Source organism: Macrosteles quadrilineatus, unplaced genomic scaffold (assembly GCF_028750875.1).
Source record: "Macrosteles quadrilineatus isolate MER2022 unplaced genomic scaffold, UCM_ALF_1.0 Scaffold_1__1_contigs__length_201487025, whole genome shotgun sequence".
NCBI lineage: Eukaryota > Metazoa > Arthropoda > Insecta > Hemiptera > Cicadellidae > Macrosteles > Macrosteles quadrilineatus.
Window position 1 is genome coordinate 64,214,026 of NW_026542594.1, and position 123,783 is coordinate 64,337,808.

A 123,783-nucleotide genomic window follows, 5' to 3' on the forward strand; every position below is an offset into this window, starting at 1 on the left:
GATCCAAATATATCCATTAACACGCAAACTACAACAGTTTACTTATTCTCCATAAGAATAACATGGGAATTTTTCATTTACAATTTTCTCCGTAACCAATAACCATACAAAAGCACTTCAATATACTAAATTATTTGTTTTTTAAGCTCTTCAAAAAGGTCAAGAGAAACTTTGGATTTTTTTTGTTTTTAGGGTCAAAAACAAGAAAACCCTATTTTACCCCATAAATCCCCCATAAAGCCCCATTTCCATGGTCCGATCATGCTGGTTTGCGAACTCGTTCGAATAAACGTAGGTTTTTACGTTTGTACCAAATTTAATCGAAATCGGATCATTTTTGAAACGATAAATTGGTGAGTTATATATGAATTTGAACGTATGGTGTTTTTGGCTTTTAGTGACATCAAAATTAAAAAGTAAATCGGTCCCGGGTCCAAATCCTACCACGAAACCTACGTTAATAGCTTATTCCCTATATGAGAATGAGAAATTCGCTAAGAGGTTAAAACTTTAATAATTGTTTTTAAATATACATTTATTCTTTAAAAGATTTCTTAAGTTTTAAGAATCAAAATATCATTAAAATCTTCAATAAGAAAAAGCTTCGCTTTAAGAAAAAGCAACAACGACAAAATTAATTTAGTTGCATAGATTATATTGAAGTAACCCAAAGTATCAATATGAATATTTGTGTTGAAAACGTGTCGAATTATCTGTAATAAATTGTTACAGTTATGAAATAACACAAATTCCACATCATTCACACTGTTGGCAGATATCGTAGCCCGGCGTTGCGGCGTTGCAGACGATAAACCGGATCAACCCGACCTTTATAGTTTTGTTTTCAATTTACCTAATTGGGATTGCTGCTGACAATTTCTGCTATTTAGTAAAAAGATACAATTAGCCCGCAAAAACTTAAGTATCACATTTATATCTTTATACTTTATTTTCATTATATTTCTTTTCACTAGAAATTTCCAACAATGTTGGATTTACAATCAAACTCAAACTTCTTTATTTTCATATTTACAAACTGCAACTACAAACTGCACAATGGCGTCAACAAAAATCTCTCATAAAAATAACCAAAATATTCTTATTGATTCTTATTGAAATATTCTTATATTCTTATTGACAAAATCTAAAATCTTAAGATCATTGATATAGTATTAATCGCTACAGATTACTTAAACTGCATATTTATGTATGTGTTGGCAAAAAAAAAGAAGAGAAATAGGGAGAAAAGCATTTAAAATGCGCATTAAAATACGCTCGTAGATTTTTTGAAAGTAAAATTTGTATATATTTTTTTTTATTTTAGTCAACGTATATAACTGATTATACGTTTTTTTTTACAAAACTACCTTGTATTTAAATGAACATATGCATTTTCATCTACAAGACTAAATAAGACTATTATAGTTACTCTTACCCATTTATTACCTATTGAACGACTATTACAGTTTGGTACTATTTCATTATTTATTTTATTTCTTACATAACCAATACAAATAAAATTGGTAAGTCTGTTTTCCATACGCCTCTTTGTTATTTGCTTATTATTGATTCGGTCTGGTTTGTGTAAATGCGAAGGTTGTAGTAAGATTACAAAACTATGATGTGAATGATTCATCTTCCTGAACTAAGAAACGGTACTGTGATTTGGCTACTTTCAGTCAGAAATACAGTATTATCATTACTCGTTCATTCGTATTTTTAGAGTTTTTTATTTAAAAATATTCTCTCACGTTTTTACATTTTTGTAATTTTTTAATTTTCTACAGTTCATCCTGGGGTTGTAAAGCTTATACTGTAATCCAATAAAGTAAAAAAAATTATTAACAGTTTAATAAAATCTAAACTAACAACCCAAGCACTCTCAAATTGCAGCATAATTGAATGTTTGATGGGGAATCATTAGTACAACCATTAGTTATTAGCTTGCTGTTAACCTTATTGCTGGACTTGTTAGGACCAGGTTCTTATAAGTTTATTGTCGCCGTAAACTTGATACTGACACGTGGATATTCCTCTATTGTCATATTTTTGATGCCCCCGCCTTACACGTGTCTTTTGTCACATAAAACATGTGACAAATTGAGGGTTTCCCTCATGTTTGTCAGACTTACAATCCATCACGGATATTGGGCATATCCTGCCTTGGGCATAACATCACTTGCCTGAAACACTAAAACATACCAACTAGTGTTTTTTTATGTATTTGTGTTTCGTTTGTAAACTTTCGACGCCCCTCTTCAGGAAAAGTTATTTTCTTATAACATAGATCGGACGCTGGCATTCGCGCCATAATCGTCGTGCCCATAATAGGTCGACACACGACCGACGCGCGTATACATGTACCGCGGTAAATTTAAAGTAGGCCTACGGTTTATCTATTCGATTTGATGTTTAATTTTATGTATTGACGTGATTTAAACTGCAAGATGCACCTGTAATGGGGAAGATCAAGATCGTGTATAAGGACTGACGATGGTGATTCAATCACCCAAATGCATCTCCTGTAAACGATAATTGCTACAATCAATTAGCGGACCACAGGTAATTTAACCTTGTTTAATCCATCTATATTGATCAGGAACAACATAAAACAAAAATGAAGGTATTTTAACCTTTTCATTTCTTTGTAAAATGAAACCTATTTCAAAAATAAGTAACCTGGAATTGTTTCTAAATGATAGTATAACGTCTAATTTGATCTTATCCGAAACACTTTAATCATACCTTACATAGCTATTAGTAATATTTTGTAATCGTAGTTATTTCTAGTAACAAAAAGTTTTCTTAAGTATATTTCACTAAATCATTAAGTTAAAAAGTTTAACTTACTTATCTAATAAGTTAATGTAATGGAATGTGTCAGTCGGGAGCTGTCCAAATGGTCCAAACGCTTAGGTTATTGCTTCACTCCATTCAAGATTACCAATTACTGGTTGAAACTGATCTAATAATTATTTTGCACTACACAGCTACAAGAGAACATAACCAATACACCATGACTTGCGTTTACGTAAATAAGACAACAATAAAAAAAACAGCGATTCCAAACCCACAGATACAGCGTGGGCTTGGACCAGTGAACACAGAATAACCTTATATTGTTAATCTGTGTTCACTGGCTTAGACTGAGTCGAGGAAAGCCATCCTGGCACAAACAAACTCTCAATCACTGTTAAGAACTGGATGCTAGAACGTTGGTAGAAACACATCATCTCAGGAATTAGACAATGAAGCAGAGACAGTTAAATGTGAGTAAACGTGTGATTAAGTGTTGTATTTTAAAATTCAAGACTTATCATTGTCTCGTAGTCTTTGACCAATGACAGGTGAAACCAAGTAATGAAAAGAACATTTAAATACAGTTTCACTTATTTTAAGCATTACCTCTTTCTTCGACAGCAATATTTGATTTTAATTAGATTATTAATTGTAGCTATTATAATTTTTGTAAACATACCCCTGCCGCAGAAAACCTGCAGAATAAGTGAATTTCCTTACATGGTTCGGTTTTTTCCTAAATCTATTTCAATAATATTAGTTTTAACAAGTACCTAGGTTTTCTGCTACAGGAAAAGTAATGGAATGTGTTATTAGTAAAATATCAATAGCAAAGTTAAAATAAATAAACTTACCAAGTTTGACCAAAATATGACCATTAATGAGCTAATCTATACCAATTTATTCTTTTTCCTTAAGCATAGCAAAGGGGGTTTACATTTAAAATTGTTTAAATTTTCTCCGTAACCAATAACCGTACAAAAACACTTCAATATCCTGAATTGTTAGTTTTTTTAAGATCTTCAAATAGTTTAGAAATAGATTAGAAAATTTCAAGTTTTAAAAGTAAAAGTGAAAGCCCCCCCCCCATTTTCTTTATTTGGGCTTTTAGAGGCTGTAACACCGATAGGTGAAACCACTTCTTAAAAAACATGTATTTCCCAATAAAAACAAAAACAGAAAGGCTTTGTATGATAAGTTTGAAATAAAACGATTGAAAATCTCTTAGGATGGATAAGAGAAGCTATCGATATTGATACAAAAGGAAAAATGTACTAATTACATCTATGATTAAAACACTATCTTGTTATCGATTAAAATAGATCTAAGATGAACTGATGGGTGTACAGATATACAATTAATGTAACAGTTTCGTTTCATCCATAAACATAAAGTAGTTTTGGATTGAACAATCTTTATTAATGTAAGACTAAATTACTTACGTAATTCCCGTCACAGCTCAATAAAATATGTCTCTTCAGGACATGTTTCGGTGTTAAAACACCATCGTCAGCTTCAGGTACATAGTGTAGAGTTGATCAGTTGTTAACATCGTCAGAAGATAAACACAGTACGGACACGAATAAATACATAAAACAATTAAACATTTAAAAAACAGGCCTGTTCTAACAAAGATGACCGACCGCACAGGTAGCAAGGGACAGACTAGCTTTATTAGGTTTCTAAGGGATCTGGTTCTTAGGATTTAAATTAAAAATCGAATGGCAATTCAACAAATGTTATCATATATTCTCCAATTTAAGAGGACACTACTACTTCTTAGGAACTCAAAATCGATATTAAAAATACTTGTTTTTCAATAAAATACAAATATTGACCTCCTTTTATCACTATTAATTTTAACATAATTCATCAAATATTATAATTTTAACCATACATATAACGGTAAAATATGTTAAGGTTGAACTATCAATTATTTACTATTTCACCATCGATTAAGCCTTCCAGGCACCATCCTTTGTATTTGTACATTTCAGATTGTTAGACTTGTGCTTACAATAAAAACCCTACATAGTACATAGTAGGTAGTGATTAGTTTACATTTGTTTATATAATGAAAAGGTTTTTATGTCAAAATTATAGTTTTAGGCGAATTTGTAAACTATAAAGTTATACATTTTCTACATAGTTCATCTATTTAAATAAACTTACCAAGTTTGATTAATTTATAAACAAATATGTGGATAGAAATTAAAATTGTGATTTAAAAAGGCTAGATGGGTTGAAACCCCATTGTAAACTAGCTTGGGAACACCTTGACGAATAAAGCGGTCATAGTGCATCAAATGTACCATCAATGTAACTTACTATAGCGTCCCTCCTCGATATTTTGGTGTTAAATAAGGGTTTAGCAGCCTAGTGGATTGAATCCACACAAAAAATGTTTTTGGTTGAGTGTGTCGCTAAAATTATGTTGCAAGTTAAACTAAAACTCTTATGTATTCATGGTCATGACTATATATTTTCCCATAAATCATTATGTAACATGTTTTTATAGAATTTTTTACCTGATGCATTCAATACAATGTATTTACATAAGTTGAATTAGATTAATGCATGCTCCATTTCCTATTGCCATGAAACAAAAATGAAAATGACATATACACTGGTACATACAAGGAGTAAAATTTGGGTTATTAACCACTTTCAATCTTTATTTAAACATACAATTTAAACCTTTGTTTGACAAAAAAAATATGTATTTATTTAACAAATCAGAATGTTATCGGATGCCAGAAGTTGCTGCTTTATATACAGTTATCAGCTTATCTAAAACTTATTTAAAACTAAAATATAAATTCCTTATAAATTAATTACTAACCTAAATTATATTTTTTTTTTAGTTCCGTCATTCATATTATTTTCAAATCTTATATGGAAAGTATACCAATGAATGGCCACCCCCAGTGAATTACCGTTTTTATGAAAAACATCATATTCAGTTTTTTTTTGCCAAGTCTAGCATGAACATCATGGAAAGTAAGTTTGGAGCCTGCTTGGAATCTACTCTATCGCCGGTTCCAAAAACATGCCAGTCATCCTTTTGTAACACAAAAAAGTAATGTGTTTTAACCAGTCCAATTTGGTGTCTCGCGCATACAATGTGTGTTGTATTTGTCATGGTTCCTTGATCATTTTTAAAAACTGCAATTTGTCACATGCAACTAATTGTAATCAAAACACAATATTGTAATACGCTCTGTATGGCATAGAGCAATCAAACCATGCGAAAAGTAACGTTCAAAACACGAGTGAAAGTGGGTCCATACATATTCTCGACCATTTAAAGTGCTCGATAAATCTCGCACTTCGAACATGGTCTGAGATATGTAATGACTCACTTTCTACTCTTTTTACGAAATATACTATTACATGCTGTGAAGTTTCAATACTGTCATATTCAGTTTCGATATGAAATTGGCAGAGCAATTCAGAAGGTTTAATATTGAGGTAGCTGGGACCCACAATGATTGATTTGAAATGATCAAACATTCCAATGGTTTACCGTTTATACTCGTTGGCTGAGTGCCTACAATTAGCTCTAGCTAGATGATAGAAATAAGCACCAGCTTATATAAAATTATGTATGCAAACCAATGTATGCAAAATTAACTCAATTGCCTCCACAAAGATTTTCTTAATCCTCCAGGGATGAATTACCTGAGAAAAATTACTTAATTATATTAAATACTAGCTTTAACCCGCGGGCTTTGCCCCGTTTAACTTCTTAATTTTCAAGATTATCTCGTTCGCATGGCTCAATCACGTCCTGGTTGAAGTTTGTTCGCTACGGTCACTCACCTTTAGGTTGGAGCTCGTTCGCTACGCTCACTCACCTTTAGGTTGGAGCTCGTTCGCTGCGCTCACTTGCCTTCAGGTTAGCTCGTTCGCTACGCTAACTCGCCTCCAGGTTGAAGTTCGTTCGCTACGCTCTCTCACCTTTTGGTTGCAAATTAGCAGTTGTCATAAATGTAAAAGAAATAATAGTGCTGCACCCTGTTGGTAATCCTTGTAACTTTAATGCTATTGAACATCATAGAACAGAACCAACTTGTTTAATTGAAACAGCTGTTAAGATTCATAAGATGTTAAGATCATAAGGTTAACATGGGAAACTCCAGAGCCACTGGGGCGGAGCCCGAAAGGATTTTTGAAATAAGAATATGCCTATATGTTAATCGGGAATGTGAGCTATCATCATGCCAAATTTCAGCCCAATCCGACCAGTATTTTTCGCGTTCACTTGTCACAAACATACATCCATACATCCAAACTTTCTCATTTATAATATTAGTAGGATAATTTTTTGAATTTACAAGGACTTGATCCCTTAACAACACTTCATCTCACAAATTAAACACATTATATGGATAGACTTTAGTCGTATTCCTTCAACATGATATTCTGCTTTGAAATCTAAAGCCAAGTTTGAAAAAACAATAGTTCTAAATCGCATTTTTCAATGGCTTGGTGTTTTTGTAGACTATCATTGTTGGAGGGGCTTGTCACGAAGAAGTATTTACTGTTTACAAACCATGTACACTTTTTATTTGCTTACAATTTAAGGTATCTTCTTGTTATACTCTTCTTTGTGATCATACTGCGATGCTTTGCCCTGTTTAGACTGGTGACCTTTATGATCTGAAGACGAACTTCCGCCAGCTGATTTTTGTTTTTTGCCCTTTTCACCTTTTTTCTCCGACTCCTGAATAAGTGTGCAGCATTAATATACCACAACATGTCGCAATTTTTGTATGCACAATTTTATCATCAACTTCTAAAATTGTATATAGTTGAATAGAATGTTAAAGTGCTTATCAACTACTTGCCAATTTTAGTAAGTATACTTAGTATACCAAGTTAAAAATTTAAATGACCAATCCAATTAAAACTATACCCAAGATATACAGAAATGTTCGTAAGTGAATAATTGCCTGGACTAAATCATACTAACCATCTTCAAAAAATAATATTTGATTTCGTAAATAGATATTTATGTGCAATGTCAAAAATACCGCTAATGCTGCTTCCCTTTAATTTGTTTAGACAGTTTATTTTTATTTCAAGCTGACTGATGGTTTTGGTTCAATGTGTAATTGCTTCATTCTAGAATCGATTTACTATTAATAATGTTTTAATTTATAAAATAATGGGATCGTTACTAATTTTAAACTTTACTTGTTACTAGCTGTACTTGAATGAATTTTACTGTCATAGAGTCATTTCAAAAACTAAATTTTGGCCTTTCATTAGAAGAAAGTAGTTACAAGCGGAGCAGGCAATAAGCTTTAACTGTCACCACAACAATAACGAACGTGAACTGACTGCATTACTGATTCAATGTCAATTCCAAGCGCACGGTTAGTAATGATTTACTGGATACTATTTCTAGAATCTTCTTAAAATATAAGTCAATCTTTATTTAGATGTATTAAACAACCTCGAACAGAATGAAAATCAATATCATGTCTACATCGTCAGCAAATAGCTCATACAGGAATAATCCTGTACTAGCGGCTTGAAGGGACATAAGTCCCTAAAAAGCTCAATAATATAAAACAAATTATTCTAATATTCAAAAAAACTAAGATATATATTATCTATGTGTCAGAATAGATATCCCTGTACGCCATATCATTTGTGTAAAAAACAGTTTGTTGTTTGTCTTTGTTTGCCTTTTTTATGTTATTTTCAATAAATCATTCGAATCACTACATAGGTTTAACTCTGCTAAAGGCAACAAACATATAATTGTTTGTGAATAAATACTGGTTTGTTAAGGTAGTTTAGGTCTTGTGGTTAATGGTGATAAAAAAGGCGTCCCTGATTGGAATTTTGGAAATTGTCTTCGTCAAATATAAAAAGGCAAATACAGGTGTGTTGAGGTAAGCTTAGTTCTTGGCCAAACCCACTAAATTAGCATCCCTACCCACTTAATATTTCTAAGTTTAAACTCCTTTTGTTAAGGTTTAACAACATTAGTGTACAGTAATGTTATCCCATTGACCAAACTTAACCCTAGATACTTTCTGTTCAACATAAAAAAAAACAAAATTAGTGTAAGTTTATATGGCGGTATTCCTCTTAAAGGTACAATTGACGTTACATATTCTTACATATTAATTAGGCCTAATCATTGGCTGATTCTTAACTCTTTTGTGAGCAACAGACAACGTTGAGGTATTACAGATTAAAGTGACTATAGATAACGATGCAAGTATGATAACGAGAAGACAAGCTATCAAAGACATTATAAAACATTAAGAAACATACCTTTTTATCAGACTTCTTTTCTTTCTTCTGCATAACTTTATGGAATCGAGAACCGTTTTTGCCGTACTTGAGATACTTGTCCAAGCTTTGACCATTTTTCCAAAACTTGTTATGTTTTTTCTCCTCATCTAGATGATATTTGTCTCGATATCCCTAAAATATTTTATGTAATTAATTAAAGTCAGTTTTATTTTTATCTTGTCAGGTAAGCTATTGAAATATTTAACACCACTATAAGATGGTATTTTCTCGTAAACCGATAAATTATGTCCCTTAAACGCCAACCATGGTGCCATTCATGTGTTGTTCCCGCTGCCCTGTATTCATACGGAAATGCTGTTAACATTTATGTAAATAAGGTCCACCATTATTTTTATGTAAAAAATATAAGTTAAATTAATGTGTAGGCTGATCGTTTGGATATTTTTCTACTGTACAAATACAAAAGTATTATATTGTAAGTGTAATATGTATGCTCGCTCTTAGTACATGTACCCTGTGTACACTTACTTGGCGGCTTCGTCTACCTATGGCCGACCAAACCTGGGCTGCTTCCTAGAGCGAGCGTTTCAATGATGTGTCACATTGTACCACACCTTCTGCCTTTATTTGTTTACAGAATGCTGATTGTATTTCAATGCGATCAAAGAGTTTTAATAATGAAGGAAGGGTGGGATAACACTTATTAGTGTATTCACTAAGTGTGTAAGTTATGTGATATCTCCTCGCTTCGGTGACTCATATGTTCCATCACTAAAACGTTTGTTTTGCTCGGTTTCACGCCTCGGTTATGTGACGTCAAGGATCGTCACTCGGTCACCGTCCGCTGCGCTAGACGTAAGCGGTTCCTAGTTTCTTGCCAGCTGACGCTTTCCCGCGCAAACACCCATTACGTCACGACGTTACACGCTTAACCAGCTGCGTCACTGGAGTCACCAGGCTTTAGGTCAGCAATTAACCGTGGTGAGGATACCACTTGTTGACAGCTGATTGAAACAGCAATTACTTGTTACTGACTCTAACAAACTGACAGTGCAATGATTCCTACATTTCATTTTAGTACCCAATTGGCTAAACTAATAAAGTACAAAAATTAAGTTCTCAAATAACCACAATACCTTTAAAACACAGTGCTGTACCTAACTTAAGTGAAAGATGTTAACAAATATAATTGCATTGAAATTACTACGTAGCCATATAAACCAGGTCCTAAAAACTGCTACACTTATCTATTAAGTTAATACCATTTCACTGTGACAACTTTTCAAATACACGCTAATTTTGATAGCTCATTCAGTTATATTTTGTACTTACATAAGATTGATAAACTTGATAATTTATGTGTAACACACAGTTAAAATATATAAGTGAGGGATGTTATTAATATGTTAAAAAAGAATAATATAAGGTGCTAATATAGTTTCTGCGTAGGTGTTATATTGCAATTTCCTTGGTCAGTGTTGAAGGTAGGCATTAGGAATAGTGATGGAAGCGTATCTAATGTTTTGATAAGAGGTAGGCCTAGGTATGTTGTGAGTTGTAAGTTATAGTCGTTCTTGCGTATCTTGATAAAAACTCAAACGCTCTGAAGAATTAACTCTTTCGTTGTTGCCTTATAAACCAATGGTTTTTGTTAGCACTCTATTCTGAAAAAACTAAGCTAATCATGGGGCCTAATGAATCCACAAACACAACTAATAATTACAATATGTTTTCCTACAAGCCTCAATAGACTGACTGTTTTCGCAAAGTTTTGTTGTTCATACACACCATAGATAAACACATTAAGTAATCAAGAATTATACAGGTAGCTCAAAAAAGGTGGGGACATATTTACGTAGTGATTCCATGGGTCAAAATAAAGAGAAAATTTACAATGACATTTTTTCAAAAATCGCTTCGTCAACAAGGTATCCGCTATTTTGTATTTTTTACATAAACATTTTTATCTTTGAACCTTTTTAAACTTTATGAAACTTGGTACATAAATACATTATTATTTGGCATTTTAATTACCTATCAAACGATACCAAGTTTAAAAAGATTGAACCAAGAAATAGCTGAAATATTACGATTTTTAATGTAAAATGGGGTAGTTAAGGCAGAAGCTAGTCAGGTTTGCCCCATTTTACAACAAAAAATCGTAATATTTCACCTATTTCTTACTCAATCTTTTTGAACTCTTGTTATCGTTTGATAGGTTATTAAAATTGCTAAATATAAGTGTTCTTGACATATTATCGTAAAATCAGTAATTTCTTAGTAATGTAAGTTTAAAAATTTAAATGGCCACCATTTTGACATTTTACGTTGAATAAAGATGATTTTTTTCCCTAACAGGTGCCTCTTCTACCTTAACATACATACCAAGTTTCATAATAATTGGTTACAAAGATTCAGAGATAAAATTGTTATATAAAAAATACAAAATGCTTGATATCTGGTTAACAAAGTGATTTTTGGGAAAATCTTATTCTACATTTTATCTTTATTTTGACCCAAGGAATCACTACATAAATTATTTCCCCACCTTTTTTTATATTGTAGTAAAGTTGTCTAAGCTATTGTGTAAATGGGTGAGCGAGCTGGTCTAATGATAGTTAGCGGGACTTCGGACCTTGAGGTCCCGGGTGTAAATTCCGCCAAATCACCAATGGAATTTATCCAAGTGATAATGTCACAACCCCTAGGTCAAGCCTGAAGTAATGTGAAAAATAATCCCCGGCTCGTACCTAGGACAAAAAAGATATACAATGTAATTAATTTATTTCTTACCAGTTTACAAGAGAGAACACAAAGGTAATCAAGATGGCTACAGAGAAATTCGTAAAACTATCATATACCTTTTCATAGTTACCGGACTTGTACAAAAGTTTGTCTTCGAAGAATCCTCCTTTTGCTCCACTGTGCCTAATGTTTTCATTTCGTTGAGTCCCACTTTTCGAATTCGTATTTTGCCTTCTCCGTCCATGCTCACCGTATGTTTTTGAAATTTTTTCATTCTTAGAGCTTCCCTTGTGGCCAGACTCTGTTTTGTCTTCTTTGGACTTTCCGTGACTAATTTTCGCTCCACTTAAAGACTCGCCATCTTCCTCTTCAGTTTTAGACGAAGCACGACCTTTTGAGAGAGATGTCTCTGAAATACATTTGCATTTATATGAATAAAGCAGAGAGTATTGCTTCCTTTTCATTGAATAGACCCAATAAATTAGAAAACTTTTGGTTATTTATTGTTTTGCGTAATTTATCACGTGTTTTCAAAGTTGTTACATATGTTAAACATTGTTCTGTACAACAATGGGCTATATATAATATATGGGGAATACACATAATGTACATATATTCATATGTACATATAATGTGGCTTAAATAGATTCCCCTCTCAAGTATTTGAATTAAATTCAGTGAAGAAATGCCATATTGTATTTTTTACAGTAAACTGTTGGTTGTGTAAATAATTTAAACTAAGCATTTATCAAGTTTTGGTATTTATTTTAGTGAATGAAGATTACCAAGAGTTATTTTTCTTTAGCATGTGTTTAAGCACTACAATTAATCAGTAAACTTATTTTAAGTTAATTTTGGGCTTTGGGGCGGATACTGACAACTGGTACTGTACGGATACTGTTTTTTTTTTTTTTTTTTTTTTTTAATAGTTACCTATTGACCTGTTGAATTCCTGTCTCTGGACCACGGACGGAAACTTCAAATATACAAGTGATAGAATAATCCACATCATTTTGGAGATTGTTCTAATGGAAGTACAGTAGGCTATGCTTTTAAAAGTATTCTTAAGTTGAATGTACCATTTTACTAACATCGTAATCGATATTTAAATTTTTCGAAGAAAAACTAAAAAACTTAGCTTAAAATGTTATCACAAACCATACGTTTATTTGGATGTGAATTTTAATAGTTCCTTAATATAATAAATTTCAAAACGATTCTAAATATTACGATAAACCCCATTCCAAAATGATTTGTTATGCAGCTATTGCCATATTATTTAAGCCCCATATTCAGCAGGTTATTTTAAAATAAATGTCCATGTTTTTCAAGAAAAACTCAAAAATTTAAAAAAATCTAAGAAACAATAGGTTTTATACATCAATTTAAACGTTATCAATTGAAGAAGTGTTTATCAATATTTGTCACTCTCTGGAGTCCCATGTAGCATAGAAAAACTTACGTAAAGTTATTCAATCTTTTTCAAACTTCTATGGCAGAATAAGGCTTATAAAGATGTTTTAACTCAATGCCACGGAACTATAGATATCGCGAGTTTAATGAAGATTCTCAAAATGACAAATAATTTGTAAAAAAAAAAACTATGTTTAGTGCACTTATGGCCATGTTATTCAAGCAAATACAAAAATGGTAAACAAATGTTATTTTGTGTTATTCGCACCTGTGAGGGTATGGAAACCTAAATGACCACCAATCTGTCACCAATCCAATACTTAGTAGGTTAACAAATTGCATATTTTAATACTTGCTCGTTCCAACAATAGATACAACAATAAACAAATGAAAGAATAAAACAAAATAATTAATGTAAAATGAGTCTAGTGCTGTGAAACATTCACTTTTTTTCATAAGCAACCAAAAGAGTTTCGTACACGATGATTATTTCATTTGTAGTGTATCAAAATAAAAAGAAACGGATTACTTACTTCAAACGACAAGAAAATTGACTTATCTAGAAATGCCAGTTAAACACACGAAATAGCTTTCTTCGTATTAAGAGCGCAAAGTACGTCATTGCCACTGGAGAACTGTAGACGCCCGTACCAAGTTTTTTTAGTCGACTCTCGTCGTACATTTCGAGAGCAGCAATGACTCTTTGAACTTGTTATTTACATCACAACTTCCCACCACAATAGTTAACTTATTATAAAAAAAGATCAACCTTTAAGTTGTATAATTTGTCACTCAGGTTATGTTTGTTTCTTTCTGTTGGAGGATGTAACCTAGATTGTCACTTAGACATGGAAATATCTCTGGAATACACTCACTCCACTACAATAGTTTGATACGTAAATAGATTATAAGAGTTTTGTGAAGTATAATAACAAGAACTAACCAATCCCTTTCATAGATGCATTACTGGATGTTAGTGTTTCATAGAAATGCCATCAGTGAAATTAGCTTATTTAGCAAACGGGGGTGAATAAAGCATAAATCAGCTATTTTGCGTACATACTGTTTATAGATGTGACAATGTAATAATTTCCAGGCAGTGGTAGAAAAATCTATCTAATGTTTTAGAGGTAATTTAATAGATACTAGTGAAAATATAGCTAATGAAAATATAATTCAGAGCTACAAATTGTCTTTTAGTGGCCAAGGTTAGGTTAGGTTAGGTACACATTTTGGGAACTGGTAAACCCTTTAATGTTTACTCTGTCCAATTTACGAGATCAAAGTGAAGTGAGGAAGCCATTCTACCTTTGATGATAGGGAGTTTGAATTTTACTTTGTAAGCGAGTTAAATTTAAAGCTTTGTCATAGCGTATTACTCTGCAAAGTTAAATTTCCAAATCATTTTCTAAACTTTGTAATTTAACTTTTGTTTTTAAATATGTTGAAAAATATCACATCACTTTTTAATAACATTTAACTAAACGTAATAAACGTATATTTCAGAATAATGCCTATAACATTTTTATTGTAATGTACCGATATAGCTGCAATATGATTATATTTCAACTATTTATAAACAAGAAAAAAATAATGTAATTTATTATAAACATGTCTTGAAGCATTCTAGAAACAAAAAAGTAAATTATAATAAAATACTAAGTTTTCAAGGTTATGATTAGCTTTAAGTTTTTTTTTTCAAACTTTAAGGTTTTTATTTGTTACCTTTCATATTGTGCAGCATCAACACCCCACATACATGAGTGTAACATTTATCAAAATTTACCAATGGTTACTAAATGCACTTAAATATGTTGTATTTTGACTAATCCATTTGATAACTGTTTTAATAATAAAGTTCAAATAACAAATCATGAACTACAAATATTATACAACTTATAAAACCTATATGCTTGTATGTTATTTTGTCTTTTTCACCTTCAAAAGTTTTTAATTATTTTGCGAAAAACAATACCTTGATCAAAGTTACTTCTGATTGCATTAATGATTATTCCATATTAAACATTTTGAATATGAGTATATGTATCAATAATTGAATACCTAATAATGTCAAAAGGTACTAGTACATCCGACTCTTGCTCAGATACAGTTCCACGATATTTCATTCGATTAACGATTATCCTTACTCCCATAACATCAGTGTCCCAGAAAACAGAGGTTCTTAAATTTCACAGAGGTTTATATGATTTGGTAAACGCTTATAATTCTTTGGTTGTCACGATATTGTACGAAAAAGTTTGACAAAATGGTTGACAGGTTGTTTTAAACCCACCTTATATGTAAATACTTTCTTTTATGTCTATCTCACTGGTTACCGAAAATGAATTGATTTTTCTTGGTTTTGAAATAAAATATTTGTACAACCTGCATACTGTAAAGGGTTACTGATACTGTAGTAGTTTCACTAAAGGTATGTATTTCCAATCAAAATAATTTAGCCTTATTGCAAGCAACCTAAAGGTAACATTTAATAAAGTATGTTGTCTTTCATTCCATATCATACAAATTTCTGAGGAGATAAATTGTAATATTTCATTTCATTTCATTCATTATTTACTGTATCGCAAAAACTATAAACCTTTTACAGTTACCTTGTACTTTGTCTGATGCTATTTGGTGGCTGTCAGGGAGAACCAAAGACCTGTGTAAGTAGTCAATCTCCTGACGAGCTTTGCTGAAGAAAAGATCATTCGTCGGGAATAAACTCCACCCACTTACCGAGGTGACCAATGTCTGCAAAGATATATACATTCTGTTACATGGACAGTAATATAATTCATTCCAATAAAAAGTTACAAAATAAATAAACAGGGTTAGTAAAAAGTGTAGAGACCCCCTGTTATTTTTAACAGCCTATGCTAGAAAAACTAAACTCGGCACACCTTTATTACATGTTATGAAGTACTTTTTGGGCATAACCACCACTTTGTGTACCTCCCCAAAATGGGGGATTTTAGGGAAAACCCAAAAGTTTTAAATGCTAAGCCCCATCGAGTGACCCCTCATTTTGAATGTAATAATAAAAGAAAACTAACAACGCAAACTAGAGGTCTCTATCTTATTACAGTAAAATATGGCAGCCAATTGAATATAAAATTGCAAGTTATTTCTGATTTCTAAAGATTTCAATCAGCTTTTTTACTGGAATGAGATAGAAACCTCTAGTTTGCGGTGTTAGTTTTCTTTAATCAGGGCCTTTAAAATGAGGGGTCACTCGATTGGGCTTAGCATTTAAAATGTTTGAGTTTCCCCTAAAATCCCTTATTTTAGGTTTGGGAACCAAGTGGCTATTAGGCTTTAAAAAAAAAGTACTTCATAACATGCCTAAAAGGTGTGTAGAGTTTAGTTTTCCTAGTGTGAACCGTTACAAAATTTACAGGGTCTCCAGACTGGGAAAGCTGCAAGTTAAATTTTACTTTTGAGAATTTCAATTGGCTGCCATTTTTTACTGGATTGAGATGGCAACCTCTAGTTTGCGTTGTTGGTTTTGTTTTAACAGGACCTTTGAAACGAGGGGGTCACTCGATGGGTCTTTGCGTTTAAAAGTTTTGAGTTTCCCCCAAAATCCCCCATTTTAGGGATGTACACCAAGTAGCGGTTATGCCCGAAATGTACTTCATAACATGCCATAAAGGTGTGCCGAGTTTAGTTTTTCTAGTATGGGCCGTTAAAAAAGAACAGGGGGTCTCCACACTTTTTACTAACCCTGTATATAAATTTGCACAATTATTTAACCAAACAATGACTGTAATACTCAAATCAGCCATTATAGCAGGTTAATTCTAACTTATTTATCTATATACATAACCAATGACCACCAACTTCTTGTAAACTTAATACTAAAATACAGCGTTGAGATTTTGCAAAAATGTTTATCTTATTAGTTAAACTACCACACATTTTAAACATATTTTCGTAGAAAATTTTACTAAAAAATCATTAGTGGTTTCAAAGGGGTGGCAAGTTTACATTTTTTGCGGTTTTTTGTGGTTATATTTGATGCCAAATTTCACGAAAACCGTGAACTTAACAAGAAGATGCAAGAGACAATTTTTTTTTAGATTTATTTAGTTTTCAATATTATACCTTGTTTGAGAATGGATAAATAATAACAGAGAAATGTGTTCTTTTCATAATGCATGACCACTTTTCTCTATTTAAATAATGCTAATACTCCTTTTACATTGTCTAAATATCTTTACAGTCATATGTTATACGTCAGTCAGGAGATGTGTTTCTCAAACCGTCATACCAGAAAATCGTAGTCGTAGCCTAATATCTTTAAGTGATGCCAATTTATTTTAAAGCGTACACGGATTACGTGCTTAATAAAAGGACGCTGTTTTGTGTTGTTTGGTAGGATACTGGTTTGTGCCAAAGTAAAAACTGTGCGCCAAAGTAAGGCTTTCTGTACTATAATCTGTGCAAGGAAGCCCACTTTGTCGGGTGACTGTAGGAAAAAGTTATTATCATGGCTTGTACAAATAATGGCAATTAAAATCATCTGCTTCTTAATATAACGATTATTTTTATCGTTCGTTTTATTCCACAACACTAAAAGTTAATTTCCATGCAAGACGAATTTCATAAAATGTTGAAACCAACGAATGATTTTATTTATTTTCCTATAAATTTTTTTCGACTTCACATTTAAATTAATATTTATCGAGTCTCGGGTCTACGCACAGGTGTTTTTTTTATTTGTTCAATTTATTTCTACATTATATATATTTTTTTCTGATTAGTATTTTGCTGTATTATTTTTATAAGTAAAAAAACAACTATATGTATAAAGTTAATGGAAAATATCTTGTTTTTATTCATTTCAACTCCCTGGTAGACACAGCTATTATTCTCAAATATACTTACAAGATCAGTCAATTCAATATTAATACTTTAATAACAATTCAATCTATGAACATCAAACTTTTTGTAAATTTTGAAACTTTATCTTTAATATCGTTGAAAAGTTCTATAAGAGTTGGAAACTCAAACACGACTAAACTTAGGGATGTCTGATCAAGTCATTTTCAATTTTATTCACTTCCAAGTTTTGATTTACGTGCTATATCCAATTAACTAAAGAGCTTTCAAAGAAACTCTTAAGCATTAAACCAAGCAGTAATTGTAGTTATATATTTTTTTATTTAATTCTGTTTAATATTTATCTCACTGTTTAATCTGTTTAATATATTTAATTTAATAATATTAGGTGGATACAGCATTGTGGGATTTTGCGCCTGGTGTTATGCGCATGCAACTGTTGTCTAGTGGTAAAAGTGTGCACATTTGAGTGTACTTAGTTGCCACATAAAAGGTTGTAGTTGCTTTGTATGGTGAGTGAGTATGCCCAAGTCAACTATTATAGGCTTGAGTGCTCCAGTCACCCACTGTCAGTTATGATTCTACGAGCTTTCTTTAACAACTTAAGGATTCTGGTGACATTGGCTCATAACCCCAAAGCTGAAGACCGTAAGTAATGTTACTGTGGAATAATGTATGATAGACCACAACTAGGTAGGCTTTCTCTACTAGTCTCGTTAACTTCCAGAGAAGATACGTTACTCTTGATAACTGCTTAGCTACATTTTCCAAATGAACTCTCCAACTCAGCTAGGATCTATCGTAAGGTAGCCTTAACGACATCCTGGACAGGTCATCGGAATTCTACCCCCCCCCCCCAATTTAACCCCATGAGCAGGCCTGAAGTCACTATGACGTAGTCATCGGAGCGCTTTCAAGTTGGTTCGCAGGTGGAATTTTACCCCCGCGGATTTTTGAGTCTAATGAAAATAGACAGAGCGTGTGATCAATAAGATTAGCAATAAAAGCCACAATTCCAGCCCCCCTGTCCATATAACCAGGGTTCAGGCAACTAAAGATATACGGCCCCGATTTTTAGCCCCGGAATTTTACCCCAAGGTCAGATATCGAAATTAGCGAGAATAATTAATTTTTCCTACAGTCACCCGACAAAGTTGGCTTCCTTGTACTGTTTATAGTACAGAAAGCTGCTAATTGCTGCATATTTATACTTTGCCGTACGGTTTATACTTTGCCGCACATCAGGATTCCAACGAAACAACACAAAACAGCGTGGTTCCATTATGCACGTAATCCGTGTACGCTTGGAAATAGGTTGGCAACACTTAAAGATAATAATACTATGAGCAGCTGATTGACTGTTTATAACTACGATTTAACCCGTCATTTCGTGTTTATAGTTTCGGTATTTCTGAACTTTCTGGACTTTTCTTTTAAACGTTTTTAAAACATGCCTACGATCTTAATAAACAAGAAAATACCTTTAAAGCATTTTTTTAGGCGTGGAAACCACTTCAAATTACAAAAACATACGGAACTATATTCTCAAAACGCGGAGCCCATTTCTTGCCGAGGAAAAATAGCGGAGTGATACGGACCGCGGGTACTACTTTCTCTAGGGCACCATTTGTGTTGCCAGCTGAACCTAAAAACGTGTTGTATAGTGTTTGAAAGACTAATCATTTATATGCTTTATAGTGACTGTAGGAAAAATATAATGTGTAACACGAGTGAAAAAGGCCTTTGCTGCACTCGAGATCATTCCGCACTCGCCTGCGGCTCGTGCGTAAACATTGCTCTCGTGTGCAGCAAAGTGCCACTTTCACCACTAGTTACACAAATAACTATTGTAAATACTGTAATACAATTTGTTGAATAAAATTAAATTGAAATAAGACAATTCATGCAGAACTATTACATGCTTATTTCACAATTTCAGACAGCTGATCATAACAAATAAAAATCAATGTACTAGTTTTGATTTATCTGATCTATATTGTGTGATTAATTATGGAGTTAATTAAGACTCCACCACCTTTGCTGTATCACTAAGGCTTTGCCCCCAAATTATCAAAGTTTTAAAGATAAGAGAATTGTTTTAGTGATATTTTCCCGGAAACAGTAAGATAACATAAGTTTTTACAGGTTTTGAATTATTTTGATATTTTGTAAACAAATTTATTTTCCATTACCGGTAATGTTTAATATAAACAGTGGCAAAATATACTTAACTGATTAAACGTCTTTCTATAAAAACCTATTATGTACAAAATTAATGATTCTTACCAAATTATACATCTAGACAGAGGGTAAGATTCTGAGGGTAAAACCCGGGCTGTTCATTTTGAGCTAAACTCACGAAGGGGGTAAAAGTCCCGGGGTAAAATTGGGCCCGTACACTCTAGGTTTTATAATATAATATGTTTTGATTAAATTCACGATTAAGCCTTTACTAAAGTCACATAATGTCCAGGCTACGGCTTTGGTATCCTTAAAGGCTTCTTGAATACGATGTATAAGTTCATTAAGACCAGTGACAGTGGGTCTGTTCTTACGGAAGCCATGTTGGAGATTGACATTAGGTTATTTCACTCAAGATAAGACACTAGCTGAAGTTTGATAGCTGTTTCAACGACCTTGGTGAAAGTTGGAAAAATATATATGGGCCTATGAGCTTTTTACATTGGCTGGATCTACTTTTTTGTAGAGGGTGCATTCCAAGACAACCGTTAAAATCTTAATAGATATTCCAGCACTTAGGCAGGAATTTATGACTTGACAAAGAGGAGTAGTAACAATTTCAATTATGTGTTTTAGGATGACAGTAGTCACTCCATATATGTCAGGGCTGTGAGATGTCTTGAAATGGCCTACCATGGTAACAATGCCCTCTGGGGTAAGGTTCTGCCAAGATCAAAGGTTGGTATCAAGGGCTGTATGCCTTTGACTATTTCATTTTTGTCTACAGGGATGGAGCCTACAATGCTTGCTACAGTATTGGTGAGATGGGTATTAAAGTCATCGGGGTGAACATAGAGGCAGGCCCTCGACTAGTTTCATGGTTTTTGTTGCCCAAGTTTCATACTGCCATACAAGGATTAAAGAAGTTTTCAATGAACCTCTTTTGATGCTTTCTTTACCTCATTAATTTTAATTTTATATAACCTTTCGGATCTAGTGTAAGCCTACAGAGTACAGAAATGCTCCCTAATCGTGGGGGTCTCGGCCACCACATAACTACCCCTGAATGCTAGAACAAACGTAACTGCTTCAGATGTGCACTGAACCAAGAACAATATTCCTTAGGGCTAAGAGGGGTTTTTTGTTTGGGGGTAAACCTTCTTGGTGACCTTCATATGGAAAAATGTATTACAAATTGAATCAAATGCTTTGAAAATTGCCTCAACCAAATAACAAATCAGCCCAGGGAACCTGTGAAAGCGCGCGTTTAAAACTAGGAACAAGTTCTTTATTTTCGTTGTCAAAATTAAGATACCTAATTGATTGTCCAAATCACAGTCACCCTGATCCTACAATGAGGTATTAAACGTGTAACTTGAGAAATGAATTGTGTTTAAAAAAATTAATTGTATTACGCGCATTGATACGTGGTTTACCTTTGCCATAGTTTATTGTTGTAATATATACTCAAATTGTATTGTTGTTATTTATTTACACTGTTGTTATTGTTGAAAATTAAATAATTTATTTATTTATTTCACTCAATGGTTACACAATTTTACAATAATATACATGGATATAAAGACATGGGTATATCTAATACATCTCAGAAAGACACTGCTGTTCTAGTCTAAATCAGTTGTCAATTTGTATTGTTCTCCGCACTGTTGTTAATTCACAATGTCTTTATTTTATACCTATTGTTATCAATTTACATTTATCCAATTTATAATGCCACAACACATCGTTATGCAAAACACTATCATTGTAATATCATCATGATGTTAGCTTTTTGAAATGAAATGAAATGAAATGAAAAATTCTTTATTTTACCAGGCAAAGTTAGGGCCACATGGCCCTCTCTTACACTTAACCTGACAAACTTAAATATAAATAAAATAAAAATACAATGGCATTTCTTAATCTAATATAAAAACACATATTTAACACATCAAGTACAAGTTAACAAAAATTCAATCTATTTAACTAATTAACTAATTTAAAAAAATAGTAATTATTATAAATTAATAGAATATACGACAGAAAAAACTTTCACACTCTCACACGCATACGCACCAGTAATCGCGCAAAGACGCAGAAGCCCTAGGACACGCCAGCCGAGACCATTTGCTCAAAGTAGAGATTTTTTAGTGCCGCCACAAACTGGGAACGTTTATCAAGGGATTTAATGTGTAGGGGTAGGTTGTTCCAAAGACGGCAAGCGGTAACAACAAAAGCCCTGTCATAAGCGGTGGTCACATGATGAGGTATACGCAATGTGATCGAAGAAGAACGAGAAATTCGTGAACTACCCTGAGACACAAATTTAAAATCTGATGTAAAATATTTCGGGGAGCCTGATTTCAAAATTAAAAAGACTAATGACAAAATTTTGATGGATCTTTGATAATTTAGTTTCAAGATGTTTGCCTCAAGGTAGTATGGCGTGATATGCTCCATACGTCGCAGACCATAGACAAATCTCAAAGCGTAATTCTGAGACCGCTGGAGCATATCCGCCTGAATCACAGTCATGTCATTGATCAATGAGTTGCAGTAACTGAAGTGGGGCAGTACAAGTGATTTGATCAAATGAAGTTTTGTGTGTTGTGGCAAAAAGTTCTGCAATCTTTTCAGTGAATGTATGGAGGCAAAAACCTTTTTTCGTGTGTCCGTAACTGCTGTGTCCCAAGTAAGTGAAGAGTTGAAAGATATGCCAAGATTCTTTACATTGTCAAAGTAGGGCAGTGCTTTGCCACTGACTGTGATTGGGTTTATTGAGTCTAAGTCAATTGAAGGGCGAAGTCGAGGGTGGCAGATTACAATCGGTTTTGTCTTTTCGTGATTTAGTCTCAGTCCATGATTCTCAGTCCAAGTAACTATTCGGTTAACGTCTTCATTGATCCTTCTGACACAGTCATTTTCGTTGTTTGCAGTAAAATAGTCATAGATTTGTAAGTCGTCAGCGTACATGTGGTGTTTACAGTTGGTCAAGGTCGAGTTTATGTCGTTGACGTACAGTACAAAGAGCAGTGGTCCGAGGATTGATCCTTGGGGAACACCGCATGTAACAGTCATCCAGTCTGATCTTGTGTCACCAACCTCCACACATTGCTGCCTATCTGACAGATAAGATCTCAGCCATTTAAGAGAATTCTGGGAAAACCCTATTGCCCTCAATTTCTGCACCAGCAAGTCATGATTAACACAGTCAAATGCTTTGGAAAAATCAAACAGAGTTAGAATCGTTCCCTGTCGACGCTCCATAGCAAGTCTAATGTCTTCAGTCACTCGAAGGAGTGCTGTTTCTGTACTGTGCGCTGATCTGAAACCAGATTGGTAGTCAGATAGAATGTTATTTTCAGTGATGAATTCAGTGATTTGACAGTGAACGATCCTTTCTAGGCCTTTAGATAGAGCGGGCAAAATACTTATCGGCCTGAAATCCCCAACCAGAGTTGGTGCTGAGATCTTTTTTAGGGGACGGACAATGGCAGACTTCCAAAATGAAGGGAAAGAACAGTGCCTCAAAGATGCATTAAAAATGAACGTGATAGTAGGAAGGATTGCGTAGAGGATGTCTTTGATAAAGCGGATAGGTATCCCATCAGAACCGACAGCATTGCTTCGGATTCTGCGAATAGCCATCAAAACATCAGACTGAATAACTGGTTTGAAATTAAACTCGGGATATCCCAGGTGCGGGGTTGGAGAGTTGACTAATTCATTCAAGTAACTATTGACTTTGTGCTGATTGGTATTTTGACTGCTAGAAGAAAAGTAAACGTTTAACTCATTTAGAGGGATGTGTACTGGTTGAGAATCAAATTGTTTCCCAAGCCCAAGACTTTTAACTTTACGCCATAAAACTCTCGATGGCTGTTTTTGATTTTCAAAAAGTGCATGAATGTATCTGAGTTTGGAATTTCGCAAAAGCTGTTTAACTCGATTACGAAGATTACAATATTGTTGTTTTAGTTCGATATTGTTGGAGTGCCTAGCTCTTCTACCTAAGCTATCACGTTTAGCCATCAAACCTTTGATTTCAGGGGTCATCCATGGAACAGGCCTTCTTTTTGTCACGCGCTTTGTTAAGATGGGAGCATGTTTGTCAAAGAGATTTAATATGGAAGAATTTAGCTCATGAACCATTTCATCGACGGAATTTAAATTTTGAATGAAGTGCCACGGAGTTTGTTGAACGTCTAACATGAATTGTGCAACATTCATATTTTTAAAATCCCGATATTTAATAAGCTTTGCTTTGGGCTTAGGAGATTTGATTGAGTACACACAGAAAATAAGGTCATGTTTGGATATTGAAGGGACTGGAAGCTGCCCATGGTGAATAATATCTTGATGATTGGACACTACGATTAGATCCAAGAGGGTATCAGAATTGGCAACATGATGTGTGGGATCGAGTGGAAGTACAGTTAGGTTACATGATTCAAACAAAGTAGTCAGCTGTCTGTGTTCAAAGTTATGAGTCGATGATAGTAAGTCAGTGTTGAAATCACCCATGATCAAAACATGACTGTATCTGAACATTTCATTAAGCAAGGCATTTTCAAAATTGAGCAGATGCCCTGATCTTGGTGGGCGGTAGCACACTCCTAGTAACAGCGCATCTGCTCCAGATAAACTAATCTCAATTAATAGGAATTCTGGCCCAGCCGAGTACTCCGATGGTGAAGAAAAAATAGTTTTGAACTTTAAATCCTCCCTGATATACACCGCAACGCCACCGCCCTGTTTACCAATCCTATCATTTCGCTGCAGCACATATCCAGGGAGAGACACCTCATTTGAATGAATACTCGGCTTAAGCCAGGATTCAGAAATGCTAATCAAGTCAAAGTTTCCAGGATAAAAGATTTCTCTAACCTCATCAATGCAAAGACTGGGCATTGATGTGCGCCGCTTTCAGGTGTTTAGGATATGGAGATAAGGAGCGAGAGAGACAATCAGCGGTGGACAATGTAGGGTGTAGGATGGGGGAGGGGGGAGAGATAAGCGGGTCGCTGTGGCGAGCACTATGCGGCTGTGGACTCGCTATCCCGGGTCCACAGGTCGCGACGTCACGACAGGCGCCCCCAAAACCACTGCACAAGGCGCGATCACTGATACACACTCACACACACACACACATACATACATACTGAAATTAAAGAAAATCCCTGTACAAAACAAAACAACACGCTTGTGTGGCTCCGCTAAAAAAATAAACAGAAAAATATGACTTTGTGCAAAATATAATAGAGTATACAGACACAAAACTAAATAACAGATAATTCAACAATGAAATTTAACTATACTTTGAACTCAATTTCCATATAAATCTAATATTCTCCAGTATAAGCACTAAATATGTATATAGTGTATATATTTTTAATTACTATTAAATGCATTTCCGTTTTTCTATAAGTTTATGGGAAAACAATACATTATTGATGGATAATTTAACCGTGCAAAATAATATCCTCATCACTAAAATAATAAATATAAATAAATTAGCAATAAATTACGAATATAAACCAAACATTGACTTTTAACTTTAATTCATTTAACATAACAAATAAACTACATAGTACTAAATATTGTCAGACTCAGAATATAAAAAAGGAATAAAATATATATATACATTCATACCCATGTTTCAGTTAAACAAAAATCATGCAATTTCTACGGTGATTTAGGTATCCAATAATTAATTGTGTAAAATATTCTTGCATTTGAACATGCACTTTTTAAGTGTCCATACTATGTTTTTATTCTGCATCTTGCCGCGTGTATGCCATATCCTATTTATTTTTGTCAAAGGGTGGTTTCCGTTGAAATAAATAAATAAAATAAAATAAATTCACAATCAAAGGGGTAGTCGATAAGTACGAGTGAGCTTATGTATTCGAAGATCGTTCTACCACTAGATCAAATTGCTCTCCCAACAATTATTCGTAATATACAAAAAAATATGTAGTAAAATATAATAAATATATATTTAAATATGGAAGTAGAATTAAATATATATATATATCCAGATATTTTTAAAATTCTAAGTTCTTTGAGTGATTTAAGATCTAGTATTGAAAAAAGACCTAATTTATTCATTCATTTAGAAATTTTAGATGCTTTTGATCACCTAAACTGTTCATAATACAAAGGCTCCACTTCAAATGATCTTACAAATCTAAACAGTTGGCATTTGCGTGCATTAATATTTATTTTAATGTATACATATTAATGAGAAATCTTAATGAGAACATTTTTATATATTTAGTATACCAAATGCCAAATTTTTGGCACACAGAATATATGTCTGAATGGGAAACTTACATGTATAAGTAATACATCAACTCAGTATTTCTCGTACATAAATACTGTATATACAGTAATATTACAGTGTTGTTACTGTAATAGTATAATGAATAACCCAGTTTTGCAATTGGGCAAACCATACTGTTTTAATTATTCAGTATGCCACTTTATGTAATCACTTAAATGCCGTTGTTAAAGAAAATACCCATATTCGTTGTGTTATAAATACTACACTTTAAATCGAAATTTTTTTGAGGTGTTCGTAATCATGATATTATAAGACTGTGTATTACAAATTAAGTTTGAAGCTCTTGATAGTAAAGAAAATAATAATAATTTAATATATTTGTTTACTAAAACAATTATTAGATTATTATTATATATTTACGGAAATATTTACAGAATATCTGCAGTTATGAAACTGTATACATTTAACTAAAATTGAAATATCTGCCAATATAATATCCGAACACCTTCAAGTATATCACTATTAGAAGGTTTAACAGTGGTGTTAGGGATTAACATGCTCTTGGTCACTCACCCAAACCCATAGCCGTCTCATGGCGCACCCGCTCTCCCTGGAAACCAACTGTGAAAACTCTCATTTGTTCTTCTCCAGCGACCGTTCACCTGCGACCACCACAAACACTCTCTCTAGTCTCTAGTCTCTGCTCGGTTAGTGATTATAGGGATAGGGATCAAGTTATGCTATACAGAACCAAACAATATTGTAATGAAGCCCCTCAAACCGCTCAAATACCCAGCATAATTTAAAAACTATAGGATTATTATTTAACTAGTGGCCTGTAGGGGCCATAGCCCCTAATTTAGACTACAATAAAAAAGCCATATAAAAACGACAAATATTCGAAATATTTTTTTAAAATTATCAATTTTTGTTACTTAAAATTAACAGTGTTTCTTGTTTTATATCTTGGTTTTCCTTCCGTTGGAGTCGTATATTAGTTGCTTCTGATGTGTCAATGAAATACAATTGTAAAATCTATCTATATATTAATAGGCAAACATGTTTCTTTAAAACCTTTTTTCTCAGCTTGTGTGCATCGTGGGGTAAATCTGCGCATACCGTTAGAAAGCAATTTTCCTGTAGGTGTGCAGAATCCCTTTATAAATTTAAATAGGCTCAAAGATAAGCACAAAAAATGAGTTTGAAAATTTGAAAAAATTAACATGGATTTTATGCGTTGCCATGCTGGTGACGAAATAACAACGAAATATAAACAGAAAATCAAAACAAATGGAAGAAACTCCAATCACATGTTTTATTTACAGTGTGGGGTGAAAATAGAGAAGTGAGTACATTACATATTTTTGGTCGAGTTTCGACCACTGGACGACCTCTCGTAATGATTAAATCAATAACACAACATATTAACAAATGGAAACGTGCACACGGTTTGGCCTGAGCCCGGAGAACGACGAATCAGAGCTGAAATCATACAGCCAAACATTGCACATCTTTTCTAGTTTAAAATTGAAGATTTGTTTTGTAATCTTACGAATTATGTTATAGTTTCTATTTTGAGAACCAAATGTAAAGGTTAAAATTATTATTAATTATTATGAAGGCAACTCCCCATTTTGCGGTAGTAAGTCAGAAATATATCTATGCATTTGTCCCTGAATTTTAAGACAGTAAGGCCCATTTCCCGGAATCTCTTTTTGTGTGGCGGAAAGCGACGCAAAAGCCATTGCACTGTTGTACCGTATTGCCTTATATTTTTTATGAAGTTCGATACATGTAAAACCATTTCTTTTAGTTCGTCATTTACTTGTGGTTGTGGCATGTCTATTGAGGCAACATTCGTTGAAATGTCCATTTGCGGCCTCCTCTGCGAAGTGAAATGCGCCACAATGCATGCAAGTGCTTTAAGAGGACTTAGATTGTGAGAAAAAACACTCAACTCATTTTCCAGCGTTCTTCTAAAGACAGGTTGTAAAACAGCTTCTGGATTTCTTTCACAGTTAGGGCCTACATGACGTTCTCTTTTGCATTTCTTAAGTCTGTTGAATTCCTGGACACTCTTCCACGTCTTGCAGGGCTTCCCCTAGCTTGTCTAGTTACTTCACTCATTATAAAAACGGAAAACAAAAAAAATAAACACAATTCATTTTGAAACATTATTTACCAACATTGACTTTCGGAATAAATGTAAACATTGCGAATAAATAAGTAACAGCTGATAGAATGCAGACGTTTTTCAGTCCCCATGCATTATGTGATGTCAAAACACGTTTTTGGAGGGAAATTATTTTATGTCAGGTATTATGTACATCTGGCATTCACTTGCTAGTGCTCTGCTCAGAGGTATAATGCACATATGGCATTCACTTTCTAGTGCTCTGCTCAGAGGTATAATTCACATATGGCATTCACTTGCTAGTGCTCTGCTCAGAGATATAATGCACATATGGCATTCACTTGCCAGTGCTCTGCTCAGAGGTGTAATGCACATATGGCATTCACTTGCTAGTGCTCTGCTCAGAGATATAATGCACATATGTCATTCACTTGCTAGTGCTCTGCTCAGAGGTATAATCTACATATGGCATTCACTTGCTAGTGCTCTGCTCAGAGGTATAATGCACATATGGCATTCACATGCTAGTGCTCTGCTCAGAGGTATAATGCACATATGGCATTCACTTGCTAGTGCTCTGCTCAGAGGTATAATGCACATATGGCATTCACTTGCTAGTGCTCTGCTCAGAGGTATAATGCACATATGGCATTCACATGCTAGTGCTCTGCTCAGAGGTATAATGCACATATGGCATTCACTTGCTAGTGCGCTCTGCTCAGAGATATAATGCACATATGGCATTCACTTGCTAGTGCTCTGCTCAGAGGTATAATGCACATATGGCATTCACTTGCTAGTGCTCTGCTCAGAGGTATAATGCACATATGGCATTCACATGCTAGTGCTCTACTCAGAGGTATAATGCACATATGGCATTCACTTGCTAGTGCGCTCTGCTCAGAGGTATAATGCACATATGGCATTCACTTGCTAGTGCTCTGCTCAGAGGTATAATGCACATATGGCATTCACTTGCTAGTGCTCTGCTCAGAGGTATAATGCACATATGGCATTCACATGCTAGTGCTCTGCTCAGAGGAATACATATATATTATTGTCAGACGCAAACTACTTCAGAAAGATTGTTGCTCTCCACTATGAGCCTTTGCCTACACGTCTATAGTCTGTAGCCTATGCCAGTGACGGTGTGCTACTCAAGAAATATTAAATGGTTATCCCAATTTGTGTTGTACATTTAAACAACTAAACATTTACACAGTTAAACAATTAAGTAAAACAACTCCAGTTAATGCATTTCTATATGCCAAAATTATGTATTTTATCCTTCAATCACCAACAAAGCAATTGTTTTTCTTTATTTTTTAAAGGCATGCTTCTGTAGGTATCATAATGGTTTCATCATTAAACAAATTTGCTGTATTTTTATTCTGATCCTCTGGGAATATTTGATACCTCGGGGAGAACAGAATATTTAATAGAATTATAGAGAAATCGGCAATAAGGCGTCTTTCGATGTTGTTTAACCGAACGCCAGAGTATAAACAAAATGCTTTTGTTTGTTTGCATCCGCTGTAGAAAAGCGGGGCATCCCTTATACGATCAAGCAAAAAAACAAATGTTTTAAATCTTTTCTTTATATTATATTATTACTTGGTTACATTAGTATCTTAAAATGTCTTTAGTTTAATACTTCTACGTTATAAAAATTAACACATTATCATTATAACAAAATTTGTTTAACATTATAAAAAAAGTTTTGCTGCAAAAATATACTTCATAAACTATATTAACACTTCATAAAGTTTTTAATTTAAACAATATATTTTAAGCTTGAAACCTAATTGTATTTTTTATTATTAACAAATTACCATACAGAGAATAAGCTATTACCGTAGGTCTCAAGGTAATACTGAGACCGACTTGCTTTTTCGTTTCGATGTCTCCAGAGGCCAAAAGCACCATCTGTTCAATTTACTTATTTATTAACATATATTTGTTTGTGTTTTTGTGTCCATTAGCACGATAACTCGAGTAAAAAACATCCGATTTGGATGACATTCATGACATGTATACCTAAATTTATTCGAATGGGTTAGCAAACAAGCATGATGTTCACGGGGAAGATTACAAAAACTGTGTATTTAATATCTTCATATCCTTATGGACAAAAATTTCAACTACTGTAGTTTGCTTACTTATGGATACATTTTGTTCAAATGTGGCATAACTTATTTTTAATTTTTTAACAAAAATATTAAAATGTCAAAAAACACACCTTTTTACCTTTTCTGTGGCAAAAGACCGTATAGTACCCATTAAAATGCAGTTAATAATTTTAATTAAAACATGAAACATCGTCTATGGTACATATATTTACAAATTGATTATTTTACTGGAAATCTAACCAGGTAATTGGGAAATCGCGTAGTCAGCAGGTTTGCTGCGGCCGGGGTATTTTCATATTGAATACAATATTTTATTTGAAGAATTCAGATTTTAAATATTCTCAACTATTTATTAAGGTATAATTTATTTATTATCAAAATACACTTAAGTAGCCAACTTAATATTGTTACAACTGTAACCCCATACTAGAAGTTCAGTGAACAACGTACAGTATCTGCTGAAGCAAAATTGGCCGAGTCTCTAGAGCTGGAAATCAAAGTTCATGAAGCGAAATTAGACTATTTAAGGTTTCTTGTTTGAACCAACTTGAGTTCATTATGCAGCCAAATGCTTTGATCCAATCAGTTTTTGATAATACGGTTGTTAATGTTGATACACTATTTGGTACCAATACTTTCCATGCTTTGGGGGTATCTAAGATACAATACCCACCAAGGTTAATCAACCTGCTTTGAAAGCGTAATATAAATTTAATGATACTACAATAACTTTTACATATACAAGTTTACTGATGTAATGGTTGCTCTCAACCATTTATGTCATAGTAGGTTCCGATTTGTTATTCCTAAATCATTCAATTTAAGGTTAGAGAACTTAAGTTCCCATTACACAAATGGCTGTGTCATGATCAAAATCTGGACACGATAAATCAGAGTAAAGCGGAGAGTCTACAATGATACATCGCTGCGACTCTGCCTCGGTATTTAGTATTCCTTCCTGTGTGAACGTAAGTACAGCGTTTAGTAATATTAAGATTAAGTACATAATTAACAATACAATGCATTGCATACAAATAAATTATGCTCATTGGAAAAGTAATTTCCAAATTAGTATTTAATGAATATAACTTCCCATTACGCTAAGCTCAGGCTGAGAGCCTCAATTGAAGTCTCCCACTAAAGCTTAATCCCTGAGGCAGCTTAAATAAATGAGGTATTTGTTAGTAACATTTGTCTTAGGAGTGGAATAAATATTTTTAAATATTTTAAATTTCAATGTAATTTAGAATATAGGCCTTAACAAACATTTTCAATCGGCTGTGTTTTATTCTGTTGTTTTAATTAACCAGCTGTCAAAACAATGCTTACACCAAGATAAGCTTTTATAAACGAGTAATTTTAACATTGCTAGTTTAGTAGTGATTAGTAATTTAATTTTACCTTGAAGGGGTGTAAATATACATCTAATAAAGGTTGATCGAAAAAAGGAAGTTTTTTAAAATAAGCATTGCTCATTTTGGTTTTGTGCCAAATATAACTTTTATTACATCAAAATCTTTCCATAATGAATATTCTATTTTGTAAACATTGTCAGATACACTTTCCAGATGACATTGACTATACTAAATGCAATGTCATTCAGGGAGGGGGTTCACTATCATTCAAGCATGTTTCAATCATTTTCTTCAAATCCTTCCATTATAGTATTTCACGTCCTCCATTAATAGTCACCACTTTCTGGTTAATTGCGTCCTTAAGATCCACCAGGGTTCAGGGTCTATGAGTTAAGATGCAACATTTGATAATCCCCCCCCTCAAATTAACACTTGTTCAAATCCGGAACATTGGTGGCACAGAATATCACGGAAACCTTAAATAACCCTTCCTAGATGTTTCTAATTGATTATAATATAAGACCATAATACTACAATAGGCCTAGTATATGATTGTATTTAAAACACACCACGGCCATTGAATCCTGAGCATTGACCGCGGAGGATCTTTTTGAATTAAACATATTTATTGTTCATGAAACGTTGCTGACTTATCTGTGACCCTAAAAAGTGCTTGAACATGTAATTCCTTAGGCCGGGGCCACACGACGCGGATCATCCGCGCGGACGGACCACGCGGATGATCCGCGTGGTGCGACAACACATTGAATCAAATGAGAGTGGCCACACGGGGTGACCCTAAGCCGCCAGGGCGGATTGTCCGCGCCATGTCGCGGATTGTCCGCGCGATCATAAGCCGCGTTGGAGGGGATGACACACGTAGTCTTATGAGAGTGGCCACCCGTGGCCACACGATACGGATTGTCCGCGCGGTTGGAGCTCATTTTCAAGCATTTGTAGTTTTCTTTTTTTTAGTTTGTGCTTGTGCGTTTCGGTTTATAGGTGTAAAATGTTCGATACAGACAGATTAATAGAACTTGTTAAAGACAAACCATGTCTGTGGGATTTCTCATGTTGTATTTCATGTTGCACATTTTTCATTAGTGTATCTTCCTTAGTTATATGCGGTCGAAGCAATTTAAGTAGCTCGTCAAACGATGCTATCTACATGCGATAGTAACCAAAAAACTTCCGAACTATGGTTTCGTATGTGCTCGTAAAAGGTTTGGAACACAATTGGTTTATCGGTTATGAAAGGATGGACCCAATGATTTCGGTTAACCTTAGGCTCTAGCTCACCACACGCTTCTAATGCACAAACTAACATAAGTGTTTCGTCCATGACTACAACGAGAGCAAGTGAATTAAACCATGTTCTAATCTTACAGTACGTAGGCTGGGAAACCTCAACCGGAAGCGGTTCATCCGCTCTGTGTGGCCGGGACATCTTCGCGCGGCTTATGATCGTACGTGTGGCCCCGGCCTACGACTCAAACCTTGACAAACATCTACGGCTTCCTAACAGTTATTTTTTGGCCCTAAACCTCCTTTCTTAGGATGGATCTAGTTTTTCCCAAATTTAAAATCCATCTGAGAATCGTATTTTGACTGAAAACTATTGCGTCTAAGATAAAATGAAACTGAACAAATCGCTGGACTGCCATGATAGGATCATAATTTCGCACATTAGTCATTATAGGCAAACATACGGTGTATACGATCCAATGCTCAATGACTGATGAAATGGAATAATATAGAGCAATGAATGTCACCAGTAATCACTCCCCCCTCCCGATCATAACTATCGCTCATGTACTACCCGTTCGAAATTCACCCGGTTCCTGTAGGTCACCATGTATTCTTTGTAAAATTTGGAAAGTGGTGATGCGTGTTTCGTGTTGGTGACGTTTGAGTGCAGTGGCGTCGACTTAATATTTCTCTCTTATTTGAGGATATTTTTTTAATTCTGGATGCTTCTTTTTATAGTTTACTTAATAGGGACAGTCGTATTCAGTTGAATTGAACTATTAAAGTTTATTGAATTACAACAATCTTATAGCAAGAAAAATACACTTATCTGACAGTTCTATCTTGTCTCCAGCTGATCCATGATACAAGAATATTTTTTAGAGATAATACGTACGCTGAAGTAAGAATTTTACTCAAAGAAAGATTTAGCTTAGTCCCAAGCAAACAAATCACACTCCTTGGTTACAGAAATATTGTATTTTTACACGATTCTTTCTAAAGAAATAGCCTTGGAATTTACACAAAAACGTTCTTTAACTTATTGATATTGATGCTGAACGTTTTGATTTAATAATACCTATTGTTACAGGCAAACATTAGAGTTAACTAATTATTTCATCCCCGTTAGAGCGCTTATTCTCATGTTTTGATGATAAATGTCTTATCGTTTGTTGATGTTGTAACAAAATTTATTTACAGCACTTGGGGAACAATTCGGCCGGAATTTTAGGAACAGAAATTTTTGGCGATAACAATATAACTACTGGTGGACAGGAAACTCAGAATGCTGCTGAAAAACTCACTTTTGGTAAGTCTTAGAACTGGGCTCATGGAGTTTTGGATCGGAAAACAGCTTATAAATCTGCAAACTATTGTAAGTCTAGTAAGTGATACAATCATTTCGTCTATTTCGATTTTGTTAAAGTGCCTTATACGATCTATATGTCAAAGCATAATAAGCTAAGATTATTTGCAAGACATTTGGGTAGCCTCAGAACTGTCAGATAATATGTTTACGATGGTTACATTTAATATCTGTAAAAGCAAACACTTGATATGCAAACAAACTGCAGTTCTGAATATAATAGGGTTTCAACTGACTACAAGATCCCCATCGGTAGAACAAGCATACTGTACTTCTGGATACCATATGAAATTATGTTTATGAAGAATTGCAATCATACATTTACAATCTAATTACGTACTAATAAAAGTAATTTTAATGATACCAAAATTGAATTTGCTAATAACATTAATGAGTAACTATATGCAGATCAATCCTTGCGACATATTTTTCATTTCTCTATTTAAAAAAGATTCTTACGTCCTTAACTAATAACAATTATGTACTTTGGTATTTAATTCAAGTTAATGCATATTGGTAGATACAACTTTTGTTTCTACATTAATTTCCTTACTTTATAAACAAGTAACATTATATAAAAGAAAGTGATATTTCTTCCAAATTGAAGAAGAGATAGAAATATAAATAGGTATATCAATGGAATCTAACTTCTTTGAAGGTATTCTCAGTACTTTTTTCACTTAGATTGCAGCGCATCTTCAAAGACACGCAAACATTAAAAACGTCTTGGTTCTACGATGAAAGCGTATTTTCTGTCTCTAGTTTTTCATCTGAAATAATTTTTACTTCACTATTCTCGAAAACTGTAAGTGTTTACTATGTGTATATACAAATTGTTTAATTTATCAAAATACTTTTATTATATCTAATTCTATTTTTCTATATTTACTAAGACACTTTGTTTTATGGACACTATTTAAAGTGTGGGACTTCTGCCTTCGATATCCTGAGCAACCTTCTAATTTCCAACAATCGCATCGAAGTTTTACTCTGTTAAATCATGACCTGGCAATGCGGGTAGGTCTGCCAGTCTGTCAAACCCAGGGTGAATGACGAAAGGTGCCCACAACTGATTTTAGACAACCGTTGGTCGCTCAATAGTGAAATTAAAGGGTTTCTTACAAAACCAACCCCAAAGAATCAATTTGAAATATTTAAAATGTTTAACACAGGATGTACCAAAAGGTTCACTAGTTCAAATCTCACAGTTGTCAAATATAAACATTTTGGTTGAATCAGAATTTGAATATTTGTATTAATTTCAAATGGTGGCTTTTTATGAAAAGAAATTATTGGAAAAACATTAGTTTTGTACTTTTAATACACTATTTTTTTATGTAGATCTCTGTATAGTGATTAAACATTTGTATTCCTTGTGAGCTAGCCTTTGCTTGATATGTAATATTAGTAAAATATCACAAAAACTAAAACGTCTAAAGGATTTTTTTATAGTTCCATTGTCAAAATAAAAAAATCAAATAGTAAACAGGATATGATGGTAGAGGTATGGCAATTGCAAGCAGCTGAGTGTGGAGTGTGCTGACTGATGTGCCCGGTAGCTCGGCAGGCGCGACGGTCCGTGGAGATCCAGGGTATATCCGCGTCCACCAGCCACAGACTCCAGTAGCTGCTGTCACCACACCATGATCGCACCGGCGACATGACCTCCCACAAGGTACGTATACCATCTGAGAATGAACTACAACATATAATATCAACTATAATGCGTTATTTTAGCCTTACGGTTTTAGCTGTAGCGTAGCTGAGTGGTTTATAGCGCTTGTTAGGCAATAAAAAGGAGGTTGATTTGATCCTGAGAAACCAGAAGCTTTTTTGGTGGACCGAAACTCTACCCAGTTGTCCTTGTTCATAGGGAAGCAGCTGAGCTTAGCCAGTTATAAAACTGAAAAAGGTCATATCACTCAATTCTAGATCCTTCATTCATACTCAGCTTAAAATACGCACTTAGCAGTTTCTGTCTGTGGCATTTCTGTCTCATAAGTTACGATGGTAAATTATTTTTCAAACAGATGTTTTTAAATACACCGGAATGCAATCAGGAAGGGTTTTTTTAGCCAAGGAGTTAACAATTTTAATAACACAAGAAATTTATTGATCAAAATTTGTGATCGGTTGTAACATTATTTGACTATCTTATCCAAACTATATCTACCATAAGAGTTTGATCCATTCAGGCCTCGTAAACCACAGTTACAAACCGCTTCCCAGCTTAGGAAGCCAACGTTTACAGGATATTTGGATTTCGTAATGAGATTTTCCAGGGCAAAATACCGTTTCAATGTGGTACAAACATACCACGAAAGTTCTGTTTCAATGTTGAGCCTCTGGCCTGTGCATGGAACATCTAAGAGTTATCCGGTTCAGTTCAAGAATAAACTGTACTGATAAATCACTATAATTACAACTAATTGGTAAGCGAAACCACGACAATGCTGCCATGGATTTGTATTCCGTCACCGCATCACCTATTATAAATTACTAGCTGGCCCGAAAGACGTCGTCCTGTCCTAATGTGGTTTTATGTCAATGCTCGTTCATTTTCAAAATGAGCTCGTTCTCTACGCTCACTCACCTTTTGGTTGCAAATTAGCTGTTGTCATAAATTAAAAAAAAATAATAGTGCTGCACCCTAATGGTAAACCAATTAACTTTTTAATGCTATTGAACATCACAGAATCAATAGCTGTTACGATTCTTTAATTCCATTTAAATATGAGAACTCGTAAGGAAACCCAAATGTGCTCGCTGGGGAAACCCCAGAGCCCCTGGGGTGGAGCCCTTTTAACGGATCTGCACCAAAATTCACACAAACCATCCTTGAATAACGCCTGAAAGTTTCATTACAATCTGTCGAGTGGTATCGGAGTCCATAAAGAACAAACAAACAAACAAACATATATTGGATTTTTTATATATATATATATATATGGGGATTTTTTTGGCGGATTTAAATACAATCGGTCTTGTAGTTACTAGAAAATATTAATTAATTAATTAATATTATTTATTATTTTTTGCTGTTTTCCCATAAAGTAAATATGTTAATACTGTAGGTACAAATAGTAAAACCTAAACCCTGACCGGTGAAAGCACCATCCATTCGAATTCATTAATATTTTTCTGCTTTTTTTTTTTTTTTTTACTTAAAAAACAAATTATTTACCATATTGAGCTATTGTTGACTGCTTAATGCTTAGGGAGAAACCCCCATAGAACTGTAATCTAAAAATTCCTACGTTATTCTTATGTAACTTAGTATGAATAAACTGGTTAGTTTGCTTGTTTAGTAATGTATTTTAATCAAATTTACAAAATGTCCTTATTTTATCCTGATGGTATTAACATTCTGCTAAAAAACACCTTATTACCTACCCTGTTGCAGCAAACCTAAGTAGACGTTTAACCTATGTAGTTTAAATAAGGAATGAATGAGGCATATTAAGAGAATACTGTAAATTTCCTATAGGCAAATTAAAGATTGCATAATCCACCTTATGTACAGTTGACTTATTTACATAACGGTTTTATGACTTGAATTGAAACCAATGAATTATTCAAAATGATGAATTATTGGAATATGGATTAAAAATATGAGTGATTGGAAAATGATCAGCAATATCTAAATTACAGTCTGCATGAAACATAATTCCAAAGTCCAGGGTGAATATTGGTACACTTTTGAAACTCTATAAATAAAAAAACCATACTACATCCTATCTAAAGATTTGTTTGACATCACTTTGGTAAAAGTAGTTACATAGTTAGCCTCTACAGAAATTTTTAGATTTTAACTACGATTTTAAATTAATTACACACATTCACCTCCCTAAATCTCAAAACTTCATACGCCACGTTGAAAAGTTTTAAGTAATACTGGCAGGAGTCTATTAATAACTAACTAATAACTAATAATATATCACTGTAGTTCTATAATTTACTACTCAGCTATTGCTGTCCACCATTATTGTAAACTTGCAGGAACCTTCAAAAGACAAAAAGTGTTCTGTGTTTCAGAATTTGGGATGACGTCAATCATCGAACGGATGTGTGCTGTGCAGCCAGATGTGGCACACAGAGCCCCAAGACTATAATAATCTTGTTAATTTTTTTATTACAATCCCTTTCGCTTTGACCGTGTATACATAATTTGTTTACGCCAAGAGTTTCGTTGATTTTAAATTGTATAACCTTCTATATATTAATAGGCAAGAATGATTCTTTAAAACATTTTTTCTCAGCTTGTGTGCATTGCAGGGAAATTCTACGCACTCTCTTGGAAAAATATTTTCCTGTAGATGTGCAGAATCTCTTTATAAATTAAAATGGACTAAAAGATAAGCACAAAAATGGATTTAAAATATATAAAAAATTAACATGGGCCTAATGGGTTGCCCCTGGTGACGAAATAGCGACGAAATATAAACAGAAAATCAATACCAATTGAAGAAATTCCAATCGCATGTTTAATTTACAGTTTGGGTTGGTAATAGAGAATTCTATACATTACATGATTTTGGTCGAGTTTTCAACCATTGGACTACCTCTAGTAAATTAAAAACCACAGGCTAGTTAAAATATTAACATGTCTGTAGAGGCTAATTTGCAAATATGTTTACCAAAGTAGTGTCAAACTAATCTTTAGAATCTCCTTTTCCAATTGATCCTCACCCTATGATGATAGGTTGTATATTTTTTCATATATAGAGCCTCAAGAGCGTAACAATAATTTAAAATCAACCTGCATTATAATACATTTCATGTTAATTTTTTCAACGACTAACCTATTTCAAAAAAATGTAATTAACTTCTTGGTATTTAACTAAGAATATAGTTTTAATCGATATTTCCCAAATTACGTACAACCTATCTTGTGTTTTAATAAGAGGGCGGGTTTTTAAATAGGTCTAAGGGTCATTTTTGCGTACAAATCCGTAATTAGCTTGTACGCCCACACACAGCGACATTATTTGTGAACAGATTGACACAATTCCTAGCTCTGTAGATACCGTGAACGCTTCGCTGTGGGGTTAAACAATTGAAACTATAGAATCCCCAACTGGTTCGAGATAAGGACAGTATTACGTTTTTTTTATACAAGAAGAAGAAGCACGTCCGATGCCAACATTCATCGCCAGATGACTGAATATTATCGCCCCAATGCAATGAGTGAGGGTGAAGTGCGGAAATGGGTCAGGGAGTGTAAAAATTGCCGTGCTATAATTTTACCTTTGTGGTCTTCTGTAAGAAGTTTGGGTACCAAAAACACAATTCCTTCATATATAAACATTTTCACGGCCATTTTTAAACTCCCTTTTTTCTGCACTTTATTTGCTATCATAACATCAGGGTTAAAAACTTCAGCCAATGAATGTCAGCATCGGAAGGTTTCTCGTAAAAAGCATCAATTACCTTATGTGTGACGCGGCGGGAGATTCAATGGATTACACACAACGATTTGTTTAACACAAGGCGAAGCGTGTGTGTTATGTCAAAGTGATGAGGAGCCTCGTTGTGGAGTACAAGCAAACTACGGATTTATACACAAAAACGGTCCTCACTTATAGAACTGCCCTCGTACAAGTATAGTAAATGCAATGAACCATATTAAGATTTAATTTGTCATTCTAATTTAATGTCACACACTGGTCTAGGACACGTTTGTGAACATATCTAGGGATAAAATGCCACATGGTTTGGACTAAGATATATGTCACTAATTATTAATATTATATTATAACGACGGTGCAGCATCGCTCTTTATTTGTAATATTACTGAGTCAGTATTTTGTTAATTAAAAAGTCTTTATAATATTGTATGCTTCAACACGAATGATGACATTTTGTTTATCGAAAAACTTAATTATATTAAATGGTTGGCTTATAAAAACAAAACAACTGCAGGTACACGATTGCACTCCTCTGCAGCGCACCTGTTAACAGATTCATTGTATATTGCAAGGGATGTGAGGCTTTCATTTATTCCCCCCAAATAAATTTAAGCTTAAATTACTTAGCCTAATTAATTAACTGCTAAAGATTGAAGATTTAAAAATTAACTAGACACTACACACATCCTGATGTCTTGATTTTTCTTTTAAAAATAGAAAGCATAGAAAGCATTGGATTCCAGGTTGAGATTTGGTTTGAATCATCATTAAAGTAAGCTGTAAGAGTCTCTCAGTTCCTACAACTGTGTATACTTTTGGACTCAAATTTATAGTCGCATTTTAATCAACAAATAATCATGTTACAGTTGATAATTTACTTTTGACCTTAAACTTTAACATATTATTTTCTTTGTTACAGATGCTTTTTACTCTGAGCGTGCTGATTGCTTTGAACATTGCAACCGCTCAATACGACACTTATGAAAGCAGCGATGAAGATGATGAAAGTAGTAGTGAGAAGCCAAGAGAAGATTACAGCAAATACTTTGGTGGACATGGGACCGTAGCAGGACCAGGTGTTGTTGGTGATCCAAGTCAGGCACCTGACAGTCCTGCGGGATTTGTACAGCCCCTCGACTTTACAGGCATCTTCAACGCAGGCCACTTCGGTTTGGATGGCCAACTGGGCGGAGAAACAAGAAACGTGTTCAAGACTCCAAGTGGAACACTTCCTTTAACAGCCGGAGTTTTTTCTGATGATAACGTGCAAGTGACATCAAATACCTCAGGTTTTGTCAATAATGTTAAATTCCCATCCTTATTTGATACGTCAAGCTCCAGTAGCGAAAACGGATTTCGGCCTCAGGACTTTCTTCAGCGGGGTTCACACCCAGAATCTACATCCCCAAGGAACTTTTACTCCCCAGCATTTTCCACCCTTCAGAGAGACGTAGATCGTGAAGTTGATTATCAAAGAAAAGAAGAGGACACTATTGAACGTTCTCGAGCAGTTAACAGACAAGATCCTGAATATGACTCGGAAGATGACGAGGAAGACGGGGAGTTTGATTCATTTGAATTTGATGATAGCCCACCAACAGAACATCGTTCATCACATAATAAATACAATAAACCACTTTTAAATGTAAGAGAAGAAAAACAAATAAGTCCAAACGGTAAAGAATTAAGCTACAAAACACCCTATAGTACTGTAAATCAAGTTAATTTTCAGGGACAGTCTCGACCTTTAGCGGCCAACCCTTCACCCAAAAAGGTATTGGCATCATCTCTTGACGAGAACGATGAACATACTTCTTCATTTAATCATCGTAGCAGACAGCAGAAAGGGCGCGCTAAATCTCTAAATAGACCAACTCCATATGATGGCCACAATAATTCTCAGTATCCTAAAGTAACCAGACAACCAACACCAAAATATAACTACCCATCTCACACCAGCCCACAGTCATACCCTTCAAAGTATAAAGACGCTTATTCTCGACCAATTACCAATGGACCGCCAAATTATTCTGTTCATCCGAAACGTTTATCACACTCTCCACGAGCCCCTGGTCATAGTTTAAGTAGTTCACCTTCATATTTTAGACCATCTCCCACAGATCCCTATTTAGATAATACAAAAACCGTTGATAGTGGCAGGGTGTTAGGCAATTCAGGCCCACGATACTACGAACGGGATGGTATACATTCTCTTCCCCAAACTGAATATGCTACCGTGGTCAAAGGAACGTCAGTTTCAGCCCCAAAACCACCACCCAGTAATAAAAGAGTATGTAAAAAGATTAATAAACAAATAAATCCCGATGATTTCGCAAGATTTAAACGACAACAAATGACTTGCTATATTTGTAAAAACAAAGAAAAAGGAAATACTTACGAAGAATGTAGCTATGATTTCGATCCAAAATCAAACTCCTTTTACAAAGGAAGTGCAGAGGCTTATAGCTCAAATACAGCACTTTCGCCAACCAAGCATCATGTTCAAAAACGAAGCTATACACCACGGCATTACAGCCATGGGATACAAGGGATCTCAGGACGTAATGGTCGACAAGATTATTACGATTATGATGGTGACGAACAAGGTCATGGACAAGAACACTATAGGTTTGGCCAGGAATATTTTAATAATCCTAAGGATGCGCGGAATGTGATGAGTAAATCTACAAAACCATCAAAACGAACTGATCAGGAAGAAGATGATTATTATGATGACGAATACGATGAAGAAACAGACGTTGAAAAAGAATATTCTCCTCCGGGAGCAAGTGAAAATGATGATTGTCACAAAGTCAACCGAAATGGACTTATTTGCATGGTGTGTCAAAAAGAAAATGGTGGAGGTACTTACGAACAATGCTCTTACGCATCCAACCCAGAAGCTAACAAGTATGAATATGCAAAATCATCGTCTTATGGTTCAAAACGACCTGGCAATGACAGGTACAAAAGATATAGCGTTCATGAAAATGATAAATTACAAAAATATGACATAAAAAACTCTAACAAAAGGCATCATGCACGAAATAAAAAGAATGCAGATAAAAGAAGGGACTACAATAATGGAAAACTAAAACGAAAGAAGGTAAGGCAGGGTGAACACAAAAAGCCCTTACGCCAAAGTGTTCTTGAAGAAAATACATCACACAATGAAGAATTTCCAGAAGTGGTTGGACTAGACCCATTTTTCTACGGTTCCTCAGAACATTATAACCCTGACGATTACGATGAAAGGGGAAGAAAAATCAAGAGGAGAGATGATAGTGATGACGAAGGGACTGCTGCTTCTTCAACCGAGGACGAGAGGGAAGATTCTGTTCCAACATACGAGGATTCGTTTTACAGATTGTTTCCCGAACTTGTTGGTACTGATCCTTATACTGGAGAAATTCTAGAAAGAAAAGTTAAAGAGAAAGAAGCAAAGGAAAAGCGTGATGACATTGATCATCCACAAATTCCCTACGAGGAGGTTGAGGACGAAGAAGAAAGTGAGAGCATACTAACGCACCGTAAAATAAAACCTAAGTTTGATTATGGACTTGAATTACCTGACTACTACTTCAGCGATGACGCACCAAAGAAGGATTTAGAGAAAACGCTCAACGAATTCACTCACAAAAATAGATCGGACTGCAAAAAAGTGATGAAAGACAAAATGACTTGCTATCAGTGTGTTAACAAAAATGGACTTCAACATGAAGAATGCATGTTTGTGGCAGCCTCCGAACCCAAGAGTAAACATCTCGCTTATCATGAGGTCAAGGAGTTCCATGTTGTACCAACTGAAAGTACAAACAAGTCTATATCAGATAATGTTGAGACTCACCGAAATCATAATGAAAATAATACCAACAAAATTGCAAAGAATGACAATCTAGACCTTACTGTAAAGAACGGTGACGTAGGATTACCAATTGTACATAAATTTCCTAAAAGGAATCAAAAAAGAAGAAAACAGGAAGACTTAACCCATGCAGGTACGTTAGTGGGAAACGAAAGAAACTTAGATGCAGAATCCACTGAGAGTGAGATTTTGACTCCGATGTCACAAGACATATTGAAAATAAGGCCTAAAGAACTATACATCCCTTATTATGATACAGGAACTAACGTTGGAAGTCAGAGAGAAAAAAGAAATCCAAAGAACGAGCATAGACCAGTAAAGAAGAGGAAAAATCGTAAAAGAGAAAATTCCAAAATTGATGAAAATGAAGATAACCATAACCCTCCACAACAACCAGTCCAATCAAACTACAATTCCATACCACCCGACCCCGAGGATTTCGACAAACGGGAAGGGCCTGAAGGTGCCTATAGTCATGAAACTGAACCTGTGTACGACTCCATTTTGAAAATAACTTTACCAAGGTATATGTTGACTAGGTCCGAGCACGAGGATGTATTTTATGAGGTTTTAAGATCAGGCTAGTGAAACTTATCAGGTTGAAAAAGCTAATAAGTAGTTAATTCATAAAATTTCAAAATGTGTTACCTAAACCTAACCAAGGTAAACAAAATGTCACATGTTATGAGTTCTTTGTTTGAAAATAAATTTTCTTTGAATAAAATAAGTATTAATTATATTTCTGTATGAGGTAATATTATGTTTTGCTGTCAACCATACACCCACCACAATTTACTTTTTTGTCATTTACTGTAAGGTAATGTTCTATTATTGATATTCTGTTGAGGTTTCTTAGTCACTAAATCTGAATGGCAACTGTAGTTGTAGTATTTGATTGTAAATAAAAGTATATGTTAAGATAAGGGTTTATTAAACAACTTTAAGACTGTTACTCGTGTTGTCACATTTCCGCCACTCCAGTTGAACGGTTTTCCGGGCCATCACGCTCCAAGTGCTACATCGTTTATGTAATCCTTTCCTTGGTCTACCTACCACCATTGTAAACCAGTCACAAAAGCTATCAAACCTTTCATTACGTTTTAGTAGTGCATTGTTTTTAAAAATCGGTTGGTTTTTATGACCATCAAAATCAATAAATAAAAACATGGTTTCTTTAACAATTGCTAAAACTTACAAGTAGAAAGTATTTCTATAGTTTTAACTATTAATATGCAATTCCAAATCGCAATTCCTTTTAATATTGCAAGAGGTGTTTTGCATGTGTTAGCATAAAGCATAGTAACAAAGATATTTATAAAATTACTTCAAGTAAACTCTACTATTAGTTGATAATAAATTTTATTTCGCACACACGACCATGATACTACTTTACCCCCGACCAACTGATGGAACCAGAAATTCAATCAAAATTAAATGTACATTATGTATATCCTACAATACCAACCACTGTCCACGAGAAAAAGAAAAACTATACTGAAAATGTTCATATTGTGTGGAAAAATGTCTCCTTTTTATACTATGTGACATAGTTACAAACATAGATCAGCATTAGAATACAAAGTTAAATACTTGTACACATATACAAGGCATGCACTGTGGATGCGATACTCCCTGGTGTGGATTAACGTCCGCACGAGTGAGTACTACGACTATCCGCAGTACTATTTAAAAAGGGAATTTAGAGGGATTTTTGGGGAGGGGTTTATAATTTTAAAATTTAAGTTTTTGGATGTTCTGGGTGATTTGGGACCAAGAGGGACCTCCAAAACAAATTTCAGATCCCTAGCTATTTTAGAAGTGGGTAAACATTTGTATTTGCATTGCGATCAGTGAGTTACACAAGCGGCTTTATATCCGTTAAAGTATGTGCACGGGTGGTCTGATTCACCCTGTACAAGTGGTCTCTGTCCTACTATATCAAGCTAGACTCTAACAATATAAGCAGGTAAGGAGTTGAACGGGTGACACTCATGCAATTTAGTTAATTCAAAGAGACATTTGTAATTTGAACAGGTGTCTGTTACAATCCGGCAGTCGAGTCCAATATTGCGTCGGTATATCAGTAATTGTAATAGCTGCAGTGTTGGCGAGGGTATTAAAATTTTACCAATGATTTTGGGATTTTATAGTACTATGTTCACAATTTAATATTTTTAACATGCTGGTTTTTTTTATTATTCAATTTTGAACATGTGGACAAGTAATTTAAGATCAATACAATTACAACATAGTCGGAAAAAACGTTGTAACAATCGAAAGAGCATTGGTACAAATAAAAACCTTAAATGCAAACAGTACTCTTATAATATACAAACACAAATTTCAAACACAAATTTGTTAAGTACAACACCCCAGTAAACTGTCATGTTATCGACATAATGTTGATATTGATGTATCGCTTTGGCAGCTTGCCGTTAGTAAAATAACAGACAGAGTAAATTATGGTTTATTAGACTGCGCCGACGTGAACCTTTCTACCATATTTGTTACCAAAACAAGCATGTTAAAACACTCGTTTTCTTCCGGGTTTTTACTCATTCAATATTCTTCTGCAGTATATGTTTTACATATCTATCTCGTGAAAAATTGCGCAAAAAATATTGGCTAAACTACTAATGTTAGTGAGTAGAATACTATGCTAGTGTCTAGTGTGAGATTTATTTAACCCAAAATACCTGCATAAGTTATTATATTTCAACAAATCCTCATTTGGCTGTAGCTGAGGGATTTTAGAGAATTTTTATTATAAAAACAGTATTATACTTGACTTATTTTTCATTTTTACCAATCTAACTGCAAATAGAAAGTAACTTAAGATCAAATACAGCAAATTGTACTTGTACGTAGGTTAAAACTTTCATTTCAAATCTGTAACCTGATGTGGAAAACTTGTTATTTCCTACCGCTTCTCGACTTGCTGTCTCCCATCTTGTAGATTTATGGGACTAACTCAAGCTGTGAAATGTTTTCGTGTCTGGTCTGTATAAATCAATTTTTTCAAACGCTTTCAGTATAGTTCGAAGGGTGTTAAACTGATTTGAATGTCGATAACGGCTGAAAACCCCAAGATTGTCTATTACAAGAGCAAACACCGACACTAACTATACTTACAGCTTGAACTACTATAGTCTAGTCTACCTCTCGCCCGGGCTATAGCCCCAGCAGTCAATTACAGCTTCCAGCTCTAAGACTGCAAATTAACTAGGCCTGGCCTTACATCTTCCACCAATGTTTGACGAATTTACTCTTATTGTAACGTTTCGTATTTTATATTCATATCGTTTGTTAGATCAATAAAAGGCGGATAGTGCTCCTCGTTCAAATATATCGTTTTATCTCTTGCAGATCTTTCAAAATTATTCGTTTAATACGAGTATACATTTTATATTTATAATTACTTAAATCACGTGTTTACATACTACCTTTGACTAAATTCAAACTACTGGAATGACTTATTGTGACACTATAGCAACTGTTATGACCCATAAACTTGGCCGGCTACAAAAAATAAGGTAGAAAATAGAGCTTTAGTCGCTAGCGCATTCTGTGACTGGCTCACACAACTACGTTCTTTTTTAACAAAAATTTGGCTACAGCTGGTCCATTTAGATGGGACGTCTACTTCAGTACCCAATAGTCAATGGTACTACGTACCGTTAACAATTTGTGCATACACTGAAAATAGGAAATATCGGAAATACAATTATTACATACTGTATTTATCAGTAGCACCACTGACAGTAGTTGACACCGGAATGTGATATATTTGTTAAACGACACGTTCCATGTCGACAGGAAGCATGTTGACACCGACATTTAACTATTCAGCCAGAATAGATCTAGCCATCACAAACTGTTGGATAAAACAGTTATGTTTTCCTATAACACATACATTGGATACATTACAAATTCAGGAAAATAAAACATTAGTTTTGTTAATATTTATTTCAATTCTTCTCAATAACCGTTAGAGGTAGGACAAAAAATTAAAAGGACTTAAAATATGTATTTGGTGTATTCTTAAACTTTTGTTCCAATCTCGTATTTCTGGGTTGAGAAGTATTATTTCCTATGGATAGTGAAATATGGCAAAAATATTTCAAACTTGCCTCCTTCTAGCATGCAAGAATGTGGATTTTTAATGTGTTTTTACTGGGTGTTAGTACTACACATTTGCAAAGTTTGACCATTTAGATTAGTTCCACCTAATATTCTAATATGACTAGGCTATAATAGGACCACCTACAACTAATTAAGTAATTTTGACAGTCTTACAAATTTCCCTTTTTAATTCTTTTGACATTGAGATAGGTCGTTATAAAGAATTCATTTACAGACAAAGTGACAGGGAATTGAAAATGTAATTGTATTGGATAAATATCCGTTTTAATTGATTATGTTGTGGAGCGACCTGTAAATAAATACTCTGGCAAACTGTATCAATGGGTGTCCAAATACTGTATAACTGTAACAATGTTCAAATTATTTTACGTTTGATTTAATATTAAATAGAAATTGTGATAATTGTTTGTTTTATCATAATCCAGTACTATGTTCTATTCCCATTAGAGTTAAAATTACCATTGTTTTGTAATCATATTGTTATTTAGTAATACAATTTATGTAGATACGGATCACGTTTCGTATTTATTATATTTGTATGAATCTTAAAGTAAAATATATTGCTTTATCACTATTTGTATGTATTCTTTTTTTTCTTCTTTATTACTTTTACAGAACATTGAGTAGACGATTTCATGCAACAATTTTAATCACATAAATAATACTTATGTTTAAATGAATAAATTAACTAATAATCAATTAAATAACAACATGTTTCCTTTTTAGAAAGACAACAATTAGGTTAATTCTACATGCAATTATAAATAATTATTTTATAGGTACAAAGAAAGCTAAAAATCAGTGACAGATTATTTATGCTAATAGCTTCTGTACCCGTGCTTTGCAACGGGAAGAGAAATCAGTTTCATAATTATTGAAATAGATTTAGAATAAATAATCTGTAATATAATATAATAATCTGTAGCATCATAAAGTTTAAGATTTACTGATCCTACCACATAGTTGTGTAATAGTATATTTCGTACCTAGGGCCGAAAATGAGTATTTACGTACCCATTTCGGTCCGTGGTGCGAACGCTATTTTTCACCACACTATACCATATTACCAATATTCACCTCAATAATATAGCACACTGATAGTCAACACAACAACATCTTTAAGGTAATGTGAAGAAATAATTGCAGGAATCAGCAAAAATAATAATAGGGCCTAAACAGTTTCTAGGCAGCGGTGACAAAAAAACAAGTCTATTGCAATGCTATGCTAACATTTTGAATTTTCTCATGCTTCTATGGAGACCAATTAATATTTACTTTTGAAAACCTTACCTGAAAACGTTGGACATCCAAGGGGCGTAGCCTGCCAGAGGAACTCAGGAAAGTGAATAGGGCTATGACATTCCTAAATATGTGGACCATCTTTGTGCTTAATTTTGGCTGTATCGGTTTGGTATTTTAGTCGTGACAGCTGTCCAGACAGACAGACACCACCTCAATTTTATAATAGTATCGATGATTAATTAAAACAATAAAGCTTTAGGCTTTATCACAGACATATCCTTATTATAAACTTTATTGCCAAACAATTTTACAAACGCATTCAAATATTTTGGACACAGGCAACAAAATAGTCCACACAGCCAACTAGTTTCCTTTTTGCAAACTGTCTGTTTTTCTCCGTTTTTGTCTGTGTGTATATCTGTCTGAGTGGATGTGTAACAGAGATACAGTCTACACCTTTAGTCCTATTTTAATTGAATTGTTTGGTATCTATATTCTACTCCATAGTATCCCTTTTTAATATTTTTAAATTTTATTTTTTTAATTGTAATTCTTACGTAAAAACCCATGAAAAAACGGAAAAATCTAATCTTTAAAGTTTACTATGTTACCGGTACTTTAAATCAAACTGTTTAACCCTCATACCTGTAAAAGTTATGGTTCAAAAATGAGTGCAGCTTCTGAGATTTTCCCGCACAAAAAACCATAGTAACTCCCACAGCTTACTCACGATAATGGTTGATGGCAAGCTAGTAAGAGAAAGTAAGTGTCAGGTTGTTGATACCATTTATATATTTATGAATTGAGATTCAATGGTTGTAAGCAAGGTTTGTATTCATCATACATTTCTATTTCAATCCATTTATTCACTTTCATAAGATATAATTGTATTTTAATATTATGATGTAGTGCAAGTTAAAGTAATACAGTATTATTGTTTCATTGCTCGGTTCATTATTTTGTATACTCTTTGTTTTATAAGTATATTTTTTTAAATTATGTAATGAGAACCTTATTTATTTGTATTCACGGTAATATATACTGTAACTTATAAGTAATTAGTACGTAAATGGACTGTTGTGGGACAAGGATTGGCAACACATATGCAAAACAACTTGTTGTATACAATATTCTTGCTTGGAGCTAAACTGAGGTTTTGTATGGGATGCATATGGAATAAATAGTTAAGTTAACACTTTTCAGACGGACATCAGAAGTTTCTGAGAGAATGTTACAGTCCTTTCCTCGGGTGTTGACCCTTATTTCATCGTCTTATCAGAGTGGGGAGCCACAATGACAGGTTTAACTGTACAATGGTAGATATACAGAACAACAAGAATGAGACAGTCATTGTTTTTATCAACAAACATCTATCTGCTACTGTAGTTAACTCTATCAATGTATTCACAGTTTACAGGACGTTTTACAGTGACTTTAATTATTTCATAAATGATTTAGACTGTCATTATAACTGCTTGGCAAAAATATTAACCGTGTCATTTTAGGTGACATCAACGTCACCTTGTTCAATACCTTTGCAAAAACGGAACAGTCCATTGACAAGTCACCTTGAGTGACGTAGGTACAACACATCTACTTGTATAGACCACCATTTAGCGAATTACTGTAGGTCTCATGGTAAGACATGGAACTGATTTTTAGGTCTCCAGAGGCCAAAAACACCAACTGTTTATTTAATATATATCTATTTCTTCAAACTTAATGCATGTTTAATGGCAAGTAGGACATTATATCCACACCAATATACTGTATATCAGATTTCCAATATATAACAGTTAAACATGTGGGCCATTTGAAATACTACCAATTATGCTTGGATGGTTAAAATATGTTTATAAAGTAATGAGATAAAAATATTTTAATTAGACCGTGCATCACGCAGATCGCCAAGGCAACAATGGGAAAGGAACTAAAACATAACACAATTCATATACAGGATCGAACTATCTGTTTTTTTTTTGTTTTTTTTTTGCAATCCTAGCATTGTTTGATAAGTAATTTTCTTAAAATACTTATAATAATAATAATATATATGGTTCTTACCTCTTATGTGTTTCCCATTTTTATTCGGTATACGTTGAAAACTCTACACTTCATGTAAATCCTACCTGTGACCACCACACGCACCAAGTTTTGGATTAATTATTCAACGGGTTATGTAGTTATGTATTTATTTTGTAAATTTCGATAGCATACATATATGCATAATACCAAGCATTTCAAACCCATTTTAAATGATGATTTTCATTGATTCAGCCCAAGGAACGGATAGGTACACAAAAGTTTTACAGTTTTTTTTTATATATATATTAAACCATAATGTAAAAGAATAGTATATTTCATTACTAGGACCGAAAGTGGCATTTTCCGGCGCGCGCTCAAGTTTTTGTGTGAGGCGAAGCCGAACACAGGGAATCCCAATTTCACGTGCGAGGCGAAGCCGAGTACGTGAGAGCTATTTTCACGTACGAGGCGAAGCCGAGGACGGGAATAATGGAGCAAGTACCGGATAATAACTTTCGGAATGAGTTATGAACGATACTTTTCATCACGACGCAATAATACACAAACACAGAATAGCAGACCTCAGTAATATTACAATAATTATCTATCAAACAATTTGTTTAAACATAAAAATAAAATAAAATCTTCCAAAAGTAAACCTATTTTCGTTTTTGTTTGATTTTTAAAACATAAAAATAAAATAAAATATTCTAAAGGAAACCTTCGTACATTTCTCAATACTTCAAACATCAAAATAAAAGAATAAAACGATTTTGAACAATACATACAGCTGATTTAAATCATTAAGTTAAACCTTAACAAAACACTAGCGCGCGTAGTGAATAAATGGAAAACTAATTGAGAGCGAGGGAAAGTAAATTTAGAGCGAGGGAAAATCAGCTGATCGATTTTCCCTCGCCCTAAATTAGAGCTTGGGAAACGGCTACTTTCATTGATGTCAGCTGTTACCGAAAATAGTTACTTTCGGTGAGAAGTGATGAAAAATAATTACCATTACAATTTCATAGAAAATATCTATTCACTATCCCTCAGTTAAAATGCAAAACTTGATTGCTGCAATGTTGGCTACTGTCTAGGAGTGGTAATATACGTCACTTTTATAAATGACTCACAGTTTCTCAGTTGAATTATGTATTGGAAACATTGTCTGCTGGAGAAATACTTTCTTTACTAAAACCAATTTTTATCCAACTATGCTGATAATTTCCAGCCTTTCATTTACAATATTTATCATGGTGTCACAAGGAATAGTTCGCAGCAAACATGAAGACTAAGCGAATTTCAACTTGTCTGATTACATTTTTACTCAAATATTTGGACCATAAATAAGACATATTTATTCCCTATTTCAATAACATTATATTTAACGAGAGCTTAGGTTTGCTGCTACGGGGGACAGTAAAAAGTGTTTTTTGACCATACGTCAATAGTATAGGTCGAAATATTAAAAATTTGCCAAATTTTATCAATATATATCCATAAATACCCCCGCCGCAGCAAACCTGCCGACTAAGCGAATTTCCATTTTTCTGAATTGATTTTCAGTTAAATATATTTTAATAACATTAGGTTTAACGAGTACCTAGGTTTGCTGCTACAAGGAAACTAATAAAGTGTGTTTTTGGGTAGAATATTGATAACTTAATACAAAATAAATAAATTTGCCAAGGTTGATCAAAATATATCCATAAACAAGCAAACTACAACATTTGACAATACTCTCCATAAGAATAACATGGGAATTTTAAATTTACAATTTTTTTAATTTTCTTCGTTACTAATAATTGAACAAAAGTACTTTTATATACTAAATTATTAGTTTTTTACGCTCTTTAAAAATGTCTAAAGAGAAATTGGGAAATTTTGTGTTTTGAGGGTCAAAAGTGAGAAAAACCAATTTTTACCCCATAAAACCCCCCGTAAAGCCCCGTTCCCATGGTCCGATCGTGCTGGTTCGCGAACTCATTCAAGTTTATCCCGTTTTACACCTTAAAACCAAATTTCATCAAAATCGGACAAAAATTACTCAAGTTATCGCGTTCACGGACGTATATATGTCTATATATATATACATATTATATACAAATTTGAACGAATGGTGTTTTTGGCCTCTGGGGACATCAAAATGAAAAAGTAAATCGGTCCCGGGTCTAGGTCTTACCGTGCCACCTACGGTTCTTCTTCCCTATAGGGAAATTCGCTAACAAGTAAACTACAACAATTTTCATTTCCCCCATAAGAATAACATTGGAATTTTAAATTACACTATTTTTGAATTTTCTCCGTGACCGTTAGGCATACAACAGCGCTTAAATATACTAAATTATTTATTTTTTAAGCTCTACAAAACGGTTTAAAAATAAATTGAATTTTTTTTGTTTTTAGGGTCAAATATGGGAAAACTCCATTTTTACCCCATAAAACCCCCCATAAACCCCCGTTCCCATAGTCCGATTATGCTGGATCGCGAAATCGTTTGAATAAACGTAGGTTTACACGTTTATACCGAATTTCATCAAAATCTGATCAATTTTGCTCGAGTTATCGCGCTAACGGACACATATATACAGTATATATATATATGAAATTGAACGGATGGTGTTTTTGGCCTCTAGGGACCTCAAAATGAAAAATTAAATCGGTCCTGGGTCCAGGTCTTACCATGAGTACTACGGTAAACAACAAATACAAAAATATTCACCACTAAAATCAAATATTTATATTAGTGGTTGGATATTTTTTTATGTCGTTTTGATGTAGATTTATTCTGATAAAACAGTTGTGGTATCCTATTTATTGATGTTTCATAATTGTTTTGAAAAGTCGAGTTTACATGGTTTTATATAGGGTGTATTGTAATCAACTATGCTTTTTCTGATGGACTATTTAATGCAGAATATTATAAAACCATTTAAAATATTATCATGTTGGGTAAATGCAAAAAAAAATAATAGGCAATGTCAAAGGTCTAAAAATAGCTATTTACGGAAGGAGTGAGATCCGAATTGCGTACTTTGGCGCAATTTGCTTGCATTATAAAGCCTTAAAATCTTTGAAACTGACTACCAAACACTCTAGGAAGTTTTCTTTTTCTTTTGGGAACATTTAAATGTAAAATTACATCGGTTCTGGGTCTAGGTCTCACCGTACCACCTATGGTAATAGCTACTTTCCTAAAAGTAAACTTAATTACAACTTCTTTCTCATCATTCTCAACTTGGTTTGGACGTGTTCGATCCAACCCTTTAATTTGATAATGATAGAATGTTAGTTAGCGTTGGTATAAACCAAACGCTAATGTCGATACCTGGTTATAATTTTTGGTGCAACGGGTTTTCGGAATAACACTGTTACTTAGAATCGACGTAAAAATGTTTGAAATGTTAAAATTCATTGTTTTTTAATTTTCTTATAATACGTGATCGTCAAAACGTCAAAATTTCTTGATGACAAAACCTGTCCCCACGGAAAGTTTTGGGGATTACTTTTAAAATTGCCTGATCGAACCCTCCAATTACAAATACAAAAAATCACAGCTATAAAAAATACCCCCACCGCAGCAAACCTGCAGACTAAGCGAATTTCAACTTGTCTGATTACATATTTACTAAAAAACTTCCATAAATAAGACATATTTATTCCCAATTTAAATAACATTAGATATAACGAGTGCTTAGGTTTGCTGCAACGGGGAAGGTAAACAGTGTTTTTTGACCAAACTACAATGGTATAGGATGAAACAAATAAGTTTGCCAAATTTGATCAACAAACTACAACAGTTTTCATTTTCTCCTTAAGAATAACATGGGAATTTTAAATTTGCATTTTTTTGAATTTTCTCCGTGACCGTTAGGCATACAATAATGCTTCAATATACTAAATTATTTCTTTTTTTAAGCTCTGCAAAATTGTTGGGGAAGAAATTCTAAAATCCTATGTTTTTAGGGTAAAAAATGGGAAAAACCCATTTTCACCCCATAAAACCCCCCATAAACCCCTGTTCCCATGGTCCGATTATGCTGGATCGCGAACCCGTTCGAATAAATGTAGGTTTACATGTTTGTACCAAATTTCATCAAAATCGGATCATTTTTGCTCGAGTTATCGCGCTAACGGACATATATATATATATATATTTATATGAATTTGAACGGATTGTGTTTTTGGCCTCTAGGGACCTCAAAATCGGTCCCGCGTCCAGGTCTTACTATGAGTACTACGGTAATAGCTTATACCCTATATGGGAAATTCGCTAAAATCAAATAGATGACCCGTTGTATACAACCAATATATGCGAAAACTTAAAAATTCCATATCTTAAAATGACAGTGTTCCCAATTTCTTTTAAATAATGAATACTAATTATTTATATAATAATAGTATCATTACAGTTATCCGGAAATCCATTTTGTTATGGAACCGATTGTGACTTGAAAATTAAGTACCGTACCGACAAATCGGTGGTTTTAAATGTGTTATTTTTGAACCCTTGTACATTGTGAAATTTTTTGTTATGACGTGGCAAAGACGTTACTGTTTTCCAACATTTTTAGATAATAAATTACTTAATAACTGTGTTTGTGATATAAGCATCGTCTCTTGGCAAGGGAAATATCGACACACGCACACAAAGACAAAGGTTTACAAACAAGTTTGTACATGAAAACATTCCTCATCCAATATTCTGTCATATCCATCTTCAAACGTGTTGATATTGAAGAATTGCCTCGTGGACTTGACGCTCTCGCAAACAGGATCCACAGAGGCGTGGTTTATTGAACAGTGAAATTGAGTTTTCACGAACACCTACTGTAACGCTTTGTAGACTTAACTAAGCTGTATGAGAGGATATAACAGGCAACGGGAGTTGAGTTAATAACTTTGTAATAATTAAGAATTGCTTACAACATTGGGTATAAAGTTAAAAGTCGAATGACATTTGAACACAGGGAGTCATTTATACATTGCCCTCTTGTTCCTCAGGAATCATAATATCACTTAATAATGCACGTTTATGCTATTTAGTATCATTCATTTTCGCGGTAACTATTTAGATTGGAAATTTCTCAAATAACCAAATATATACCATTTGGTCTTACCAACATAAAACATTTATTCCAGTGAGACAAATGTTCTATATCTGTAGACTTAATACTAAGCTTTAAACGCTTAATGAACACTTTTTAAAACCTCCCCTTTAGAATAAAACTAAAATACCCATTAAAATAAATGTTATTTAAATACGAAATAAATCTAACAATTTCGAGTGAATATTTTAGTAAAAATCCAATTAGGTATGTGGAAATTGGCTTAGTCTGCGGTTTTGCTGTGGCTGGGTATTTTTTGGTTTTAGCGAATTTCCCATATAGGGAATAAGATATTACCGTAGGTCTCATGGTAAGACCTAGACCCGGGACCAATTTACTTTTTCGTTTTGAGGTCCCCAGAGGCCAAAAACACCATCCGTTCAAATTCATATATATATATATTTATATATATATTTATATATATATATATATATATATTTATATATGTGTCCGTTAGCGCGATAACTTGAGCAAATATGATTCGATTTTGATGAAATTTGGTACAAACGTGTAAACTTACGTTTATTTGAACGAGTTCGCGAACCAGCATAATCGGACAATGGGAACAGGGGTTTATGGGGGGTTTTATGGAGTAAAAATGGGTTTTTCCCATTTTTAACCCTAAAAATAAAAGTTTTTGCAATTTCTTTCTCAACCATTTTGTAGAGCTTAAAAAAAGAAATAATTTAGTATATTGAAGCGCTGTTTTATGCCTAACGGTCACGGAGAAAATTAAAAAAAAGTGTAATTTAAAATTCCCATGTTATTCTTATGGAGAAAATGAAAACTGTTGTAGTTTACTTGTTTATGGATGTATGTTGATAAAATTTGGCAAATTTATTTATTTCATTCTATAGTATTGACATATGGTCAAAAACACTTTTTACCTTCCCCGTAGCAGCAAACCTACGCACTGGTAAAATCTAATGTTATTTAAATTGGGAATAAAAATATGTCTTATTTATGGAAATATTTTAGTAAAAATGAAATCAGACAAGTTGAAATTCGCTTAGTCTGCAGGTTTGCTGCGGCGGGGGTATTTGTTTTACTATAATATGATTTAATGATTTGTGAGGAAATTGAAAATCCATAATATTCATGTCATTAGAATATCATAATATTCTAATGACATGCACAGGTTATGTAAAACTCTTATTTTCATAGTCACTGGATGGATAGCTTCAGTTATATAAATTACTCAGTCGGAAATATGTTGTTTGGATTTAATAAACTAGGTTAGTTATAAACCCATATTTTCTACCGAAATGTCCAAGAGGAACGCTGAAGTAGTTACATTCACGGGACATTTGATGCTCTATGACCGCTTTAGTCAATGTGTTCACAAGCATAGTTTACAATGGCAGTTTTAATCTGCCTTGTTTTTAAGAAATCTGAGTTTTAACTTTCCATTTACATGATTGTTTATATTAGAATACAATCCGAAGAAAGTATACAACTTTTTTTAAATATCAACTTAAATTATAGTTTTTTTTATAAACCCTTGTTAATACTAAACAGTTTTAATGGCTTTGATATATGCATTTTTTTTATTTTATTTTAAGCTTAAGTCTAAAACTTTCAAATCCAAAGGACTGTGCAAGGAAAGTTTCATTGCTGGTACCATGTTAAAATAAAGATAATTATTTTAACACACATCCTATCCTATACTCTAATACGAGCAAAGTCTGTTTGTCTAACTGTCTGTCTGTACGACTGTATGTATGTATGTTTTTAATATATATCTCGAAATCCAACGAAAGAATTTTGACAACATTTTGGAATTAGGGACTAATGTCCTTAAAAAGGTGACGGCAGACACTTACTCAGGAAAATTTGTACCTATTTCGCTACACAACTCATTTGAAAATTTAACATTGGCCTTATGGTTTGTCAGTCAAGTAACTATGTTGGTTGAACAAAATAACAAGAAAAAGTAAACAAAAGACTTGTAACATGTGTTTATAGCAATCCATCCACAGTATACTAGCAATTTATAAAATATACAGTAAACAGTGATATACATCAGCTGTAACTATTGAGCAAAGATTGCGCTGAAGATTACTCGATATAGGGGGAAATAGAGCAAGTCAGCGTTGATGAGTGTTTCGTATTGGTGCTGTTTGAGTGCACTGGTGTCAACTCAATGTTTCACTCTTTTTTTCAGGGTGGACTTAAAATTTGTTTGCACTCTTTTTATAGTTTAGTTAACATAATCTGGACAGCAGTATTCACAATAAATTGATATTACACTTAATAATAAAAGTCAAAATGCTGTTGTCAAAAACGCGAGTTTCCTTTATATTGCTTTTATAATCGAAATGAACTATAGCGAGCCATGGCTCGGTCCCCGGGTTCTGTACAATGAATATAATGTATTTTTTATGAATTTGGTTAAAATTGGTTTTATTGTAGCTATAATTTTAATATCTCTGCCGCAGCAAACCTGCAGACTAAGCGAATTTCCATTAGTCTGATTGGATTTACACTAAAATGCCTCCTTAAAAATTTAACATTCATCCCCTATTTAAATATAATTTTTTTACGAGTACTTAGGTTTGCTGCATTAGGGAGGGTAAACAAGTTTTTTTTTATTAAATGTTAATAGTTTAGTAAGAAATGAATGTATTTTACAAATTCGATCAAAATCTATATCTATAAACAAGCAAACTACAACAGTTGACTTATTCTCCATAAGAATAATATGGGAATTTTAAATTTAAATTTAATTTTCTCCGTAACCAGCGTACAATAACGCTTCAATATACTAAATTATTTGTTTTTTTAAGCTCTAAAAATGTTTTGGAAAGAAATTGTGACATTTTGTGTTTTAGGGTCAAAAATGGGTAAAACTTAATTTTACCCTATAAAACCTCCCAAAAACCCCCGTTCCCATAGTCCGATCATGCTGTGTTCAGTACAGTTCTGTAAATAGCGTAATTAGTAGTCTCATTATTAATCATTAATTTTATTAACATTTAATTAACAGTGTACATAGGTTTTTAATATTCATTTGTATATTAGTCATCTATTTGAAGTCTGTAAAATATACTCTACTCTACTCACACACACACACCACGGCATTTCCCCTCCCCCACATTCTCCTTAAAATCATACGATGCCTACGTCATATGGCGTGATCTATCTCTGTCTCTTTCCCTCTCATGGAAAATTCAAATTTCCCCACCATGATTTTGTTCAGTTAGCGTCTAAAACCTTCCTCGATCGGACCTATGTGCCTCACCGCGCCGTTTGTCCGGCAATCTCTCGGTCTTTTGACCACCTCGTGGTGGAAGTGTCCCCACTTTAAAAACTATCTCTTAATCAGTGAATAATAGTACTAAATTTCCCATTTCGAAGTGTGTAGTGCATCTGAACTTCCAGATCTTCTTGTGTGTCCCTCTGGTGAGCTCACCCAATCCCCATTCCCCCTGTTACCTTCCAATGTTGGATGATCTTATTGAAAGGTATGTGACACTGGTTTTTTCTACTCTATATTAACTCTCAAATCGAACATTTTGGTCCTTCGAGCCGGATGTGCTTTGAATCACGCTTTGGAAACTTGCCACTTTGCAACTTTGAACCTTGACTCGGCGTCCTTTGAAAAGCCACATGTTTATTTTTCGTTATTATTTCACTGAACTCAAATCTCACTCTCTCTCATAATTTTCTGTGCGGTAAACACTAATTTTATTGTGCATAAACTCTGAACATTTTGTAGTACAAGTGCTTATTGAAATTAATTATTTCGTTTTGGCGCGGTATCGCCATTTTTTCTTGGTTGCGTCGGTTGTACATGAACGAGGGAAACGACGATTCCCCCTCTTTGCAAATCAACTTGAACTGTATTGGACGATATGCGCGCCTGCGCGAACTTCGCTTGGTGATCGTATCGATCGTGAGCGTTCTCCCCCCTCTGATCGATCAGCTGATCGACCGAACTCAAAGCGCATCAGCTGTGCAATTGATGTGAACTTTATTCTTTTCCTCTCCTTCCTCTCACAACAACAAAAACAACACATATGCCTCTGTCAATAGTTTTAATTAGTTATAAGTGTATGTGTGAATTTTGATTTATTGTCGATACTAGGCCTACTGTAATTTATTAATCATAACGTAATTTGTTATTGACCTAGCCAATTTTTATTTGTTTTTATTTCTCATTTAATTATATTTCACATTAATATACTAACACCTCTTGTGGTCATAAATGCTGATCGTCTTTAAACAATTGTTTATTATTAGTTGTTCTCTCGTGTAATACATTTAATCCTTGACTGCAAATTATACAATATTTAGTGGCCCTTTCACTATTGACGTTTCATGTTTGTCTTGTTTATTCTTTTGTTTTCTTTTGAGTAATCATAGTATATCCTTGTTAGGTGCGTTTTGTTGTTCTGTTAAACAGTTAATTAATAGGAATCAACTGATTTAACTTCACTGTTGTAAATGACCTAGTTTTACATTTTTACTTTTTGTTAATTATTGTTCTATCATCAAATTACTTATTTAGTTAATTTAAGTAGTTTATGATATATCTATTTAGAGCACACTTTATGTATGTACTACCAATCACTGAGATCATAACACGCGGTGAGCGTAGCTGATTTCCGTTCATAGCCTCTCTAGGTCAGCTGTTTCAGTCAGCTGTTAGTACAAAGCCAAACGGTGTTCATTGTGGAACATCCGGAACCGACTCAAACTACGGCATTCCATTTAAAAGCCGTACAGTTCTATAAATCCTCTGATATTTTATTTTCGCTCATCTAAATATTCGTTTGACAGCTCTTGAACACAAATAGTGTCCACTTAACAATATTGAATAGTTGTTAATTTTTCATTTATGTTTTTTATTTGTCACTGATTGTACATAAAGAGGCTAACGTAAAAACATTTTATAGGCTAACCACTTTGTATAAATACGTTTGAATACAAAACAAACCATTAGAGTAATACATTTATCCACTATTGTTAATGAATTGTTTAAACTAACGTTTCTTTGTTAACAACATTGCTTAGCATTTATTCATGTTTAATGCTTATTATAACTTTTTTTTCTTTTATGGTTTCATCATTGTAGATTTTTTGAACTTATTGTAAGGTAATTCATAACCTAAACAATGCCTGGACCAATCAAGTTTTCCACTTATGAACGCTCCACTGCTTTAATCAAAGCAAGGTTTGAGAAAATTCTCACTGCAGTAGAAGCTGTAGCTAATCTACCCCCTCCTCTCAGCCAGGTCAACTTAAGAACCTTAAGTAGTTATGCAAAAGAAATAACTAAAAAACGTGCTGACTTTGAAGGTAACCTTCAAAGAGTTCTTGAAGGTTTGGCCCCTGAAGAAGCTCCAACCTCACAACTCTCTACTGATCAAGATGATATCAACGATGTTTATATCAAAATTCAAAGCATTATTGAATCCTTGAATCCAATTGACGAACCACGCACCCCTTCTGCACATAGCGAGCCAGGTTCAATTTTTACTCATGCGTCAGTAAATATTAGGCTCCCGAAGCTGGAACTAAAACACTTTGATGGCAATCCATTACAATGGGTTAGTTTTATTAACCTCTTTGACTCTAGTGTACACAAAAATGTGAATGTGTCTAATGTGGCCAAATTTCAGTACCTTTTAAGCGTTGTGTCGGGAGAACCCCTCAGCTTAATTAAATCCCTTAACATCACTACTGCAAACTACTTGGTTGCATATCAACTACTTCGTGACCGCTATCACAACACAAGGCGGCTCACCACACTGCATTTAAACCAGATAATGGACCTGCCTAACATTACCTCTGGTTCTCTCCATCAACTTAGGGGATTCATAAACTTGTTCTATGAACATAGTGAGGCCCTTAAAGCCCTCGATTGTGATGTCTCATCTAACTCTAACCCTTTACTGTCAGCATTGATATTGCGTAAGATAGACTCGGACCTTCGCAAAAAACTTGAAGCTTATAGGTCTACTCAAGACCATGAAGCACACACTCTGCCGGAAGTGACGGAAATTATAAAATTCCTCAATATAGAATGTGATCAAGTGGAAGACGCTGGTTTGCACCTAACTCACTCTTCTATTAAGACTTATTGTGGTCAACCCTCTAAATTCAAAGGCACAAAGTCGGTCAAATTCTCCTCTGACCGTCCCAGCAAGACTGTGGCTATGCTTACCACTCGCAAGACGCAATCGTCTACCTCTTGTTTTGACTGTGGTAAACCAGACCACAAAATTTATGTTTGCCCTTCCTTTAAGGGTAAAACCCCTCAACTACGATATCAAATCGTAAAAAAGGAGAACAGATGCATCTCTTGTCTCGGCTACCATGATAGCAAATTATGCAAATTTCAGGCTACTTGCTACATTTGTCATAAAAGACACCATAGCCTGTTGCACGCGCACTTTCAACAACCCTCAGCTGACGTTAAACCTCATAAGGTACCTAAAGACAATCTCTCTCCCGTTAAGGTAGCTACAGCCATGACTTCTCAATCTCAGTACAGTTGCGAATCCACTGTGCTCTTAGGTACTTTGTTAGTACAATTGACCTCCCCTCAAGGTACTACTCACGTCTTCCGGGCTCTCTTAGACTCGGGAAGTATGTGTAATTTTATTTCTGGGCGTGCTGCTCAATTGCTGGGTGTCAAGCGCACACATTCCTCTGTTCAAATAACAGGTATTGCTCAAACGGCTACCTCTACCCGAGGACTGACACACTTGACCTTAACCACTCTCTCAGGCCTCACCATGGTAACTCAGCACCCCTTCCTCATTTTAGATAGGATTTCTATGGATTTACCCAGAGCAAAACTGACCCCGGAAGTGTTCCACAAAGCCAAAGCCTACACACTAGCTGACCCTGCGTTCCACTTACCTAGTAGTGTAGATGTTCTGTTAGGTGGAAGTTTATTCCCACAGTTACTCACCAACGAAAGTCACTCGCTTGGTCCCAACCTCCCCCATGCTGTAAGCAGCCATTTTGGATTCATCATAATGGGACAAGCACCATGTACATCAATCACTCCTCTTTCAGCACATTATTCTGTATCCATGCTCTCTGTCAATGACACAGAGTTACACAACTCGTTGCAAAGGTTCTGGTTGCAGGAAGAACTACCTCCATGCAATAAACGCACAGCGGAAGAAGAACTTTGCGACAAACATTTTGACGCCACTCACGCTAGAGATTCAGACGGACGTTACATTGTCAGTATTCCATTCAAACAGGCTCACCCCCCTCTTGGAGCTTCTAAGCTTGCTGCGGAGCGTAGATTTCGCACATTGGAACACAAATTCCGATCTCAGCCTAATTTCTCGGAACTTTATCATGAGTTTATGAGTGATTACCTCTTAGCAGGTCACATGGAAAAGGTTTCCACCATTGACTTATCTCAACCTCATTATTTCCTCCCTCACCATGGGGTACTAAAGGAAACTAGCAGTACCACAAAGCTACGCACAGTTTTTGATGCTAGTGCACAGACTAGCACAGGTATCTCTCTAAATGACGTCCTTCTCACTGGACGAAAACTCCAAACAGACATTTGTGACATTTTACTTAATTTTAGAGTCCATAATGTTGTTTTTACCTGTGACATACGGCAAATGTACCGACAAATTCGAGTCCGCCCAGAAGACCAGAATTTTCATCTGATCCTATGGCGTGAAGACCCTTCTCACGAGCTTGACATCTACAAGTTGACAACAGTGACCTACGGCTTAAATAGTTCCCCCTATCTTGCCATAAAGACCTTGGGACAACTGGTGAAGGATGAAGGTGAAGCTTTCCCTGACGCAGCCAGAATCATCATCTCTCATTCCTATGTTGATGACATCATCACAGGCTCCGTTGACGAAGAATCAGCCCTCCAACTCCAAGGTCAACTCATCGCCCTCCTGAAGAAAGGTGGATTTGAACTCCAGAAGTGGTCGTCAAATTCCCTTCGCCTACTGGAAGCAGTTCCAGAAGATCATCGTGAGACACCTGTCTTTCTGCAAGATCCAGAGCAACCTCATTACTCCATCTTAGGACTACACTGGTCACCTACTACGGATTCCTTCTCCTATCACTTGGACCTACCCTCCGGCGCTTGCACTAAGCGTCAACTACTCAGCAACATCACCAGGATTTACGACCCTGGTGGTTTTTCTGTGACTTTGACATGGACTACTCATTCTCCAGAGCTTCATGTTGGAGACCTCATCCTACTTCAGGAGTCATCGCCTCCCCTTCAGTGGCCCCTGGGACGCATCACCGCAACACATCCCGGAGACGATGGTATAGTGCGTGTGGTGGACGTGCGCACCAACCAGGGTACAAATCGAAGGCCTGTCTCAAAGGTCTTCCCTCTTCCCATAGACTAAGTGTCTTAGACATGCCGGCTTGTAGACAATCATTTGTTGAAGCCTACAATGCTTCAAGGCGGCCGGTATGTTCAGTACAGTTCTGTAAATAGCGTAATTAGTAGTCTCATTATTAATCATTAATTTTATTAACATTTAATTAACAGTGTACATAGGTTTTTAATATTCATTTGTATATTAGTCATCTATTTGAAGTCTGTAAAATATACTCTACTCTACTCACACACACACACCACGGCATTTCCCCTCCCCCACATTCTTCTTAAAATCATACGATGCCTACGTCATATGGCGTGATCTATCTCTGTCTCTTTCCCTCTCATGGAAAATTCAAATTTCCCCACCATGATTTTGTTCAGTTAGCGTCTAAAACCTTCCTCGATCGGACCTATGTGCCGCACCGCGCCGTTTGTCCGGCAATCTCTCGGTCTTTTGACCACCTCGTGGTGGAAGTGTCCCCACTTTAAAAACTATCTCTTAATCAGTGAATAATAGTACTAAATTTCCCATTTCGAAGTGTGTAGTGCATCTGAACTTCCAGATCTTCTTGTGTGTCCCTCTGGTGAGCTCACCCAATCCCCATTCCCCCTGTTACCTTCCAATGTTGGATGTTCTTATTGAAAGGTATGTGACACTGTTTTTTCCTACTCTCTATTAACTCTCAAATCGAACATGCTGGTTCGCAAACTCGTTCGTAGATATACATGTAGATTACACGTTTGACCTGAAAACGAAATAGTAAATCGGTCCCGGGTCCAGGTCTTACCATGAGTACAACTGTAATAGCTTATTCCCTATAAGGGAAATTTGCTAAAAGGAGCCGAATATTTGTGTGCATTTTGTATTTAATTGATTAACAAGCTTTTCAGATTCGATACTAAGATTTTAAGAAGTTTCCTCCTATCTTACTATAAAGTTACTTTTTTTTCAATCACCATATTAGATTATTTTAATCCAAAATCTGAATAACTCACACGATTCAAGCTTTCTTATTTTTAGTCATTAAAACTTGAAACGATAAAATAACCTATCTGTAATTATTTCAGTTGCGTTGAAAATAAATTAAAATGTTGTATTAAGGCTACGTATACAGTAACATTAATTAAACAATCAGCTTTTAACTGTTTAAACAAATGTTTTTCCTCGTCTCTAGCTTCATTTCACCTGTTTCTACACAAAGAAGTATTATTTTAAAAACATAAATACCCCCGCCGCAGCAAACCTGCAGACTAAGCGAATTTCCATTAGCCTGATAGGATTTCACATTAAAATGCCTCCTTAAAAATATCATATTTATTCCCTATTTAAATAGAATTAGTTTAACGAGTACTTAGGTTTGCTGCAACAAGGAGGGTAAAAAGGTGTTTTTTTATGTTAATAGTTTAGTAAGAAATGAATGTATTTTCCAAATTCGATCAAAATATGTTCATAAACAAGTAAACTACAACAGTTGACTTATTCTCCATAAGAATAACATAGGGATTTTAAATTGACAATTTTTTGGAATTTTCTCTGTAACCATTAGGCGCACAATAACGCTTCAATATACTAAATTATTTGTTTTTTTAAGCTCTTCAAAATGGTTTGGAAATAAAGTGTCAAATTTTGTGTTTTTAGGGTCAAAAATGGGAAAAACCTATTTTTACCCCATAAAACCCCCCATAAACCCCCGTTCCCATAGTCCGATCATGCTGGTTCGCGAACTCGTTCGAATAAATGTAGGTTTACACGTTTGTACCAAATTTCATCAAAATCGGATCATTTTTGCTTGAGTTATCGTGCTGACGGACACACACATATATATATATATATATATATATATATGAATTTGAACGGATGGTGTTTTTGGCCTCTAGGGACCTCAAAATGAAAAAATAAATCGGTCCCGGGTCCAGGTCTTACCATGAGTACTACGGTAATAGCTTATTCCCTATATGGGAAATTCGCTAAAAAGGTAAACAGTGTTTTTCCACATTTTTAGCGAATTTCCCTATAGGGAAGTAGCTATTACCGTAGGTGGCACGGTGAGACCTAGACCCGGGACCGATTTACTTTTTCATTTTGATGTCCCCAGAGGCCAAAAACACCATTCGTTCAAATTTATATATATATATATATATATATATATATATATATATATATACGTCCGTGAACGCGATAACTTGAGTAATTTTTGTCCGAGTTTGATGAAATTTGGTTTTAAGGTGTAAAACGGGATAAACTTGAATGAGTTCGCGAACCAGCACGATCGGACCATGGGAACGGGGCTTTACGGGGGGTTTTATGGGGTAAAAATTGGTTTTTCTCACTTTTGACCCTCAAAACACAAAATTTCCCGATTTCTCTTTAGACCTTTTTAAAGAGCTTAAAAAACTAATAATTTAGTATATAAAAGTATTTTTGTTCGATTATTAGTAACGGAGAAAGTTAAAAAAATTGTAAATTTAAAATTCCCATGTTATTCTTATGGAGAATATTGTCAATGTTGTAGTTTGCTTGTTTATGGATATATTTTGAAGAAACTTGGCAAATTTATTTATTTTGTACTAAGCTATCAATATTTTACTCAAAAACACACTTTATTAGTTTCCTTGTAGCAGCAAACCTAGGTACTCGTTAAACCTAATGTTATTAAAATATATTTAACTGAAAATCAATTCAGACAAATGGAAATTCGCTTAGTCGGCAGGTTTGCTGCGGCGGGGGTATTTATTCTCAGTTTTGCGATTTCTTTCCGAGTAATTTGTGGGGCTGAAAACCCCAAATAATTTAGTACATTGAAACATTTAGCCGAATGCTAAATGGTTAAGGAAAAAAGTTCAACAAAATTGAAATTTTAATTCCCATCTCCTTCTTGTGGAGAATAAGTTAACTTTTGTAGTATGTTTGTTTGTGAATATATTTTGATTAAATTTTGAATCTAATCCGATGGTTTTCTTTATATACCAGGCTTTTGACGTCTTACTAAAAACACACTTTATTACTTCCCCTTTAGTAGTGGTCATAAGTACACATCAAAATTAATATTATCAAAAAAATATTGACTCTAACATTTTCGAAGAAATGGAATCACGATGAGTCTGCAGGTTTATTGCACCAAGGGTATTTTTATACTCATAAACTCATTTAAAGTATTTACATCAAAACCACGCAGTATTTTTTTTAATCTAATGCGCTAGCCACAGGTATTAAAACTATTTTTAAAAGGTTTATCATAGCTTGCAATATTTAATATCAATACTATGGATTGTAGAATGCATAGCTATAACTAGTCTCGACAGATACATACGTCAACAGAATGTGACCCTGCTCCACCCCACTGTTTATACTAAAACAAAACATTTCACATTATGATGCTTCAACATGCAAAAGTGCCATTATGAGACAAAGATGTTTTTTTAGAGTAATCAGAACATTTTCGACCCTTTAATCCATTTTAAATCTATGTTATACGATTGAGAAAACATCGCTTCGTTCATTTGAACTGTTAATCTTTAAAATTGAATATAAAACTGTGTTATTCGATATATCGGGTTACTACAAGGATTAAATTAACAAAACACTTTCCAATTTGAAGAGTGAATGTCTGAAATCACACAATTCTCAAACGCACATCATACGTTTCTAGAAAATAGTTTATTTTATTAATTGTCGCTTTAGAAATCTAAAAGCCTAAAACAAAACTTACTAGTTTTACTTTGAAGTTGAATACAAGTAAGTTGAATACCTGGTAGTTTTACTGACATTATCGAAAAACATTGATTAAAGTTAATCTTAAGATATTAATATTCCTAAAGCTTGTTTAAGATGTTCAATTTGCAAACATGCTGTTTATAAACAGCGTGCGTATGTATTGCAAAAATAGTCCGTTAAACAACGTATATTTTCATCTAGCCAAACAAAAAGATTAACTGCTACGTAGATCGTCTGGACAAGGCTTTAAACCATCACGTGTCACATGCATATCGTCGATATATTTTTTTTATTATATACTACACACAAAATACCTTCTCAGTAGCGATATACACCATCTCTTGATACCCACAGACTGATCTTAAGAGTAAATACTTTTCAAAAGAATAAGACAGCTAGTATGAAAATTATCATGAAATAGGGTGTTCCGCGAGAGAACCCGTAACAATGTTAATTTGATTCTGAATTAGAGACGTTAAAATCAAGCTAAATTTGTAGTATATCCAGTTACGTTTTAATTTTGAACATATAATCCACCCGAATTTCTTCTTAGAACATAGGAATAGCCTGCATTAATATAGTTGATCTCTGGGGAACACGGTGATGACTCTCGTGGCCCCAGGGTGTATCAGCTTGGATCGCTTGCTGTTGGGAGGTTGAGCTGCAAACTCCTTGGAGCTGAGATATTCCTGGTAGAACGTCATATCCTTGGCCCTAGGTGCCACCTTCCCTTTGGCATTCTGTCGTCGTTTGTGTAGAAATATCTCGACCGCCAGCGTCACCATGGCCAGGGCTAGTCCGAACAAGGTGGCGATGAACACCCCTCCTGCAGGAGAAAACACGGCTGTTAAGTGGTATACCATAACCAACCATACACAAAAACAGCTATTTGTTAAGAGTTTGCAAAACACGTTAATTCTCATAAACAGCTTATTTTACATTGCCTATTCTTCCCTCTAAATTTCTCACCTGCAAAGTAATGGCAAGGGAACCAAAGGAAATTAAAGCCTAAGCGGATGAATAATCATTATTTATGACTCCAGCAATCAAAACAACTTTAGCAAAACAACTTTCACAATCATTCTGTTTCTGCGAACAAGTATTATTTATTATTAGTCTATTATTTAGAATTAGAAGAATGTGGTTTTAAAATTTAAATTCTTTCTTTAAATTCTTCTGTTTGTTTCCATACAATTGTATTAAATTAATATTTTTAGTAAATGTTGTGACCACCGTAATTATACATTTTCTTTTCACACAAAAATTACAACTGTGGGTGGTGCACAATTCGTGTGGAAAGTGTATTTTTGCAACTCGATGCTTCCTGAGTGCGTAAACATTTTTTCTTGTTAAAAAAATTCACTACTTGCACTAATAACCGATGATAAAGTCAAAAGTACGCTTCTTACCTAAACTTTCTAGTGTGATTCCCTCGTTGTCATCTGAATTGAAACAACTTCCTTTTCCCGATGTGTTCCAATATTTGGCACTCAAAGACTCAAAATATCGTTCTTTTTGCAGATCAAGAATCCTGTAGAAAATATTTAATGATGGTATTAGACAATTAAAATAATAATTTAATAACACGACGAAATGGTCATTCATTCTCTGATATAACACTTTGAAAGTATTAAATAAAGTGGAACCTTGTACAATTAGTTAGATGCTACATTAAATAGCAACTAGTGGCTTGTAGGGACATAAGTCCCTAAAATGCTCAATAATATAAAACAAATTATTCTAATATTTAAACAAACAAAGAAATATATTATCTATGTGTCAGAATAGATATCCTTGTATATATGCCATATCTTTTGTGTAAAAACAGTTTGTTGTTTGTCTTTGTTGATGTTATTTTCAATAAATCATTCGAATCACTACATAGATTTAACTCTGCTAAAGCAAGGCCACACTATAAAGGCAGCAAACATATAATTGGTTGTGAATAAATACTGGTTTATTAAGGTAGCTCGTTAATTATTTATTCAATGTGGTTATTTCCTGTTAAACACAAGTTTGAAAAGTTTCACAGTAAAATAATATATTTCCATATGTATAACGTAACTAAAAAGTCTTAATTATTATAGGTAACGTTATCCCTGGTTTTATATAGTACATTGCTGAACTTACTGGCAAATAAGTATAATCCAAATGTTAACATTGGGTACTGGCTTGTTGATAAATCACGATCAGCTGTATGAAGTAAACAAAAATTAGCAGAAAATGGCTTCTAATTCTATTCTTATGGAGAAGATTTTACGTTATATCTCGTTTTCTGGTAACTTTATGGAAATTCTGCTATTTTTCCCGAGTCCCTGGGGTCAAAACCTTTAATTTAAGACCCCTCCCACTTTTCTGCGACTTACCAGACGTCCAACATTTTCTGGTAAAGATTTTGTCTTACAGAATTATATATAAGGACTAGTTAACAGACTTTACTATGAACGTTTTAGTACACTTTTCATTATTTGAGAAATTCGTTTTTGGAATACATATATAATTTCGGTGACTACATCTCTTTTCAAACAATGACCATACCAACCCAAGAGGCCTTCGACGATGACGGTTGATGGATTGGCAAATCGAGGTTCATTTTTAGGTAAATGATATGAGATATAATACAGAAAGTTAAATAAATACCTCGTTCCTTGAGCTTCCAAGAAGGTAATCAGAAATACAACACCAATATAAGAGACACTACCTGATACTTAAAACCCCAAAATAGTATCGACATTGGTTTGTTAAGGAGGAAGCAGACTACTCATGTCTCATTGAACACCCACTTGCGACTGATTTCTTCGTTGAGCTGACTGCCCTGCTGCACTGCCACGGCGTACGGTTGCTCAGCGAAGGGTTCTCCTATCTCAGACAGGTTACAGTTGCGATACACCTCGTACCTGATCTCAGCAGCATCATGGATCAGCGCAAACCATCCTGATTCATGTTCGTTCACCTATATACAAGTATGGCTTTAACTTTACAAAGTTTTTAAAGACATAATAAATCGTATGCGTAGTTTAAACTCTACTCTTATACAGTGGATTAAATTTAAAAGATTGTCTTTCCTAGAGAGGAAATGAACGGACGAGACGCGGAAAGGAAACTGATGGGAATAATTTATTTCGTGAGTAGTCACGTCCATCTAGAGAGTTCCTGTCCAAGTCCTTTCCTTTCCGTTTCTATCCTCGTCTAGTGTAGCCCAAGCACCTTGGAGGGGATAGGACAAGACATGCGTCGAAAAATATCCCGACAAGAAAAAGTCGATCGAATGATTTTGATAACACAGAAAGCATCCAACAGAATCAAGCCTGTCAGTTTCCTTTCACAGTCCTTTCTTCAGCAGTGTAGTTCAGGCTTATTAAATGGCAAATTTACCATTCATTGCAAATTGTAAGTCTAAAACAGTAGCAGAGATTCACCTTAGCAAATCCAGTGGCCGCGTCAGGCACGGGTCCCGTCTTCTCTATAGCCTGTAGGATGTGGCCGTACTGCTCCTTGATGGGGTAATCCCACACACGGTATTGACTTTGTTCACTAGATGCATTCAACGTTATCTCCTTCCACACCCTTGAAACATCACAGCTTAGTTTTTTTTTCTTTTTTTTCTTCTTTTTGTCCTAAGGACGCTAGGCACGAGCCTGGGATTGTTTTTCACATTACTTCAGGCTAGACCTAGGGGTTGCGGCATTATCACTTAGATAAAATCCATTGGTGACTTGGCGGGGATCGAACCCGGGACCTCAGGGACTGAAGTCCCACGCTCTAACCACTACGCCAGCTCGCTCCCCAAAGTGGTTCACAGCTTAGTGCAACACAATTAAATAAAATCCTCGTGTTTAATACAAAAAGTATGGCTTCTACAGCTGTACATACAGCTACAACATTGCAAACTAGTCATTCCGGCTCTGACTGCGTCACATACAGAAACTTGTTTTTATCTCATAGCAGACATAGCAGTTCACTGGACAGGTGTCAAGTATTGCAATAATAAGGTTCTATCTGTAACGTGGTCGTGTCCAGAAGACTAGTTTGAGGGGTTATTTCTTCGTTGTGCTGAAATATAAGTCGATATCCAAAGTAATGATCTATTGTCTCTTAACTATTTTATATTATTATTTCATATAAGAAGTCGTATGCATGTGAGCTTGAAAGGTTCCACGATACTCACCTGTATAGCGTGTCCTCCGCGTGTTTCATGTTCCTGAAGTAGCTGTGGGTGTCCGAGTTGGCGACTACTGTGTAGTTGATGCGGGACTGTCTAGACAACTGCTCCAACGACTGAACCGGTGCCTGCGCCATCAGGTGAGGTTTATAAAACACTAAACTTTCACAGTGGCAATACCAGAGCATACAACACTGTATAATATAACTGCATCCATTCAAATCAACCCTTCCCCGCACGTTTGTCATAGTTTCATCCTGACTAGTCATGTTTTTGCTTTTACAAATGCAGATACAATTAAAACCTTGATCATCGGGTTATTGGTCAAACGGGTCCTGCCTGAAGAATCGGCTGATCTTATTGTGTAACAAAACTATCAACCACATTTGTGTTAAATACGTCCAGTAGCTTCCCAATTCAATTGATAATCTATACGTAGGTATAATAAAACTTGTTGATGTTATAATGTCAACATTGCTTTTCAAAACCAGAAAACAAAAGTTCAACCACCAGCGAATTGTTTTTTAATAAAAAGTTTGTACGAGACTCGAAAATTGAAAAAGTGTCAGAAACAGTGTGTGTTAATGAGGCACCCAACAGTTAATGTTGACTTGTTATTGTTGACAATAAATGATGTGACGACTGTTTTCCCCCATAATTACGAGGCTATGCTAACTGACGTGTTTTAACTGAGTGTTTTCAGTTGACTATGAATTAAATAGTGCCATAAATAAATTATTTCAGTGATTAGGCACTCAGAGCAGTTGCACACTTTAGGTGCAACAATTTTTAACAATCTATATAGTACGGTGTGACAATTATGATTTTAATGAAATTATTATTTATTATTTACCCACTGCATCGCATATTACTGAAGTAGAGGCAAATATGTTTAAGATAGTGATTATTTAGCAATTAGTTGGTATTAATCGATCGTAAATATCTTTTTATTTACAACTCCATAAAAATAATAGTTCAAGTAGTTCAACTTTCTTTAGAGTTTTCTGTCAAATGTTCAGTGTAGGTCTGCATATTTTATGAAATAGCATAGAAAATATAGAAAGTGTGAGAGCTATTAAGAATACCCAATCACGTTTAAACAAGTGCAAAAATTCACACTTTACGTTCTTTTACGTTATATTGAGTATGGAAGCGAATGACGCTAACGATAAACTTGGGAGGTAGTTAAGAACATTTATTTCTCTCTTTGCTTCCAATAGCGTTCCCCCGGGCTCTGTAGAACCCGTGTGGTTTGATCTAGCTTAGCTTTCTCAAGTTGTTGATATACTAAGTGAATCTTAGTAGAATGTAATAACGACTAGTCATAAATAATAACGACTGTCATATAATAACAATAAAACTTAGCCATTATCGTTGTAACGTGTCAATCGCAAATGCTAGTTTATGTCAACAAAAAATAACAAACGAATTCCAAAGCTATTCGCAACAAGAATGTTTTAATAAAACAACAGACACGTTGTCAATTACGTTAAGGTGTTTTCTAATGTACGTCTATGGGTGGGGTTTTGGGTAAGGGAAATGATTTAAAACAAATATATCTCCCAAGGTTTCATAACAAGAATCAATATTACACCTTCTTCCTGGACAGGGAATTTTTCCCAAGCTCAAAAGTTATATTCACTGTAAAAATATAATGGCTAGTTGGATTGTGTTTGTGAAATAATGTATACATGGTGTTAAACGTGTTACGTATTCTATTTCAGAGATTAGAATCACTATTCCCTGCACGACTTATGCTGTTTCCATTGACTATTATAGTCAATGCTGTTACTATGGTATCTAAGCACCGGTTAGTGATTAGATACAATTGTACAATTAATTGTAATCCAAGTCGTTGCAGGAAGCGCTGCATCGCGTCGTCTGTTCGATGATAACGCTCTGTGTTTGTGTTTTCTACGGCGTTTTCTGATTGCTGGTCCTGTCATTCTGAAACAGAGACACTATGCCGCTGACCTCTCTCAATCTCATCTTCATTGTTTATTGTCTTTGTGTTTTATCGGAGAAAAACTAATTTCAATATATTGATTTAATCTATGGTTGTAATTAGGTTTCATTCTAGTGCTATGAATGAAATGGGATTTTGTGAATTAAATTTATCGTGAAAGTGTAATGTGGGTTTTAGTAAAAATAATTAAATTAAGAATATTAAATTATTTATACTAATTATATATTTTTAATGTACTGAAATTTACTATAAGTGGTTTCTATGCATATAAAAAAATTGTATAACAATTTAAAATGTTTTTAATCTTGCTAAAGTACAGTATAAGAAAATAGCAAAATAATTAAGCTTTGAAACCATATCACCAACAAATAGCTGCTTAATCTTCCCATGAGGACTGTCAACACTTGAACGTCCAAAGACAGAATGGAAGCACAAGACTGATCACCTTCGACACGAGCTGACGTCTAAGAAAAGTCACGTCCATTTCAGGAAATTGAGGCAGTTTAACATATCTGTCCGTTCGACCAAACAGAACACTTGACCAATAGATGACTCTATACTAGTAACAATTAAATACCCATGCCATAGCAAGCCTGCAAACTACTAATTTTAATTTGTCTGGTTGGCCTTTAAGTAAGATATTTCCATAAACATGTCATATTTATTTTATTCCCCATTTAAATTGCATTCGATTTGACGTGTACTTAGGTTTGCTTCTACGGGGAAGGAACAAATTTGTTTTGGATCAAACGTTAATGGTATTGATAATACATTTACCGAATTTCATCAAATTCTATCCACAAACAAGCAAACTACACGGATATTCTTTATCTCCATCAAAATAACATGGGAATTCAAAATCTACAGTTTTTAGTAATTGTCTCTGTTACTTTCAGTCGTGCATCAATGCTTCATTATACAACACTACCCGTCCTTCGTATGGGGTAGGCGTATAAGTATAAAATGCTTATTGCAGTTAGTTATACTCGTGCTTTGCGTTTGCAATGGGAGAGGACATGGCTTAAGAATATTCTGTTCTTTTAATTTACAGTATACTATAGTATAGCACATCTACCATAGCCATAATGTTCTTCCACTGCACCTAAACAATAGAAAAAAGTAAAGCTCTCATTGTGTATCACAGTTTTTGGTTCATAAATGCAAGAAAAATTAATTGCACTGCATCCTGTTGGTAAGCCTTATCACTTTTTAGTGCTATAGAATATCATAAAACAAACTTGTGTAGAATTTCATCCAGATCTACACATTCATGCCAAATTTCATAAAAATCGGAGCAAAAATATTCGAGTTATCGTGTTAATCGGGAATGTGAGCTATCATAACACCAAATTTCAGCCCAATCCGACCAGTATTTTTCGCTAGAACTAGTAACTAGTGACTACAAAACTTTAAAATTGTACTGTACACTTAATGATTTTAGGGCTTATTTTAATGACACTTAAGTTCCTTTTTTCCTTTAAGTCTAAAATAATATGAAAGTAAAATACTTAGCTCCTTCACTTAAATTTAAAGTACAGATCAATCATAATACTGTAGTTACAAACAAATTAAATGTAGTTGATGTAGGGTTATGATTCTAAATTAATAAAATGTAATGTATTCACTGAATAAATGAGTTTATGAAAGTACTCTATGGAAATACGAAATACGCAGCGGAAGTATTAACATAGGGATTACATAGTAACATTTATCATCTTACTGACAGCTGAATAATTAGTTGTTGTCATCAACAGAGCACCTCAATTTACAGAAAATTTGGGATGCATTATATTTGTTGTTTAATCTACCATAAATGTATTTTTGAGGAGGTAATTATTATTAGTATTTAATTTCAGCCTAGAAACAACAGGTCCTTTATTAAATTCTCATTTTTACTGTCTGGTTCTAAAAATATAAGTTAAATATTATAAGAAAAATTTAAAGAAATTGCCGAATGAAAGTTAGAAATTAAACTCCCACGTAAATCTGAAAAGGTTCAAACGGGATCTTTTTATATTTAATAATAATAGCCTGTTTATTAAGCTGAAGTAAGTATTTCATTTTGTTTTCTTTTATTCGGAGAGTCACGCTCACTAATGACTTTTTCAAGGAATATTCACTAGATTATGTTTTTTTAAAAACTTGAATCTTTATTTATGTAAAAACCGCAATAGATAGAAATATGCAGTTTGCGGGAATCATCTATTGAAGTATGGGGCCCAATTGTTTTGTATTCAACGTTACATTCACATTCCCCCCCTTTCCCCCCTGCCACCAACTTATTTTTTTTAAATAGCAAGGTACCCCTTGTAACATATCAAATAAAAGAGCATGAAAAAAGAAAATGTTTGATGAAAAGAAAATAAAAATTGGTTCATAAATTTGCGAGATATTTCCCCCCCCCCCCTTCCCCGGAACTTGATTATTTTTTTAATAGCAAAGTACCCCTTGTGACATATCAAATGAAAGAGCATGAAAAAAGAAAATTTTTGGTGGAAAAAAATGTAAAATCGGCTCATGAATTTGTGAGATAATCCCCCCCTTTTTCCCCTACCCATAACTTGTTTTTTAATAGCAAGGTACCCGCCCTTGTGACATATCAAATGAAAAATAAATTTCACCAAAAATTTTCTTTTTTCATGCTCTTTCATTTGATATGTCACAAGGGGTACTTTGCTATTAAAAAAAAATCAAGTTCCGGGGAAGGTGGGGGGGAAATATCTCGCAAATTTATGAACAGATTTTTAATTTTTGTTCATTAAACATTTTCTTTTTTTATGCTCTTTCATTTGATATGTCACAAGCGGTACCTTGCTATTAAAAAAAAATAAGTTGGGGGCAGGGGGGGGGGAAGGGGGGTAATGTGAATGTAACGTTGAATTCAAAACAATTGGGCCCCCTACGTCAATAGATGATTCCCGCAAACTGCATATTTCTATCTATTGCGGTTTTTACATAAATAAAGATGCAAGTTTTTAAAAAAACACCCTGTATGTTAATAACTTTCAAAACAATAATTTTATTTCAAAAATTCAGTTTGATCATTCCGTTATGTGATTTCCTCTTCTTTCTATACTCACGAATATTAGAACAGAAACGGTTTGGATCATAAACATAAACAAAGGATGTCCCTGGTCCAAATGTGTGTACTAATAGCCGTAACAGCTGGTTTGGACGGTTTTTGAGAGTTCCATTTAAATTTTAACACAACTTGATCCATTCTGGCAGATGTAATTTGTTTCGTTTTATGATCCATACCAATTCTGTTCTAATATAAAGCTTTCTATTATAAAGCTAGGAAATCTTAAGGATGAATTTCTACGAAATGTATTTAACATTGTAGTTATCTTATTTCTAGAACATCCAATTTTTTTAATAACCAGTTTAAGAACCAATAAATAACTTAACAACATTAAAGTTAAATCTCTAGCAACCTCAAGTTTAGCATAGAACTAACCATGTGCATATTATCTATATATTAATAGGCGAGCATGTTTTTTTAAAACCACTTTCTCAGATCGTGTGCATTGCAGGGGAAATCTACGCATACTTTTATAAAGATATTTACCTTTAGATGTGCAGGATCCATTTATAAAAATAAGTTTTAAAATAAGCGCAAACAATTAGTTTAAAATGTTTAAAACTAACATGGGTTGCCATGCTGGTGATGAAATAACAACGAAAAATAAACAAAAAATCAAAATATGAAAGAAATTCCAATCACATGTTTTATTAACAGCGTGAGGTGAGGAAGTCAAAAAGAGTAACTTTAGGCCCTAGTGATGAAATATACTATTTCTCGCCACAAAAATAATGTAAATATTTCCATTTTGTGTGGTAAAATATAACCACCGGTTCCCTTAATTAATAGTGAAGATTTAAAAGTATTTATGTGTTCAAATGTAAAGAAATGTTTCTTCATGCATTTATAAAATGTTTAACACAGTAAAATTTTTTCTTCATAACACTGAAATGTTTTTTCATACATGGGAACTCTAAAAGCCACTGGGGCAGACCCCTGATGGAATTTCTTGAAAACGCTTCTTATTGCACACCTAGAGGCTGATTTGAATCCCCATGCTGAATCCTGAGTTTTATGGCTTGTAATTTTTTAGATAGTGAGTGAGTGGTATTTGACTTGTATTAGTAGATAAAACTTCTCTAAACTTTTCCCAGAATAAAACCAAAGTGGCCATATCAATCTATGTACGAGGTGGGCACTTTTATTCAACGACTTAGCCGCCCAGTTATTGATAAAACTGTTTACCTGCATACGCTCAACAGTGAGGAAGGCTGCGAGATTGGCGGTGAATGTGGCCAACATGAGCACGACAAACAGCCAGTATGCCGCCACGAGAGTCCTACCACTGAGGGCCTTGGGTGTCTCACCACCACCCTGGGGGGTGAATGACGTCATGGCGAACCAGAAACTCTCCTTCAGCGTGAACTCCCTGTAAAAAACGAATATGTGATAGGAACGCAGGAAGCTCTGTGACTATGGACAGAACAAGACATCCCTTCCTCATGTCAAATGTTAAGTCACAGGTAAACAATAACCAGTTTGTATTGAACCACTGACAGAATGCACTGATGTAAATTACTGATTTCAGCTAAATAAGCAACATTTTCAGCAAAGCCAAACTGAAATGAGAACTTATGAAACATTGGTTTTTACTACAGTATATTAGCAAAGATGTAAATTACTTTGCAGGATTACTGGCAATATATAAGTATTCAAAAGTCAAACCCAATACTTATCGATGAATCTTATGTTTTTCAACCGGGAACCGTAAAGATTATGGAAGATTATCACTTATTATGAATACTTCTAAAGCCTACTCAAATCCTACTCATAATCTTAAAAATCTTAAAATCTTAATCCTACTCAAATTGTATAAAAAAAACATACAGATACCGACCAAGATGAGTGGACACATACACCAACCTGCATGGGTAGGGGTGAAGTTTTTTGTTGTTTCTCGCACTGTAAGGCGAGTACTTATCCAATAACCAGATCATGACGCCAGTCACTATCAAGGCTCCTACAATACTCAGCCACACCTCCAGTCGCAGCACTGTCATGAACTTGAACAATGAGGTGCGCCGCTCCGGCTTCCTGACAACTGATATACAACGCAACATTAAACATTAGCATTAGAGCTCTGGTTAGACACCAGTCACTATCAAGGCTCCTACAATACTCAGCCACACCTCCAGTCGCAGCACTGTCATGAACTTGAACAATGAGGTGCGCCGCTCCGGCTTCCTGACAACTGATATACAACGCAACATTAAACATTAGCATTAGAGCTCTGGTTAGACACCAGTCACTATCAAGGCTCCTACAATACTCAGCCACACCTCCAGTCGCAGCACTGTCATGAACTTGAACAATGAGGTGCGCCGCTCCGGCTTCCTGACAACTGATATACAACGCAACATTAAACATTAGCATTAGAGCTCTGGTTAGACACCAGTCACTATCAAGGCTCCTACAATACTCAGCCACACCTCCAGTCGCAGCACTGTCATGAACTTGAACAATGAGGTGCGCCGCTCCGGCTTCCTGACAACTGATATACAACGCAACATTAAACATTAGCATTAGAGCTCTGGTTAGACACCAGTCACTATCAAGGCTCCTACAATACTCAGCCACACCTCCAGTCGCAGCACTGTCATGAACTTGAACAATGAGGTGCGCCGCTCCGGCTTCCTGACAACTGATATACAACGCAACATTAAACATTAGCAATAGAGCTCTGGTTAAACACCAGTCACTATCAAGGCTCCTACAATACTCAGCCACACCTCCATTCGCAGCACTGTCATGAACTTGAACAATGATGTGTACGCTCCGAAATTTGGGATTGGGATTTTTTTAAACATATAATATTTATTATCAAAGGATCATTATTCATCCTCCCCAAAAAAGGAAGGAGGGAGGTAGGATGCTCAACACTCACTAATAACCCAAAAGTCATTTAGAACTACCTACAACAAAGAGCCGATCAGTTAACGTAGTCAATTACAGAGTGCTTTGAAAGCATTTATATCTGTAAATGTTGCCACAAAAGGTTTGTAGTAATTAATAATTGGTTGGAAGTTATATTGTTAAAATTCCAAAACTCGTATTTGACTAAAACGAATGAATGTTTCAATAGCTTCCTATAAATGCTATAAATTCCTATATACCTATAAATGTAATGTGAAACCATTAAGCTAATAACAAATATTATTTTTATATAAACTTTAGAATACCAATGGATATTCCGGTTTGCTCGAAGTAGGGCGCTACGAAGTCGACTACCTCTTCCCTCTCTGAGGTCATAGTCAAAGGAGCCACCACCAGGTCTGTGCGCTGCAATTCAAAGATCATCTCAAGTATAGTTTCAGTCTTTACAGTCTAGTTTACAAATTATACCATTAGCTTCTTGAGAAAGAGAGCAATGAAAGTAGACTAAAACCTCACCCCCTCAGCCAGGTCACCGACTAAACCGTTCCACCTGCCATTCCTGGAGCGGACTCCGAAGTGATCGTTGGGCACCAGTTCGTAGTCAAAGTTCAGTTCATGAGACAGGCGCTCTAGGAAGTCGAGGCAGTAGCCTGTCCACAACTCGGCGCCGTCCTCACCATGCAGCGGTCGGCCTGTGATGGAGTCCGTCAGTCGGTAAGACCATGGAACTGCCTAATGGAAGGGGCAACGAGAGACAGACGTAAGTAAAGACATCTCTACCTTACCACAAGTCGTAGATTAATTTTTGAAGAATAATTCAGGCTTGACCTAGGTTAATATATTTATTTCCGAAAACTTAAAATATTTTTAAAATAATGTACATTACCACTGGTTAGCTTTGTACAAGTACGTTCAGTTGCACTCACAATTACTAGAAGAACATTTGCTCATATTGAAAGCAACTACACATTCAACTTCATTTATTCTACTCTAGCTGTAACCCGCGGGCTTTGCCCCTTTTAACTTCTTAATTTTCAAGATTATCTCGTTCGCATGGCTCAATCACGTCCAGGTTGAAGTTTGTTCGCTACGCTCACTCACCTTTAGGTTGGAGCTCGTTCGCTACGCTCACTCACCTTTAGGTTGGAGCTCGTTCGCTGCGCTCACTTGCCTTCAGGTTAGCTCGTTCGCTACGCTAACTCGCCTCCAGGTTGAAGTTCGTTCGCTACGCTCACTCACCTTTTGGTTGCAAATTAGCTGTTGTCATAAATGTAAAAGAAATAATAGTGCTGCACCCTGTTGATAATTTTTGTAACTTTAATGCTATTGAACATCACAGAACAGAACCAACTTGTTTAATTGAAACAGCTGTTAAGATTCAATAATTTCATTTCTCATAAGGTTAACATGGGAAACTCCAGAGCCACTGGGGCGGAGCCCGAAAGGATTTTTGAAATAAGAATATGCCTATATGTTAATCGGGAATGTGAGCTATCATCATGCCAAATTTCAGCCCAATCCGACCAGTATTTTTCGCGTTCACTTGTCACAAACATACATCCATACATCCATCCATACATCCATACATCCAAACTTTCTCATTTATAATATTAGTAGGATTCTAACTTTTACCTGAGAGATACCGACTTTGAAGAATCTCTTGACAGGATTGACGACATAGCCACTCTCCAGAGTTAGGCTGGAGCTAATGTTCCAAGAGGCGATTGGATACCCGAGGCTGGAGTTGACGAGTAGAGAGACCTTGGGTTGTAGGCTAGGCATTAACCCACCATGGAGACCCACCACAGGGTGTGTGTCCGTGGCCTGGAGTGGACCCAGTGTCAGTACTACTTATACTACTTCCGTTTTCCTCAGGAGTTACATTATATAAACTACAGCTTAGTCAATTAAATAAATTAGTACCGGGGGACCGACCCTTGCTCGTTTGTAGTTGATTAGGTTTAGTATTTAAAATAAATCAATATTGTAAACGAACATTTTCATTACAAACCATAGACAAATATTTGAATCTTGCTTAAATTTAAGTCCTACTCACACAGAACGTTTCTCCCCTCTAGTCAATGAAACCCGTTGTTCGATTTTTAGGCCTACTCTCACTAAAGACAGCATCTATCTATCTTCTATATATTTAATACACAGTTGTAACACTGTTTTCTCAGTAATTACTGAACCGATCCACAAGATCTATATGTGTCAAATTAAAGGGAATAATGCATAGATTTGCCGAACTTCATTAGAATTAACGTTCTTTCTAAGGGTTAAGACCTACAGCCCTTCAAAGGTTGAGTCAATACAATTCTTATTGAAGAATATTACTCAGTTTAAAAATTATTCGTCAGCTGTTTAATTTTTGTCAGACATTTGTTATTATTTTTATAACCTCACTTTCAGTATGTAATTATTAATCTAGGAGTTTCTGTTTATTAACACACAAATTTGATCAAGGAAAGTGTATTTTTGTACATTATTATTTGTAGGTTTTGGTGTAAATTTTGTATTTTTGAAATGTTTTAGTTTTCCTGCAAAGTGATCTGAAGGAAAGTGGTAATTGAGTTTAAGTTTGAGTATGTAATGTGAAATAATATCCATAGTAGGGGACGGAAACTTATTGTTTTGATCAATATAATTTATTCTTCTATAGCCACCAGTACAATCATGGGGAAATCCGCTTGCAAGTTGTACAGATAATTGCTAAAGAGTGGGAAACATTTTATCGTAGTGATTAATCTTACTCAAGATCAATGTTTGACGTTCAGCAGTACCAAATTTTACCTTCTCGAGATGGCGAGTACGCTGGGATACGTGGAACTACAATTTATCAGTGAACTATACCCTATTTTTCATTCGAGTACACAGGGAAGTTGCTTGTGAAACTGTGACTTAGGATTTTGGTTCTGGCGAAGAAGTATGTGACTTGATGTTTAATGGCAATGTTGATTCGGGTCATTATAGCGTTATAATACTTTATCATTAACCCCAAGGTGTGAAAAGTACAAAAATAAAAAGAAAAGGTAATCATTAACCGGGCGTAAGAGACATACAGAACGAAAAAAACACGTAGAGAACCATCGAACTAAAAAGGTAAAGAGCAGTGATGGTGTTAAATGTGCTCTGGAAGTCCCTAAAAATACACCAACCAATTGGGGTCGTTAAATTGGATTTTTCACTACTGCAAATCTATGAATTTCCAGTCAGAACAGACTAAAAAGGACACAAATATATTCTCCTTTGTTGTCACAAGGGGAAGGTAAAATGAGCTCCTTATCAACATTTTGAGCTTATGGAAAATCTTACCAACAGGGCTACAGCGACTATAAAATACCCCCGCCGCAGCAAACCTGCAGACTAAGCGAATTTCAACTTGTCTGATTACATTTTTACTAAAATATTTCCATAAATAAGACATATTTATTCTCTATTTAAATAACATTATATTTAACGAGTGCTTAGGTTTGCTGCTACGGGGAAGGTAAAAAGTGGTTTTTGACCATACGTCAATAGTATAGGATGAAATAAATAAATTTGCCAAATTTTATCAATATATAACCATAAACAAGTAAACTACAACAATTTTCATTTTCTCCATAAGAATAACATGGGAATTTTAAATTACACTATTTTTGAATTTTCTCCGTGACCGTTAGGCATACAACAGCGCTTCAATATACTAAATTATTTCCTTTTTTAAGCTCTACAAAACGGTTTAGGAAGAAATTGCAAAATCTTTTGTTTTTAGGGTCAAAAATGGGAAAAACCCATTTTTACCCCATAAAACCCCCCATAAACCCCCGTTCCCATGGTCCGATTATGCTGGATCGCGAACTCGTTCGAATAAACGTAGGATTACACGTTTGTACCAAATTTCATCAAAATCGGATCATTTTTGCTCGAGTTATCGCGCTAACGGACACATATATAAATATATATATATATATATATATATATATATATATATATATATATATATATATATATATATATATATATATATGAATTTAAACGGATGGTGTCTCAAAACAAAAAAGTAAATCGGTCCCGGGTCCAGGTCTTACCATGAGTACTACGGTAATAGTTTATTCCCTATATGGGAAATTCGCTAAAAGTATTAAGGGTCAAAAGAAACAAAAAAACTAATAATATCATACAAATCTGCATTTGAAATGGCGAGTTCTAAGTCTCACTTGAATCAACATATTTCTGGTAGTGTTAGTCTATAAATCGGATTAGACCGTTAATACCCTCTAACATTGAACAAAGTATACCCAACTTTATATATACGATGTAAACACAGCTGTTACACACAGAATGGGTGATAGATTTGTGAAATGCGACCGACTGCTGATGCGTGATTTACATGTAAGTGACTGTCTTTATTCCTTAACAACAAATGTAATGAAAAAAAAACAACGAATACAGGAATATACTTGAACAAATTATCTCCTTAGCATAAGTAGCTACTTATTAGGTTATCAGCATTGCGCAGTTCGTATACTATTTATTTTTCAAACGAAACTCGAATTAATATAAAACATTCATTTGGTTAAATTAACATATCGGTTTGATTAACACAAAATAGTTTACACAAGCAAACTACCTGTTCTATTTCATAAAAAAAATTAAGCAGTCCCTAAGTAAAATACAAAGATAAACAGTATTTGTTAATCATTATGTGTTTTATTGCTGACAATATTCCCGTGGCGGAGCACGGGCTTTTAACTAGTATAAAAATATTATACAAACAAAATCATATTCCTTTCCAAATGGCTCATGACAATGATTTTTAACTTTTTCTAAAGAGACTACTTCTAAAGAAATTTAGATTCCGCCTGTTTTTTTTTTTTACCCAGATGTAATTGTTTGATGTAGTTTACTTGGAATTCCTCAGTACTTCAGGGATTAATTTTTGGTGTGAGAGGGCTAAGTATCAAGTGAGTTGTGTGAGAGTGTTGGGGGGGGGGGGGGTAGTTATGAGTATTAAATCGAAAGTATTTCCCCCCCTATCCTGTATCGAGTAATCTTCAGTGTAATCTTAATCTTTGCTCAATAGTTAAATCTGATGTTTTCCCATCAACACATGTGAGTAGTGGTAATTCTTTTGTTTACTTTTTCCTTGTTATTTTGTTCAACTAATATTATAAATGTGAAAGCTTGTGTGTTTGTTTGTTTGTGCGTTTGAAGTTCAATCACGCATTAACCACTGGTCGGATTGTGTTGAAATTTGGTATGATGATAGCTCATTATAGACATATTCTTACCCCAAAAATCCTTTCGGGCTCCGCCCCAGCGGCTCTAACGTCTTTGAGTTTCCGATGTTAACCTTATGAGTATTCATATTTAAAAGGAATTAAATAATTTTGCCAGCTGTTTCAACTACACAATTTGTTTCTATGATATTCAATAGCATTAAAAGGCTATACGGTTTACCAACAGGGTGCAGCACCATTAGTTCTTTATACATTTATGACAACAGCTAATTTGAACCAAGCAGCAACAAAAACCTGAGTGTGAGAGCTTTACTTCTTTCTATTGTTTAGGTGAAGTGGTAGAACATTATGTCTATGGTAGATGTTCTATATACTATAGTATACCGTAAATTATAGTAAACCAAATTCTCAAAACGTGTCCTCTCTCATTGCAAATGCAAAGCACGAGTATTTAACTACAATAAGCATTGTATACCAACGCCGTACGCACAATTTTTATTTCAGCTGCAGTTATTTTAATAAGAACAAAATGAGAACACCATTATCGCAATGAAACGCTTTGAAGCCATTAGCTTCGGTGGTCTAGTGAATAGCGTGCTGAGCTTCGAAACTTACGGTACCGGGTTCGAAACCCATCATGGGCTCAAACTTTTTGTCTAAGATTTTTGCATTATCAGCAAGTTTGGTTAGTTTTGTTAGGTTATAACAGTTAAATTTTATAATTAAAACCTTATAAAATTGAATTTGAGCTATTTATAGTTTTATTTTATGAACAGAACTATTTTTCCGATTAGTAAACCTTCATTCAATTTTTTCGTTATCAGCAAGTTTGGTTAGTTTGGTTAGGTTATGACAGTTTAATTTTATAATTAAAAAATATAAGATTTAATTTGAGGCATTTATAGTTTTATTTTATGAACAGAACTATTTCTTCTATTAGTAAACCTTCATTCAATTTTGTCATTATCAGCAAGTTTGGTTAGTTAGGTTAGGTTATGACAGTTTAATTAAAAAATTAATTATATATTTTTTTAGTTTTGGGCCTACAGTATTTTTTTTTTATTTCTAATTTGTAAACTCTCATTTTGTCCGTATTAAAAAACTGCAGCTGAAATAAAAATCGTGCACCCCGTACGAAGGTCGGGTACTCAGCTAGTAGTTAATATAGGTTTAAATTACCCGTTTTCTGTCAAAAACGATTGACTTGGTAGTATGATGACTACAGCTGTTTCGTGCTTTTTAAAAGTAACACATCTTCAGGTCGAGAATCTATTATTCTAATTCCGTAAGGAATTTCTTGTGCACAGCAAAACTCTTTTATTTATGAACCGATTTCAATGATTAAGGAATCAAATTAGAGGGAATTCTCTGTAGAAGTCATGGAATAACTTTTGTCACGCTCAGTTCAATGTGCTTTGCTTTTCAAAGTTTTCATGTATTTTAAATATACAAGTCAAAATTTGTTAAGATTACCTAAGATATGATTCATAGCCTGTTCCCCTTCTGTCATTTTAATATTTACTTTTTCTGTTCACCTATCAGTTTACTTTCAAATACAATGATAACTTATGAAATGGGATAGTTGATTTATGCAGTTTCATTCATAGAAAGTAAATCCAGTCTATTTCATTATGTGATTGTATTTTATTTTCAGATAATTGTGTGTTTAACGTTTTCATAGATATTTTTATGTGTTGTGTTTTCCAAATTTTAATTTTTAATATCATAAAATTCTACCTAGAAGAAACAATCCCGTGTTTGCGATTCGGCGACGTATTAACGACAGAGATGGTATGATAATAAATTGTAAAAAGTTACCTATGCTGGCTTTTGAAGTTTTTATAATATTGCACGGACAGATGCTGTTACAAAACAGACTATTTTGACTTAAGAGATCTTAGCGTACGTACAGTACAAAACAGATTTAAATTGCCAATAAAATTAAATGAGTCAGTCTCAGTCTCCGGGATAAAATCCAATAGTAACGAAGCTAAATATTTGTAAAAAAATATTATAGGATGAAGCTTCTATGTCCAATAAGTATGCTTTATCGTCTGTAGAATGATTACTGCGAGATATCACCAGAAGAGAAGGCCAAGCAAAGCCTTTTGGTGGAAAGGTTTTTGGAGGTAATTTCAGGCAATGAACTACCATAGTCTCTGGTATGAGTCACTGTGAAATGGTAGAAAATTCAATAATTATATCACCTTTATGGTCAATGTTTAAAAATATTTCACTTGCTAAAAACATGAGAGCAAATCCAAGGGAATCAATATTTGATGAATATCTTTTACGAATAAGGAATGGTCAAGAGAGCTACCTTAATGGTCTTTGTGAGACATTGATCCACCACAGTCTTCCACCACAATATATTGCGAATAAAAATATCATTGACGAAATCTTCAGTGAAGGATTCTCTGAAAATGCTTTAAAAAAGACAAAAATTATGCACTAATTTAACCAAAGAATGAAAATGGTGACCAAATTAATAATAAAATAGCTAAGCAACTAAATAATGACAAGTAGAATTTACTACTCAGTGGACACTTTGAATCAAGACGAGGAAGACCGGTTAGATGTCCCTGATGAATTTCTCCACACTTTAGCACCAAATGGTCACACACATGTCTCACATAACACATAACACATAACACATAACATGTCTCACAAGTTATGTTTATAAAAAGGTGGAATTGTAATTTTACTAAGAAATTTAAATCCATAAAAAGGACTGGTTAATGGAACCAGAATACAGTAATGGTGAAAGAGATTAATGACAAAGTCTTAAATATGAAAATGATTACTGCAAGTTCGGCTGGAAAACGAGTAACAGTATTATTATTCCAATTAAGTTAATAATCGTCAGAGGGAAATTTTCTCCTAAAAATTCAAATATCTGCAGTTCCAATGCCAAATTGCTTTTGCCATGACCATCACAAAAATTCAAGGACAGACACTTAAAAAGTTTGTCTTATCTGCCATAGCCCTGCTTTCAGCATGGGGGTACCGCGCTTTTGATTAACTAAACATAATGGTGAAAAAACCACTAAACCAAGGTCTTCTGGTTAAAGTCGTTATTAGAGTTTTTGCAAAAAAGAAAATGAAAAGAGTTTCACCTTTAACATGTCAAAAGTAGGTTAACTGTTCTGTCAGGCAGTATTGTGTACTCTGTTAAAACCAAAACCTTTATTATACTCTGGTTATCGAAAGAATGTGCCTTGCGGAGCGGCCGTGTGACGACCGAGTTCAGCTACAAACATTCTATTTCACAAACTTGTGAAACGTAACACAGAAGGTTAGAAATTTCTAATAAACTGTGTTCAAAAAGTCAATTAATACGTTTTCAGCGCATGTTTTAAATATTTTTTATCTATTCCGATGAATTAATATTTATAGTTATATTTGTAAAAACACGAATTTTCAAAATTTTAATTCCGATTCGTGTTCTTACAAATATAACTACAAATAGTGCAGTAAAAATAAGAGAAAAATTCCATAAACCTAGAAAAAATTAGCACAACCGGGGAATTTGGTACAGATGTTGGGTGTACCTTCCTTTTGAACATACTAAAAGTCCCCTAAAATTGAAGCTGTGCTACGGCCGCCATATTGGAAAATGGCGGCTTATTTCTGTATTTTTCGCTATAGTGACTTTATTATTAGAGATACAGGAAAAAGCTAAATATACAAAATATAGGTCATCTAAAAATACACATTATTTGTATTCACCATCTTTCTCTAAACCCAACGGTTTTTGAGTTATTTGTTATTAAGTATATTTAGTTTTTTCTATTTATCAAAAATAGGTGAAACACATGGAAATTTACCGTTATTTTCAAGGATTATGATAATTTATCCCATTTAGTTAAATAGTGTGATACTATAAAATCTAAAAATTTAAGCTTATTTTATGAGTAAAACAACTCTGCCACAGCAAACCTGCAGACTCGGCAAATTTCCATTTGATTGGGTGTTTTATTAATTGTATTTAAATAAAATTAGATTCAACAGGTACCTAGGTTTGCTGCTACAGGTAGGTTATTATAGTGTGTTTTTTTAGTAAAATATCAATAACTTAGTATAAAATAATTAATTTTTCCAAGTTTGATCATAATAAATCTATAAACAAACAAACTGCAACAGTTAACTAATTCATAATAATAGCATGGTAGCTACAATTTACAAATTTAAATATACAAATTTAGGTTGTGTTAACTAAAAATATGGCGATTATTCGTCACGATTCGAATACTAACCGAAGGGGTTTTCAAAAGGAGATGAAGCAAGTAATTTAAGTACTATAATATTAACTCGTACCAAGTATCGGAAATATTGTGTATGCAGTGAGGAAATCAACCATATTTTGTAATCTACGTATTAGTCATATTAATATTTTATACTCATTTTTACCCATTTAATAAATTAATATTTTAATGTTTTGATGGCACTACCACTATGACTCTGATATCAACTAAGTGGAATGAATAATTGTCGTAAACCTTGAAAGTAACCGTCGATTGCGATGGTTTTCACCGATTTTTGATAAATAAAACTAACTATACTATACCATACTTAATTAGTCACCAACATGAACTAGACAAGAAAAACACCCTTCCAAATAATGGGATGTCAAGTATAGTTAGTTAGGGTGGTGGTGCCATCAAAATACTAAAATGTTAACTATTAAACGGGTAAAAAAAATTAAGATAAAATATTAATATGACTATTGCGTACTTTACAAAATATAGTAGATTACCTTACTGCATACAATATTTTCGGTGTTTGGTACGAATTAATATTGCTTAAATAACAGGCTCCATCTCCTTTTGAAAACCCATTTGGTTAATATTCTAATCGTGACGAATAATCGCCATCTTTTTAGTAAACTCAACCAAAATTTGTTTATTGTAAATTTTAAACTCCCATGCTATTCTTATGATTTAGGTAGTTAACTGTTGCAGTTTGCTTGTTTATAGATATATTTTGATCAAACTTGGAAAATTAGTTATTTTATAGTAAGGATATTTTACTAAAAAAAAACACACTATAATAACATACCTGTAGCAGCAAACCTAGGTACCTGTTGAACCTAATTTTATTTATATATACATTTTTTAATAAAACATCCAATCAAATGGAAATTTGCTGAGTCTGCAGGTTTGCTGTGGCAGAGTTGTTTTACTCATAAAATAAGCTTAAATTTTTAGATTTTATAGTATCACACTATTTAACTAAATAGGACAAATTATCATAATCCTTGAAAGTAACGGTCAATTTTCATGTGTTTTACCTATTTTTGATAAATAGAAAAAAACTAAATATACTTAATAACAAATAACTCAAAAACCGTTGGGTTTAGAGAAAGATAGTAAATACAAAAAATGTGTATTTTTAGATGACCTACATTTTATACGTTTAGTTTTTTCCTGTATCTCTAATAATAAAGTCACCATAGCGAAAAATACAGAAATATGCCGCCATTTTCCAATATGGCGGCCGTAGCACAGCTTCAATTTTAGGGGACTTTTAGTATGTTCAAAAGGAAGGTACACCCAACATCTGTACCAAATTCCGCGGTTGTGCTATTATTTTTTGAGTCAAAACATATTTTTACTGTACTAAAATATTAATTCATCGAAATAAGATACAAAATATTTTAAACATGCGCTTAAAACGTGCTTAACTGATTATTTAAACACCGTTTATTAGAAATTTCTAACCCTCTGTGTTACGTTCCCACAAGTTTGTGAAACAGAATGTTTATACTAAAACTCGCTCACCGCACGGCCGCTCCGCAAGGCACATTCTTTCGATAATCAGAGTATAAAACAGTAGCCTATTGAGTATTGACTTTTGATTTATTATGTAGTGACAAGATAAAATTGTATTTAAATTATTGAAATGTAGTTAACATTATTAACTGGAAACAATTAGTGTCTTGCTAATTCCTCATATGGAGTTCGTCAAAAGTTTGTGTAAAGAAAAAAAAGAAAGATTCTTACTCAATAATTATTTCATAATAATAATAATAATAATAATAATAATAATAATAATAATAAAATGCCTTTATTTAAAGCGGTCTTCAGATACACTGGTTTTCAAGACAACTCAAAGTCACAAAAAGTTTACAAGTACACAATAATTACAAACAGTGGAACTAAACTAGCTTTAGATTGGCCTTAAATGAATTACATGACATGATTTTCATGTTTCTTGGGAGGGTGTTGTATGCCTGGGGTCCAAAGTATGAGAACCCCTTTTTACCTATCTCACGCCGCACTCTCGGCATTTCAAGCAAGCCGTCCTGCCTAGTACAGCGTTCCCTAACTGATGTTCGAGGCATAAGTTTCCTTTTCAAATAGGGAGGCAAATTAGAAGACAGTGTCTTGTGAACAATTAAAACAGTCTGTAGAAAACATTGTTTTTCCAAAGAGAGTACCTTAGCCTGTTTGCGATAGGCAGATATATGATCAAACTTCCTCAGATTGAAGACAAACCTCAGGGCTCGGTTTTGCAACCTCGTAAGAAGAACACTACAGTCAAGAGTAAGATATTCACCAAACGATGGAAGTGCATAGTGAATAATAGGGAAGACTGTTGATTTGACCAATTCTAGCTTAGCATTTTCAGATAGTATCCCTCTCAAACGGTGTAACATTCCCAACCTATTTGAGACTCTCTGACAAATGTAACTAACATGTGAGCGAAAATTGAGTTGAGAATCAATTCTGATACCTAACACCTTAACAGAATCAGACACCACAAGAATTTGACCGTCCAGCTCTACTACCGTCCTTTCCAATAAAACTATTTTTAGGCTGCAAACCAGAAGACCAGAAATGAAGCACAGTACACTTTTCAGGATTCAATTTTAGACCGTGATCGTCAGACCATTGCTTTACGACTTTCTTAGCAAGTCAGTGTTGATGAGATTGACTGCTTCATGAAAATCAAAAGGAGCGTGGGAAAGAACTAGTTGACAATCATCAGCGTAGGAATGTAAAGTGGAAGATTTCAGAACGCTATCGAGGTCATGGGTGTACAATATGAAAAGTATTGGACCAAGACAAGTCCCCTGAGGGACCCCTACTTCTCTTTGAATCAACTCGGAGCACCTACCATTCACCTTAGTCACCTGGGATCGGTTACAAAGATATGAGGAAAACCATTTGAGTGTACACTCATGGAATTTTAGAAACCTGAGCTTTGATATGAGCATGTCGTGATGAACAGAGTCGAAAGCATTTGAATAATCAAGTGACGCCATAAAGCTGTGCAACCCTTGGTCCTTGGCCTGAAGAAGCTCATCAGTCATATTGAGAAGAGCAGTGCAGGTGCTGAACCCTCTACGGAAACCTGACTGTGATTCTAGGCGGGTTACACACCGGTATCGCGGATATGATGTCGCCGATATTTCTGATGTCGCGGACATGATGTCTGCGACATGTAATAAAATGCAACCATGGGAAGAGGCACGTGCTGGCGACATGAAAGTGAAGGAATCACAACATTCATCAGTTTAAAATATAATGTCATCGTCAGAAGAAGATGATATGTTGTTGCTGTTGTTCTTTCTACAAAATCATTAAAGATAACTTCATGGTAATTTTTCCAAAATACATTGTAATTAATTACAGTACTTACGTAATTTCCTTATGGTGTCAATTGAAGTATTATAATATCACAATACTACATTCCACACCATAAGGCAATAAAGTAAGTAAAAAATCGCCAAAACTACTAGAAACGTGTTCTGCGCATGCGCGGGCCCAAGAGACACGAGACATGTCTGTCCAAACACCGACCGGTTGGTTCGCTCGAGACACGCGTCTGCGACACGAGTCGCAGACAACGTGTCCGCGACACTGGTGTGTAAAGCTCCATAAGATAACATAGGTTGGTTTTCGAGGGGCATGTCGCGGACACGAAAAATATCGGCGACATCATATCCGCGACACCGGTGTGTAACCCGCCTGTATGTCCGACTCCTCCAGGTAACTTACCAACTGTTCCACAACAATTTTCTCTAAGATTTTCGAACAAACAGGCAGAATTGATATTGGGCGGAAGTGGCTACTCGTAGTTGGATTAGAGCACTTTGGGAGCGGAATCACAATGCTTTGCTTCCAACTATCAGGGAAAACTCCAGTCTCTTCAAATCACTTTCATATCTTCAAATACGAAATCTAACTCATACCTCTGATGTAATATAATTTGATATTCCCTAATGGTGTGAAAATAACAAAAAATGTCCCCCTGGTAGGGTTTTAATGAATTGAATTTACTTTTAATTTAGACTAATGAGGACATATAATCACAGAGCAGTGCGCAGTAGAATAAAAGATGTAAGATGGCCCGTGTAATTAAATACCTCAGAAGTCCTTGGGGGATCGGAGAGATCTGGCAGATGTCCTCCTTCACACCTTCCTCAGCTTAAACCTAACACTTCTTAAGATCTAATAGATGTGTTTATTTAAACACTCTATGGATGAAATGTTTACTCTGGAGAAAGATGTGAAATGAATTGATAACTCTGTAAAACTGGAATTTTGGTAATATTTATGAAATCTGTTTACTCAGAAAATATTTATCAAAGTATGACCTCCAAGATGTTAAAGTATACATGATTCGGTTAAGCCGATTACTCTTAAATTCACCAACTTGATATTAAAATTATAAGATCAACTAGCAAAACTTGCTTTGTCAAAATATATTTATATAATGTGATCATCAAGATTCTTTGTGTATATACTTTGTATACTTTGTTGGGGATATGCCTCCTTCTAAGACTTTTTTTTAATTATTTATTTTAAATGGCTTTTGTGGGTTTATTCTGATTCTATTTCACCAAATTAGAGGATTTATATATAGAAAAAATGTTATCCAAATCAATTTTTGGTCACTTTGGGGTAAATTTCAAAATTTTAAGAATTTTTTTAAAAAATTTCAGTTTTGAATAACTTTTTTGATTATCAACATAATGTAAAAAAGTAAACATATTTTACTTTCCCACATAACAATGAACATTTCTGTGTATTTAAACTATGGTAACTCAACAAATATAGCTTTAGTAGACCTTTTTACAATAATATGAAAAATGTTACACAAAAAGATCAGATTTTTAATGTAAAACATTAAATTTTATAGGAATAAATAATTGCAGGATGTTCTCTATACACACAAACCTTCTAAATACTATTAAGAACATCTGGTTAAAATTTCATTGAAAAGTAATAAGTAGTTTGAAAGTTATTCAAACTTACGTAAATGTAGTAAATGAAAAACGTAGTTTTGAGAAAACGCCGTTTAAAGTTTTCATTTTACTTATTGTTGCTAGGCGCAACGTCTTCAATTTTATTATAAAATCACTGAAAAAATTCTCCAAATCATGTAATAGTTAAGGAATAAAAATTTGTCACTTTTGAAAAAAGTCAAAATATTTTATAAAATGGCCTATAGATGGAGGCATATCCCCTTGCCGATTACCTTAAAAAATCATAAATTTTATATTAAAAATACTTGCTGAACACAGGCAAGTGAAAAGATGTGTAAAAGTAAAATGTGTAAATGTAAAAGTAAAAAAAAAGTAAAAATGTGTAAAAATAATACAAATAATAATATAAATAATACAATTGCCCTTTGTACACAATAAATATCAGTTGGCGAGAGTTGATTGTATGCTTGAATTTAAAACAAATTTCACATCGAAGATGCAAAGACTCGGGAACCTAGACCTGAGGAAGTGGCTGTTACTAATCACGTTTTTAGGGCTAGAAGTCCCGATTTCCAAAATTTAGTCAAAATCCTTCCACTGGATTTCGAGATTTAAACTACAGACAAACATACATAGTTCGTATTAGAGAATATGATTATAAATGAAACTACTTTCTTCTAATTACAATTGTTTTCTCTTTTTAACACGTCGGTGATTTCTTTAGACATTGTGTTTCACCGTACACATAGGCCTCGCTCCTTTGCTTGGAACGTATCCAGGTGTGAGCTGGTACATTACAAAAATTGAACTGTACTGATGAAACTTAGTGTCGGGCACCACTGACGCGAAACCACGACATACAGGAGGCCATGGATTCGTAGTACCAGGTAGTACCGACTGAGCCACTGACTCGCCGAAAATAATCATGGTTTAAAGATATTTGGGACACCTTTTGCAAAACACCCATACGATATTTTTACTGATTTTAATATATTTTTAGCAACCCATCAAATGTCCTCTTTTTCGTTTTCCGTTTTTGATGGATTGACATTTGATTTTTGTTTATTGACATTTGCAGCTTGTAGAAATATTGTTTACAAACTATAAAAATTTTCCCTTTTGTTTGTGTTTTGTGATGAACTGTACCTGTTTTAACGCCTGGTAGAACAGTCTGGTGGTAGAGTTAGGCCCTGCAGGAGTAGCAGCATGTAAAGTGTCACAGTCAAACTTTACCGATGACAACGTAGCTGTCGACAACACATCTACCAGCAACTTGCCTGTCTGTTGAAACATAACTTGCTCTACCTACAATCAAATCCGTCTGTTTATTTGTTATAAAATACAAGATTAATTTGTTTCATTTTATGCAGTACATGTTTAGGTTAAATTATAAAAATAGTGCTAGCAACTGCATTTTATTTTACATTTAAATCTACTTTACAACCATAAGGTTTGTATCCTTAATAGAAGTTGTCAGTATTTACTCGAAGTTTATGGAACATTTTATCCATATTGGTTGTTTGATTGTGTTTTGCTAACGAATGTAAAGGAAACCGAATTTATAATTTGGTGAGCAAAGTTGTTTTTAACTATGAGAGGACTTATGCGTAGATACAGAATTTCAATATGAAAATTAAAATAATATAATTGCTTGATTTTAGATCCATACCATCTATATATTACGTAAGGTGATTCTTTGCGACAAAATTGTGGGCGTCTCGCAAGTCGTACAACGAAGGGAGAGAGCTCAAATTAAAGGTATCTGTCCCATGAGGGTGGAAAAAATAGTGGAATGTTTTTATAAATACAACAAGTGGATACATTCTACATGCAAGTATAAATACTTATTTAATTTCAAAAAAATGCTAAAAATAAGTTACAGATTATTTGTGCTATACTAGGAATAACAGAAAATAACAAAGCTTTACACTTTATCACGGACCTTTTATCATTATAGACTTCATTACCGAACATGTTTACAAACGCATTAAAACATTTTGCAAAACTGATGCCCACTAGTTTCCTCCTAAAAAAGCTTTCTGCTAACAAGTAGCCTAATATTGTGCTGATCGAGATATTACATTTAATGATTTCATATTAAACATATACAGTACTGATCTTTAAAAACAAACATAATTAGGTACGCATCAATCAAACAGCATACATGCAATTGTTTTAAGGTTAAACGCTTTTTTTGTTCAAATAGATAGCTCACTCCTTTATATTTTAACCCTGTTGAAATGTGTGCACAATTCGCGTACCGTATTAAATATTATCATACAATGATGTTTTTCTTGAACATCTAGCGAAAAAGAAATCTTAAAAAGGAAAAAGGTATTATTTGTTATGCATCGGGGACGAGTTTTAAACGCTATTAAATAGTGGAATTTGCGCCCGGGCCTTCTTATAGTTCATTATTGTGGAAAATCTAAGTCAAACGTCATATAACCATCAAACTGCTAAATTAAAACTCTAAATGAGGTGTTTCAAGCTAAGGGATGTAATCCGTACACGTCAATATTGGGTGTGAATAATTACTGCACAAATTGAGGTTGGAAAAGCTGTTTGTTTATTTATGCATCAAACATCAAACTGTTCGCTTTCGTAAAAAGGGAGCGTGTAAGCTTTTGGTTTTATATTGCACTTTCCACTCGACGTAGCCATGAACTTTATTCAATCGAAATTCAACACACAAATACAACCCAATATATATTGGGGGTTCAGAGGTAAACTTAAAAGAAATAATTTCTAAAAGAGTTTTGAGCTTTTATTTGTAACTAGTTTTAAAACAGAAATACATTCCTACTGATTATTTTACTGTTATACGGTAGCCATTGGTTTGCTAAATTGGATTCATATTGTGGTACAACGGGTTCGGTCAATTTCATGGTACCTCGTGGCGTGTGCCCAAGTCTATATGTTTATAGTAGTAACTGGTCTATTAATGTTGGCCCAATGTATTGACCTTTTTCTACGTAGTTAATTTTTTCTTCATAAGGCATTGCAGTTTTCAAATAACCACACAGTTAAAACTTTCACTTACAGACAAGCCGTTTTCATTTTTCGCGGGAGAGCGACTTCTAACGCTAACGAGCTGTTTAGTCAATGTCAGCGAGATTAGCCCCTTCCCCTAACCCCTCTATGTCCTCTAGATTCACTTAGGTCATGATTAATACTGGTTAATGCATTGATTACTTTGTTGTTACTTAGCCAGAGTATAAACCTTCTTCGTATTTGAAATGAGTACCTAATACGAGCTGTTAAACCCCGTCCTGCGTACGGGAATTGAGAAGTCAACTAAAACTGAAGTCCTCTCAATATTTCCATTTCTAATCCAAACAAAGTTTAAGCAGTTAAACATTTATCGTAAGAAACAGCTAATTAAAACATGTAAATATTGTTATTTTCCTATTTTTTACTCAAAATGTCGAACAGAAAAATCATTTGCATAACCTTTCCTTTGAAGACTCGGGGACAGAGCCTCAATTTGTATACATCAGTGGTTATAGAATCTTTCCCATTTCCTATAATCAATGGGAAAATCACAGAATAATACACTAACCTGATAGTTCTATAGAATATTTTAATATTCAACCAGCTGTTAGTTATAACACATTATATTGCACTAAAACAAACTTAAAATTTTAAAGACTGCTCTAAAAAATTAATTATAGCATCTAGCATTTTACCATGTATAGTCTGTCATCCTCTTACCAAATAAATCAACGTATCAATGAGTATAGCATTACACATAGTATAAATAAGTCAACCCTATGCATGTCAATATTATCCAAATGCTGAATTTGTGTCACACACGCTTAATGTTTACAGATGTTACGTTAAGCAAATGGTATTATACCAAAAGCTAGTGTAAAATGTTAGCGTCGGCTGCTAGGATTTTAAAATTTCAAACTTATTTTCTAAAAAATGAAACCCTAAACTAAAATTATGGCTTTGACATTCCCTAGTTCTCAAAATTATCTTTCTTTTAACACAAAAATCATGAAAATCCGTCAAGTGGTTGATTCAGAATCGTGAAATAAAAAACCCTGTCACGTTTTAATATATGAATAATTTTGTAGAGAGATTTGCATTGGCGTTTTTTAATAAACATATAATAATGTGTGTATTGTTTTATTTTCAATGGATGTTATGCATATAATAGTTTTTTTTTTACAATGCTATAAACAATTCTTTTAGCATACATATACGAGGTTTCATATGTGTTTGATGTGTATTCAACCGTCACAGCAAGATAAAATACATTTTTCACCCCACAACAAATTGAATAAAACCAATATCAAATAGGGATCTCCATCATTCAGAAATATGTTTAATGACTGCTAGTTTTTGCTATTATTGTTATTTATAAGGGTCGTACATAACACTTATTTAATATTTGAAGATTCGCCTAAAATGCCTAAACATATATACTGTATAGTGCGTACTTTCAGAATTTCTTTAAAGATTTAATGGACATAAAAAAGTATGACTAGATCTACGGTCAAAATCTTACTGATATTAGTACTTAAGGTACTGATAAGACAATTAAAGCAAAGTGTGTTAGATGTTTGGAGTTTATACGATTCCACATACATCTAACGAGGATACAATCCTCCCAGCCCCTGGGAGGATAGAGAGAAGAGTAGAAGAGGAGTTTTCTCTTCTTCTACAAGAGTGGTTGGTTTTCAAGCAAATATGAAATAAACTCCCAGACAAGGGATGGTAATAGGGGTTTCCCTTACAAGGAAAGAAGCAATATTGTAGTATTTAATAAAAGTAAACCTACATTTTAAAATATATTTCTTTAAAAATGTATTTATTTGTTTTTATTTTCTTTAGTTTCTTATCCTAACAGTTCTATTGTGTCATAAAGCAATGGATTATTCCTATTCATCTATGTAGCTTATAGGAACTCTTTCAAAGATAAGTATTGCACTGATAAGAACTCTTTCTTGTAGAAAGAACTGACAAAAAGTAAATAGTGAATGAATTTCAGTTATTTAATTTGTTCTTTAAAAGTAAAATACCAGGCAAGAAGTAAAATTCACTTAAGATATCAAGCTGGTTACATTTGGAGATATTCACTACCCGACTATAAATAAACTAATCATGATTTAATTGTTCAAACAACGCATAGTTTTTCCACCCCAATTTTACAAGTGTTAGCTAAATGTTATTTAACGTGATAGCACCTTTGGAGGCGTACTCAAACTAAACGCTGTACATTTTTACGAAAATTGACTATTCTAGGCCTACCTTGCAGAAAATATACTAATTTGTATGAAGGTAATTTGAATGAGTAAGTGCAAGCTACAAACAGTGTGTTACCTACATGTTTGATTCCTCCAATATCGTCTGAGCAATCACAGCCAGAGGACAGTCCAAGGAACACACAACACATCTTGACAGTCATTGAGACAATTGTGCTTGTAGAGTCAGATTTATGATGCTTCAATTCTTTGAACTTAAAGTCGGTCAAAAAAATATGCCAAGAATCTCTTCTTCTTGGTAGGTTTGTTTCATTGGCCTGCAAGACAAATATATTTTTATTCAACAACAATTACAGTATGATTTGAAATTTAAGGTTGTGCATAGTGATTGATTTTAAGAGACAGCATTATGTATGCCTTTAAACAATACATTAAAAAAAAAAAGGCTTTTGCCCAACTGAATAATGCTATAAAATTATTTTTTTTAAACATACGGCACGTTTAAAATGTAAGTTATTTAAATAAATTAATAAATAATACTTTCAATGATAACCAAATACTCTAATGTAAATACAAAATCCTTCATTGACAGCAAATTTAACTCAACCATAATACCTATGACGCATAACAACAATGTATTTGACCAGCTAGACCAGGCCTGCTTATATCCGCAGTCTGAGATACTCACTACTCGGATGATGACTTCAGTAGCCGAGGTTGAGGCCAAAACAACGTAGAAAGATGGAGAAGGCCGAATATCCTTTAACGTGTGAGCGGACCGAGGGTCCAGACCAGACAACAGGTACACTCTCAGTGGTGACAGCTCCACAAAATAATACATCAGCTCCTCTGTAACTGAGCCAACATTACATGGAACGACAGAGAGGACTGCTAGTCATTTAATGTTTGGGTGGACCGAGGGTACAGACCAGACAACAGGTACACTCTCAGTGGTGACAGCTCCACAAAATAATACATCAGCTCCTCTGTAACTGAGCCAACATTACATAGGGGGACGGAGAGGACTGCAAGTCATTTAATGTTTGGGTGGACCGAGGGTACAGACCAGACAACAGGTACACTCTCAGTGGTGACAGCTCCACAAAATAATACATCAGCTCCTCTGTAACTGAGCCAACATTACATAGGGGGACGGAGAGGACTGCAAGTTATTTAATGTTTGGGTGGACCGAGGGTACATACCAGACAACAGGTACACTCTCAGTGGTGACAGCTCCACAAAATAATACATCAGCTCCTCTGTAACTGAGCCAACATTACATAGGGGGACGGAGAGGACTGCAAGTCATTTAATGTTTGGGCGGACCGAGGGTACAGACCAGACAACAGGTACACTCTCAGTGGTGACAGCTCCAAAAAATAATACATCAGCTCCTCTGTAACTGAGCCAACATTACATGGAACGACAGAGAGGACTGCTAGTCATTTAATGTTTGGGCGGACCGAGGGTACAGACCAGACAACAGGTACACTCTCAGTGGTGACAGCTCCACAAAATAATACATCAGCTCCTCTGTAACTGAGCCAACATTACATAGGGGGACGGAGAGGACTGCAAGTCATTTAATGTTTGGGCGGACCGAGGGTACAGACCAGACAACAGGTACACTCTCAGTGGTGACAGCTCCACAAAATAATACATCAGCTCCTCTGTAACTGAGCCAACATTACATAGGGGGACGGAGAGGACTGCAAGTTATTTAATGTTTGGGTGGACCGAGGGTACATACCAGACAACAGGTACACTCTCAGTGGTGACAGCTCCACAAAATAATACATCAGCTCCTCTGTAACTGAGCCAACATTACATGGAACGACAGAGAGGACTGCTAGTCATTTAATGTTTGGGCGGACCGAGGGTACAGACCAGACAACAGGTACACTCTCAGTGGTGACAGCTCCACAAAATAATACATCAGCTCCTCTGTAACTGAGCCAACATTACATGGAACGACAGAGAGGACTGCTAGTCATTTAATGTTTGGGCGGACCGAGGGTACAGACCAGAGAACAGGTACACTCTCAGTGGTGACAGCTCCACAAAATAATACATCAGCTCCTCTGTAACTGAGCCAACATTACATGGAACGACAGAGAGGACTGCTAGTCATTTAATGTTTGGGCGGACCGAGGGTACAGACCAGACAACAGGTACACTCTCAGTGGTGACAGCTCCACAAAATAATACATCAGCTCCTCTGTAACTGAGCCAACATTACATGGAAGTACGGAGAGGACTGCTAGTCATTTAATGTTTGGGTGGACCGAGGGTCCATACCAGACAACAGGTACACTCTCAGTGGTGACAGCTCCACAAAATAATACATCAGCTCCTCTGTAACTGAGCCAACATTACATGGAACGACAGAGAGGACTGCTAGTCATTTAATGTTTGGGCGGACCGAGGGTACAGACCAGAGAACAGGTACACTCTCAGTGGTGACAGCTCCACAAAATAATACATCAGCTCCTCTGTAACTGAGCCAACATTACATGGAAGTACGGAGAGGACTGCTAGTCATTTAATGTTTGGGTGGACCGAGGGTCCATACCAGACAACAGGTACACTCTCAGTGGTGACAGCTCCACAAAATAATACATCAGCTCCTCTGTAACTGAGCCAACATTACATGGAAGTACGGAGAGGACTGCTAGTCATTTAATGTTTTGGGCGGACCGAGGGTCCAGACCAGACAACAGGTACATTCTCAGTGGTGACAGCTCCACAAAATAATACATCAGCTCCTCTGTAACTGAGCCAACATTACATAGGAGGACGGAGAGGGCCGCCAGGCTATTGGTCTATAGATCATAGTGTGTGTTTGGAGTAGCTGGTTTTAAGCACAGCCACCTCTAATACATATACATGTATTAGAGGTGGCTGTGTTTTAAGCCACCCACAATGAACAAACCTTCAGCAAACATATTGAACGAATCAGTTTGTTTGCGCGGTTTCATAACACACAAATAAATGGTTTGTAACAATCATTGTTTTGTAAAACTAAAAAATTATGTATGGTCGATCATATTAGTGTCTGCTCATATTTGCCAAAGTACCTACAAATTCTTTCAGTCCAGTTCGAGTTGAACAAGCAGAAACTAACAAATTGTACATATTGCCATGTGTAAAAGTGTAGGTGATAGAAGAACTTTTGATGTATCGTCGTCGTCGGCTGTAGCGTTCATGATAATCAACGAACAAGATGGTGGCGGAGACAAGAATTATTACGAAAGCAGATATGAATACGGTCGAGAGATTTTTCAGAGTCTTACACGAGTATCCAATGTACTTTGGTGTACTAACTAACATGATAGGGCATATGGTTTCTAAATAACATATATAAAAAATGTCTTATCAATAAGTAAGTGTAAACTATCGTTTGGCTATAGCATTTTCGTGACGGTATTTTGCAACAAGAGACTCATATGATTCATTCATTTACCTGTTCAAAATTTCGGCAGCAACACATTTCTCAAAATTTTCCTGAGTTTTTCGCTACACTTTTTAAGCAGCTAATCTAAGTTACGACTATGTTACGAAACCATATAAAACCCAGATACTTGGAAAGTGATAGCAAATATGCCGGTACCAAGGAACCAAAAGAGCCAACGAACTGTTTTAACAAACATGTTTGTTTTTAAACTAGCCGTTTCAGTTAAGTTCTTCGCATTGAAAAGATTCTCTTGAGAGCATTGTTTACCTACTTAACAACATGTTTTTTTTACCCAACAACACGGGTAACGGGCCAATGAGGTTCAAGCACGGATTGAGAGAAAAGAATTAAAATTGTCATCATTCGAACTTGAACTAATCAGCTGTTTAGGCCAATTTAATTTTTAACGAGTGGTGAAATTAGCATCGATCTCTAAATAATAGAGATCGATGGAAATTAGTATTTGGTAAATGATTCGATGTATTACTGTCAGTGGCAATGAGAAGTTATAAACAAAAACATAAAACCATTTTAGAAGACGCGTAGTGATGTAAGTAATTAAAATACTGTTGTAGGTAAAGTAGTGTACGCAACTCGCGTAGATAGTGTTAACAACACAAGTAGACATTAAGGTACGAGCCTTTTAAGCGTGGATCTGGCTTTACTTTCAATTTATATACTTGATTTTACAGATTATTAATAGGTACCGATTGCCCGTGTTTTGCAATAATACTGTAAACAAAATTACAATGAGGAAATATTTTACCACGTATAAGGCGGTATGATTTTATTTTAAAATTTGTTTATTTAACTTCGTTTGCTCACTTTTGGCTTGATACAAAGCATATAGACAATAAATATTATTTACTATGTTAACAATGATTCATTACATAATTGGCCAAAGAGCAAAATACCTTTGCGAAGTGGTTAGAATTTTTAAGAGAACGTCCTATAAACAAGAGGAATTATGTTACCTGCCTCTCTTAAGCCCCTTCAAGTCAAAACAACTCAAAGACACTGAAGTAAAGCTTAAGAAGAATGCTTCTGTTGATTTACGAGGTACATTCCACGATGGCGGCGCCCTTTATGTTCCAAGGGGCTCAAAAGATTTGTTCTAGCTACACACAAACTTTGGAGTTTTTATTTATTTATAATCTATATATTTGTAGGTTAATGCATAATGCATTTCCGTTAAATTATTTATGTTTTAATAATCTTCCTATATAATATAACGTTAACATTACACGATATTTCAACTGTAACCTTAACTATACGCCCTTTTTCCTCTAAACTCATTTTTATCATATTTTATAAGATACATTGTTATGATAGATTGTAGATAGTATAGTCTAATAGGACTATAAAAGTATATTTACACTCATAGTGTACTTATCCCAGTGAATTTAAAGACAGTGGTCGATCACAATCAAGGCAGATCTGTTAATTATTTGACTATCTATTAATAATAAAAACCAATTAATAATACCACCCTTAAAACATGCCTTTTTGTATTAGTATTTACAAAAGACTGTCATTTTCACCTTGTGTATAATTGGTTTTAATTCTCAGAAAACCCCCCATTTTAACTAGAACTCAAATTATCGTTACCCACTATTTTATTTAACACACAGTGCATCAATTTAGCTTGGTAAACATAAGTTGACATTGATACCAAAGACCTTTAACAATAATTCACTGTTGCAAGGGTTGGCAAACTGCCACACTGAATATCTAGGAACAAGAAGGTTTGCATGCCCTTTATGGAGATCTGACTATTGTACACTTGGCTTGTATTGTAAAGTTAATAACTTACTTGGACAACATAGTTTCTATTTTAAATTATCACTCTCCTATTTGGCACAACAATGGGATTTAATAAATATATATATATTTGTTTCATTACTTAAAATAAGTTAATTTGTACTTATTATTTATAAAATACAACAGCACAATTATATTGGGTGGTTAGCCAATACAATTCACTAACGAACTGTGGCTAGAGGCGAGAGGTGCGTCTCAGGAAATGCTGGACCGAGGAAGCGGGGGTATAATACATCATGTGTGCCGTAGTGCATTTCTTTTTCAGTAATGCTTGAAGAATATTTCAGTCTTTTATAATGTGTTTCCTCTGTTGAACCAATTCACATTTATTGACGGTTTTACTTTTACATCTCATTAACTATGCGTACAGAACATAACACATTAATATGTGTTAGCATAATGTTAGCAAAGTTAGCATAATGTCTACCATCCCATTGATGTATTGTCCTAAGTCTATCTATTTTCTCACTTTTAATACTAGCTTAGACAGCCTAAACAAAGAGTTAAGGAACCTTATATTCATGTTTCTCAAGCAAAGTATTTTATTCTTAAAATATACACGTGACATTTATAAATACTCTTATAAATTTATATTTATCAGAGCTAACATAATCAACGTCATTTAAGAATGTTAATAATGAACAAATTAATTAAAAAGCTAACCGTTTTCAAACATTAAGGGAAAACCATAAATTTATCAAAATCTGATTTTGATAAAAGTATTCTGTTCAATGAATGAAAATGTAACAAAGGCCACAGGCTGAGATGAACATGGCGCATCATTGGCTCCATAGTGAACATCCAATAGGCATTATATTACTTGAAAGATTAACCCCGTCACAGCAAAATACTAACTGTACGTTGTGTACGTTAAAAATTGTTTCAGAGTTTCAATTTCTTTCCAGTTCGACCATTAGTAAATAAAAATAATAATTCTAAAATCATTTTTAATAGATACTTATTTATGTTCAAAAACATGGTCATCTTTTAGATGACTCTTCAGTTTTAACTAGAAATGTTAAAAAAGGATGCATATTAAAATAATATTATAGTCTAGTCAAGTTCTGAAATGTCCGAGATTCAGATATAATTGTAGTTTGTTAAAAATCCCATGTATTGATCTAATTTCAATAGGCTATTCGGGTACCAAGTTACTCCCAAAAAACAGCGCATAAAGTGCTTGAAAATCTCCTACAGTCATGCCTTGAGTTATCGCCATTATTACATGTGGAACCCCAATTCGTGTGTTGCACAAGACCCCGTTTTATCGCTCAAACGTCATAGATCACCGTAGATTAATTAATTGCGAGGTTCAATATTTTTCCTACAGTTACCTAACAATGTACATGTTCTCTCACTGATTTGAGAAAGCAAAGTGGCCAATTCGCTCATCAGTGAGACAATGTTAACATTGTCTCACTCTAATTACTTTGTCTCACTCCAGATTTGCAACGTGAAGGCACGAAATAGTGAGCGCGTAACATGCAGGCATCGTCGTATGCGCGCGAAATACGTTGGCAGCACTGGCTGTAAATCAGCTGGTCAGCTGTTGTACTGTTGTATTTGTCACTTCACATTAAATGTTATATTACAAGTTCACTTCTGTGTAAAAATAGGTTATGTTTCTTCACCAATTTATTTGTTTTGTGGTAACTGTAGGAAAAGTATAATGTGCAACTCGAGTTCAAAGTACAATTGCCTCACTCGAGAAACCATTCCTCACTCGCCTGCGGCTCGTGAGTAAGGATTTCTCTCGAGTGAGTCAATTGCTCACTTTTCTCACTAGTTGCACAAATAACTATAACCGGCCAAAATATTGTTTAAAACCGATGTATTTTACCATAGACAAAAAATATTTCCAAACTATAACATTTTTCTTACATTTGTCGTCCTCCAATATAATGACGGCATTGGTCGCGCCTCTGAGTTTCCTCATGACATCATCAACTGCTCTGACAATCACCTTGATCGGAGTCTCCACGTGTACATAGGCGACGTCAGCAGTCTGGACTAGTGTTTGTAGCCTAGGCCATGTCGTCCATGTTAGGTCTACCACCAACAACACACCCTTCGCCATCTCGCGACATACTGCAACAGGTAAGAAGAACTTACAATCTTGTTCAACGAATTTCTTTTAGCGAATTTCCCTATAGGGAAGTAGCTATTACCGTAGGTCTCATGGTAAGACCTAAGCCCGGGACCGATTTACTTTTTCATTTTGATGTCCCCAGAGGCCAAAAACACCATTCGTTCAAATTTTTATATATCTATATATAGATATATATATATATATATATATATAGATATATATATATATAGAGAGATATATATATAAATATATATATATATATATACACGGCCGCGCCCGGGAAGTCAGTCACATGAAATATACACTGGAAGTCAGTAAGTTGCACCCCCCAATATATTTCAAGACTATGATATATATATAATATATATTGGTAAATATCTTAAGCCTAGACATTTCTGAATGTATATATCTCTTTTTTTCTTAAAAATACTAAAATATAATTACGTAAAAACTGCTATGCTAATGCAGTCACCACCACATTTGCACGGGAAAGCCAGTCACGTAAAATTTTTGCTGCTAAGCCAGTCACTATATATTTTACGGCATACCACTGGAATCCAGTCACTGAAAATCTACCGGGTATCCCGTCACTTCAGTCAATTTCATCCCTGCCCTTTTACTTTGTATAATATTTATTTGTTCTACAAGCTTGAAAATCCGCACCTCAAACAAACGGATAATGCTTCAAGCATTGCGCACTCTCATAACCAATCTTTCGCACTTCATTTTAATTAGTTGTCTTCCAGATTACTTAAAAATTACTATTCTACAGGTTAAATACCTAAATGCCAATGTAATCTTTGGTCATCTTAATGGCTATTGTCCTGCCAACTGTGGATACAAATATGTACCGAGCTAATTAGCAAGCGCAAGGGGGGGAGGGAGTTATTGCTTTATAGTCGCACAAGTAGGCCTATTTTTGAGTCCTTGGAGGCAAGCAGCCATCTTGGATAATTTCAAACATTTGCAAAATTTATCGTCCAAAAATATTGTTTCAAACACCAAAGTGTATATAGTTTAAATATCTCGTATACTGTGGGATTAGAAATGTTCTTTGCAGTTTTGAATTATTCTCCAAGGGAGTTCACAGTTATAATACGAAAACAATATCCTGTGTTGCGCCGGCCGTAGCACATAGATAGTTTTCCCGCCTCAAACAATCGAGGGCGGGGGGAACAAGGCAAAATTCTTGTCTCTCTTGCGGCGAGAGGCAGGGGCGAACCTAACGGGTTCCATTGATGGGCTACCCGGCTACCGACCGACCTGGGGTAGCGACTAGCGAGCCACTGGATGTTTGAAGGTTCGGCCGGTTATTTCCAACTTATTGCTGGTTCTCGAGCTTACTGAGCTCGTTGTACAGTGAAATCTTACTTCCAACTTCCCTATTATATATAGCCACAATCGAAGCGATTTTTACATGAGAATGAAGATATAGACTCAGTGATGTGTGGTTACTTAATCAAATCATGTTTCGTGATTGTTTATCTTATAACGGCCAATAATTAATCAACTTATATTTTCTTTATTTTTCGATTTATTATCTATATAAATTCAAGAGGTAGCCCTGTACCTGGTTAACACATATACCGATTACTTTTAACGTGTTTTCTTTGAGTTACGCCCCATGGGATTTCAAAGTTTCACAATGTTTACATTTTTGAAGAATGTAGATAAATGTAGTGCTTTGATTTTACGGTCCAAAAGGTAGAATCTATTCGAATTGTGAAACTTTTAATTTTTGCTACGAGCCTGTTAATTGGAGATTGTGACTTTCTTAATTTAAGGAAAGGTATTAACATTACGTGTTTGGAGTGGGATTTGATATATGTGACGTGTATCAAACTTTTTCTCTTCAAAATCCTCCGATTCAAAACACGGGTACAGCAGCTAGGTTTATTAGAATTCAAAAGTTTTTTATGATTAAAATTGTCCTCCAATATTAAGAAATTATTTTCCGATCAAGTTGTTTAATGAATAAATAATTGTTTTGCCAAATTATGTTTCGAAAACAGGAACTCAAAATAGATCAGAAAATAGATATTTTAGTTCAGAAAACAAAGCCAATCAAATAGGCCTACGTACTTTTTAAATAAACACACTGGTCGGATGGTTTGTAAATTGTTCTTTATTTACTTCAATAAACTTCTAATAAAAATCAAGACTAATGACTAATGACTCGCGAAAGCTAATCGCAATAGGAATTGAATCCTTATAAACGGCATATTAGGATCTGTAGATATTAGTTTTATTTTGGCATGATAATATGTTCCATTTGCCTACTCCAGCAATTACTTCTAGGTTAACACTTTTTTCAGACACACCTAACACAACCAATCATACTCCATTAACTATAATCCAGACCCTTAAAATAAGGAAAAGTCTATTTCAGCTTTATAATATGTAGTATACATATTACAGTACATATTACCATTGACTATTGCTGGCTACTGACATCGTTGCTGGGTCACAACAGTTGCTATAGCACATAATAAGTCATTCCATCAGTTTGACTTGGTAAAAACCATCGTGTAATTGGCAGACATCAGTAATTTAGATCAGCGCAATCTGTAGGGGGCTCACATCAACTAACAAATTTTATTAAAAACCTGGCTACAACTTTAACATGGGGATGGAATGTCTAGTTGTTGTATTAATAGTCAAAGACCTTTGACTATTACATATCACCATATGCTTTAAATAAAGTTAAACCACATGTTTTAAAGTAAACAAAGCAGACATGACCTAGATTTCCATGCTATTTAAATGTGAATTATTTTATTCCGTAACAACCTTTTGGTACATAATTAAGAAAAATGAATATTTTTCCCCAAAATTTCATGCCCAGAGCTTTAAAATGAGGCCTCTCCCAGCTTTCTACAGCCTCCCGTTCGCTCACAATTTCATTGTAAAATTTTGGGCTTACGGAATTAGATATATAGATATAGTTACGGTGTAGGTCACCGTACACTATACGGTGTATTATATATAGTGTGGCATATTGATGCTAATCCTGACATTTGGATGGTATATTTACCATTTTATATAGTTACGGTGTAGGTCACCGTACACTATACGGTGTACTATATATAGTGTGGCATATTGATGCTAATCCTGACATTTGGATGGTAGTCACATTAAAACACATCTACTTAACTGTTTTTAGTCAATTACTTTAAGGACCAAACGGTTTGCAGTTTGATAAAACATTAAAAAAATATTGTAATACAGGCAATTGAAATTATTTTAAGTTTTACAAATAGTCTTGGTTATACAAGCGAGTAGTTAAAATTATACTTTTGAAATCAAACGAATTCGGAGCACATGAAAAGAGCCCGAAATTTTAATCCCCAAAAAGCTTTACTAATCTTAAGAGAAGTGACCCGGGAAAGAGCCCGGGTCTCCACAGGTACCTGAGGAGGAGGACGCTGACTCGTGTTCTGAAATAGCGTTGTGTCTGGTTGGGTTAGGTTAGGTTAGGTTAGGTAAACAGACTATATCTTTTAGTAATGTAAATATCTTTTAATAATCTAAATTTTAATAATTCGTCTCTTAACAGTGTATCTTTTAATATTGTAAATAAATTAATGTATTTCAACTGTGATTGGTTCTTTTTCCTTTAAAGACTCGTTGTGAAAGTTCTAGGAAGAACCCGGGCTCTTTTCGCACCGTCCTTTGAGGGACCTTGGAGGTCCGGGCGCTTTTCAAGCGTCTGCCTGAGTTTTTGGGCTCTTTTCATGTGCGCCCAACGAATTTACCTCCCAAAGTAAATGTCCTTTACCAAAAGTTATAAATAGCTTGTAAGTTAAACCCCATAAAACATCCATAACGAATCTCAAGTAACTTACCAGCCTTATTGTCCGTACATACATAGCTATAATAACACGTACTATTATATAAAAATCTAATGGTGTCTGTCTGTATGTGTATTACTAATAGGCGCAAAAACTACTGAACCAACTGGGCTTAAATTTAAAAAAAAATAGCTACCATACCAAGAATGGTAATAGGACTATTCATACTTCGATACGACCGTGGGCTTTGCCCTTTTGGCTTTAAAAGTTCTGATGTGAGGATTTCAAAAGTAAAATTGATTTGTCTCCATTGGTGCAATGAGAAAACTCATTATGTTTGTTTACATTTCCTTTGACATTTCAATGTAAACGAGAAGAACTGCCAAATTGCATATTTGACAATTTCAGACAGCTGATCCAACAAAATTAAATATAATATTTTCCATAACTATGCGGTAGGTTTATTTTAATCAAAAAATTTATATCATGGATTATTTATTCTAAAACTATGTCAATGATTATAGAAATAAAAAAGATTCTATAACCGTTGCTGTATCAACTCCGGCTCCGTCTTGGATTTTTTAAAGCGTCTAAGTTATGAAAATAATGTTATTGATATATTTTCATGGAAACAGTATGAAAATTACAATGTATAGATGGTTTGTATCAATTTGCACGCTATTTTTTATAAATTCGAACTGCTTAACATGTGTTGGATAAACTTAACATAACTTGCACTTCACATTGATTTTTTATATTTAGGTAAATTTAGTAATTGTGTTTTGCTACACCACTGATTAAATCAAACTAAGGAAAATATAAAAAAACTTAGCTGTACACAGTGTTCTTTTGTTTCTAAAATAAATGAAATATCTGTTACTATGTTTACTTATATGGTAAGTGTGAAAATTTAAAGGCAATGGACTATGGAACTAAATAAAAGAACTGGTTTGTATATTACGTTGTTCGTTGATATTTTTGTGGAGTAGAATCATAGATGCAATGAACATATACCGTATGTCTATTACATTTTTTTTAGTTCTTCATGTTTTGATAATCATATTAGTTTTGTCTGCCATCCTAAATGATCAATTTCATTTGTAAATTAAATATATGTACTAAAGAAATAAAAAATAGGGCGTGGATAGGTTTGTTTACCTTGGGGCAGTGCTGAATAGCAAAAACACTGTTGCGCAAGAAATCACAACCCGAATCATGGCTGGTAACAGATCATATTATGCTAACCTTAAGATCCTTAAATCCAAGCTGATGACCCGCAAGACAAAGATGAAGTTGTACAAGACTCTTATTAGGCCTGTTGTTACGTACGGTGAAGAAACCTGGTCCTTTTCCGCATTGAACGCCATGGCCAAAGGGTTGAATTTTGTTTGTAAAAGCGTTGGTGGATGTGTATATTATATAGGCTACAAGAGATTTAAAGATCAAAATGTTTCTATTCATGCAATCTTCCCGTTGCAAAGCACGGGTACAAAAGCTAGTAGCTTATAAAGTAAGTAGACAGCTAACAAGTTGTCTTGTAAATTTAAAGGTGACAAAATTGAATGTGGTCACCCAATTGATCCTTCCTAATTTTTATTAATTATCTATTATCATTGAGATAGGGACACCACCGAGGTGCGTTTTTAGTTAAACCCACATATGAAGGATGAGTGTAGAATGCTGTGAGATTATCTGCGTATCCTTTGCACTGACTAAGATAAGCCGTTTCATCAGTTAGGATTATTTTCTTTTTTAATTTCAATGATCAGGGGCTGAGTCCAGTTTCGGACCATCAACAAGCTATGAACTCGTCTCAGGGTCGAAGTGGCGACATTTTGATCGTTATGCGAGCTTTTGAGTGTAATGTGATGCTTCTATTATAAAATAGGTTATAATGAGATGTAGATCGCGCTAGTGTCCATTGTCGTCTTCAAAGGCTACTTAAACTCAACGTAACGCTAATCATCATCTAATGTTCATTATTGGTTTTGAAAAAACGTGATTTTTATTCCACAGATACATAAAAATAACCCTATCATTGATGTTGTGGGTACGTTGGAATGTATTCCACTCCCCAACAAAACAGTGTCCCGACGAGTCAGTTTAGTAAACTAGTTGTTGTACTCAGGTAAGCCTAGTTAATTGTCTAGTCTCAAATCATGTGATACCAATCATATCTTATATAGGCCTAGCAATACAAACTCTGTTATTTCTCAACGAAAGTGTCGAGTTTTATGTCAACTCCATTGTTGTGTTATTTTGCATCTGGCCTTGGACGACTTCCCCATCAATAGATACTGTAGTTTCGTCACCTTGATTTTAGTCTTACAAACCCTGACTTTCTATATGTTTCAACAATGCTTTTTTAATTCATTTCCTATAAAAGTCGACTCATTTAATTACGTACCCTAATACGCACTTGAATAAAATTAATGTAGGAATATTGAATATGTTATTCTTGTGAAGTAACGTGTTCTTTTAGCGAATTTCCCTATAGGGAAGTAGCTATTACCGTAGGTGGCACGGTAAGACCTAGACCCGGGACCGATCTACTTTTTCATTTTGATGTCCCCAGAGGCCAAAAACACCATTCGTTCAAATTTTTATATATGTGTGTATATATATATATATATATATATATATATATATATATGTCCATCCGCACGATAACTTGAGTAATTTTTGTCCGATTTTGATAAAATTTGGTTTGAAGGTGTAAGGCGGGATAAACTTGAATGAGTTCGCGAACCAGCATGATCGGACTATGGGAACGGGGGTTTATGGGGGGTTTTATGGGGTAAAAATAGGTTTTTCCCATTTTTGACCCTAAAACACAAGATTTCACAATTTCTTTTTGAACCATTTTGTAGAGCTTAAAAAAACAAATAATTTAGTATATTGAAGCATTATTATGCGCCTAATTGTTACGGAGAAAATTCAAAAAATTTTAATTTTAAAATTCCCATGTTATTCTTAAGGAGAATAAGTCAACTGTTGTGGTTTGGTTGTTTATGAACATATTTTGATAAAAGTTGGAAAATACATTAATTTCTTACTAAACCACAGTACCTTTTAATATTCTACATAAAAAAAACTTTTTTACCCTCCCTGTTGCAGCAAACCTAAGTACTCATTAGACTAGTTCTGTTTAAATAGGGAATAAATGTGATATTTTTTAGGAGACATTTTAGCTTAAATCCAATCAGGCAAATGGAAATTTGCTAAGTCTGCAGGTTTGCTGCGGCGGGGGTATTGTTTTTATAAAACGTTGTTAAAATATCTGTAATTTTCGTTTCAATGAAAGTATAGGGTCCTAAAACATTGGGATGTACTTACCATCACTGTACGCCGCGGCCTCTTCCCCTCTACTGACTCTGACGGTGTGTATAGTCCGTGTAGAGCTCACTAAACTGTCCGTAAACGCGCCAACATCCCTGGAGCCCATCTCCGTCACAACCACTGAAAAAACTCATGGACATTTTTTAGTGGTTTTCGATCTCTTTAGGCCTTACATTTATCCTTCCACAAAAGCCCCGGGCCTGTGCATGGAAGGTATCCAGCAAAGCAAGGGAGAGAGCAGGTAAAGTACTGATATGACTCGCTGAATTGTACAGATAAATGAGTAATGAGCCGACTAGAAAAATTTCACTTTCAGCTCTAGGCCTAGTAATGAAAAATACTGTTATTAAGCCAGGCTTTTAATATAAACTCACTAGCTCAATCTAAATCAAATCATTAAGCATAAGCCTTCCTTAGCTCGCTCATTTTTGCAAACGTAATTTTCAATAGGTGTAAACGTATGACTATTTGAATGTGGGTCAAATCGATCGTGTATTTTTAATTAGCATAATCAACCCTTTTATCTCTTGAGGAGTATATTGCGTCAAGAACATCTTGGTAGTTGATAAACTGGAATTTTCAATGAAACCACACGCTGCAGCTTTAGTCAGGTATAATACACGTTCGTTCTTGAATCGATAAATACTCACTTTGTACCGTCACGAACAGAATTTACAAGCTTAGCTTTTCCTACTCGGCACACGAAAGTATTTGGTTGATAAAAAATGGAATGGTCTAATAGGTATAGTAAAATTTTTTTAAACTCTACAAATAAGATTATAAATTGTGTCCCACAACACTTGGTGGTATTCTTAAAAACTGGTTTTAAAACATGAAGCAGGTTTTTTTAGGTAATAATTTAACTTCATAATAATTTATTTACATATTATCATTGACTATTGGATCAAAGATATTATGTTGTAGATGGCTTTATTCTTCACCTTTTTACTCTATAAGACTAGCAAATAATAAACTAATAAGAACTCATATTGATACCGCAAAGATAAAATAATTAAAAATTATGAATCCTCGTTTTTATTTAATCATTTAGTTTAATTGTTAGTAACTCATAATAGTCTGGATGGATTAACATTAGAATTATTTAGTCTTCGAAGTAACTATACTCACATATTTGTCCTTTGGTATCCTCTTGAATAAATAGTAGAAAAATGCCGAGGATTTGAAACTTCATCATATTTGAACCATCCAAACCTACGTTTCGAAAGCTGAAATAATACACGTGTTTACAGGTCCAAAAACTATAGAGAGAAAGATCATAATATAGGTTGAGTACGAGAGTTTATCAAATCAAATCACAGTACTGTAGATAAAAACTAGAGAATGTAAAAAATTAAAAATGTTGCCATTTACAGTAAAAAAATAAAAGAAAAAAAACTAAATGATGTAGCCTAATGTATAAAATGGTTAGACATTTTCGTTTAGTCAGTTTTATTATTGAAAATCTCAACTGAGTTTCTGGCAATGAAGCTCATTAAATGGGGAATAAACTGTGAAATATATTCCCTAGAGATTTTGCGGCAAGTAAAGTCGGTGTAATACCTCTTGCTGTTGTAACTGGTATTATTTTTGTAAATCTGTATTACATGGTCTAATTATATTAGTTAAAGGATACACAGTTTTTACCTGTGATTACTTATTCTTTAATACTTTTTTTCTAGAAAAGGATAGCAACTAACTTTCGTCTTAAACAATGAAATAACGTTGTTTAAAGGTTTATTGCAAACGTTTCCCATCACAATGGTAAAATACAGTGGTAATTACTACTTTAAACAACATTAACTCACCATCATCAAATATGAATTACTCCAAACAATGAAGGAAATCACATTTTTAATTTATACAACGATAAAACATATTTATAATGATATTACAATTCAACGTTAAAATATCATTTTATTATATTTAAATTGTGATAAAAGTTATAGCTATTCTTAAAGCGTGCAAGAAAGGTATTTTGTTAGTAGGAATTTCTCGAACTTGAGCCGTTGCGACTGTTCCACAATGTTTTTCCTATAAAGCCAGCGACCACATAGTACATTTTTACGCATTTGTACTATCTGGTCGCTGTATAAAGCCACCTTCTTGTCGTAACTGAGGGAGGACGTTTCGTTGACCAGTCACAACGGCTCCAGTTCGACAAATTATGACTCAAAAAACGAAAAAACCGTTTATTTATTTGTAGTAACAATTTCGAAACGAACCCGTTACAGCTAATAAAGTAGACAGGAAAATGCACAACAATATCAAAACAAACATAAAATAAAAGATATCATTATTTGAAGATATTGTTTTCATAATATCACAACAGCATGATGAACGTACGTCATACGTAGCTAAAACATACTTCATGACATGAAAACTGTTCGTATGTTGGTTTACAAATCCGAAATAAAAAACGTTACTCCCTTTTCCAGAAAAGTTTACTGCTTAGAGTTCCACGCTTCACATAAAAAGTTTGCTATTTTCAATATAGAGTACAATGGCTGGTATTTTACTCTTGACTTGGAATTAAATCTTTCCCTCTGGAGCCACTTTCAGCATAAAGGTCTCCGTAGTGGAATTTACCTCATAAATCAACACAGCTGACTTGTTATTGTTGGGCCCAGAAGAAAAGTCGTGTGAAAGAATATTGTTAGGCACTTACCTATTTTTAACTCGAGAACAAAGAGGATATAAAACAGTTTATATTCAACCCATTATTGGCTGTGTCTTCTCTTTCGTCTATTGTTTTATTTATATCAAAAAAAAAAGGCTAAGAGATATACAAAATGCTATATTGTTATTTATATTATTCATGATTTTAAAATACATTAGATACCTAAAGTTATAATGTAGGTTGGAGTTAATTTATTTTTACAAATATGAAAAACACAGAATAGCTAAACTTTCATTTTCTGTAAACCCATTATGAACCGTTATGGACTTAAATAATATGGCAATAGCTTCATTCAAAACAATGTTTGAATTAGTTTTATTGCATTTTTGTTTATTCTTGTAAATATCCTTATAAGAATATAAGGATTTATTAAGATTAACAACCCTTTGTAATAAAAGTTTAAATTAGTGTTTTTTGTTGGTTTTTTTTCATCGAGGAAAATTAAATATCGTTTAGGTATTGGTTCTATGGTGCATTCAAACTATGTACAAAATTGGCTCAATGCTAAATACACATCTTGGATAGGTCGCAATGGTGTGGTTCGTTACCTGCCAGGTTTCGTATTGTTATATGAAGAGCTTGGTCCACTCATATCCATTGGACGACGAGCAAGAAATTCACAACCGGCTAATGTACGCATCTGTTCAAGTCAGAGAGACGTTGTCAAAGTTACTGTTGGTGCCACTCAGAAAATAAATCTGCTGTGTATGTGAGTTGTAAAACAAACTCAAGTAGTTGACATCAAGTATAAGGCAGCTATGTATGTTAAAGCACTGTTATTTTAGTTTAGGTATGATGTGTTTTACGATCAAATGTTAGTTTTTGTGTAATTAGTTTCAACTGAGTTCGTATTTCTAATGTGCTAATAATTAGTTTAGTGAGGAAAGATCACGTGGGTGAGTTATTTTTCACTGGCGTGTGTAACATTACCCTGGTATGAAAATTTAGTACAAAACATACGTTCATATGTATGTTATCTTAATAGTTACTTCATATTCTTATAAGGAATTTCGCAAGGATTCTAAAACTTACAATAAACCCTATTCAAACATTATTTTTATTTAATGCAGCTATTGTCATATTAAAGTAAATTCTTAAGCAAGTACAATATGTTTTTGACAGTAAATTCAATTTTAGGTGTTTTTCAAGAGAATCTTAAGAACTAAGTTTAAGAATAACATATCAAAGAAAAGGTAGGTTCTTATACATAATTTTAAAGGTCCTCAACTACGGAAGTTTGTGATGATATTTGACACTATCTACAGTCCAGTGAAGCGTAGATAAATTTACCTAAAATGTATTGAATTTTCCTAAAAAATTGCAAATTCAAACTTCATAATAAGGGTATATACAGATGTTTTATCTCAAAGAATGTGTACTATTGTTATTGGAAATTTAATGAGAATTCTTAAAATAATGATAAGTTGGACATAATAACAATGTTTAGTGCACTTGATGGTCATTTTATCCAAGCAAATACAAATATGTTAAAAGAAAGTTTATCTGCCTGTTATTCCCTACTTGTGAGGGTATGGGAACCTAGATTATTGCCGTTTTTCACCAATACTTAGCAGTTTGACACATAGAGTTTTAACACTAGCTTCATTCTACCCTGTATATTAGTCGGATTTGTTTTAGTGTAAGTGTTTAAAGTAGTTTAAGAGTGATTTGCAAGTTTCTTAAGTAATCCGGTTGTGTATGGGTCGATGTTTACTTTTTATGTATTGTATTTTCAATTAGTTAATATGACTGCACTCAAGCGTTACCAACTGAAGACTAACATCAACACGGACTTCACATTATTTTACAATAGGACGAGAAGTCTTAATAGTCAATGTTGATTCAGTAAGAAAGGTTTAAAGGGATTTTTGATATTTGTTCGTTCCTATCGTACTTACCGCTCCTAATCTTCTTTGCGAAGCGATTCAGTAGAGTAGAACATACAACATAATAATAATAAATTTAAAAAAAAAATAAATAAGGAATAATTAATTAGCTTATATGCTAACACTTACTCAGTAACTTAACTCAGCACTATGTTTAGTTCTCAGCTTACAGTACCCAGCTTTTACCTCAGCAACAAGACAGCCTAGGTTCTACTGACCCTCATAATCAAGGAGCAGCGCACCTGCTGCCCATCGATTCATCCTGAATTAAATATCACTAATGCAATCTGACTAAGGGAATCTTTAAGTAAACGTTCTCTAATAGCCTTTATCATTTATTGAAAATTGGCCTTTACAAATACAAATCACGTCTTCTAGGTTTCTCCAGCACGAAAGCATTGTTATTTACCTTAGTTATTTTAAAGCTATTCTTACGTAAATAAAAATACCCCCGCTGCAGCAATCATGCAGACCAAGCGCATTTCCATTTGCCTGATTAGATATTCACTAAAACATTTCCCGAATATTGTCAGATTTATCCCAATTTAAATAATATTTAGGTTAACACTTAGGTTTGCAGATAAAGGGCAGTAATAAATTAAGTTTTATGTAGTAGCTATTAAATTACCAAGTAAAGTTAGCATTATGAAATACTTCCTCTCGTATCTATATAAATAAAATTTGAGTTTTGTCTGTACATTGCTTAGAATCATAAATTTTTAGGTTATTTTTACGTTTTATACATTAAAGAAGCCGAAACAAGTCTCATCTAAATTTCTGTCTGTCTGTTTGTCTGTCTTTCTGTCTTTCTGTAACACTCAAGATGGCATTTTACGCAATCTTCTCCAGGAAAACGAGAGTACCTATCAAGATCCAAGTCATTTTAATGTATTCACTGGATTGGCGAAAGTGTCTTTAGCCATTAAAATATGGCCTCACTACTTAGTAAATAAAATTACGGACGTTCAAAAATGCAGTTTTGTGCGATTTTTGTCAAGTTTTCGTCCAATTTTTATCACATAATGATCTATGAAATAACGAACAGCTGTTCGGATCAAGATGATTTTTTCTAGCTGTCACTGATATGTTTACAAATGTTGTTTACAAATACCGCAACCATTTCCGATCTCGTTTTGAAGGTAAATCAAATCCAAGTGACATTAAAAACGTTGTCTTACATAACGGATTTAATTAATCGCAAGTGGAATAATATAGTGTAACGGTAAACTAAATAATTAATAACTAGGCATCATCCAGGTCAGGAACCAGAGATTCTTTATGTGTAAAATTGTTCTTGAGTTTTGATAACCAGAAAGAAGACCTTGAATCAGTGTTGTATAGGGCTGGGAAACTTGAATTTATTAATGATCGTCGCCAATAGCTTACTAACAAGGATTCCACTCATTGACGGCGCTTCAATGGCGGTTGTGTAAAGTGTAAAGTAAAAAATCACAACTGCAGTGGGTGATTGTAACAGAGAATTACGGTTTATGGATTATGCTAAACTTGCTTTTCCGATGTGTTCTTTTCTTTTCCTACTCACCGTATGATGCAATCGCCGGACCATACAGCCAATAGGCCCATAGCCCATCTCTTGGGTACTTACGCCTACCCAATTATTCATAACAACCTTTTCGACGACGATCCTTGATACCGGTAATTTTCCCTAGAATACACGGCCTCCCTAATTAAGAAATAAAATTACAATCGTCCAAAAACCCAGTGTTGTGTCATTTTTGTCACATTTCATTCTAATGTTGATTCGTATTACTGATATGTTAACATTAAGTAATGTTAAAAGATATACGATCATTGTTTAGAGAATAGGCCTACGTAATCTATTAAATAACAAACAGTTGTTTAAGTATGAGGTTGATTTTTTTTTTCAAACTGACACCAATAATTTTACATTAAAAGTTGTTTACGAATAAAGCAATTAATGGGAAATAACTTTGATTGCCAATAATCTTTTACGAGGAAATCCAAAACCAAGAAATCAATAACTTTGGGACTTGATTAACGCATTTAATTTGTCGGATGTAATTCTTAACTGTAAACGTTGGTTTTTGGTACTGGTTCTTTTCCTTAGAACCGTTGGTAGCAGCAAGAATCATTTTTACGTACCAAAACATCACTGTAATTTACAAATTAGTTATCGTTGGTGTTCACCTTATTTATACAGACGTATTATAGCCGTACTCAATTTAATTGATGTCTTAACTGTATAAGTTTTGCTTTTTCTGTCTGGATTCAAAATTTTAGTTTATGCTAAGAAAATTATAACTCATTTAAGTAAAACATTTGTTTAGCAAACCATCATGAATTGTTTATGATTTATGTATCAATAGTTTGTGGCCTATTTTGGTAATTTGTATTATAAATTACCAATCTAAATTGTCTATAGTACTTCATTTCATATAGCCATTTCGACAGCATTTCGGGTCATCTTCGGTCCAAGTAAATATAGATTGGTATGATAAAATTTTATGACATTAATACAAATTTCAAATACTAATTTTATATGTACTTTGTTATGCTTAAAACGTAGAAAATTTCCTAATTAAGCTCTGTATTTTTGTGTGTATGTCTGTTGGTAACGCATTATGTCCTTATTTCTCAGTGTCACGAAAAGGACAAGAGCACCTTGATAATTAAAATGTCAACCCGAATAAAGTGTTAAATGGTAAGGTTGAAGTATTACTTTAAATACTTTGAACCATTGTAGGAAGTAACTTTCAACTATAGGCCTACCTTAGGGCTATGCCTCATAGATCTAGGCCTATAAAGCTTTTTTAGTTTAATCATTGGATTTAACATATGGACTAACACGATCCGGGTGACATTTAATTGCGAAGCATGTGTTTTGGCTTGAAACTGTCAGATACTGTATTTGCGAAGGTTTATATATAATAGTTTTGCCAGCATATCAAAAAATATGCAAACCAACTGCTGTTCTTAATGTAAGAAGATTTCAACTGACTACTTTAAGATATCCGTGCGTAGAACGGGCACACAGCTAGTGTTGGTATACAAATCCAAAATAAAAAACTTTGCTCTCTTTTCCAGAAAAGTTTACTGCTTACAGTTCCACGCTTCACGTAAACAGTTTGCTATTTTCAATATAGAGTAGAATGGCTGGTATTTTACTCTTGACTTGGAATTAAATCTTTCCCTCTGGAGCCACTTTCAGCATAAAGGTCTCTGTAGTGGAATTTACCTCATAAATCAACACAGCTGACTTGTTATTGTTGGGCCCAGAAGAGAAGTCATCTTATAAAATGTGTTTAGGTAATATTTAGCTATTGACAACTTGAGAACAGAGAGGATTGAATACAGTTGATATTTAACCGATTACCGCATATCATGGTCCCTCTACCACAGATACAGACACATGCATGAATATACTAGTGTGATTTAGCCTACTGCTGTTTCTTCTTTTTCTTCTATTGTTTAGTTTATAACATTGAAAAGCTATGAGGTGCCAGAACATGTTATATAAAAAAAAAAGCATAACATTAGAATTCCTAAGGTAATAATGTAGGTTTCAAGTTAATTTAGTTTGATAAATATCGAACGAGGAGGCTGTATGTTTTTTAATAAGCTACTTTCTTTTACCCCCCATCCTTCTTCATTCGTCTTAAAACAACGTCAATTAATATACAGGGTGACCCCGAACTCTCTATTGACCATTTAAAGTATCATTCCTAGACTAAAGACAGACTAAAATATCACGTTAAAAATGCCCATAGCTAAACAATTCCTTTGCAGCCACAGTGTTATTTATTTAGAAAACTATTTTTATTTGATAACGGCTTTTCTTAGCTAATTGAAATTTGGTGTATAGATTAAAAACGCAAATACCTTTTTTGTCAAAAAGATTTTTAATGTTTTTTTTATACCAGCCACATTAAATGTTTAAACAGAAATAACATAAAAACAAAAGGAAATGAAAAGAAGGTAAAGAAATGAAATGTTTTGTATTTTTAACTTAACATTTTAGTTTGTCTTTGGTCCAGGAATGATACCTAAAAGGTTCAGTAGAGAGTTCAGGGACATCCTTTGTTCATACTTGTTATTTACGTATGTCGTGGTATTGAGTTATTAAACTAAAACCATTGCAAAAAGTTTTAGAGTCGGGAAATAGCATTTGAAACAGGAATTTCGACCCTATGGAATGATGGATGTAGGTTTATTGTAATTTTATTCAACTTGGGATTGTTCTGGGTTGCTACTTTTGTACCATTAGAATATTCAATGCTAACTGATGAAAACTATGTGACTTTTAAACATATGAAGGCAACGTTTCTGCCACAATTATTTCCATTACGCAAAACCATACGATATTTTTTTAACAAAGTTATTCTTACA

General features: G+C 34.4%; 2 protein-coding genes across 2 annotated transcripts; one reads left to right on the forward strand and one right to left on the reverse strand.

Moving 5' to 3' along the window:
- Positions 1-61,685: 61,685 nt before the first annotated feature.
- Positions 61,686-64,928, forward strand: LOC128997740 (uncharacterized). The gene has a single exon (XM_054423393.1). It carries the CDS (start codon positions 61,686-61,688, stop codon positions 64,926-64,928), a length of 3,243 nt encoding a protein of 1,080 aa, XP_054279368.1.
- Positions 64,929-69,132: 4,204 nt separating this feature from the next.
- LOC128997746 (uncharacterized) lies at positions 69,133-114,868 on the reverse strand. Its single transcript, XM_054423406.1, has 18 exons — positions 114,850-114,868; positions 107,515-107,721; positions 103,069-103,131; positions 101,972-102,067; positions 101,561-101,656; positions 101,046-101,212; positions 100,476-100,674; positions 96,291-96,445; positions 82,338-82,529; positions 81,222-81,437; positions 81,011-81,110; positions 79,695-79,872; positions 79,017-79,200; positions 72,790-72,911; positions 72,041-72,188; positions 71,405-71,574; positions 70,031-70,152; positions 69,133-69,447 (listed from the first exon to the last, which is right to left on the reverse strand). Exons 2-18 carry the CDS (start codon positions 107,708-107,710, stop codon positions 69,194-69,196), a joined length of 2,658 nt encoding a protein of 885 aa, XP_054279381.1. The 5' UTR covers positions 107,711-107,721; positions 114,850-114,868; the 3' UTR covers positions 69,133-69,193.
- Positions 114,869-123,783: the final 8,915 nt, after the last annotated feature.

Bases quoted from the DNA above. Each gene is read 5' to 3' on its own strand.
- LOC128997746 (XM_054423406.1), bottom strand. From the start codon at position 107,710: ATGGCGAAGGGTGTGTTGTTGGTGGTAGACCTAACATGGACGACATGG. The intron at 81,111-81,221 runs GTGAGGTTTTAG...TTTGAATTGCAG, and splicing joins TCGGTGACCTGGCTGAGGGG to CGCACAGACCTGGTGGTGGC. The intron at 72,912-79,016 runs GTAAACAGTTTT...CTGATGGCGCAG, and splicing joins TCACTGTTGAGCGTATGCAG to GCACCGGTTCAGTCGTTGGA.
- LOC128997740 (XM_054423393.1), top strand. From the start codon at position 61,686: ATGCCTGGACCAATCAAGTTTTCCACTTATGAACGCTCCACTGCTTTA.